We start from the raw sequence: 144,179 nt of genomic DNA on the forward strand, positions 1-144,179 counted from the left end.
GTGACCCCTGTATATCTTCTGTGCGATCTGTCCGGCAGCGGCGGCAGGCTATATACACTGGGGCAGGGTCTGGCAGGCTATATACACTGGGGCAGGGTCTGGCAGGCTATATACACTGGGGCAGGGTCTGGCAGGCTATATACACTGGAGCAGGGGCTGGCTGGCTATATACACTGGGGCAAGGTCTGGCAGGCTATATACACTGGGGCAGGGTCTTGCAGGCTATATACACTGGGGCAGGGTCTGGCAGGCTATATACACTGGGGCAGGGTCTGGCAGGCTATATACACTGGGGCAGGGTCTGGCAGGCTATATACACTGGGGCAGGGGCTGGCTGGCTATATACACGGGGCAGGGGCTGGCTGGCTATATACACTGGGGCAGGGGCTGGCTGGCTATATACTGGGGAGGCTGTGACCAATGCATTTCCCACCCTCGGCTTATACTCGAGTCAATAGGTTTTCCCAGTATTTTGTGGTAAAATTAGGGGCCTCGGCTTATACTCGGGTCGGCTTATACTCGACTATATACGGTATTTAGACTCTTTTTATCCTGGAGTTGAGGAACCTGCCGCCCATTAGGAATGAATATTAAATACAGTACTACTTGGTTGGAATTTTAGGAGCCCTAAATTGATTGAAGTGAAATATATTTTCTTACATTCTAGATCACCTGTTATTTTGTACTTGACCCAATGAAAGGAGGACTCCAGGTAAATTGAATACTCATGACTAATGTATAGTCAAATTTATTTTTAACCCCTAACTGACTGGCCTTTTTAAGGCCTATTTAATCATATACTTTTTATTAAACACCAGATCCATTATCCATTTTCCAAAACAGATTGTACTAGACAGTGGGGGACAATACCCTCAATATGCAAACACTAAAGAATAAAAAGGGAGACAAAACATACATAAACCAATGCATTTCCTTCCCAACTCTGGGTGGGATTAAACGGGTGTACAGGCTAGATTACAGCGGCAACGCTAGAACCTTATCCTTCTTGTAATGAGGGAATGATGTATACTCACCACTTAATAGAAAATTGTGCCATAGCCCAGGAATGGATAACAGTAGTAATTTCTCTTTTGTATTCCACATATGGGAAAACAGGCATAATCCACCACACCCCCATATTGTCAAACTGATGGGGAACATAGAATCCCTAAGTAGTGCCCCAGATGGGAGACCAGGGGTAGACATCCATTGTCCTCAAGTTACCTAGCCATTTTTGTTATACTCCTTTCTATAACTTTTTTTAATCTTGCATTTTGCAGCACAATTCGTTGATTTTAATGTAGATTACATTTGGGATAAATGTAACTTGTTGATGATTGTTGCCATTTCTGGGAAGAATTGAGAAAATAATGGCAATACTGTATTTGGCTTTTTAGATTATACATTTAGCTTTGTTCAGTGTGTGTCGCCAATAACATGATGGGACGCATTTATCTAACTAGTGTGGTCTGTACTAAGTGCAGTTTGCATGTGGAGTGTGCAGAGTGCACCAGATTAATCAAAACTTCTTTAATCTTCTAAATACCTGTCCCAGCAGCACAAATCCTGAAAACATCGGGAAGTCTGACAGAAATGCAATCCGCGGACCCTTAGTAAATAAGCCCCAAAGAGTCTATCCTGTAGGGGGCACTGCTTGTCTTAAAAAACTTAATGGATTTGCAGACAATGAAAGAAACATTATGGAGCCTTATGAATAGAGACTCTATTCATGGACGTAAAACTTGATATCGTTTTTTCACTGTTTCTTTTTTTTTTTTATCGATTGATCCATCCATTTCTGATGTCTCGGACTTCAATGTTCTCTGTTTCCTTTTACACCCAACTTCCATCAGCTTCAATGCTAAATAGTTTCACATCTCTTCTGAGTGAATTTGAATGTGAATTTGACATCTAAACTCTATACAGATAAACCCTAATGCATGCTACCAGGACATGTCAGCTTCAGCTCACCCAATTAAAGGGCACCTACCACCACGAATCTACCTATAAAGGTAGATCGGGTGGTAGGTGGATGTATGGGACGTGAGGATAGCCCTTTTTAGAGCTAATCCTCACGTCCCCGCTAGCGTAGCATAAACTTTATTGCCCTAATATGTAAATTTAATTAAGCGGCTACCGGGGCGTGGAGTAGTCGGACACGAGGCTACACGGCGCGGCTACTCCACGCCCCAGTAGCTGCTTTCCCCCGCCTACCCTGTGATCTTCGGCGCGCAGCTCCTGGCAGCTGCGCGCCCTCGTCCGAGAAGCCGGAGTTCTGCGCATGCGCAGTAACTCCGGCCTCGTTCCCGAGATCGCGCATCCTCGGGCGCGATCTCGGGAACGAGGCCGGAGTTACTGCGCATGCGCAGAACTCCGGCTTCTCGGACGAGGGCGCGCAGCTGCCAGGAGCTGCGCGCCGAAGATCACAGGGTAGGCGGGGGAAAGCAGCTACTGGGGCGTGGAGTAGCCGCGCCGTGTAGCCTCGTGTCCGGCTACTCCACGCCCCGGTAGCCGCTTAATTAAATTTACATATTAGGGCAATAAAGTTTATGCTGCGCTAGCGGGGACGTGAGGATTAGCTCTAAAAAGGGCTATCCTCACGTCCCATACATCCACCTACCACCCGATCTACCTTTATAGGTAGATTCGTGGTGGTAGGTTCCCTTTAAGGCATGTACCCAGTCCATGATCATGGCAACAGGTTTTGACATTTTTTGTATTTTTTCTGGCCCTAATATCTGTATAATTGCCACTGCAGAAGTAGGCAGTGTCATAGAGCAGGGGTCAAGTTCGGTACGATGGTGTCCTGCCTCCCTTGTTTATACAATGCCTTCTCAGAGGAAGAAAGAGGTTTCACAGTACTGAGTAGCTGCTAACTTCCAAGATGCAAAGATAAAAGATGATGCCAGTTTACAGGAAATAACATAATCACAGTAGAAGCTTCAGCATAATGTGTATAGAATGTATACAGGAAACAAATGCATTGTTTATTGAATATACCCTAACTAAACTTGTGTTTAATTTAGTGTATATTCAATAAACAATTAATTTTTAGGCTGTCAGTCATGTAGGAGTATCTCATACACACACAGGCTACAGGGGGCCTCAGCACCAGGCAGCACATGGAGGAGCCAGCACCAGGAGTGTCCCATCATTATACAGGCTGTCAGTCATGTGTATTGGAGTATCTCATACACACACCGACTGCAGGGGGCGGCAGCACCAGGAAGCACATAGAGGCACCAGCACCAGAAGTCACACATCATTATATAGGCTGTCAGTCATGTGTATAGGAGTATCTTATACATGCAGGTTGCAAGGGGCGCCAGCACCAGAAAGTACATAGAGGAGCCAGCAGCAGGAGTGTCACATCATTATACAGGCTGTCAGTCATGTGTATAGGAGTAGCTCATACACGCAGGCTGCAAGGGGCGCCAGCACCAGAAAGTACATAGAGGAGCTAGCACCAGGAGTGTCACATCATTATACGGGCTGTCAGTCACGCACTCGGGTTGTGGCTGTGCCTCCCACTCATGAATAAGCTGGACTGCTGAATATCATAATGGATCATTTGAGCCATCTCAGGTTTTTTGCATACAGCTTTAGTACCTGATTGTTTAGGGGCAATGCTATCTTATGGCAGTTTATGAAAATATATTAAGTTTGGGGGGGTTAATTTGCCTGACAGGTTCTCTTTAATAGGTAAAAGTACATATGTTCATATGTTTCAGTTTGTAGATGTAGGGATTGCATTTTTCTCTTTATAGAGACTAATCTGTCAACATCTGTGACTATCCTGCTAGTTACAATTATGGATTGATTATATATGGTTAAGGACATTTTTGGCTACATGACATATCCTACCAGCTACATTATTCTATGTAAATGTCAGAGCTGTGAGTCTGTGGACCCTCTGGACCAATGCGGGAGATGGTACTAGCCGACACCTGGGACCGGAGTCTAAGTGGCACCCGGTCTTCACCAGAGCCCGCCACAAAGTGGGATGGTCTTGTCGCAGCGGGGTGCCACCAGGTCGTTCCACAGGTGCGACTAGCCCGCGGTGGCAGCCAAGGTAGTAATGCAGGAGACAGTTTGTACCCAGGGTGACAGCGGAAGAACAGCACAGGCACACTAGGCACACACTTGAAGATCCGGCGGGGAATGATGGAAGCCGCCGGATTAAATGCAGCCCCGGAAGTGGCCAGTGGCAATCACCTGTGCGCTGGCTCTTTAAATCTTGCAGTACCACCACACGAGCGCTCTAGGGAGTGGGGCTGTGCACGGGGCCTAGTCCGGACGAGAGCAGGAGCGTGGAGAGATAAGTCCATGGGAGCGGCGCCGGGGCAGCGGAGAGGGGCACGGGTGCACCCGCGATCCGTGGTATGGATCATGGGGGTGCCCGTGACAGTAAAATATGGAAAATGGCACACTAAGCAGATGGTCAGAAAGATTTATAGTCTAAATGAAACAGGTCAGAACTGTGCTCAGTGATAGGCTGACACCAAAGCCGAAAAAAGTGAAGAAATATATAAATTATAGACTGGCACTAGTAGAGATATTCTATAGTAATAGAATTGCTTAATACATAAAAGAATATTTGGCACCTACAAACATTCACAGATATAAAATAAAATAATGTAAATAGATAACATCAGTTGTATATTTCTTCTACAATAATGTAAATATAACACATATATACACTCACCGGCCACTTTATTAGGTACACCATGCTAGTAACGGGTTGGACCCCCTTTTGCCTACAGAACTGCCTCAATTCTTCGTGGCATAGATTCAGCAAGGTGCTGGAAGCATTCCTCAGAGATTTTGGTCCATATTGACATGATGGCATCACACAGTTGCCGCAGATTTGTCGGCTGCACATCCATGATGCGAATCTCCCGTTCCACCACATCACAAAGATGCTCTATTGGATTGAGATCTGGTGACTGTGAAGGCCATTTGAGTACAGTGAACTCATTGTCATGTTCAAGAAACCAGTCTGAGATGATTCCAGCTTTATGACATGGCGCATTATCCTGCTGAAAGTAGCCATCAGATGTTGGGTACATTGTGGTCATAAAGGGATGGACATGGTCAGCAACAATGCTCAATTGGTACCAAGGGGCCCAAAGAGTGCCAAGAAAATATTCCCCACACCATGACACCACCACCACCAGCCTGTATAGTTGATACAAGGCATGATGGATCCATGCTTTCATGTTGTTGACGCCAAATTCTGACCCTACTATCCGAATGTCGCAGCAGAAATCGAGACTCATCAGACCAGGCAACATTTTTCCAATCTTCTACTGTCCAATTTCGATGAGCTTGTGCAAATTGTAGCCTCAGTTTCCTGTTCTTAGCTGAAAGGAGTGGCACCCGGTGTGGTCTTCTGCTGCTGTAGCCCATCTGCCTCAAAGTTCGACGTACTGTGCGTTCAGAGATGCTCTTCTGCCTACCTCACTGATCACTTTCTGGGAGGACATCGTGAGCACAGAGAGAGGCTGGAAACTACAAGTACAAGGAAATAAGTGATCTGGGGAAGGGGAAGGCAGGCACAAAGCTGTGAGATGTAGCAGAACTAAAAGTGTGACACTGTAAAAGTCTGTCAGCCTCTGTATAATATGCATCATGCATCTCATCATCTCTGATCTGTCTCATCTTTCTCTGTGTCAGTGTGCTAGTACAATGTCAGAAGCCAGATGAAAGTGTATATAAACCTTGTACCCTGATAATCTAAACACATTGTCATCTCACAGAATTAGGTGGATCATAATGGGGCACATTTACTTACCCGGTCCTGTCGCGATCCAGCGGTGCGTTCTCCGTCAAGGATTCGGGTCTTCCAGCGATTCACTAAGGTAGTGCGCCCGATGTCCACCAGATGTTGCTGCTGCGCCAAATTCCGCCGGAGTTTGCCATCATATCTTGGGTGCAGGTACGCGCGTGTCAAGCGACACATTTTTTTTTTTAAAAAATCCACGTTTTTTCTGAATCCGTCGGTTTTTCCAACGGCCAAGCTCCCCCGATTTGCATTGCATGCATACCAGCGCCGTTGCGCCATGATCAGATCGCATGCGCCAAAAACCCAGGGCAATTCAGGGAAAAACAGCGCAAATCGGTAATATTCGGGAAACTGTCTAAATGTCTCTGTATGTAAAAAGAACCTGCAGAGATACATGCAAGCACAGTATAGGCCCAATGATTTCTATGTGTGAGGTACTGTGACTCCATATACATAAGATGAATTAGGCTGTGAAAATAACAACTCTCAAGTCTTTACTATCCCAATGGATACTTTGATGCCAAAAACATTTGGCAGGAGCTTGTCTCCCTCTCCCTATTACAATAAACATCTACAATGAACTGAGCCAAGCAAAAATGTGAATATGATGGTCAAGTAAGATAAATGTTGGCCAAGCATATGGTGTAAGGCTTTTTTTTAATTATAATTTTCTTTATTTAAGCAAAAATTAACATACAAGATAAAAAAAGATAACATTCATAATTACCCTAACAACAATAATCACGACACAAATGTACACTTCATTACGATTTCACTAAAAATATTAGCCTTCTTTAACAATTCATCACATGTCATGATACATTACAATATACAATATAACCTCTCCTCACCTGACCCACCCTTCCTGGCGGCTGGTTATTATGTATATTGTATATAAAGATTCAATTATTACTGTCATAGGCTCTAGATCAGTGGTGGCGAACCTATGGCACGGGTGCCAGAGGTGGGACTCAAAGCCCTTTCTGTGGGGACCCAGGCCTTCACCCCAAAACAGAGTTTGCCAGCTAGGACTCAAGGCTTTCCGCTGTGATCCAATACAGCCAGGACATGCCATGCTCAGTGCTATTTTAAAGCAACATCCTTGGCTGCCAGGACTACATGAGAAGCGAGAAGGTGTGGATAGAGATGCATTGTCATTGGAGCTCCTGCTCTGGGTCCCCTGATTAATCCTCTTTAGGGGACCCTGGAGGGAAGCTACAATCCAAATTTCTCCATTATCATTGTATTGGTGAACTCAGGACGCCAATTCAATTAAAACCTGTGAGGGATCAATAAGTTACTGCTTAAATTGTGATGTTGGCACTTTGCAACATATAAGTGTGTTTTGGTTGTAGCTTGGGCACTCTGTCTCCAAAAGGTTCGCAATCACTGCTCTAGATCTATCAAACCATATTTTTTACGTAATCTGTCTCTAACCCCCTCATCCTGCATCTCATAACATTCACCCATAATCATACTATCCATGTCTGAACCTTGGGCGCATTCACATTTTTCCAACTGTACAAAATGACCTTCCATGCCATCAGGAGACCCTGTATAGAATAGAGTATCACTTCGGCTGCACCCTTCACACCATGTTTTATGCCCTAAACCCAGTTCCCATGATTGTTGCACACATTCACTTCCTCCCTCCCAGTATCGAGCCAATATTTGACATCTCCAGATAATTTAGATTAGACCGGCATCCACCAGAAAGAGGGACACTTCTCCTCTTTCTTTATTTTTTGTAACTTATTTAATGCTCTAGGACAGTGGTGGCGAACCTATGGCACGGGTGCCACAGGTGGCACTCAGACCCCTTTCAGTGGGCACCCAGGTCCTCAGCATAGAGTTCATTAGACAGGACCCATGGCCTCTTCCTGCAGTCCCAGGCCACACAGGACATTGTGCACTCAGTACATCCTTGGCTGGGACTGCAGAAGGAGTAAGAAGATTTGGACAGAGCTGGATTATAATTTGAGCTCCTGCCATGGGCCCTGCAATTCTTCCTGTACAGGGACCCTGGAGGGAAACTACAATAATAATCTGAATTTATCCTCTTTCTACTGTATTGATGTCCTCGGGACACCAATGAGATTAAAAGCTCTGACAAAGCAGTAAGCAATAAGTTATTGCTTAAATTACCATGTTGGCACTTTGAAATAAATAAGTGAGTTTTTGTTGTAGTTTGGGCACTTGCTCTATAAAAGGTTTGCCACCACTGCCGTAGGAGGAATTATTACTGAATTTTGAATTGAGTAGTAAGGATTGGCTACTATATGTACCATTGAGACATGCCTTTGGCCCTTTCATAGTTAGTGGCGAGTACAGGGAAGAGCAGCATCCCCTCCTAAAAGTTCTTAGTTCCAAGTCGGGATCAAAGGGTCTAATGGCAAAAACATATAAGGTTTTATGTGAAGAAAAGGCTCCTCCAGCACTTTATTGTTATGAAAAATGGAAGAGGGAAGTAGTAGACCTATCAATGGATGAATGGGTAGATGCATTAAAAATGATTAAACATACAACTAGTCATTTTTCTTATGTAGTATCCCGAATTTTCTTGTTTTCTATACTCCTAGAGCAGTGATGGCAAACCTTTAAGCGGCAGAGTGCCCAAACTGAAAACAAACCCCCCCCCCTTATTTATTGCGAGGTGCCAACCAAAACTTAAAGCAGTAACTTAATGCTCCCTGTTCAACAACTTTCAATCATATTTGCCTCCAAAGGACATTAACACAGTAGAAAGATGCTTCTTTCCAGTGTCCCTCTGCACACAGAGAATGGTGGGGCCAGCAGGAGGTCCTCCAAAGAAAATTCAGCCCTGTCTAATTCCCTATCTTCCTACAGTCCTAAGTAGTGAAGTAAGTATCAAAATATGACTGAAAGCAGCATCTTTTAAGTTGCTTGGAACTGCAGGAAGATTCTTTGAGTCCTGTCTGGTGTGCTGGGGTGATGGCCCGGGTGCCATAGGTTCGCCACCACTGTCCTAGGCAGACCCCCGGGTGCACGGATCTTAAAAGGGACTCTGAAAAAGAACTATTTCCAGCTGGACATCAGACGTCAGTTTTTAGGATAAAAAGTAGCAAAATTTTATTTGAAATCCATTAAAAAAAGAGTACAATGGTACATGACACAGCATAAGGAATAAAAATAGCATCAAAGCTTACGCGTTTCGGTGATTAGACCTTATTCATAGCTTCTGCACAACTTTCTGCAGTCTGGCTATTTAACCCTGCCCTTTCAATCCCATGGATCTCTGGGTAAGGTTTTCTTAACCCTTTCCATGATTTTTTGTATAAAGCGTAAAGCGTAAAGTGTAAACATGGGATGTAAACATAGAATGTAAACATAAAATGTAAACATACATAAAAAACTTTACATGTTTAAAAACAAGGAAAAACAGATGGTAATTATCACCTTAGTACCTGCAAGGAAAAATGTAACTTTTCATTGTTTTTCTATCAAAGAAGCAAAAAAGAAGAAGCAAAGAGGAAGGAGAAAATATAATAATATAACTTTTCTCCTTCCTCTTTGCTTCTTCTTTTTTGCTTCTTTGATAGAAAAACAATGAAAAGTTACATTTTTCCTTGCAGGTACTAAGGTGATAATTACCATCTGTTTTTCCTTGTTTTTAAACATGTAAAGTTTTTTATGTATGTTTACATTTTATGTTTACATTCTATGTTTACATCCCATGTTTACACTTTACGCTTTACGCTTTATACAAAAAATCATGGAAAGGGTTAAGAAAACCTTACCCAGAGATCCATGGGATTGAAAGGGCAGGGTTAAATAGCCAGACTGCAGAAAGTTGTGCAGAAGCTATGAATAAGGTCTAATCACCGAAACGCGTAAGCTTTGATGCTATTTTTATTCCTTATGCTGTGTCATGTACCATTGTACTCTTTTTTAATGGATTTCAAATAAAATTTTGCTACTTTTTATCCTAAAAACTGACGTCTGATGTCCAGCTGGAAATAGTTCTTTTTCCTGTCTAATGCTGCCTGCACCTGTGACCGAGGTTTGTCCGTGCTGGAGTGTCCAGAGTCAAGACCAAGAGGATTGTTCGAACGGAGAGGGTGAGCTGATTTCACAAAAGTATCTTTGTGATAGTTTTTTCTGTGTTAAAAGGGACTCTATGTGGTCTGTCCACCAAAAACATCCTAATTCGAATCTCTTCTGAAAAGGTGGTCTCTAACCACTGTAGATCGAGGTGTTTTTCCTGCACCATTTTAAGAGCTTCTAAGCGTATCAATCTTTTGGCGGTAATCGGATAATGTATCCTCAACATTCCCTATTCTTGTCTCTGTTTCTCCAACTCTTTTACTAAATTCTCAACACCAAAGGTATCTATTTTTTCTTTCATACTCCCGATTTCCTTCAACTATTGCTAGTTAATATGAATATTTTCCTACTTCTGCGTTACAGAGATACTCAGTGGTACTGCATGGGTCATAAAATCTAGGTATAGGTAGGCCTTAAATAATTACGCTTACTGGTATATCCACTTGCCATTGTCACTCCCATTAGTCTACTTCCCTCTGTTATGCTGGTGTCTACAGTATGAGAACCAACAGCACCTCAGTTTCAGTACTGTAGTAAGAGGTTTGACATGATATTGGTGATAACTGCACTAATGCCTGAATCTACTTACATAAAAGGTAATATAGTTACTGTAATATTTTATTTTTACATAACATTCCTTTCATGCTGATTGACTGGTCCAAAAATTTGCCATTACTAACGTGAGGATCTTAAGTAGCACAGTGACATTTGGCACAAGGGCCAGGCAGGTGTTTCTACATCTGAACCTCACATGACTACATGCCTAGATAAATTATCACTACATAGACATTATGAACTTGATGTGCTCCGTTACCCCTTCCATCTTTCTAGAATCCAGAGAACCTAGTTATAGGGGTGTAACGTAAGGTGGTACAGATGCACCCAGGTGTAGGAACCATCATTACCAGATATCAGTAATGAAACTGATAAAATATTCTGGGGATTATGGGGTTTAGCTCAGATTTTGCTCTGGTGCACATAATCTTCAAGTTAAGACTTTGCTTCTTCTGTATGCTGACACTACATATAAAAGAACACAGAAAAGTTGTAGCATTTGCTTGCTCTCAGGGATGCAAGTCCAATCCTGCCTCTGCATGTCTGGCTCAGACTCAGCTTTTATTCAGGAGGAGAGGCTTATAGAAGTACAGATTGAAACAAATCCAGATGTGCTTTTTAGGCAGTGCTCTGAAAAAGACTTCCCCACAAAGAAAACAAAAGCCTGAGAAGGGCTCTGCATGCAGCAGGAATGGGACATCTGCCACTTTAAGTACCCTTCTCCTCCCCATCATTTCATTCCCCTGACATGTCCAGCCTGGCAAACAATCAGGCCCGGCGTGGGGGATCCATCAACGGTCGAGCTTTCTGCTCTCTACAAAAAAGCTTACAGAACTTCATGCTTTTTGCCACATCACAGACAAGTCTTTGACACATAGCAGGACGGATACAATTTCAGCCCCTGGAGATTCACTAGTTGCCCATGAAGAAACTGGCAGGGGATCTGTCTAATCCAGGAAGTATGATGGTAAGTTATATACTCGCTGGCAGGTTTAACTATGTGGATTTCTATATCTGCTATAGGGACACAGTAAAACATTGAAATATTGAGTTCATGTTACCTCTTCTTTTACTGCAGTTTAAGGTTCCTAAGAGCTAGTTCACACTAAAGATAAAATATGTACTAAATTCCAAATGTATTTTAGAGTATTGTATAGGGTCATCAAATGCATTGATATATTTTATTATGCCATTTACAAACACTGAAGTAGGGTTTCTTGTCATGTCAATATTGGTGAGTGAGTTGTTAAAAAAATAAAAGATACATATGGCATATAGGACAGCAATGGAATACTTCTCAGTGCCCGAGGGCCTTGAATCAAGGACCACCTTTAGTGCCATTTGGCCTGTAGTAAGGTTAGGTGTATACAAGGTAAATGTCCCTTCTTTATACACATTTTCGCTTTAAATGTCCTCATGTCATTTTGAAGAACTAGTTAATATACACTGCAGTGTACATAATGTATATTACGTAAAATAAGCAGGAAAAATTGTGATCAGAAATTAAGTATATTCCTGGCTGAAAATATAATGTACATTACTAATTGTATGATTCTACAACGTTCACAGAAGAGTAACTTTAGGGGTTGCGGTAGATGCAGGTTCATATCAAGAAATATAGTCCAAGATCACTGGCAGATCGAGGAGCACGACTCGGCCGATAGACCGAGATGAGAGAAGAGAAGTAGGGAGGTGCAACATTATGCAGAGCTTTGTGGATGAGGGTTATTATTTTAAACTGTATTTCGGAAGGAGATGGGAAACCAGTACAGTGATTGGCACAAATTGGAGGCATCCGTGTAGCGTTTGTTCTGAAAAACAAGCCTGGCTGCTGCATTAAGAATAAATTGAAGTGGAGAGAGTTAACTAAGTAGAGTGATATTAGTAATTCATAAGGGGGTCCCCACCAGCAATGTACGATAGCTCACAGCAGCACATGACTCAAACATGTGTCAGTGAGAGTGTGCCTCCCAGCCTGCCTGTACTCAATTGCATTTTGCATACAGAGTGACACCTGATGCCCCCCCTTAGAAACTTGCACTGGTTGGCTGAACTGGTTGAAAGTCCTAGTCAATCAGAGTTAGTTTCCTTCTTCACAGATCACTCTGTCCAATCTGTGAGAGGAGAAGAGAGAACTCTGCAGGGAAGCAGTGGTGCATGGGACTAGCATGGCAACTAGGACTAGTAATTAGTACTACTGCCACTGTACTACCACCAGCAAGGCTAAAACCACTGACACTATGACAGCTAGGCCAGCAGCTAGGCTAACATGTAAGCAGGGCAGCAACTTGGAATTTTTGGAACACCCCCACCCCGAACACATGAGTTTCCCATTATATACAGATGAGCAAACTCGGCATTCCCTGTAAATAGATCACCCCAGTACATGCCCCCTCAGTATATAGATAGCTATCCCCAGCATATGCCCCCTTAGTATAAAGATAGATAGTCCCAGCACATCCTCCTCAGTACTTAGATAAATAGCCCCAGTACATGCCCCCTCAGTATTTAGATAGATAGGCCCAGCACATGCCCCCTCAGTATTTAGATAGATAGCCCCAGCACATGTCCCCTCAGTACATATGTTGATAGCCCCAGTGCATGTCCCCTCAGGATAAAGATAGCTCCAGCACATGCCCCCTGAGTATATAGATAGCCCCAACACATGACATCTCAGTATATAGTTTCAGCACATGCCCCCTCAGTATATAGATAGATAGCCCTAGCGCATGCCCCCTCAGTATTTAGATAGATAGCCCCGGCACATGCCCCCTCAGTATTTAGATAGATAACCCCAGCACATGTCCCCTCAGTATATAGATAGACAGCCCCAGTACATATGTTGATAGCCCCAGTGCATGTCCCCTCAGGATATAGATAGCTCCAGCACATGCCCCCTCAGTATATAGATAGCCCCAACACATGACCTCTCAGCATATAGATAGTTTCAGCACATGCCCCCTCAGTATATAGATAGCCCTAGCGCATGCCCCCTCAGTATATAGATAGATAGCCCCAGAACATACCCCTCAGGATATAGATAGCTCAAGCATATGCCCCCCTCAGTATATAGATATATATGACAGCAAAAAAAAACCAACCTTCCTGCACTCCCTGCAGCCTCCTCTGCGATCCTTTTCTTTCAGAGCTCAGACGTTCAGGCAGTGGCAACATCACTGCCTGGGTCCAGTGATCAGCTCTGTGTGCAACTTAAAGATGCACACTGTGCTGATCGCTAATGAGGACCGGGATGGTGCAAGGCAGAGAGGCGCTGGTGGGAGGTAGTGGGTACTGTGACTCCAATGGCCCCACCTTTTTTGCAAAATGGGGGTCCCTATGAAAGCAGTCAAACTAAACCCCCCATGATGGTGGCCCTGCATGTAAATAGAAGTTTAGAATATTAAAGATAATTTAGAATAGTTATGAGTACCACTATTACACTGCTACATCAATGTGGGCCCCTCCATCAGATTTCGAAACACGAGCCTCCACCAACCTTAATAACAATCCTAATCTTTATTTATATAGCGCCATCATATTCCATAGTGCTTTACAAATCATAATGGACACATACAGATAAGATACTACAGATAAGTACAAATAGTCATATGAAACAATAGGAGTGAGGGCCCTGCTGGAGCTTACTGTTTTTGAGACTATGGATATGAATAGAATTAATATGAATTGATAAAATGGATTTTATGTCATTTGTGGATTTTGCAGAAGATGGACATTTCTTACACACAAAATAAGACTTTACAGAGTAATAAAATAGTCAGAAATTGAAACAATGTAGTCCTGTTCTCCAGCTTGTGTAGATCTGAATTTAATTCCCTAAGTGAATATTCAAAAACGTATTTGTTCCAGAAATGTGTTATCATTCAATATCCTTTCTATTCATCTGAATAGGGTGGTTTCTGCAATATGTGAATAGACTTCTGCTTGTCCTCTTACATGAATAGAACAGCCCCTTTAGCCTGATGCTAGGACTGAGGAGTGCTGCTCGATAATGGACCACACTTGTTTGTATCAGCGTTTCATTCACAGTGCTCACTACATTGCTTTAGAGGACATCTACCATCAGTTTACTGATGGTAGATGTGTCCTAATAAAAAGGTGTTCCTCAGGACTTCTTTTATAATAACTCTATATGCTGCAATCATGCAAATATAGAGTTATAAAAGTTATGGTAATAACCCGGGTCGGTAACCAGAGCACCTCAGGGAGCCTCGTGTTTAAATTTATGCAGTCCTCCTGTAGCGAATAAACTAAAATATGAGGTTCCCTGAGGCAGTCGGGTGATGTTGCCTGATGGCCCCAGGGTAGTTATAAAATAAGTCATTTCTCATGAACTTCTTATTAGGACAGATCTTCCATCCATAAACTGATGGAAACAAGCATGTGCCTGGGAGTTCATCTATAGATTAAATGGCTTAACTACTGAGCACCTAACATATATGTGGGTGTCTCAACCCAATAAGCCACGTATTCATATGTTTTAATAGTGAGAGGAGAATCTCCCATGGGAATAGAAGAATGGGCATGGATGATAAAATTCAATTTGCCCGACATGTATCCCTGACACACATCTCTTTGCTCATAGCTTTCGTGTCTAAGGGCAGTTTAGACTTCTTTACTCTGCTTCTTCATACTAAAGGGTTCATCGGTTTCCAACATTCCATGTATAAATCCTGAGCTGCATTTAGTCGCATTATACTCACTCAGCAGACAAATAATTTCCACTTCAGTCATGTTAGACCTCTTGGCTCAGTATCTGAGTTTGATTGTGAAAGAATATCTGGTTCACAGATGAGAAGTTTTTGCCAAATTAACTCCAAAATAAAAAAGATTGATGTTGGAAGACATGAGGTGATGTCACTGCTGAATGTTAGCTTTATAATCATTGCTACATCTTCTAGAGGGAATATAACTAGGCTACAGGATATATGACTGTAGGATTATACCACGTACAATGTGTTAAAGTGCAGTATTGACATAGTTTTATGTCAGAGAACTAAAATATTTTAAGCAACACAATTTCCACATAATCTGTCCTTTTTATTCACACACTTTAGGGGTATTCCCACAAAGACAAGTTTCTTAAATATACTCTGGATAACAAAATAACACATTCTCTAATTGACTGTTATTAACAAAAAATACAGCATTTCACAGATATAATTCCAACCTGTCTCTATCAGTCCTGGTGTACACAATTTCGGTTGCTCCAGGATCCAACTGTTAATCTTCTGACTTTAGGGTCGGAAAGAGATATTGTTCTCTTCTCATGCACAGAGAGACTACTTGCCGGCAAGCACAGGGCGAGGACGGTAAATCTACTAGCTACAGACGTATAAGGTCTTTATCCAGGGGAGGGGGTTGAACAGCAGATCTGACCGTATGTTGTGGCTGAGATGTAGCAGAGCTGAGAATGTAATTGTGTGCTATATGCATATCATGGATCTCTCATCTCTCTTTCTATGTGCCAGATACTATTGAATGTTCAGAAGCTAAATGAAAGTGTATATAAACTTGGACTCTTATGATCTAACCACATTGTCAGCACATAGCATCTCAGACAGCACTAGAGGGATCATAATGTGCTTGCTTAGAGAGTTCCCGCCCACACTCTGGAATTTTATATTGACCAGCCTACGGAGTGATAGGAGCTAAAACAGGAATATCTCAAATTCCCTCTTTTATGTGAAATCTTGCCTGTTTAGCTATAAAAAAAACTCCAAAACCAAGGGAAAATGAGCAGAGAAGATGTGTCAAATTTAGATGCTGGAAGATGAGTATCACTTTTGAAAACACTTTCTTCTGTTCTAAAGCTTCTAAAAACATGTTTCTGTTATATTAAAGATAATAATCTCATCTTTTAGACAGCATCAGGCTTGCGGTTCTGTGAGCTACAGAACTGGAGATACAGGCAGTTAAACACAGTTGGAAATGTGAGCTGCAGATCTTGATCCAGTTCCTGCCTATTTCTTTAACTTTAATCTAAGCCAATGCTTTTGTATATCGACTTCCCTATGTAGAAGTTCGCGATAATGCAATCCAGAATGTGGAAAGCCACAAAAAGTCCTAAAATCTTTCTTTAAAATTCAGTCTGAGCCTTGTCAACCAGTAAAACATTTCACTCCGCAGGGAACACGTCTCTTTTCAGTTAGTCTCAAGATAGATTTATTGTTAGAGATCTTTTCTTTTGCAGGCAAAGGGTTTTCTGTTCACCAATTACCATAATATTAGATCAGTTGGATCTGAAAGCCGCATCCAATGTCCCAGCTGCAGCACAGAGAGCAAGGGATGCGATCCCTTCAACATAACAAGTCACCTAAAAATGTTTTTAACAGGACAATTCTAATTGAGTTCTATACCTGATGTGTTTCTGAATATAGGATTAACCTAAAAAACTTTTCATCTTATCTTCACCTGCTTTAAAGGCGCTACGCTCAGACAGATGCTGCTTTTATTAATAAAATATGTGATATGAGAGAGACAACAGGAAATAGCAGAGTTAAGTCTTTGGGAGTTTTGTTCCTCTGGCTGGGCTCACATCTGCAGGGTTCATGTTTTCTGTCCTGTTCCTTAAGGAGATATATTCCCCTTCCTGACCCAGAATATAAAATGTATATATATAAATAATGGATAATATATCTAATGGAAGTGGTTATAAAATCCATTATCCCTGGCCCTTCGTTTTCGCATTTTCAATTTTTCACTTCCCTCCTTCAAAAATCTTTAACTTTTTTTTAATTTTTCCATGTAAAGAGCTGTGTGAGGGCTTGTTTTCTACATAACAAATTATTCTGGCTATTGATATCTAATATTCCATGGTGTGTACTGGGAAGCTGGAAAAAAATTCCAAATGTGGTGAAATCGATATAGAAAAACACATTTGGGCAATTTACTTGTGTGTCCAGTTTTATGGTATTCACGGTGTTCTCCAATTGACACCTCCCCTTTTATTATTTGGGTCTGTACTAGAGATGAGCGAACACTAAAATGCTCGGGTACTCGTTATTCGAGACGAACTTTTCCCGATGCTCGAGTGCTCGTCTCGAATAACGAACCCCATTGAAGTCAATGGGAGACTCGAGCATTTTTCAAGGGGACCAAGGCTCTGCACAGGGAAGCTTGGCCAAACACCTGGGAACCTCAGAAAAGGATGGAAACACCACGGAAATGGACAGGAAACAGCAGGGGCAGCATGCATGGATGCCTCTGAGGCTGCCTAATCGCACCATTATGCCAAAATTATGGGCAACAGCATGGCCATGACAGAGTGACAGAATGAAGCTAGATAGCATCTAAAACATCCAATAATTGACCCTGACACTATAGGGGACGGCATGCAGAGGCAGCGGCAGCAGCGGCAGGCTAGAGAGTGGCATGGCGACATACCCTAAATGGACTCAGGCTTCAAACCAATGGGTGGCAGAGAGGAACCAAAGGAGGTGAGCAAGAAGCGCTCAAATAATATCGCTACATGATAAAAGTTTGCCAGTATATTTTGTGGATTACACAGCAGGGTGGCGACAAAGTTAACATGGAAGCCATGAAAACAACCCCAAATTCTGCCTGACACAGCTCGTTTGATAAGGGGACCATGTATGCTTACAGTTCATGCCAGTCGCTGCACTTGCTGCCAGTCTCCTTTCGAATAGTTTAAAATAATAATAACCCTCATCCATAAAGCTCTGTATAATGCTGCACCCCCCTACCTCTCCTCTCTTATCTCAGTCTATCGCCCAACCCGTGCTCTTAGATCCGCCAGTGATCTTAGATTAACCTCTACCCTAGTGCGGACCTCCCACTCGCGTCTCCAAGACTTCTCTAGAGCTGCACCAATTCTATGGAATGCTCTGCCCCGGACTATCAGACTAATACCTAACCTCCAAAGTTTCAAACGTGCTCTTAAAACCCATTTCTTTAGGCAAGCCTATAACACTCATTAACTGCATGAAGTTTTAACTCTTCTACTAACCCGTCCTGTGTCGTCCTCCCATCTGTTATCCAGCAACCAACAGGCACCAGACTTCTCTGCAGTCCCATTCACCCTGGACCTGGTATATAAGATGACGGCTGAGTGTTTCAAGCGACAGCAATTCCATTTATTATATTTTTTTCTATTCCCTAAGAAGAATGGCTTGACCATTAAATATTCTTTTACCTCGTGTTACCCCATCATCTTCATAAACCGTAAGCTCTGGCGAGCAGGGACCTCACTCCTGTTGTTCCATACAAATGTTGTGCTCTGTTACATTACATTTGTATTTGTTTCCTATGATTTGTAAAGCGCTGCAGAATATGATGACGCTATATAAATAAAGATTATTATTATTATGGAGGCAGTGAACTAGTAGTAGATTAAAGGTGCTGCAACTATGTTAGTTGGATCTTGTGATGGAGCTGGCGCTCTGCAGCCAGGCGAGCTTTCGCCAATCCAAGCCCCTGTTTCTAGGCTACTCCCCAAACAGCACTTCTAAGAACCTTTTGTATAAGATCAAGTGTAGTAGCGTTCTTATAAGTTTAGGATATGCCGGGTGAGGGGAATGTAAACAGATGCGCAAGAAGCGCTGAAATAATATCCCTAAATGGTAAAAGTTTGCCAGTATATTTTGTGGATTACACAGCAGGGTGGCGACAAAGTTAACAACTTTGATGTGGAATGCCCTGTAATAGCTCTTGGGCGGTGTGCCTTTTATCGCCTAGGCTCAGCAGTTTCAGCACCGCCTGCTGTCGCTTAGCGACGGCACTGCTGCTGTGCCTAGAGCTACCGACTGATGGCGCCATGCCCACGGATGGTAATTCGGAGGAGGAGGAGGTGGAGGAGGGGTGGGAGGAGGTATAGTAGGCCTTTGAGACCTGGACCGAGGTAGGCCCCGCAATTCTCTGCGTCGCCAGTATATGAGCAGCCCCAGGGTCAGACTCGGTCCCAGCCTGCACCAAGTTAAGTGTAGTAGCGTTCTTATAAGTTTGGGATATGGCGGGTGAGGGGAATGTAAACAGATGCGCAAGAAGCGCATGATGCGCATGGAGCTGGCGCTCCGCTGCCAGGCGAGCTTTCGCCAATCCAAGCCCCTGTCTCTAGGCTACTCCCCAAACAGCACTTCTAAGAACCTTTTGTATAAGATCAAGTGTAGTAGCGTTCTTATAAGTTTAGGATATGCCGGGTGAGGGGAATGTAAACAGATGCGCAAGAAGCGCTGAAATAATATCCCTAAATGGTAAAAGTTTGCCAGTATATTTTGTGGATAACACAGCAGGGTGGCGACAAAGTTAACAACTTTGATGTGGAATCCATGAAAACAACCCAAATTTCTGCCTGACACACCTCGTTTGATAAAGGGACGATGTATGGAGGCAGCTATATGGACGACTTTTGGAGGTAGCAATGGAGACAACGTGTGGAGGCTGCTATGGAGACAATTTAATTTGGATAGTGCCTGTATGTGGCAGTCCCAAACATTTTTCAAACCAGAGGAGCAGGTAGGTGGCCCTCCAGTAAAATGGAATAGATTGAGTGCCTGTATGTGGCAGTCCCAAAAATTCTTCAAACCAGAGGAGCAGGTAGGTGGCCCTCCAGTAAAATGGAATAGATTGAGTGCCTGTATGTGGCAGTCCCAAAAATTCTTCAAACCAGAGGAGCAGGTAGGTGGCCCTGCAGTAAAATGGAATAGATTGAGTGCCTGTATGTGGCAGTCCCAAAAATGTTTCAAACCAGAGGAGCAGGTAGGTGGCCCTCCAGTAAAATGGAATAGATTGAGTGCCTGTATGTGGCAGTCCCAAAAATTGTTCAAACCAGAGGAGCAGGTAGGTGGCCCTGCAGTAAAATGGAATAGATTGAGTGCCTGTATGTGGCAGTCCCAAAAATGTTTCAAACCAGAGGAGCAGGTAGGTGGCCCTCCAGTAAAATGGAATAGATTGAGTGCCTGTATGTGGCAGTCCCAAAAATTGTTCAAACCAGAGGAGCAGGTAGGTGGCCCTGCAGTAAAATGGAATAGATTGAGTGCCTGTATGTGGCAGTCCCAAAAATGTTTCAAACCAGAGGAGCAGGTAGGTGGCCCTCCAGTAAAATGGAATAGATTGAGTGCCTGTATGTGGCAGTCCCAAAAATTTTTTAAAACAGAGGACCGGGTAGGTGGCCCTCCAGAAAAATGGAATAGATTGAGTGCCTGTATGTGGCACTCACAAAAATTGTTTCAAACAGAGGACCGGGTAGGTGGCCCTCCAGAAAAATTAAATGCATGAAGTACTATAGCAAGAGCCAGTGGGCCCTGTCAAAAAATAGCCATTTTCCTCTGCTTTACTGTACAAAGAGGAGGAGAAGGAGGAAAATGAGGAGGAGGAGGAGGAGTGGATCAATTATTCAGGTTGAGCTTCCTTCACCTGGTGGAGATTGGAAATTCTGAGAAATCCAGCCTTTATTCATTTTAATAAGCGTCAGCCTGTCAGCGCTGTCAGTCGACAGGCGTGTACGCTTATCGGTGATGATGCCACCAGCTGCACTGAAAACCCGCTCGGACAAGACGCTAGCGGCAGGGCAGGCAAGAACCTCCAAGGCGTACAGCGCCAGTTCGTGCCACATGTCCAGCTTTGAAACCCAGTAGTTGTAGGGAGCTGTGTGATCATTTAGGACGATGGTATGGTCAGCTACGTACTCCCTCACCATCTTTCTGTAAAGATCAGCCCTACTCTGCCGAGACTGGGGACAGGTGACAGTGTCTTGCTGGGGTGACATAAAGCTGGCAAAAGCCTTGTAAAGCGTACCCTTGCCAGTGCTGGACAAGTTGCCTGCTCGCCTACTCTCCCTCGCTACTTGTCCCGCAGAACTACGCACTCTGCCGCTAGCGCTGTCAGAAGGGAAATACTGTTTCAGCTTGTGCACCAGGGCCTGCTGGTATTCATGCATTCTCACACTCCTTTCCTCTGCAGGGATGAGAGTGGAAAGATTTTGCTTGTACCATGGGTCCAGGAGAGTGAACACCCAGTAATCGGTGCTGGAATAAATTCTTTGAACGCGAGGGTCACGGGATAGGCAGCCTAGCATGAAATCTGCCATATGCGCCAGAGTACCAACGCGTAAGAATTCACTCCCCTCACTGGCCTGACTGTCCATTTCCTCCTCCTCCAACTCCTCCAACTCCTCTTCTTCTGCCCATACACGCTGAACAGTGAAGGACTCAACAATGGTCCCCTCTTGTGTCTCGCCAACATTCTCCTCCTCTTCCTCCTCATCCTCCTACACCTCCACCTCCTCCGATATGCGCTGAGAAACAGACCTCAGGGCGCTTTGGCTATCAACAAGGGAATATTCTTCCCCCGTCTCTTGTGACGAGCGCAAAGCTTCCGACTTCATGCTGACCAGAGAGTTTTTCAACAGGCCAAGCAGCGGGATGGTGAGGCTGATGATGGCGGCATCGCCACTGACCATCTGTGTTGACTCCTCAAAGTTACTCAGCACCTGACAGATATCAGACATCCACGTCCACTCCTCATTGTAGACTTGAGGAAGCTGACTGACCTGACTACCAGTTCTGGTGGAAGTTGACATCTGGCAGTCTACAATCGCTCTGCGCTGCTGGTAAACTCTGGATAACATGGTCAGTGTTGAATTCCACCTCGTGGGCACGTCGCACAACAGTCGGTGAGCGGGCAGTTGGAGGCGGCGCTGCGCTGCCCTGAGAGTGGCAGCATCTGGGCTGGACTTCCTGAAATGCGCACAGATGCGGCGCACCTTCGTGAGCAAATCAGACAGATTGGGGTATGTCTTGAGGAAACGCTGCACTATCAGATTTAACACATGGGCCAGGCATGGCACATGTGTCAGTCTGCCGAGTTGCAGAGCCGCCACCAGGTTACGGCCGTTGTCACACACAACCATTCCCGGCTTGAGGTTCAGCGGTGCCAGCCACAGATCAGTCTGCGCTGTAATAGCTCTTGGGCGGTGTGCCTTTTGTCGCCTAGGCTCAGCAGTTTGAGCACCGCCTGCTGTCGCTTAGCGACGGCACTGCTGCTGTGCCTAGAGCTACCGACTGATGGCGCCGTGCCCACGGATGGTAGTTCGGAGGAGGAGGTGGAGGAGGGGTGGGAGGAGGAGGAGGCATAGTAGGCCTGAAACACCTGGACCGAGGTAGGCCCCGCAATCCTCGGCGTCGGCAGTATATGAGCAGCCCCAGGGTCAGACTCGGTCCCAGCCTCCACCAAGTTAACCCAATGTGCCGTCAGCGATATATAGTGGCCCTGCCCGGCAGCACTCGTCCACGTGTCCGTGGTCAGGTGGACCTTGTCAGAAACGGCGTTGGTCAGGGCACGGATGATGTTGTCTGACACGTGCTGGTGCAGGGCTGGGACGGCACATCGGGAAAAGTAGTGGCGGCTGGGGACCGAATACCGAGGGGCGGCCGCCGCCATGAGGTTGCGAAAGGCCTCGGTCTCTACTAGCCTATAGGGCAGCATCTCCAGGCTAAGCAATCTGGAGATGTGCACATTAAGGGCTTGGGCGTGCGGGTGGGTTGCACTATATTTGCGTTTCCGCTCCAGCGTCTGGGGTATGGAGAGCTGAACGCTGGTGGATGCTGTGGAGGATCGTGGAGGCGACGATGGGGTTTTTGTGCCAGGGTCCTGGGCAGGGGGCTGACTAGCAGCTGACACAGGGGAAGGAGCAGTGGTGTGCACAGCCGGAGGTGAACGGGCTTGTTGCCACTGAGTGGGGTGCTTAGCATTCATATGCCTGCGCATACTGGTGGTAGTTAAGCTAGTAGTGGTGGAACCCCTGCTGAGCCTGGTTTGGCAAATGTTGCACACCACAGTCCGTCGGTCATCCGGTGTTTCCTTAAAGAACCTCCACACTTCTGAAGATCTAGCCCTCGCCGCAAGAGCCCTCACCACGGGAGCTTCACTAGTTGACAGTGGCGCTGATGCACCAGCTCTGGCCCTGCCTCTCCGTCTGGCCCCACCACTGCCTCTTCCAACCTGTTCAGGTCGAGGACTCTCCTCCGTCTCAGAAGCACTGTGTTCACCCGGCCTCTCAACCCAGCTTGGGTCTGTCACCTCATCATCCTCCGATCCCTCAGTCTGCTCCCCCCTCGGACTTCCTGCCCTGACAACAACTTCCCCACTGTCTGACAACCGTGTCTCCTCATCGTCGGACACCTCTTTACACACTTCCACTACGTCAAGAAGGTCATCATCACCCACAGACTGTGACTGGTGGAAAACCTGGGCATCGGAAAATTGCTCAGCAGCAACCGGACAAGTGGTTTGTGACTGTGGGAAGGGTCCAGAAAACAGTTCCTCAGAGTATGCCGGTTCAAATGGCAAATTTTCCTGGGAGGGGGCAGACTGGGGGGGAGGAGGCTGAGGTGCAGGAGCTGGAGGAGTGGGGATTTCGGTGACATGGGTGGACTGCGTGGAAGACTGACTGGTGGTGGACAAATTGCTCGAAGCATTGTCAGCAATCCACGACATCACCTGTTCGCACTGTTCTGGCCTCAACAGTGCTCTACCACGAGTCCCAGTAACTTCAGACATGAACCTAGGGAGTGTAGCTCTGCGGCGTTCCCCTGCTCCCTCATCAGCAGGTGGTGTCTCACCCCGCCCAGGACCACGGCCTCTGACCCCTGCAGTAGTTGGACGCCCACGTCCCCGCCCTCGTCCTCTACCCCTAGCCCTCGGGTTAAACATTTTTAAAATGAGAGTTATAACTTTTTTTTTTTTTTTTTTTGTGTTTTTTTTTTTTTTTTGTGTTTTTTGTTTTTTTTTGAGTTTTTAAAACCAAACAATCCTATCCTATTGCTATGGCTATTTTCTAGCCAAGTATCAAAGGAAGCACACTACTATGCCAGATGAGATGACACTGAGTTAGTGCCTAATAGAAATCCAACCCCTACTGAATTTTGCCACTTCGGCCTTTGCTATGGATATGTGCGCCACTAAGCGCAGAACACAGCAGTCGCAAGTCTCACTACAAATTGCTCAGAATTGGCAAGTACATGCACTGCAGAAACTACAGCCACCAGCAGATCAACCAGAAATCAAATATATAGAACGCTACTGTAGGCTTCAAGAAGCTGTTTGTATTCTCCTATGGCTATTTTCTAGCCAAGTATCAAAGGAAGCACACTACTATGCCAGATGAGATGACACTGAGTTATTGCCTAATAGAAATCCAACCCCTACTGAATTTTCCCACTTCGGCCTTTGCTATGGATATGTGCGCCACTAAGCGCAGAACACAGCGGTCGCAAGTCTCACTACAAATTGCTCAGAATTGGCAAGTACATGCACTGCAGAAACTACAGCCACCAGCAGATCAACCAGAAATCAAATATATAGAACGCTACTGTAGGCTTCAAGAAGCTGTTTGTATTCTCCTATGGCTATTTTCTAGCCAAGTATCAAAGGAAGCACACTACTATGCCAGATGAGATGACACTGAGTTATTGCCTAATAGAAATCCAACCCCTACTGAATTTTCCCACTTCGGCCTTTGCTATGGATATGTGCGCCACTAAGCGCAGAACACAGCGGTCGCAAGTCTCACTACAAATTGCTCAGAATTGGCAAGTACATGCACTGCAGAAACTACAGCCACCAGCAGATCAACCAGAAATCAAATATATAGAACGCTACTGTAGGCTTCAAGAAGCTGTTTGTATTCTCCTATGGCTATTTTCTAGCCAAGTATCAAAGGAAGCACACTACTATGCCAGATGAGATGACACTGAGTTAGTGCCTAATAGAAATCCAACCCCTACTGAATTTTCCCACTTCGGTCTTTGCTATGGATATGTGTGCCACTAAGAGCTAAACACAACGGTAGCAAGTCCCCCTGCTAATTCCTCACAAAATGGTAATAGATGCAAATTAAAATAAAAAAAGTAGAACGTTATTGTAGCCCTAAGAAGGGCTGTTGGGTTCTTTGAGAATCACTCCTGCCTAACAGTAAGCTAATAGAACACCCTAACGCTTTCCCTGACCAGCAGCAGCTCTCTCCCTAGCGGCATCCAGAGACAGAATGATCCGAGCAGCGCGGCCAGCGGCTAGTCTATCCCAGGGTCACCTGATCTGGCCAGCCAACCACTGCTATCGACGTGTAAGGGTACCACGTCATGCTGGGTGGAGTGCAGAGTCTCCTGGCTTGTGATTGGCTCTGTTTCTGGCCGCCAAAAAGCAAAACGGCGGGAGCTGCCATTTTCTCGAGCGGGCGAAGTATTCGTCCGAGTAACGAGCAGTTTCGAGTACCCTAATGCTCGACCGAGCATCAAGCTCGGACGAGCATGTTCGCTCATCTCTAGTCTGTACCAAATTTATATGATTATTATTATCTTTTAGTAGATCTAAAAATTTTAATCTTTTATGCAAAACAATTGTTCATTTTGCCATATTCTGAGGCCAATAACTTTTTCATACTTCAATGTAAGGAGCTGTCATAAGGTGTAATTCTTTGCAGGATGAGATGACATTTTCATCTACCATTATGGGGACTGTACAATGTTTTGATTTTTATGCAAAAAAGTTGGACATTTGGGGACTATTTTCTGTTTCTTTGGGACGCAACAACACCTAACATGTTTATGATATCATTTGGTTATTTTTATATCAGTTCTAAGGATAGGAGGTGGTTTGAACTTTTAGGTTATTTTATTTTTTTATATTTCTACTGTATTTTCTACTGTATTTTAGACCCCCTAGGATACTTGAACCCCAGGTGCTCTAACTGATCCTAACATATACTGCAATATTACAGTGTGCCACAGGCACAGTGTTACAGATTGTGCTGAATGACATGCCAGGGAGTCTCACAAAGACTCCTGGCTGTCAAAGCAACGGTTCAACATCCCACATGACGTTAAAAGGAGCGACGAACTGGCCCAAGATGGCGGCGCCCACACACTGTGGGCAATTAAATGCTCCCAGCGGCTTTGCCGGAAGGCGTTTAAATAGTTAACACTCGCAATTGGTACCAGCAGAGGCGTTAGTGGTTCACATTGTCTGCTTTATGCAGAAATCACCGAATGTGTATGAAGAGGACTCAATTTGTAATTGTACAGTACTCTTTTTTTAAGCCAAAAGGAGATGTTTATCTGAAATGCATACTTGGTCACACAATAGCTATCTATCACCTTAATTTCGATGATACTTCTGTTTCTTTAGTCCATCCATCCATTCCATTTATTTCTTTGGTTGTCTGCCTTAATAACTCAAACTTTTCTATACCCTGGTGCCCTAACCTGTAAACCCAAATCCTTGTACAATATTCAAAGTGTTACACCTAGGTTTATCTCTTGTAGAGCAGGATTTTTAGGAATTTAAAGTAGATACAACTCCTGATTGGACTTCAAAGGGACACAGGGTGAGTGTCTATATACAGTCATTGCAAACTTCAGTGTACACATATACAGTATAGGGAAAGCAGCCAGTGTGCGCAGGGTCACCAGGACTTCTGTTGTCTTGTATAGGAGTAGGAATTTACTCAGCTTTTAACCAAGAATTACCATACTATTTCTAATCAATGAAATTCAATCTATTTCACAGAGGCCAGCTTTTATTCCTCATCTTATTCTACTCTCAGATAAGGAAACACGAACAGGCTCAATATTTTCAGTAAATTTTTCTTCATATGACCAAAAAATGTGATCTCGAATTTGATAGATATTCCATAAGCAAATCCAAATGAACAGTTTTACTGTCTTAAGAACTGCACTAATGCTGATGCCAATGGAAAGTAACCTTTAGGCAAATGAGATTTGTCTGAAAAGATAATCATTTCTGATCTATCCATGTAGTGGGAATCCCTCTCCTGCAGAGACTAGCAGGGATTGGCATCCAGCAATGCTTCCTCCTCTCAGACACTCATAAAGTTCACACTTTGGTTTTAAGCCTCAGACCTGGGAAATAAATTCTCTCTGTGCTCCTGAATGTTCCACTGCACATGGCTACACTAATGTACCAACGAAAGTGGCAGTCTTCTTCCAGAGTCTGGGAAGTAAGTCTTTCCAGAAAACTGATTTAACGGGAAAGTCACATGAGTTTAGAAACTCTACTTTCCATAACCAGGCCAGTTTCCAGAGACAGTTCCCAGCTGTTTCTGCCAGAACATACATTGCAGCTTGTTACGGCTGACTCACATAAAACATTCACTCTTTGCTGCCTGGGGACCAATCTGTACACATTAAGTTATATTTTTACAAGTTTGACTATTTATATCAGGGGAATCTTAAAAACATTTTAGACTTCCTTCATGGATTCAAGCTGCATCTCTCTACTAACTGCTACAACTGCTGTTTTTCTACATTGATAGGAGCCAGCCATGTAGATTGTACAATGTACATTTCCAGTAACATGAAATTTATTTCTATGTTTTGTTTCAATATCAACGATTAGATGAAATATTTATAACCTTTGGGATGTTTGTTAAATCAAAGAGTGACCCTTTAACTGCTAAGGGTTAATTTTCCACAGTCAAATCAATGCTTCCCATATGCTAATACAGGTTAAAGGGGTTGTTCAAGGTTATGGAAAAATCCTTGGGTGGCTGAGATGGGGCGGGTAAAAAAAAAATAAACATGCACTTACCTCCTGGCACCCTCTAGACATCCAGCACTGCGATCTCTCCGGTCGTTGTCCCATGTAAACAAACAGGGGCATGAAAGCCGCGCCATGCATAGTTTCCTGCCATCCGAGGTGGCTGACCACACCCACCTGTCCCTATTTCTAGCATTGTATCTTGCAGGATGGGTCGGCTTAGCTTCTGTGCCCTTTTCTTTACTTAGGGCACAAACATCATCAAAATCTTGGAAATGTGGTGGATATATCAAGGGGAGTGTGTAAATGATCTCCACAAAGGCTAATTTTAAAAAAAATATTTTTTTTTCCTTTTTTTTTTATTCTCAAGGAGGTGAACTGCATTTTGACAATAAGATGCTCTCCCATGACATAGGAATAGAACTTCATAGGCCTGTGCAAATCTACAGATCACTAGATTCATGTAAAATTTATATTTTAGAATTAACAATAATAATACTTAATTTATACAGCGCATACAGATTACGTAGCGCTGCACAGAGCTTGCCAAATCGGTCCCTGTCCCCAATGGGGCTCACGATCTAATTAACCTATCAGTATGTTTTTTTAAATGTGGGAGGAAACTGGAGGAAACACAAGAAAACATGGAGAGAACATACAAACTTTGCAGATGTTGACCCTGGGATTTGAACCCATGTCCCCAGCACTGCAAGGCTGTAATGCTTTCCACTGAGCCACCATAATCCACGTTATCAATTTGTGTTGTATCTTTAACACCGATGGATCTTTAAAGGAGGGCTTCCTATCCACCTAGGTGGTCACGTTCACTACATTACTCACATTGTCCACTAGGCTGCTCTACCTTCAGCTTACCATTCCAAACACATCCTCCTCCATAGGAAGATGGCTTTTCATTGTGTGCTAAAACCTAAAAAAAAAAAAGTTCTGCATTCCCGATTAACTTGGTGTCCATGTTTCTAAAAACAGACTGATTTGATGACCTTTGTTAGTCCTGACAATGAGTGCTGTTTTGATACGGATTGGATTCTTCCCATATTATTTACAAATTATAGCTGAAGTCCTGAATCTTTTGTGACATGCTCTAACCTACAGCTTGTCTTTTGACTACACGTGCACCACCTCCCCTGACATTGGTTGGCTTCTGCCTATTCTATAGTACTCTTCACTAGCGTCTCTGGACTTCCCTGCGTCAGCTTCCTGGTGACAAGCTAACATATATCACACCACTTGAGGATAACCCAAGCCAAACTGGTTATGTGGGACAATGGTTCCACAACTCATTGCAGCAGAATGTTCTTACTTTCCATAAAATAGAATCCAAGCATGTGTTGCTTTATTTTAGCAACACATTTATGCTTTGCAATTTATATTATTCCTCAGCCATACAAAAGATTGCCACCAAATAACACCAAATAATCCATATATCAGTTAAATTTTTCCTTGTAGTGGTCCGACCAGATTACATCCAAGGGTATGTAATGATATGCTCCCCCCATAACCAGTCTGCTTAATTACCTGTTTTCTTTTTATTTCAGATGTGTTTGAACGAATCTTGACCAGAGAAACCTTTGCAATCTAATGGTGAGACAACAATGAGAGTTCGGCTAAAGGGAGATGTCTTCTGCACCTTATTCTTGGTGATTGTTCTGTGTACTTTACTTTACACTTCGTTGAGACCAACACAAAAAATCTCTCCACCCAAGCCAAAGAAGTCTGTAATCTCTTTGCAGACTAAGAAACCGAAGTCCTTCTTGGAATCTGAGGATAGCGTGAATGAAGTCAAAGTACTCTCTGATGCGTACAATGCCCAGGAGGCAAGTGAAGAAGTTAAACCCTCCACTTCCATGGTGACGGCACCACCTTTTGACTTTCAACAATATCTTAGAAACAAAGATTACCGCAATTTTACCCTACTAATAAACCAGCCAAACAAATGTAACAAACCATCAAATGAATCTTTCCTTCTTATTGCTGTAAAATCCATTGTGGAAGATTTTGATCGACGTGAAAGTGTCCGCAAGACCTGGGGAAGAGAAGGGGTCATAAATGGAGCAAGGGTACGAAGAGTCTTCCTTTTGGGGACTCCAAGGAATAAAACAGCAATATCCATGTGGGAATCTCTCATGCAACAAGAAAGTCATTATTACAAAGATATTCTGCTATGGGATTTTCTTGATACATTTTTCAATTTAACCTTAAAAGAGATCCACTTCCTTAGCTGGGCAGAGAAGTATTGCAGCAATGTCAAATTTATTTTCAAAGGTGATGCTGATGTATTTGTCAATGTAGAGAATCTAATTCATTTCCTGCAGACTCAGGATCCATCTGGAGACTTGTTTGTTGGGGATATTATAAACAATGCTAAGCCAATACGGTCAAAGAAAAGCAAATACTTCATACCAGAGACAATGTATGGATTAGGAATGTATCCAGCATATGCAGGTGGAGGAGGATTCCTAATGTCGGGTGTCACAATGAAAAAACTTTCCGATTCCTGCAATGAGGTTGAGCTTTTCCCCATAGATGACGTGTTTCTGGGCATGTGCTTGCAAAGGATTAATCTCACGCCAGTGCTTCATTCTGGCTTTAAAACATTTGGTATTCCAAAACCTTCAGCTGCTCCCAATTTACAGACATTTGACCCTTGCTTCTACCGGGATTTAATGGTGGTGCACAGCCTGAAGGCAGCAGAGATATGGTTGATGTGGAATCTCCTCCATAGCCAACAACCACCATGTTCTCAAAGGCAAAGAATAAAAAAACCTTTCCACTGGAAAAGAAAGAAGGCAAAGCTACCAGTCAAGGCAGTAACCAGCTGAAACATCATTATGGATAAAAATCATGGTCATCTTATTTACAGGATCTACCATGATTTAGGGTCATTCATCTGAACCCTATACACAGGAAAAGAAGGGTCCCAGAACATTGGCCAAAAGCCAGTTTAGGTCCAGGCTTTAAACTGGTTTAAAGAATCTCAGTATCAATTTTTTCTAAAAAATTTCTGATTACATTCATGTAATCCTATTTACTCATGCAAAGGCTTCCAGCACATGTCCGTGGGTCTGTTTTTGTGGTCCATATACCATCAGTATGTTTGTCTGCAAAATACAAAAAATGACTGTGTGTCATCTGTTTTCTTTTGCAGTTTTGAGGAAAAGAAAATCTGGCAAATGATATCACTTGCTTTCCCCAAGCCCTTGGAAGGTCATGATTATTAAATAGCAACTGATCCACAAAAGGACTGCAGAGAGATGACACTTGTTATCTGTAGTTTTCTTGTTCCCATAGACTTCTATGTCACAAACATGGACAGGAATAGGACCTGCTCCTAGTTTTCAACATCCCCTCTTGAATCCATTAAAAAAAAAATGTTCATGTGCATGGGTCCATTGAAATTACTGTTTCAGTATGCCATGCGAAAAAAAATGGATAACACATGGACGAAAACAACGTTTCTGTTCATATAGCCTAATAATACTAGGGTCAGGGCTACACCTTTTTATTTTGGAACACAAAGTGCTGTTATATACCAATGCATTCAATAGTCAGTTAATTCACTAGTACCGTAATTTAGTTTTGTAATATTTACATTTTCGGAGAATAAAAAATGTATAACAATTGAGGTTTTCGTTACTTGATAGAAAGGACATCTTGCCACAAAGTCGAGGGTTAACTCCAGCCTTACCGAAAACCTGTGGCACATGGCTCCTCTGTTTCACATAAAAATATTCTATATAGTAATCCCAGTGTTGGATTTTGATGGTAGATTCCCTTTATGATCCCATAATGATAAAACATGGACACTTACTCATTGATCCAGGCAATGTGACTGCGGTAATCTTCTTATATTTGTTATCCATGGCCTCCTCCTTCTAAAATCAACTTTTACAATTACGAGCGAGAAGGACTCTGTCAGAGCCCCTATGTACAGCTGCAGATTCCAGGCTGTTCTCGCTATTCTCTCCTGGCTAGTGTCCGCCTCTTCCTGCTTTATTCTCATGGTAGCAGCACACAGTGGGAGGCGTGAGGAGCTTGTCATAGTGTAACAGGCTATGGAACCAGATCATGGAGGGGCTCTGGAAGCATAATTTTAAAATTTGAACTTGATGCACATGTGTCTTTTTTCAACCTTATAAACTATGGAAAGAGTTGATTTAAGAAGAAGGACAACAAATATAAAGATTACCATAGTCATATTGCCTGGATCTATGAGGAAGTGCCCCTGCTTAATTTTGATAATAGATTTCCTTTAAGTGATCAGACTAGAAAGAGATGGATAAAATATTGGGGGAATATACTTACCTATGGACGAAATGCTAGTAGGCAAAGCTTGTGTAACCAACTTGGTATAAACCTTGACCTAGGTGGGTGCATTGAGGCCTCGCCATTGTGGAATTCCTTTTTAGAGTAAGTTTTTGGAGGAGAAGTCAGTGGGTATAGTAACTGTCCGTTCCTATATCTTGAGGGATAATCAGCAAACTGTAAATTATCTCTGATGGTTTAGGAATCTGTGTACTGCAGCAGTGATGATCTCCGTTTTCTTCTTCATATATAAATCATTGCAGTAGTGCAGTTGTTTCACATATTGCAGCCCGATTGTTCGTGTAGCTAGGCTTCTAGTGTAACAGATGGCAGACTAACAGGCATCCTATGCAACTACAGTAGTGAGAATTATTTCAGAATGTCCTGTGCACTCACAGCAACACACATACAAAAATCACTGAAGAAAGAGCAGGATTTGTGACCAAGGGTCTCCCTTTATTGACCAGTGGGTACACATGCTTTTCCAGGCTATTTCAGAGTATTTATCAAAAATTATATATATAGAATTGTAAAACAAAACGAAAAAAAAAAATCATGATCACAAACACCCTTATATTCAATTGTAATGAAACGATTCCTGAACTGACCCTTTACAGAAAAAAAAACGGCACAACATAAAATCTTAGTGAAACCCACAATTATTTCTAAATGTCTTATCCATAAAGTGATTCTGTTTATTGGCCCAAAAAATGTATAGCAGTTTCTATCTTAAATGGACAGGTGATGTTACCATGACCTACAGGGCATAATACTTTGAGGGATGTGCAATGTAAACAAGTATAGACATGAGCAGCAGTTTATACTACCAGAGGAGGTTTCCCCAGGACTAGAACACAAGTGGAGGGTAATATGTGTAGCATGTTGTGTGCTACAACCTTTCAGTCTAAGGCTCAAAACAACAAAACACCCATTTAGTGTGTAGATAGAAAGATGGTGTAAAAGTTTTGGTTTGAACCCACCATCCACATCAATATATCGCATAGAAAAATGGTTTCAATATTGTCAGTCATGTGTGTAAATGCGTGGTTACTAATGTGTATGGGGTTTGGGAACTTTGCAAATCCTTGGCAGTGTGTAGAACAGGTATTCATGTACATAGGAAGGTGGTTATTTTTTCATCAAATCCCCCTGTCTGGCATTGATAACAGTGAGCACTGCATGTAAGGTAGCGGGCCCCAAACCATTAGGGCAGTCCGAGGATGTTAGATTTACATTTCTACATGCTGTTCACGAGCACACAGATAATTAACATGGCAGCAATGGTATGTTTCAGTCTCCCTGCAAAAACCCTCACCATAACTACCCCCCACACCAGTCCCATGTTCCCAGTATAACTATGTGTCTTTAGTGGATGGAGAAAAATTGATTCAACCACTTAGATTGTAGAAGGGATAAACTAGATCAAATTGGTTGTGTTTAGGAGGTGCTCAGATGAAGATTTCTGGGTCTGCACACAAATATAAATGTCTATAGGAAACTTAAAGGTGTTCTGGCTCATGTTACTATACAAGGTCATGCTCATGGGGCTGGCTCACCGATCAATGTGCTGGCCCAAACACTAGACTCCCAACATTATCTCTTCAACCACCCCACTGAACTACTGTCCCATACTGTCAATTTTCATCCATAAAAATTACATTGATGATGGATGGATTATAGCAAGACAGTGGGACAAAATTGCTTATTCTAATAAGCTAGTAGAGTTCCAAGGGGCAAAATTCACAAGATCATCTAATCATGGCTAAATAAACCTTAAAAAAACCTTTTAAGAGAAAAATTCTGATAACCACTGACCCATAAATTTCAAACGTGGGTGTCTGTTGGATGAGTTTGGAGAGTGGTAGTAACAAACATAATACCCAACTGGGATGCAATACTGGCACTTATCCATAACCTGTCAAAATGTTTCGTGCTGTGACATCACTGAAGGTAAGTTAATATAACTTTTCATCTTACAAAGTATCGGGATCATTCACATTCAATTTTTTTTTAAATCTATAACCTTTGGCAGTCATTGGTACAAAGGGCATACAATCAGTGCAAACCTGATCCTGGGATATGAGATGCCTGAAAAAGGAAGACAATATTACTTAAGACAATTGCTGCATCACCATCGTCCTGGGGGTCCTCTCCTCTTTTTTCATTCTGGCTCTTATGCTGACAAATTGATTTAGTCTACACAGAAATTAGTCTTACAAAAAAGATCATATATACAAAAATCTGTACACTATTGTTTTGTGGAAAACACACAAAAATTCTAGTCATATATCACAAGTTGTTAGAGCAAAATATTACAAATGGGATACATTATACCCCCTCACTCCCACCCCAGTATCCCAGGGTAATTTTGGGCCAAGTTTGGTTGAAGGCTGATTTTGTCATAGAATTAACATGCCTCAATATCAGGTTGAGCAGTTTTTCACATGCTGGGAATAATGGTGGATCACCACATGATGCTGAAGGATTTACAGAGGACACAGGCAAGACAAGGCTTAATATAAATACAAATCTCCGAAGACCTAACATAGTTCTCCCCTACTTGATCCTTTTTCATCTTATCTGTCTAAATCTAGTGTTGTGTCACAAAAAATCTGTATAACAAGTATTAAAAACGTCACTGTTCACATGTACGTAAAATATCTTTTTCCAGCGACGGCACTGTAAAGTGCGCACCATACCGTGCTGTGCACAATGCTAGCATACGACCGCCATATGCTTGTGTGTGATAGGGGCCTAAGGCAAAACATCTGACGTACATGCTGAACAAGTCTTTGGCTATTGTCTAAAAGAAAGGGTAATTATTACAGTAATGCATTGGTGGGATGTTTGGCCTCAGTCTTAAGCACTGTACCAATGTATAGAAGAAGTTATCCATACATATTACAACCCTCATGGAGCACTGAAAGAAAGATGTCATAATGTGAGATAAGGTGTAATTGTTTTTTGTAAAAAAATGATGAAGCTTCCCTAAAGAAAATAAGTAACTTCCCATCTACTAGTAATCATGAACAATGACAATAAACAAAAATATATACATATCAACATCTACACAGACGTAAAAGAAAAATCTAGAGCAGAGATGAATTGATTTGTTAGAGAGGGAGGGGAGAGTGCGAATTCCCACTGTATAAATATTTACTCCGCTCAATTTGTGAGCATCCATAATGATCCTGTGTGTTCACTGAACACACTGACTGATCAAGTAAAGTGTATGTAGTGCAAATGGTTAAAAAAAATATAGGCAATGAGCACTTTATGTCAGGTGCTTCTCCTCACCAATGAGGCAGACCACAAACAGTGTGGGGTCCCATACTACTCATGAGAGGAACACAAACCCAAAAGACCCTGTTAAAGTGCACCCAAAACCTTAAGACAGTAGAGGAAGCCATTCTGTGAAAAGCAAAGGTATCTTCTTTTAATCGGAGACATCAGAGACATGCACACGCACAGCACAGAATCACCTCCCCCACAAAATTTAGGTGATGGAACCACTTTAAAGTGCAGAGTACAAATGTACCAATACCCAATGCAAGAATTCCAATTCCCTGAAGTATCGGCAATGCTGTTTGGCAGAAAATGTAGAAAGAGGATCTTACTTAAGGACATATCAACCTTTGTTAATCACTTTCTACCGTTTCATCTAGGTTCACCCATATAGGACAGTTGTGTAAGCAACTAATCCTTACACACACCAAGTTTTATAGAGCTGCACTCACAATTCTTCTACTTTCCATAACAGAGCAAAAACTCCTATAATGAAGGGAGGCAGATTACTGTACAGATTCTGGTGACAGGCCTATACAGTACTCTGAAGCTTGAAGAATTGTAAATGTAGCTCTGATCACATAAATTATGGAAAAAAAAGTATAATCAAATGTAAAAAAAAACTTTCTATGCAAAGTAATTCTGTGTGTGAATTACAGAATCATGTTCTACTGTGGATAAGCAGGAGTCAGTCAACATTTCTGATGCCTCAAAACTGTTGATTGTGTAATAGAGGGGATGGGGAGAGCGGAGTAAACAATCCATGGATGCAAGTTTATACAGGCTGCATTTTCAAGATCAAGGAGGCAGCCTGCTCATGTGCCGTGCCCCAGACTTCAATGTGCTCAATGCACCTCAACACTCTGTTTGGGGTTTCTTATCAGGAGATTAGGGCCTCACTCAGAACAAAGGGGCGTCCAGTGCAAAGAACCCAGTGCACTGCACATAAAGGGTGCTGGCCTGAAAAGCACCCGAGACTGCAGGTTACAGTCACATAAATTGTATTTCCATTACCGTAGGTATGTTTAAACTGCTCTCACTCTCCTCTATATCCTGTAGCAGATGTAAATCTGCTGTGAATCTTATCCTTTATAGAACATGACAAATAAAAGTACATTCTCTAAGCACATGGAATTTTTAATTACCGTACTGACATTTTAGGTAAAACCTTGTCATTATGTTCTATATAACTCCATTTTTAAGAATACTTCCCTTTTAGACTTGCCTAAATGCATCAATTATTCTGGAGCATAATACAATGATCCAAAAAAAAAAAAAAAACATCTCAACAGCATCAGTGCCAATGACTTCTGCCTTATGTGGAGAAAAAGTATACATCTTCTATGTACAAGACAGATTCTGATGGTAGTTTGTGTGTAATTGAATCTTAAAGTCACATGATGCATTACCTGAATATGTGGCTGTATATATAAATCTATGCATATATACAAACACACCAATTACATGTCAGACTGTCCTTAACCACAGAGATATCAATGTGTTTACATACCCATGGATATTAATATACACAGATGTGACTATCACATGAATTCAATAACACTAACACAAAGGCTTCTTAAGCCCTGTTGCTGCACGTGGCTCGAGCTTGTTTGTGCTTTTACACGCAGCAGAGGCCCTGACATTCTGCAGTAGAGGCTACAAGGACACGGAGGGCACGCTGGCTGCGAGAAGGATGTCTGGCAGGAACTGGAAAGAGGCGACCACCGCAGACACCCACATACCATGCAACGCTGCACGGCCAACAGTGGGTATCTGTCAGCAAGTGAAGGCACGCTGGGCAGTACCACCCCACCCGCTGTTCTCTTGCTTACTGGCTCAGCTCAGATGATTTCTGATGCACAGTAGATCTTGGGGCTCCGTAAAGGGTAACTGATGCTATGTGGTTGTTTTGCATGACCTGCAATGAAAAAGCCCAACAATACGATTAGTATTTCGTTTATTATCTTCCAGAACAGGAATACATGCAAAAGATATCTACAATGTTGTATAATTAATGATGCTATAATGTCAAAAAGATAAACTTTACATAAACAATTACGGTAAATACCATGAGTATTGTAAGTAAGAAGAATGCATACGTCAAATTGAAAGGAACACCAATCTGTTATACAGGATAATTTCAGGATTACAATTTTGTCCCTCAAAATTCTGGGAGATTTAGCACTGTTCAGAGTCACAAGGGTGAAACAGTCCTCCGGGGTTGGCTGATGTCCTTTAGTTCATGTACATAATCAAAAGTCTTGGTAGTAGCACCTGGAGGTAGGTTATGATTATGTATTTCTTGATCAGGTCAGCATGACTTTATGCCACTCCAAGTTATTTTTCTGTGTAAAACAATCTCACATAATATAGAAGGACATCATTGTGATCATGTCCCTGTCCTGGATAACAGGTTGGCATCAGCTTGTGAGCCAAAATGCTCAGGACAGAATCCCTTTAAAAATGTGCAATACTCACAAAATTAGACAAAACATAAATATGGAAAATTAGTATTCTTTACTAGGGTCCCATTTCTATCATCAGATTAAGGCTATATTCACACAAATATATGGCGGACGTATATAAGTTTATACATTGCTATGGACTCAAGGCGCCCAACGGGAACAGTACGGTGCCGCACACATGAATGTCCTATCTTCCTACGGAATATAGCGCCGTGCGCCATATATTCCTGTGGAGAGGGGCAGGGGTGAGTGTGAATGTAGCCTTAGGCTGCTTTCATACAGCCACTGCGGGGACGTATATACAGCCCCAAGATTGTGACCTGGATATACATTGCCTTCAGGAAAGTATTTAGCCATCTTGAACTTATTTACCTCATTTCAGGCATCAAACAGAAAGATATAAGATTGTAGTATTTTGGTGGAGAATCAACAAGTGGAACACAATTGTGAAGTAGAACAAAATTTATTGGAGTTTTTAACCGGTTAAGGACCGGGCCCTTTCCTGTTTTTTCATGTCCATTTTTCACTCCCCACCTTCAAAAATCTAAAACTTTTTTATTTTTACACGTAAAGAGCTGTGTGATGGCTTGTTTTCTGCGTAACAAATTGCACTTCATAATGATGGTATTAAATATTTCATGCCATGTACTCGGAAGCGGGAAAAAAATTCCAAATGCAATGAAAATGGTGAAAAAACACATTTGCGCCATTTTCTTGTGGGCTTGGATATTACGTCTTTCACTGAGCGCCCCAAATGACATGTCTACTTTATTCTTTGGGTTGGTACGATTAAGGGGATACCAAATTTGTATAGGTTTTATAATGTTTTCATACATTTACAAAAATTAAAACCTGTACAAAAAATTTTTTTTTGATTTTGCCAACTTCTGGCGCTAATAACTTTTTTATACTTTGGTGTACGGAGCTGTGGGTGGTGTCATTTTTTGCGAAATTTGATAATATTTTCAGTGATATCATTTTTAGGACTGTACGACCTTTTGATCACTTTTTATAGATTTTTTTAGATTTTTCAAAATGGCAAAAAAGTGCCATTTTCGACTTTGGGCGCTATTTTCCGTTACGGGGTTAAGCGCATTGAAAAACCGTTATCATATTTTGATAGATCGGGCATTTTCGGACGCGTCGATACCTGATGTGTTTATGATTTTTACTGTTTATTTATATTTATGTCAGTTCTAGGGAAAGGGGGGTGATTTGAAATTTTAGGTTTTTTTATTATAATTTTTTTTTTTAAACTTTTTTTTATTTTTATTTATACTATTTTTCAGACTCCCTAGGGTACTCTAACCCTAGGTTGTCAGATCGATCCTATCATATACTGCCATACTACAGTATGGCAGTATATGGGGATTTTCTTCCTCATTCATTACAATGTAATGAAGGGGTTAAAACGAAATAGCCTCGGGTCTTCGGAAGACCCGAGGCTACCATGGAGACGGATCGCCGCCCCCCGATGACGTCACGGGGAGCGGCGATCCCAGGTAAGATGGCGGCGCCCATGCGCCGCTATCTGTTTGAGGCTGCCGGCAGCTTTGCCGGCAGCCCACGCTGTAAAAACACCCGCGATCGGTGCTAGCACCGATCGCGGATGTTACCGGTAAGCCTTTGCTGCAATATGCAGCAAAGACTTACCGGCTATGAAGAGGGCTCAGCCCGTGACCGGTTAAACTTTTGTAAAAAATAATAAACTGAAAAGTGGGGCATGCAATATTACTCCATCCTATAAAGTTAATACTTTGTAGCGCTGCCTTTTGCTGTGATTACAGCTGCAAGTTGCTTGGGGTATAAGGTCTATCAGTTTTGCACATTGAGAGACTATAATTCTTGCCCATTTTGCCTTGGAAAACAGCTGGATGGTGCATGTTTGTGAACAGCAGTTTTCAGCTCTTTCCACAGATTTTCGATTGGATTCAGGTCTGGACTGTGACTTGGCCATTCTAACACCTGGATACGTTTATTTATAACCCTTCCATTGTATATTTTGCTTTATATCTGGGATCATTGTCTTGTTGGAAGATTAATCTGCATTCCAGTTTCAGGTCTTTTGCAGACTCCAACTGGTTTTTTTCCAGAATGGTCCTGTATTTGTCTCCATCCATCTACCCATCAATTCTAACTATCTTCGCTGTCCCTGCTGAAGAAAAGCCCAAACCATGATGCTGCCACCACCATATGTGACAGTGGGGATGGAGTGTTCTGGGTGATGAGCTGTGTTGCTTTTATGACAAACATATACTTTGGCATTAGTGGCAAAAAGTTTTTTTTTTGGTTTCATCTGATCAGAGCACCTTCTTCCACATGTTTGGTGTCTCCCAGGTGGCTCGTGGCAAACTTTAAACATAATTTTTAAGTGATATCTTTGAGAAATGGCTTTGTTCTTGCCACTCTTCCATAAAGGGCAGATTTGTGCAGTGTACGACTGATTGTTGTCCTATGGACAGACTCTCCCACCTCAGCTGTAGATCTCTGCAGTTCATCCAGAGTGATCATGAGCCTCTTGGCTGCATCTCTGATCTGTCTTCACCTTGTTTGAGGAGACGCCTGGTCTTGGTGTATTTGCAGTGGTCTGATACTCCTTCCGTTTCAAAATGATCGCTTGCACAGTGATCCTTAAGATTTTTAAAGTTTGTGAAATCTTTTTGCATCCAAATCCGGCTATAATTCTACATCATTGGATGCGGGTAGTTCCCGCTCTTTGACGTAGAATTACGTCATGGTGATCGCCGGGCTTAGAAGCGGAGTCTGTGCGATCGCCTCTGCAGTAACAGCCGCGCCTATAGCTATGACCGGGGGATTTATTGTGCATCGCCGCGACCATGGCAACCCTGAGGTCCGATAAGTACCACAGGGCTTCCTTTGGTAGCAGCCTGTTAGGACCATGCTTACAACACGATCTAACAGTGCAGCGGGTCCACCTTTGCAGAATGCATAGGCTGACTGTAATATACTGCAATATATTAGTATTGCAGTATATTACAATGAACAAGTGATCAAATGATGTCCACCCTGGGACAAAATAAAACTGTAAAAAAAAAAATTATTAAAAAAGAATAAAAGTCCCCTGAAGTCACATCCCATGTAAAATTTGTAATATGCAAAATAAAACATGTCAAAACGTCTGTAACAACCCGTACAATAAAATTGTCGCTGAACCCTAAATTTTTATATCTTTATTTTTGAAGCCTAAATGTGAAAAAAGGTAGTAAAGTTCAAGGGGGCCGAATACTTACTTCCCCATAGACACAGTCATCTTGCACGTGCTTCACTATGGAGAGGGGTGGAGCCCTTCTCCTCTACAGCGCACTGCCGTATGCTCGCCCGGGCTATGGCCAGGGGAGCATACATGTGTTTGAAAGGAGCCTAAAGCTGATGTGAAGCCCTTGGAAAAAGACCTTTATATTGGATATTATAAAGAGACTACACACATTACACAGCGCCCCCTATATACACTCACCGGCCACTTTATTAGGTACACCTGTCCAACTGCTCGTTAACACTTAATTTCTAATCAGCCAATCACATGGCGGCATTTAGGCATGTAGACATGGTCAAGACAATCTCCTGCAGTTCAAACCGAGCATCAGTATGGGGAAGAAAGGTGATTTGAGTGCCTTTGAACGTGGCATGGTTGTTGGTGCCAGAAGGGCTGGTCTGAGTATTTCAGAAACTGCTGATCTACTGGGATTTTCACGCACAACCATCTCTAGGGTTTACAGAGAATGGTCCGAAAAAGAAAAAACATCCAGTGAGTGGCAGTTCTGTGGGCGGAAATGCCTTGTTGATGCCAGAGGTCAGAGGAGAATGGGAAGACTGGTTCAAGCTGATAGAAAGGCAACAGTGACTCAAATCACCACCCGTTACAACCAAGGTAGGCAGAAGAGCATCTCTGAACGCACAGTACGTCAAACTTTGAGGCAGATGGGCTACAGCAGCAGAAGACCACACCAGGTGCCACTCCTTTCAGCTAAGAACAGGAAACTGAGGCTACAATTTGCACAAGCTCATCGAAATTGGACAGTAGAAGATTGGAAAAACGTTGCCTGGTCTGATGAGTCCCGATTTCTGGTGCGACATTCGGATAGTAGGGTCAGAATTTGGCGTCAACAATATGAAAGCATGGATCCATCCTGCCTTGTATCAGCGGCTCAGGCTGGTGGTGGTGGTGTCATGGTGTCTTTGGGCCCCTTGGTACAACGCCACAGCCTACCTGAGTATTGTTGCTGACCATGTCCATCCCTTTATGACCACAATGTACCCAACATCTGATGGCTACTTTCAGCAGGATAATGCGCCATGTCATAAAGCTGGAATCATCTCAGACTGGTTTCTTGAACATGACAATGAGTTCACTGTACTCAAATGGCCTCCACAGTCACCAGATCTCAATCCAATAGAGCATCTTTGGGATGTGGTGGAACGGGAGATTCGCATCATGGATGTGCAGCCGACAAATCTGCGGCAACTGTGTGATGCCATCATGTCAATATGGACCAAAATCTCTGAGGAATGGTTCCAGCACCTCGTTGAATCTATGCCAGGAAGAATTGAGGCAGTTCTGAAGGCAAAAGAGGGTCCAACCCGTTACTAGCATGGTGTACCTAATAAAGTGGCCGGTGAATGTATATAGCCAGCTATCCCCCCCCCAGTATACAGCCAGCCTGACCCCCCCACCCCCAAACCATGGGGGTAGAAATTTCATCTCAAAGCGTGGTCTAAGACATTCCCTGAGTCACAGGCAACAACTGTGCAAAATCTGGTGAAAATGCAATAGTGCAGATTCCTTTAGCGGACATACATACACACATACACTCAGCTTTATATATAAGATATATACTACTATAATACTGGCCCCTATGTACAACAATATAACTACTATAATACTGGCCCCTATGTACAGGAATATAACTACTATAATACTACCCCCTATGTACAAGAATATAACTACTATAATACTGCCCCCTATGTACAAGAATATAACTACTATAATACTGTCCCAATGTACAAGAATATAACTACTATAATACTGCTCCTATGTACAAGAATATAACTACTATAATACTGCCCCCTATGTACAAGAATATAACTACTATAATACTGTCCCAATGTACAAGAATATAACTACTATAATACTGCCCCCTATATACAGGAATATAACTACTATAATACTGCTCCCTATGTACAGAAATATAACTACTATAATACTGCCTCCTATGTACAAGAATACAACTACTATACTACTGTCCCAATGTACAAGAATATAACTACTATAATACTGCCCCCTATGTACAAGAATACAACTACTATACTACTGTCCCAATGTACAAGAATATAACTACTATAATACTGCCTCCTATGTACAAGAATACAACTACTATACTACTGTCCCAATGTACAAGAATACAACTACTATAATACTGCCCCCTATGTAGAGGAATATAACTACTATAATACTGGCCCCTATGTACAGCCAGCCAAGCCCCAACGCCCCCCCGCCCCGAGTACATAGTCCGCTATCCCCCCCAATATACAGCCAGCCAGTCCCCCCATATTTACCACCTAGTCCCCCATTACGCAGCCAGCCTGCCCCACCAGCATGCAGCCAGCCTGCCCCACCAGCATGCAGCCAGCCTGCCCCACCAGCATGCAGCCAGCCTGCCCCACCAGCATGCAGCCAGCCTGCATTAAGCACGGAGCTGCGGGGGAGCTTCGGAAAAGTGAGTACATGGTTTATTACTTTTAGAACGGCCCCACCAGTCCAAGACTGGCCCCAGACCAGATGGTCCACCAGGATTTCCCCCGGTGGGTTTTATGGCTAGTCCGCCCCCGACTGCTACAGTGCTGATGTGTAGTCTGTGGTATCGGACCAAAATACAAGTCTGTTTCCACAGGCTTCACACGTTCAGATGAACGTTGGCAGAACCAGTTGTTGTCCAACGTGAATGGAGATAGTCTGACTTTACCCTTGTGGCAGAGGGATAAGGCCAGCTGGATTTAAACAACCTACTTACTAGACATGTCTAGTAGTTGCAACTAGAAGTCTAATGCATTTAAAGTGCACACACAATTGTCCTAGATGAAAGCCAAATTTCACATGGATTTGGTATACTGTTGCACCTTGGTAAACTACCACTAAACATGAAGTTGAGCTGTATTGCAAGCAAGTGAATATATCATTAGGTCTGACGTATTAAACATAAAATAAAGGCAAGTTTGTAACCTCAAAAATCATCCTCTGTAGACCGAAACAAAAAGTTGATCCAAATGGGTTTGTGTTATTTGGCGAGGAAGATCTGAAAAATAAACAAAAATGTAAGTAAGGTTAATAGCTTCAATATATGTACATACAGACAGCATAACTGTATTGTGCCAAAAAAATGAAAAACTTTTTGTAATTACATTGTCACATAAACTTAAAAACTGTAAACTTCATCCAACTCTCATACACTAAACTTTACTGCAACATTCCTTGTTGAAGATGTTACATAAGATTTAAACTTCTTAAGTCCTATGAAGTGCAGTGGTCCTATAAAGATGGCTTGACAGGCTACAGTGGTCTTATTGAGATGGCTTGACAGGCTACAGTGGTCTTATCGAGATGGCTTGTCAGGCTGCCGTGGTCTTATCGAGATGGCTTGTCAGGCTGCAGTGGTCTTATCGAGATGGCTTGTCAGGCTGCAGTGGTCTTATCGAGATGGCTTGTCAGGCTGCAGTGGTCTTATCGAGATGGCTTGTCAGGCTGCAGTGGTCTTATCGAGATGGCTTGTCAGGCTGCAGTGGTCTTATCGAGATGGCTTGTCAGGCTGCAGTGGTCTTATCGAGATGGCTTGTCAGGCTGCAGTGGTCTTATCGAGATGGCTTGTCAGGCTGCAGTGGTCTTATCGAGATGGCTTGTCAGGCTGCAGTGGTCTTATCGAGATGGCTTGTCAGGCTGCAGTGGTCTTATCGAGATGAAATGACAGGCTGCAGTGGTCTTATCGAGATGGCTTGACAGGCTGCAGTGGTCTGATCGAGATGAAATGACAGGCTACAGTGGTCGTATCGAAATGGCTTGACAGGCTACAGTGTTTTTATCGAGATGAAATGACAGGCTGCAGTAGTCTTATCGCAATGAAATTACATGACAGGCTGCAGTGGTTTTATGGAGATGGAATGACAGGCTTACATTCTTCTGGGTGTGATGTGTGGGATATTTTGTCCTTTCATCCAGAAGAGTATTTGTTAGGTCAAAAACTGATGTTGAACGGGGTTCAGGTAAGGTCTGTATGGGCCAGTAAAGTTTGTCCAAATGGAACTCCTTTCAACCATACATTTCTGCACTTTGCCTTGTGTATGGGAAAAGTGATGCAGTAATAGAAAAATGCCTTACCTAATAGTTCCATCAAATTTAGTGGAAGGACAATTTAGCTAAATATCTTTAAGAATTGGGCCTAAGAGGTGTATCACAATACTTTTGCGTATATACCAATGGGAAGTTATCAATAGTTGTGACCAGAATATGCACATGCATCAATTTGTAACTATGTAATGCATGACTGTATGTATGTCTTTGCCTTGCCAGGTATTCATGTTACTGTAACATTTGAGTTTCCCCAAGCTGATTAGTGCAGTTATCAAGTGTCACATTTGGACTGTTGCTGAGGCACCCCACCTCTGCCCTGCCTTCACACAACCATTTCTCAATATCCTTTCAAGCAACATTACGACAATGTTTTGTGCAGTTTCCATGACTATCTCAAAAACATACAAGGAAGAGAAAGTCCCTAAAGTTTTCTTACACTACATTCATCAATCGGCGTGCAGATTTTTAACAAATTTGGAGCAGATTACACCCCAAATCCAACATGTCTAACAAGTGTAAAAATGGAATACAGCTCTTCCTTTGTGTCCATGAGTGATTTTCTACCTGTGAAGGACAACTGGCTTCTCCATAGGGTGCCCCAAATGTTCTTGAATACTGTCCCACTAGAAAAAAAATAATTTGAAATAATTTTAAGAAGGTAGAATTCCTGCTTCATTTGTTAACATTCAATATAATTTCTAACAATCTAAGGCTATACTCACACTGCCGTTGCCTGCCGTTGGCGCTGCTCACCCATGCCCCTCTCCATAGGGATGTATGGCGCAGGGCGCCGTAATACGGGGAAAGATAGGACATGTCCTATCTTTTTCCCGGGTATGGAGCCGCACGTGTGTGCCGTGCGCCCACTGCCATCTATGGGGGACGTATATCGGCCATATTTATACGTCGGCCGTATATGAATATAGCCTAATGCTCAAGAGGCAAGCAGAATTGTCAAACTGTTGCACTAAAAGTAAAAAAGAAATCACAAGTGGTGGAATTGAAAAGCATTGACGTTGCATCAATTTCCCTGTGCAGTCCACATGACAAATCCTCTGTATTCTTTAGGCCAGCAAATCACTGAGATTCCAAATTGATTTAGTTTTGTACTACCTTATTGTACTAGCTTTTGACCACTTTGTATTTTTATGGATCCAGAGATGGTGAAAAAGCAGTGACATACAGACATATAGTCTTACCCCCTCCCCCTTCCATCCCTGTTTACTGAATTGGATAGTTAGTGTCATATTTTAATTCATTGGGTATTTTCAGACTTGTAGATCCCTAATAAGTTTATCATTTTGCTTATTTTCTTCTGTCGGTACTAACCCCGTATTGTATTGTGGTCTATCCTATTTTTGCACGGTAATATTTTTCCTTTGTGCCTTTAATGCTTTATGTAGCATAAATTTTTGGGTACAATAAAATATTATACTATAGCTCATTATTGTTTACATTATAGGCCTGTATTAGGGTATTTGTGCAATTACATGTACATGGGTATATGTGTGCCAGGGTAATGTGCCAAGTCTTTTCCTACAGACAGAATATTATCTGGATTTTATGATGTATTTTTTTTTTAAATGTTTAATAAAGATAATGCAAATTCATTATTAAATGGCGATATGTTGTAATGATTTATAGTCTGCATTGTATTATCTATTACTGCACGGTTGTACAAACATAGTGTTAGCCTGAGTTATGTGTGTGTAGGTTATTTTTCATAAGTGTCCCACAGAAAGGTTGGAGATTAGAATTGAGATTAAATATATTATATTTATTTCTTAGGGTGTTTGAACCCTAAGGGATCTAATCGTCCATCCTTTTGTATTGCAATATATTGTAAAAATAGTGCTACCCTATTACACCCTGCCTCACCCTGACAGGTGTGCTTGAGTAAGAGGCTTTCAGGTGTCATGGTAGATGGGGTTCAGCAACAACATAGAAGTGCTCATCCTCCACCATTGTTTAGATGTCACATCTAGCAGGATAACAGCTATTGGTAGTGTGTATCTGCTGTACAATACTGCAGACACCTGCTGTGCATGTAAAGGACTCCTGGTAAACGCTCTTAAGACACGCTTACTGACTCTGTGGCATTACATTACGGCTTAGGTCAGTAAAGGAATGCACCTTACACGTCAAGAAACAGCCCAAACCTAATAGTCTACAACCCCCTATTAACATTAATTAATATACGTCTACACGTAGTAATCTGTATCTCACCTTGCTGTAGGTGGTGCAGATTTCTGTCTGTGTTTCAGCATTGTCTGTGTCAAGTATAAAAGAAATATAATTTATTGCCATTCTATCATAGACGCTCCAGATATGGAGGCAACAGAAAATAGGTGCGGAAAAACAGAAACTCACCTTTCTTCACTATTAATGGAATCCGGAAATCACAGCGATGATAACTAATAAAAGGAAATTGGGACATGCATTGTAGTTTGCAAGAATATTTGAGTTTGACAAATGATACAGCACACCTAGCCATAGTCATAGCTGGAGAATGCACCTCTATTGCTACTAGATCCATATTACTTTGTATACCTTTATAAATCATATTTGCAAAATTTACAGTCAGCAACTATATGCCTTTACTACAATAAGCTCCACTGCAACAAACAAGCTATCAGATGCTTGAACAATATGGAACAAGTAATGCAAATTGTGTACTGAATACACATATTCGCAGACTTGTCCTATTCGCAGCACACTAATACCTTCACCTGTCATTTTATGCCATAGCACTTATTAACCTATCTCTGTAGTAAAGAAGGAGACAACACTTTATAACAGGCACATCCATGTATACCCTGTACCACTAATGTACGACTGTTGCACAGTCACCCATGGGCATTTAATTTCATACAGTCTTCATTCTTTTACTTTTGCTACAACTATTTGCTTTGGCTGAACAGTAAATTCAATGGCAGGGACGAAGGACCTCTGCAGTTATGAGAGAACATTTAGTTACAACCTCATTTTGGCTTTCCTATTGTTAAAGATATTACACTGGACTCAGACGCCATCTTACATACTGTCGGACATTTTAAAGACTCAGCATTCATTTCATATAACTTTGTGAAGTGATAACTAAAGTTTGGGTTTGGTCACTCAGCACACAAAGGCTTAGTGTTCGCTAGCACCACCTAGTGGAAGGTATCCAGGTGAACACCTGGGAAGTTTCAGTATTTGCATGTAGCCAATAGTATTAGACTCCTTTGTGTGAAATTATCAAATAGTGTTACATTTCCTGGGTGAGAACACCCAATTATAGTGGCTGCTTTCCTAATTACACGCCTTATGTAAAGTACCTTATGATTTTCTATAAATGTCGGTACCTCAATAAATTTATCAGTCTTGTTGCTAACTTCCTGCAAGGACAGGTCTTGTCTTTTCATTCAAGTTAGTCACATTCCAGCGCTGGACACAGACTCATTTAATTTGAAAGTCACCTTACAATGATTAGGGGTTTGAGCCCCAGATATAAAATCTATAAGAAATGGCGTCCCATTGGGTTGGGCATACTTTTATGGACATCTAGCCATCGAGGTGACCTCCGCAAGAGTCCAGGCGGCCAGTGACCAGAACTGACAATGAGCGCTCGTCGGGGTAAGTCAAGTCTATTTTTGTCTACCTTGACTGTAGTTCTGTTTCACTGGCTGAAAGGGACTGGGTAAGGTCATCTCCTTGTGTGATATTATGTACTTTGCCTTATATGTCCATATATAATAGTATGTTCACTTTATGTGATAAAGGATCTCTTGTAAGGTGATTGATTGACAGAGACTGGACGTGCATATGTATGTTGTAGAGAAAGGTCTGCAGTGCCCTCTTGTGGATTGTTGAGATAGTTCAGAAAGTTTGTGATGGTGGAGATTTTTGTTCATGTAAGCGCGGATAGAATCTGGAAGTTTGCAGAGACAAATTCTGGCCAAATTTACGTATCATTCCTTCGGGATTGATGCGGCCCCGTGATGCAGAAAGGACAGAGGCAGGAAGGACACTGACGGGAATTTTACAGTTGAGCGTAATCTCCTTGATTTCTGAAATATTGTGTGAAGGTCTCTAATTTGTACTTACTGATAGTTAGCGGGGTAGTCTGGAGCTGTATGTACGGAGGATATCTATAGCCTTTGAACAAAATCAGGTATTCCACAGATTCCACAAAATGGGTAGTGAGCAAAGTAAGACTGTAGCTGGACACTGCAGACCTAAAAAGGCGACTGACATAGTGTCACACAGGAAAGGTAAAGAGTGGGTAAAAGGAAGTTATGAGGTATTGAAGTTTTTGTGTATGTTAGATGATCCCCTGAGTGTGCAAAGGTGGGAGACAGCACTTGATGAAAATGATGGCTGGCTCAAAGACAAAAAGTGGCACACCCAGGCAGAAGGTTGTTTTGATGTAAGTAGAGAGTTAATGACAAAGGAAAGTGGATGGGGTTGATTACTGGAGACTTAGACCAGTGACTACGGACGGACCAGAACAGAGGGACAGGAATCCTAGAGAGTGCCCATTAAAAAAAAAAAAAAAAAAAAAAAAAAAAAAAAAATCTTTTGGAATGCAGACCAGCACCCTCTTAGACTCCACCCCCGTATCTGGGGGTTAGAGAAGATGACACGCCCTACCATTTTTCAGTGGCGGCCATCTTAAGACAGTATATTCTTTTCAAGTCCCTGAAAGTTAATTGCCTATAACTCTACACTGTAGGCTGGTTGTAGGATAGCAGCAGCTTCACCCTTGAGGCGTCCTGGCGGACGTTTGAAATAAACGCCGGCAGGTGAACATTTTCACTAATTTCAAACGTTTGCTATGGGTCTTGAGTGTGCAACGCTGTTTGTTTATTTTATTTTTAAACTTATTTGATTCTGATAATTGCAGAAAAATTACTAGAAAAAGTGTTGCAATGTCTCTGGTACCTGCTTTCTGGAGTTGGAAGAGTTAATCAGGGAGATCTCTGTGCAGCTGTGCCGCTGGGCTTTGTCTTATCTTGTCTTATGTGTGTCTGTGAGAAGTGGCCTTGAAGCACACAGAAAGCATCTGTGTTGAGTGGGGGAGACAGAGCTGACAGCCTAAAAGACGTAGAGGAATTTGCTTGTGATAAGAATACAAAAAGACAGTATGATGTGACGTCCTCCTGTGTACCCCACGAGCAGACTAAGCAAGAACAAGCCCCTAACTGTATTACAGAGCCTATGACTGACTTTTGTTCCTTTTTGATTAAAAACCAACACATTTGTACCTGACTTCTGTTTGAGACTTGGAGTCTGGCCAGAATTTTATAGAGAGCACAGAACACTGAACTAGAGATGGTTGAGAGAATTCTATATGTCTAGATGAGATAAAGCGGAGACCGGTGTTAGCAGAAAGCCAGGAAGAACAGAGACTAGTTTCACAGACCGCGCCAAAAAGAGACTGAGAGAAAGCTGGGTTGCGCCGACAGCCAGACTCAAGTGGGCGTTACAGGGAGGAGACATTACTGAAGTGACTTCTCACACTCTAGGAAACGTAGACGGCCCCAACAGGGCGGGACAAGGGAGGTGGTAACGGACAAGGATGTCAGCGAGAACAGTCCCCCTCTTCTGAAAGCCCCCCCAAATAGAGTTAGTGCCTTTCATTGTAGAACTCTTCCCTGTTGGCAAATGTCCTCCTCTCTGTGCCCCTACATGAAGATTTCCAGTACCTATTTGCCTTTACCAGTGTAGTATTCCAGTATACCTGGTGCAGATTCCCACAAGGGGGGTAAAACTCCCCCAGCCAGTACTCCATACTACACGGCCCTATAGGGAGTAGACTGGCAGACTAGCCCCTTACTGGATGTTCTCCTCATCAGTATGCGGAGGCCCTACTGTTTTTGTTTGCCAGGATGCATTTATTGACCTTATGTGTTTTCTGTTCCAGAAGGGTTGCAAAGTTTCCTGAGACAAACTCCGGTACTGCCAGGAGAAGGTGGTCTTCCTAGGCCACTGATTCTCAGCCACAGGCAAACACCAGAAAGAAGGCTGGCAGTCCAGAATGTGCCCCTGCCCCGAGGCCCTAAGCCTCTTCACATGTTTCTAGGACTGGCCAGTTCCTTCAGGCCTGGGATAAGGTCTGCCTCAAGCCTGATGTTGCCCCTTGATAATTGAATTGCCTCTTCTCCATTTGCTCTTAGTCAGGAGGCAATTGATGCATTCTATAGCCTTAAGCTGAGAAATCCTGTCTGCCCCAGCCCTAGGCACATCCCACTGGATCAAACTTTTGTTTTATTTTTGCACTGAGTATCTAGGCCACGCCACAGGTGTCCTAGCCCAGGAATGTGGTGGCCTCCCCAGTGGCCCACTATTAGACCCGGTTAGACTCAGTCGTGAGGGGAGCCCCTCATGTGTCAGTAGCTGCAGCAGCGAGGCCAGTGAGCTGATCCTAGATCACTCAGTTACAGTGCAAACGCCATATACCTTGCACAGTGTCCTCACCCAAGTACAGCCAAAGCATCTGAGCAAAGGCCAGACAGCTCAGACTCCAGTGTGCACTCCTGATCCCCCGTCACACTGATAAGGTGCACAGCTCTGAATCCTTCATTCTATCGCCAGTCTTTCAGGATTCAGAGAGGGGGGAGAGAAGGGTGATTAACCCAGATGTTGAGTTTTTTTCTCATAGATGGCTCCAGGTCTGCAGGAGAAGACAGACGGTTCTACACTGGATATACAGTGGTCAGTGGTGCACATGAGGTAGTACAAGCAGAACCACTCCCTCCACACAGGTCAGCGCAGGAGGTGAAGTGATGGCACTCAGGGAAGCGCTACAGCTGGTGGAAGGTAAAAGGGCGAACATCTATACTGAAGGTATAGTTCTGGGGTCTAAACACGACTATGAACCCATATGGAAGGCTAGAGATTTCCTCACCTCTGCAGGGAACCCCTTTAAGCATGGCACGCTGGTTATAGAGCTCATGGATGCTCTCTTACTTCCACAAGAGGTGAGGATAGTAAAACTAAAAGCACACACAATTTGGTAACTCCACAAGCCAAGGGCAAGGATGTGGATGACGGGATGGCGAAGGCAGCTGCACAGATGGAGCCCGGAGACTGTCCTGAAGTCTCAGCGGTGAGTTCTGAGTTGGAAAGTTTGATCCACAGGTGTTCCAGTCCCTGGTGGCCCGAGAGTCATCAGAAGTGAAGGGAGTGTGGAGGAAAGCTGGAGCCTAGATGCCGATGGGACCTGGATGCTGGGAGAGAGGGTGTGCCTGCCCAGAGCCCTGCACCCGACAGTAAGTCAAGTAGCCCACGAACACACACATATCCAAAATGGCCATGCTAGTGCTCATAAACCATCAGTGGTTTGCCCGGGCATTACTACCCCTGTCACTAGACTAGTGAAAGCCTTTATAGTTTGTGCCTGCCACAACCCGGGTAAGGTGGTAAAGACCCCACAGAAGGTGACACCCAAGCTGCTGTATCCCTTCCAGAGACTGCAGATGGATTTTATCCAGCTACCAAAAAGTGGTACGTAGGAGTACGTGCTTGTGTGCATTGATCTCTTTCCAGGGTGGCCAGAAGCTTCTCCCATGACCAAGGCTACTGCCAGAGCCGCAGCCAAGAAGTTGGTGAGTGAGATTTTTCTGCAGGTTTGGACTTCCAGAGACCATAGAGTCCGGTCACAGAACCCACTTCACTGGACAGGTAAAAAACCTAAAGCCGTGTCCCTCCTGGGTGTAGAAGAGGCCCTGCACACCCCTTCCCGAATTAGTTGTGGGTTTGAGAGAATAAATGGCACTCTTAAGTTAGAGATCCGGGAGGCCATGGAAGTAACAGGGAAACCATGGCCCGAGTGCTTTCCTGCTGCCCACCATTCAGTTAGGACCACACCCACCAGAAAGATGGGATTGTCCCCTTTGAAGTACTTTTTGGCTGTGCACCCAGACAAGGCCCCTACTTCCCATAGACCCTATAGCTGATGGCAGGAAACCAGGTGGAACATGCCACACAGTTGAGCCAGGCCTTGGAAAAGGGCCGCAAAAGTGTTTCTGATTCCTTTTTCAGATCCAGACAGAGACCTCAGGACGCATAACCTGAAGCCTGGAGACTACGTGGTGGTAAAGAGACGCACCAGAGAGACAGTCTGGAGCCTCGCAACGACGGTCCTTTCCAAGTCCTGCTGACCAGTGCCACGTCTGTGAAGCTAGAGGGAAGTCAGCACGCTTCCCACACTTACTGTTGCAAACTTACTTATTCTTCTTGCTAGCTGGTCTCTTCTGAGTGACTGTATGCTCAGGGACACCCCAACCATGACTATCACTGTATCTATAGGGCTGACCAGCATGCCCTCAGGGTAGGAGACTTTACCTACGGTTGGTGCAACAAGACAATGACCTTCTATAACACTGACAGCACAGGTAACCCTGTATTAGCAGTGTCTGATGTGTACAGGATTTGTGGGGATAGGAGAGTCAGGTCAGACCTAGAGGCTGGGAAGGTGAGTGTACGGTGATAACACTTGTGCATTCCTTCCTCGTGATCCCCAGGGATAAGGTTAATCAGACACATAAGAAAAGGTAGAGAATCCCAAAGGATTCTGGAGGTCTGAGAGAGAAGCGCCTAGATGACAACGTTTATATGGATACAGTGGGAGCACCAAGGGGGGTCCCAGATGAGTACAAGGCCCACAATCAGATATGGGCAGGTCTAGAGTCCATTATTCCCGAGATAGCTATGAGTAAAGATGTTGGTTGGGTTAACTGGTTTTATTGTAATCAACAGAGATTTATGAATTATATCCGAGATGCTTCCCAGAACCGCATGGCTTTGGACATGATCCTTGCTGAGAAGGGAGGAGTCTGTAAGATGGTGGGAGTGGCTTGTCGCATATACATCCCAGATGACATCGCCCCCTATGGATCCATTACCCATGCTCGTGAAAAGATTGAAGGACTGTCCAGGGAACTCGAGAGAAACTCTGGGGTGGACACTTTGTCCTTCACTTTGTAGTTGGGGGATTGGAAGGGTTTCCTTTAAGTGGGGGTGATATTGGGGATTGTGATTTTGCTCTCGTCACTTATTGCGTGTTGTGTGGTCCCCCTCATCAAGTCCACCATGTCCCAGATGGCCATCCAGGTGGTAAGAACCACGACAGGAGAAGTGCCCGGAGCGGAGGATACCATCTTGTTGAAGAACCAGCCTGTTAATAAACCCATAAACTATGGAAACACAATTATGTAATTTGAGTGTGCAGGCTTGTAAACCCCCGAGTGACTGGCCTTCAGGGGATCTGGTGAAGAGTTAACAAAGTCCAGCAGGTAAGGGCTTAGCCTACCTGTATGTACCTGGAGTTTGAGGAGGTCACTCAGGACAGAGTTACAGGCCAGCAAAGCTCAAAAGGGGGGAAATGTTAAAGATATTACACTGGACTCAGACGCCATCTTACATACTGTCGGACATTTTAAAGACTCAGCATTCATTTCATATAACTTTGTGAAGTGATAACTAAAGTTTGGGTTTGGTCACTCAGCACACAAAGGCTTAGTGTTCGCTAGCACCAGCTAGTGGAAGGTATCCAGGTGAACACCTGGGAAGTTTCAGTATTTGCATGTAGCCAATAGTATTAGACTCCTTTGTGTGAAATTATCAAATAGTGTTACATTTCCTGGGTGAGAACACCCAATTATAGTGGCTGCTTTCCTAATTACACGCCTTATGTAAAGTACCTTATGATTTTCTATAAATGTCGGTACCTCAATAAATTTATCAGTCTTGTTGCTAACTTCCTGCAAGGACAGGTCTTGTCTTTTCATTCAAGTTAGTCACATTCCAGCGCTGGACACAGACTCATTTAATTTGAAAGTCACCTTACAATGATTAGGGGTTTGAGCCCCAGATATAAAATCTATAAGACTATTCTTTAAAACAAGAGATCATGTGACATTTCTAAAACATTTACTTACATGTTAAAATTGTAATGTCCTGGATAATTAGTGTGCAATACAAACTTCTTGGCCCTGTGTGTATTTGCATCAAATAAAATATCCTGGAAACATCAGACGAGGGTAAGGATTAAAAAACAAATGGTAAAAACATGTAAAGCATGATAAACATCATCATGTCCGTTTTAGTAACTATTTCCATTCCACAGCACACTACAATTATTAAGTACAATTTCAAAAACATCAACAGCACTGCATAAGGCCCATGCCCTCCTGGGTCACAAACAAGTGAACACGATCTGTTAAAGGCGGCCCATCTATCCAATGCATGGGCAGGTGCATGAGCCCATAGAAAGAAAAGGGGTTATGTGATAACCCCTAAAAAACAACAGCTTGCACACAGCCAAAAACATATATATGAGGCCTAACCCTGTGGTTCCTAATGGAGCTTTAGCAAACACATGCCTGCATGAAGAATACACATTACCTATTTAAATGTAGTGCATAAAACTAAAATAAAAACCATCTATAATCATGTACAAGTATGCAGTTTGTTATTTCTATAAGCATAAAGAAAACCTAGCATTTGATTTGATGCATTATGAAGCAGACATACCTTGAGAATGCTGTAGCTACACTGATGCAGTATCATATCTTGTTTAATCCCTGTGCTGAGTGGTTTTGCTGAAAAAACAATTATAAAATTATGATAATGAAGCTCTGTCGCTTTTGTGCCTGGGCTCCATGCTTTTCCTCTCACATTAGTTATACACTGCACCAGAGAATGATGTAATCACTGTGTTATCCCTGAGAGGCAGAAGTAATCAATTGCTGCACCATCCCCCAGCTACTGTGTATGAGTGATCGAGCACAGGTTGATTAGTTCTGTCTGCACAGTTCAGAAATCTCCGTGTGTAATGCATTTATGTAGGCATCCAGCTTTCTAGAGGTCCTGAATTTAATAATTGTTTTTTCAGTAAAACCACTCAGTGATTAAACAAGATTTGTTTCTGCATGACTGTAGCTACAGCATTCTCAAGATACATTTGGTTCATAATGCATGAAATCAAATGGTAGTTTATAAACCCCGCTTAAACCCCAATAAGCATGGTCCATAGGACACTGGCAAAATTTACCTGGAACCCTTATAAAAAACAATGCTTTACAATTGAGAACACATGGAAGTTCCTATTTTATCTTAAGTAATTGGGGGACATTTGTCATACAATATCATATGACACTAATGGCGAACCTATGTCATGAGTGCAAGAGGTGGCAATCAGAGCTCTCTCTGTGGGGACCCAAGCCATCGATCCAGCACAGGCTTTACCAGACAGGACTCTGGTGAAATCTTGCTGCCGTATTATCTTTGGAGGTCCTCCTGCTGGCCCCATGTTTTTCCCCATACAGGCGTACCCTGTAGAGAAATATAACGATAGTCCAAATTTACCCTTCTCTCAACTGTATTGTTGTCCTCAAATTTGTGGCAGAACATGTAACAGTTACTTTCTGCTCTAAATGCTGTGTTGGCCCTATGTAATAAATAAGTGGGGTTTGGTTGCAGTTTGGGGACTTGGTCTCTAAAAGTTTCGCCATCACTGTCATATGATAAAATCACCACATCTCCAACACACCAGATATAACTCTGCTGCATCCCCCTCCATGCCCACTTGGTGTAAAGGTGGAAATAATCTCAATTACTGGCAGTCAAGCACTGATAAATCTCCCCCTCTGAATATCCTTGGACAGAGCCAGCGTAGCTTCAGCAGCTTAAATACTTCAGTACTCAGGATTGCATGCATGCTGTTGTCATTTCTCACAATCCAGTGTCTCTCCTAACTCACAGGTTTTCCCTATTTCCCAACTGTACTTCCCAATGCGGCGTCTGAAATAGACTTTTCTTTCTCAGCAACAGAAAGTATATTTAAAAAAACTATTTTATAAAGACAGCCTCTACCACCTACTGAAATGAATGGAAAGCCGATATGGTATACCTATGGTGTTGTATGTTGGAAGCTATACAAAGATCTGAACAGGAATGTTTTATACACGACTCTTTACCAACAAGTCTGGGAATATAGATGGTCTCTTGGTAATATTTGGTTCAGGCACAAATACTCACCACTCCCAGGGTAAAATAGTTATAGAAATAATCATTGCACTTTGCGGGGACCTGTTTGTGGGGGGATGGGGAATGAATCTTCATCTGAAAATATAAAAGGAAATAAAGAGTTACAGGCAAAACCAAAAGATTAAACAATTCATTTTGGCAATAAAATGGGTTGCATGTCAAGATTTGTTTTTTAGTTGGGTCAGCTTTAAAGAATAATTCACCCTGTGAGGTGAAAGTAAAACCTCCTAGAACTTACTGCTGGATAGGCAGCCAACAAATGTATTTTCAAACTACAAAATGAGAACAAATCATGGTGCCAAACAGTTCACAGCGCTGACTGCTAGACATGCATTACTGCAAAATGAAAAGTATTTAACATGAAGTAAGGACAGGGATGAAACATAACAAAAATATAAGTTTTAAAATAATAATAATTATATACACAAACCACAATAACAAATAAAACAAAACAAAAAAATACTGTACACATATCCTCACAAGTCAATAGCCCACATTCATTAAAGCGACACCAGTTTTTTTGCACTAGAAAGAACATACAAACTGCTTTTGCATGTATTAAAAGTGACTAATTTCCCATTATTTAATCTTTTCGGGGTAAGATACCAGCTAATGCAAGTTTATTCCCCCTATCTAGAAATAATAGGGGAAAGTGGATAAGGCCAGATCCCTCACTTTATTTCTACGCTATTAAAATATGCCCAATTTGGAGATACTGAACGAAAGTCCTATTTGGAAGAGCAAATCAGGCTTTCATTTGCTCAAACCATTTAAATAGCTTCCCTTCATTATAGTGCTGCCGATATTAATATTCCCCCTTGCACCCAGCTTTTCAATGATGTCAGCGGCACTACATGCCAGTGCCACATTTTATCAGCATGTCAATAACACTATGTCTACAAGAAAATGGACTTACTTTATCCTCAGACTTGTAGAAGACTTTGTGTGGAGCACCGAGTATGCTCAATACATCCTGACAGGAATCTCCAAAATACACACATCGTTCAGACATTCGTGTCTTTGCTTCAGCCATCACTCCAGGACCACAGCCTATAGAGACATGGAAAGACAACACTCAGAAAATGCTGACACAGAGTGTTCAAAGCACTTTACAGTAAGGTATCTCCATCCTGTGTTGGAAGACGCTCGCCTTCAGAACGTTAAAATAGTAAAATAAAGGCATTTTAAACCCCTTAGGACCAGGCCATTGATCTAAGGTCCTTTAGCCTCCTAACATTAGGAAACTGTACACGTGATATAACGGGAAATATGCAAATACGTTTACCAAGGCGGCAAATGGAAAACAATGTCTCCTTTTGCCATTTTGAAAGTCAGCCCCCTTAACACCAAGCATGACCTACAAGAAGTCTAATAACATTATGTGGGATTAAGCCAAACCAGAATATATATTCCAGACTCCCAGCTGTAGACAGCACTGTTCCGACCACGTTGGGTCTCTTCATTACAGAGTAGGAAACTGGTTTGGCTAAATGAGAGGCTATTGACTAGGGTCAGGAAGTAGGTGTTCTCCTTATGGAGAGTTTGCCAATTAAGGCCTCCATGTACTTAGCTCTTATGTACAACGGTGTGGGTGGGCTAGTTTTCTGTGTAACAGATTATCCTTCCTGGTATTTCATTGTCCGAGCTGTGTAATGGAAAGCTGGGTTGGTCCGATCACAGGCATACCAAGTTTATATATAGGTTTCACTGGTTTTTAAAACTTTTTAAAAAGTTAAAACCTTTAGTACAATTTTTTTCCCCATTTTGCCTTTTTCGGAGACTAATAACTTTTTCATACAAGGCTAATTTTTCATTGCTCAAATCATTGCTACCATTTTGGGGACTATACGACTTTTTGATCACTTTTTATTCCAAATTTAATGTGTTGTAAAATAACGAAAAAGTTGCAATTCTAACATTTGATCACTACCGTATTTTCTGTTACATGTTAGCCACCAGGAGTAACAGGTTTTATATTTTGATAGATTGGGACTTTTAGGATGCATCAATACCATGTAACATGTTTATGGTTGTATTTGTTTATTTTACATGCGTTTTAGGGAAAGGGGAGTGAATTGAATTTTTACATTTTAAACATTTTTAAAACTTTGGTTAAATGTTTTTTTTCAAATTGTTTATTTACTATTATTTAATTTTTTAAGGTCCCTTAGTGTGTGAACACTTTATGCTTGATCGCTCAATAATATGCAATACAACTGCATTGCAATATATTGTGAAAATCCAGCTCCTATGTTACAGCCTGCCTCTGGTGTTAATTGGCAGACATAGGAGCCTCCTAGAGGCTCTCAGCTTTTATGGTAACCAATCAGTAACCCCTGATGATGTAGTAGGGGGTGCTGATTGGCAGCAATATGGCCACACCCATGTAAAGCTGCTGTTTATGTGTAATGATTGGCTTTGACTATGGCGACTAACGGGTTAACTACCTCAACTATGCAGTTAGCAAATACCTGTCCTGAATGGAGAGGGTTCACCCTGTGAACCTTCTTCGTACCTTAACCTCTTGAGGACATAAATGTACTATGGGCTGTCCTTAAGAGATTAAAGTAAAGGTACTGCATGACATGAGAAAATTACCTTCTTTTCTTTAAAGGGAACATGTCATGAGGAATGTCATTTTTATGAATGAGCCGGCTCTTTGTGCCTGCTCGTTTGCGAACAACCCATCACTAGTATGGAGGAGAGGAAACTCATACAGACAGGCTGCAGCTGCACCACTTCCCCGGGACTCACCACACACTGCTGGCAGGGGGTCAGATAAATGTAAAATAAACTATTATAAACTACTGAAATGATGATTCAGAATGCTGACAAAGGCATTTTTAAAATCAGCAAAGCTTAGGCTACTGTTATCAGCTAAAATGGCATTTGTGGTGACAGGTTCACTTAAAACTTTACCACTCCTGAGTAAAATGTTTCTTACTGGGGGAGATCTATTGTGTGTGGAATTTCAGTTATTATGGAATCTACACTGCCATAGGTGGAAAACTGATCAAACATTACAGCAAGTACAAAGCACTCCTAATCCACTGTCCACCCCAAAAGGCTGCCTAAAGTAGTACTGCTTCTGCTTCGTAGACCACTGACATGCCCAGTCTTGGGGTGGCCTATCTGCAGCGCAATCCCATTTAAGAAATTGGGCAATACCAATCAGAGCCACTACATAATGTATTGCCATGAAATTGATGGGAAGTGAAGTGACTCCAGCTCTCCTCTGAGGACTGCCGTTGCTTTACTGACCAGATGCTAGACAATCACTTCTGTATGTCCTACAATCCCCTAACTTGTGTAATATTGCAACATTTTTTGCAATTTTTTGATTAGGCTGTGATTAATTTATCTAGTTTGATTTGGCTTCACAAAACTAAACAATCACAATTTCCCACCACAAAAGTTATAGTCTAGGTCTAGAAGAACAATAATAGTAGTCTAATACAATCATTACTGTTCAGAGCTTATATTTTACATAACAGTGGTGTATATATGTATTACAAACTGTATATGAAGTTCATGTTCAATGTAAAATTAAATAATTTTTTTCTTTCTATACATTATATATGTGACCTACGTATATTGAATATAACAGAAAATACCTGTGCTGATCAGACGGAGCCTCATTCCTAAAGGTCCAGATGCATCACGAAGAACATCAACACTTTCTGCATACACATTGCCGAGATAGCAGCTCAGGGGCATAGGAGGAGCTCTGTCAGGAAGAATAACAGGTTATAACAAGAAATGTCAACCGAAAAAAAAAAAAGAAAAAAGGCACAAGTCTAAAGTATGTGCTCACTTTGTGTCCTGAAGGCTGTTACCACTGTAAATGTACATGCGCTTCACCATGGCTCCATGTGGTATTTGAATCGATGCAAGTCCATGGGCAAAATTAGGCTTTAAAGCAAAGAAATGTATATGCTTTCACTCTCAATGTAAACAATTATCACAGTAATATTGTAGACCCAGCTCAAGAGTACAAAAATTCTTTAACAGCTCTAAGAACATGGCATAAATTAAGGTATTCAGCTTTTACCTCATATTTGGGGGCTTCTGTCCAAGAATCCAGTTGAAAAGAGAAAGATAACCCACGGAAGTTGAGGTGGAACAGCTGCTCTGCCGAGTTATATACTGAAAAAAACACGAGCAGAGATCACTCTGGCCTTGTCTCCAAATCAAAATCTAATCACATAGCATCACATGAGAGAGACAAGGTATATTACCTCCTGGATGTGTTGCGCCAAAAGACTGATCTATTTGCTCTATAGTAGGAGCTATGGCCTGGGAATTGAAGTGAACCCCACTGAAAAAATAAAAGCAAGGAAAATCATAAATAAAAATTATTTGAGGGGTAAAAAGAAAGGAAAGGGAAGTTAAAAGAGCAAAAAAACTACCGTATTTTCCTGATGATAAGGCGCACCGGACTATAAGGCGCATTATGAATAAAGGCCGGGTACCATGAATAATTTCATATATAAGGCGCAGGGTTAGGAGGAGGTCCGGGGGCGTGGTTTGAAAGCCGAGCAGAGAGGTCACAACCAGCGACTCTCCACAGACCCGGCAACCCGGCAAGAGGTGAGCGGTCACACAGGGAGATGGGGAAGGAGGTCCGTTCAGGTGGAGGAGGGCAGCGAACCCTACTTACATAGGTCCCCGCTACCGGAGACAGCAGATCTCCAGCGGGAACTGCAGACCACGCGGCAGAAGTTGGTTCGCTCTATTGCTTCTGTTGTTCGTGCCGCGAGGTCTGCAGTTCCCGCTGGAGATCTGCTGTCTCCGGTCTCCAGTAGCGGGGACCTATGTAAGTAGGGTCTGCTGCCCTCCTCCAGTCACTGCCAGTCACTGCCCTCCACCATACATAAGGCGCACCGGACTATAAGGCGCATTTTGGATTTCTAAGGAAATCTTAGGTTTTTATGTGCGCCTTATAGTCCGGAAAATACGGTAAACCAGTTACAGGGTTTGGGCCAAGCTGTAAATCCCCCACCCCCCACTGAAGGAGCATACGGCGAAACACTGATTGGGGTGCTGTGGTGGTGGTCGCTCCTGGGTTTACCCTTTATGGGTCTGTATTTAAAGTAGGACATGTTCCCTCATTATTTACTGGCTTACTTATTGGCTTTGTTGGTTGCATCCTTTTTGTGATGCCACCTCATAGGTGTTGGATTGCATTGTATCAATGCATTACTATATAGCATTGCCAACTGTATATAACAGATTTTTGATGTGCAATACTAGTGTTTATACTCACCTGTATTCGTTTTATCATTATTAATGTACTGTTAACTTTATATGTGATTGTTCTAGTGTATTATATTGATATTGTGACCCTAACCGGTATTGGATGTGAGATTTTTAGGTCATCTTTTGACCGCTGGTGTTTTTAATATTGAAATAATAAAGTATATCGATTTTGTAATATATTTTTGGTATTTGTGTTATGGTTATTAGGCTGTGATATTGTTGTAGGCATATATGGTTAGTATATAACACAGCATGGATTTTTCTATGGGCATCATTATATAGGTATTCACAGGCTGTTAAATCATAGGATGAGGCCCTGGGAGCTGTACAGTATGGCCCCAACATACCAGGGACCTAGGGGACCAGTAATCCAGCTGAATAAATGAAATAACAGGAGGAGCATTTTCTTTGGTGCATTATTCATTCTCTATGGGCCTTCCAGATACAGCCAAGACTCCTGTTCTTGTGAGAATTGGTGTGGTCAGTAGTTGGATCAGCAAGTTATCCCCTATCCTGCAAAGAAGCCGTAACTTTACAACTTATGCAATTTAAGGTTTGAACACACTAATCCAACATGAAAGTAAAATAGTTATCTGTAAGTTTAGAGAAAAAGTACCCATAGGTATGGTGCCACACTCATTAAGGTCCATTACATTTTTTGCCTACCTGGCAGATCTACAATATCTCCTCGGTGAGTTAATTCTTTTATTTCTAAAACAGCAAAATTCTCAAAGAAGCCCAGCAGTGCCACAGAAGTGTTATAAGCAATCCGCATAGACAGATTAAGTGTTGCACCACAAAATACTGTAAATCCTTCTTACCAAACAGAGAAAAACCAGCCAGCGGGAAGAAATAAATCATATTTTCTGTAAAATGTCTTATGTCAAGAGTTGGTATTACTGTTGATGTGAATTTATTACATAAATATATATAATTTTATGACATGGGTCAGCTCCTATTACTTGTGTTTCTCTGTTTTTATGGTTCCTGTGCTGTGAGTTGCTATGTACAAAGTCATTTCCCAGGGAAACTAATAAAATTGTATCAAATTGTATCATAGAAACATCATCTTCAGCGTAGATGCAATATGTCACTTTAGCTAGCATGGACAGATGGCATGGACTGGCCTATGTGTCATATTTATGGTTATTAACAGGGTAATCCTATCTCATAAAGTGATGGCATATTGCCAGGATATGTAATGAAGAGATACATTACAATCTATTGACTACACAGCCTACCATAGTAGAATAAAAAAAAAACACAAATCTGTTAAGATTTGCATTGAACATAATTATATATGCCAAAAGTCATAATAAAATGCTCAATAAGGAATATTGGGGCACATTCACTAAAAAGAGAAATTTTTAATAAAATTAACTTTTTTTTCTGGGTCAATAAGCATACAGTGATATCAAATTTATAATGTTATTTTTGAAATACTTTTGGGGGAAAAAGAAAACTTTTAGCAACGCCACCTTCCAAGCACCATAACTTTAGAAATTCTTTGTCCATGTGGCTGTGTAATAAGGGCTTATTCTTTGTGATAAGACCTGCAAGTCATATAAAAAATATCAATTTGGCCTCTGGCCTAGCCTAACACATACTTTATGCAGGTAGCCGCCCCTACCCTGTGAGTGCAGCTCTAGGCTGCCAATGGGTGGAAGAGCAAGCTCGCTCTCTCTGTGTCCGCTTAGACACCAGGGGGGACATTTACTTATCCGGTCCGGAGGATTTCCCGAAAGTGCATTGTCCGACGACAATGCACTGTTCCGCGATTCAACAAGATTGTGCGCCCGATTTCCTGAATGTGTCGCTTCCCCGATCAGGTCTGCCAGAGTTCACTATCTTCCTCCCAGCGTATATAAGTGCGTTGTATGCGGCACAATTTTAAAGTAAAATTTTGCGCTTAGTCCGAATCAGTCGAATCGCCCGACGGCCAAACCCCCTTTTTTTGACATGTAAGCCGTTGCTGCTGCGCCAAAATTCGATCGCGTGCGCCAAAATCTCCTTCTAAACGCCTCTGTACCAGCGGCGCAAATCTGACAACGTCAGAATATCCAACTAAAGTGCGGTTCGCGGGACCCTTAGTAAATAAGCCCCCATGTTCCATGTTTGACCACGGTGTCTAAGGAGTTAAACACATAGGATCAGTGCTTTTCCCAGGTGTAAATGCCAGTGCTGGGCAGGAGGCAATGCCTTGCAAACTTCTCCTGTCGTAGTGCTGTAGAAAGCCGACATGTCAGAAGAAGTATCCTTAATGACCAATGCAGAACAAATTCATCAGTATATATTCTGCCACAAACATTTAGAAAGATATTGTCCAAAACTGTGTTATTTCAGCACAAGCATAGATAACACTTTTATGGCTCATTCACACGAAAGTAATGGGGACCGATATGCGACACTATGGCGCCTGGTCACTGTGCAGTGAGCACACGTTGTCTCACCGCACAAAGACCATTTACAGCGAAATATAGGACATGTCCTATATTTCAACAGTGTTACAGTTGCTCGCTTCTATATGAAGAGGAGAGAGGAAAACAGCGCTCATCTCTCCTCCTCTCCAGCGCACGGCTGTATGTTTGCCCGGTCGAACATACTCCTTGTAAATGTACCCTTAGGCTATACCAGTGATGGCTAACCTATGACACGCGTGTCAGTGCTGACACGCGTAGCCATTTTCACTGACACGTGGCTGCCTGAGAGTTAAGTTTCATCCTACATGACCAGGTGCAGTAGCCGGGAGGCTGAGAGATTGCACTGAGCTTCCAGCACTCCCCCCTCCTCCTCCCCAAACCGATCTCTCCCCATGTGTGAGCTGTGCCTAGTGTCTCCAGTCAGCACAGGCATCAGCATGGGGCACAGCAGGAGAGGTGACCCGGGCCTTACACCCAGGAAGCTCCTCTGCAGCTCCTGATAGTTGTGGTGGGGGGAGGATGGCAGCAAGTCAGAGGTCACATCGCTGCTGCCTTGTGTGATGTCCCAGCAGCTGTACCCTCTACACTGACCTTCTCCACAGCAGGGGCAAGGGAGGACAACCACTTTCATCATATAGTAAGTTAGGTCAGTGTACTGTATGATAGAAGACAGTCATCAAGGCTTGTGTGTCAGTTTTGTGACATACAAGCCCTGAAATAATAGCAACGCCTTGCAAATCACCAGACATTGCGATTATTTTGCTCCTCACAACTTCTCCATGCCAAGAGGTTATAAGGGAGATGCAGACAGCGGCACCTGTGCCCTCGCTATAACCTGTGAACTTTCATGACTGAAAGTTTCCACACCTGTCTGATTGTAACCGATCTATTACAATGTGTGATTTGCACATAGTAATAGATGATGCGGAAAATCCCCATATACTGCCAGACTGTAGAATGGCAGTACATGGTAGGATCAATCAGACAACCTACAGTTAAAGTACCCTAGAAGTTAAATAGTATACATATTTGTTATTTAAACTATAAATATCACAAAATTATGTTTTTTTGTCAAGGTGATACACCACCTGAGTTATGCTCGTTTTTTTGGCGAATTTTGACACACCAAGCTCAAAAGGTTGCCCATCACTGGGCTATACCTACTAAAGTATGACGGAAAATGGGTACAACAGTAGAAGTTGTTAACACTCACCAGTATTTTAATTTCACTTTTGACAAATCATAAACTTCTATCACCTAAAAAGGAAAATAAAGATAGGAGATAATATGTGTTATAGTTCTAAAAGCTTCTCTACATCTGAAATGGAACTTCCTAAGACCCTCACCTTTAGCCTTTGATTATAAGCATCAAACAGCAGTTTGATCCCGTCCTGAGTCAGGCTGAGGATGAGGTCATGATTCAGAGGACACTGTGTAAGAAAAACAGGTATGAGAATAATATTTATATCACATACAGTTTCATTCATGTGAGCTATAGATGGAGGAGCATGGTTACCGTTGCTTGTCTGGAGGACAGATGGTGGAGTGAGCAGTAGGTGACACCGCATGTTACAGCGTTAGATCCCTTACACACAACAAATATGGAAGCTGTATACTAGCCGTACAAACAGCAGCTAGCATTCTTCACCAAAATTGTCACCAACTCCACTTCCCTGATTTCCAGTTTACTCTAGCAGTTCTAACATGAGATCCTTTGATCTGCAGCAGAGTAGATTCACTACTGAGCATGTACATAATGTGCAGCCACATTCATAACAACAAAAAGCCTGGAACAGGGGTACACAACCCTTGTCTGACGGACCACATGCTCCTGTCAAGCCTAGAGTTGCATCTCACACCCTGCTGACAATCGATGAGAGTCCAATGAGCGCTTCCATACAGAGCAGAGGGACATGAGGAGAGAAAAGGCTGCAGTGTGGTGTGTGCAGAAGATGAGCCAGGAGAGGACTTGTCTGCTCTTGTGGTCTCCTGTTTTATTATTGTCTACTCTGGGGGTCTCTGTATTATCATTGTGTGTTCTGGGGTCTCCACAATATTATTTGCTCTTGAGTCTCCAGTATTACTATCTGTTCCGATCATTAATACTAAATTGAAATAGAATTTTAAACAGATTTTGCTCAACATTTTGCTTCCATTGCGGCATATCTACAAGGTAACTATTGTTTGCTTTTAGACAGGATCTACCTGCTCGCTATAGAGGTTCTGCACATTCCGTATGGTCCTGCAATGCTTCTGGAGGATTGATACTGCCTGAGCCAGGGGCATTCCTGTAAAAGAGGGACAATATAAGTATCAGAAATAGATGTCAACATAAAAGACGACACATTTCTTCAATTAAAAGAAGGTAAATGATGTAATGGAAGCAGAATGATAGTTTCCTGTAAATATTACATAAAAACTGGGCAATACACTTGTTATACTTCAGATTATTCAAGTAGCTGGCAACATCATAATTATAGTCAGACAATTATTGAGCAGTATTAACTTTCAGGGAACTGTATATATACATACAAAGTAAATTAGAGAATTGCTTATTTTATCTCAGGTTGGAGTTAGGCAAAAGTTTTTATACTTTACAGTTGTCTTCTAAGCAATAAAGAATTGATATTCCTACCTAATGTAAATTCCCATTGCTGGTTGCCCAGGGATCTCTCTGGCACAACCTCCAGATCCAGCATTGGCTCAGGGCAGGGATACTCTTGGAGGTCAGCTGAGATCCAGAATGTTACCACGTCAGAACCTGCAAAGATATAGGAAAACATTATTAGTTCTTAAGACTGCACTCACATAAACTTATCTGCCACCAGGATGCAGAATTGTAAACCAAGCACACTGACATAATGGTGTAGGCCCCTTCTGGCTAGGGTCCATGTTTCTTTAAGCTTCTTATGCTCTTGTTTTTGAAAGTAAAAAGCTTTAACCCCTTAATGCTGAAGCCACTTTTCACCTTCCTGACATGGCCCATTTTTTCAAATCTGCCCTGTGTCACTATAAATGGTTATAACTTTGAAACGCTTTAACATAGCCAAGTGATTTTAAAATTGTTTTCTCGTGACACATTGTACTCCATGTTAGTTGAAAAATTTTGGTGGTATGTTTTGCATTTATTTATGAGAAAATCAGATATTTGGTGAAAATTTGGAAAAATTCTCGATTTTCGAACTTCAAAATGTTCTACTTTTTTCATATATAGTCATAACAGCAAAAAAAACTTAATAACTAACATTAACCGAACGTCTACTTTATGTGGACATGGTTTTTTATGCATACTCTTATTTTTGTAGGATGTTATGGGCCTTTGAACGTTCGGTGCGATTTTTCACATTTTCATAAAAACCGCAAAATCCTGCTGAGGGAACCTGCTCAGGTTTCAAATCACTTTGAGAGGCCTAAATAAAAGAAAACCCCATAAATTACCCCATTACAGAAACTACACCCCTCAATGTATGTAAAACAACTTTTATGAAGTTTGTTAACACTTTCATTGTTTTACAGGGGTTAAAACAAAATCGGATACAATTTTGAAAGTACATTTTTTTTTGGCTAAATGAATGTGTTTTTCAAAAAATTTACAAATTCTCAGTGGATAAAATACCAAAACGCTCCACAAAATGTGATACCCAATCCCTCCCGCGTATAACAATACCCCATATGTGGTGGTGACTGCTGTATGGGCACACGCCAGGGCATGGAGGTGGGAGCTGCGCCATTCAGAGCAGATTATGCATTGTCACTTTTTATTGGCTGTACAATCTTTATTTTTTTGGCAATTTGGACATATAAGGGCTTATTTTTTGCGACATGAGATGCACTTTACAAATACTTCATTTTAGTGGGTCATTAGCTTATTTATGGGATTTTATTAACTCTTGAATGTATGGGTGAAAAGAAAATTGTCAATTTTGGTTTCTTTCTTTTTGTATTTTTTGGGGGTCGTACACCGTACACTAACAATACTATATTATATTTATTCTATAGGTCACTACGATTACAGTGATACCTCATTTGTATAGTTTTTCATTTATTTTTACAATTTTACTGGAAAAAAACTAATATAGAGGAAATCCCATTTGTTTTTGCATCGCCATCTTTTCGGAGACGTAACTTTAATATTTTTTGGTTGACAGAGCTAGTTTAGGGCTTATTTTTTACGTGTTGAGTTGTCCTTTCAATTGATACCATTTTGGCGCTCATAACTTTTTTTGATCACTTTTTAGAACATTTTTGTGAAGAGATTTTATGAAAAATTTACATTTTTGGCGAGTTTTTCGGCTTTTGTTTTTACGGCGTTCACCGAGCGGGTCCAATAATGTTTCTAAGTTATTGTACGGATTGTTACGGACGCGACAATACCAAATATGTGGGGTTTTTTGGCGATCTTGTGTTTTTTTCACTTTATTGCATGTGTATAGGGAATGTGTGTGTTTAGGGGACTTTAACTTTATTTAATTAATTCTTTTTATTAAAAAATGTTTTTATTAAATGTTTTTAACTGTTTTTTTTACTTTTACAGGTAAGCTTGAACAAGTGATCCACTGATCACTTGTTCAAGCTATTCTTCACCTTACACAGTGTAATACAGATGTATTACACTGTGTAATGTAACACACTGAGCATGCTGCGCCTTCTGGCAGGACCCGGCTCCCGGCAGGAGGCTCGCGCAGCCCCGGGCACCGGCAGTCCCGGGGCTGCGATCGGAGCAGCGGACCCCCCCGGTAAACGCCCCGGGGGGGTCCGATTCACTTGGAATTAATTTTAAATGCCTCTAACACGCCGCGGTCAGCGCGACCGCGGCGTGTTAGGGGTTAACACCCGCGATCGGAGAAATCTCCGATCGCGGGTGTTAGAGGCAGGTGTCGGCTATAATATATAGCCGACACCCGCAGCTTCTGGCCCCGGCTCCGTTCAGGAGCCGGGGCCAGAAGCTTGACGTAATAGTACTGCATTTTGCGGGAACACACCTCCCGCCATGCAGTACTATTATGTCAAATGTCGGGAAGGGGTTAAAATTATGCAAATTAAAACCTATGGAGCCTGGAGCCACTGAGGTTCATTTGTATACATTTAAAATCTTTTTTTTTAATCCAGGGCATAATAAGCTAAAAGAAGAACAGGTCCTGCTAGGGGGGCACACACCAGTATGTTAGTGCGCTTGGTTTACAATCCTTCATCCTGGTGGTAAATGTTATTTAAGGTGTATAAGACTGCACCCACACACACTTAAAGAGGCTCGCCCATGAAAGAAAACTCTCAAATTTCAATTCCCTGGTGATGTTTACACAATAAAGATCATTTTTAACCTCCAACTTTACAATTTTATTGCCGTTTTAGCTCCTATCTCTCAGTGATGGTCAGTGTAAGATTGTGGGTGGAGACTCTCTATACTTCATGATCTCTCCAATTTTATATATAGGTTTATATACACTTTCATTTAGTTTCTGAACATTGTACTAGTATCTGACACTTGTAAAGAAAGATGAGAGATTATGAGATCCATGATGTGCCTATAACATTCTCAGCACTTCTACATCTCAGCTACACACACATACTGTTCGCTCTACCAAATACCTCCCTCCCTGGATAAAGATCTTATCTGCACGGAGCTCATAGCTCTCCTCACACTTTGTTCATGCTGGCAGGAACTTAGTGTCTGTGTATGAGCGCTGGTCCTGGAATGCAGGGGGGGGGGGGGGGGCGCTGCGCGGAGCAGAGGGAGTGAGAAGCTCATGAAGCGTCAACGGTGACCGTTGTGCTCGCTGTACCAAGCAGCCTCGGTGTCATAAATACCAAATTCAAGTATACAGAACCACAATAAAATTCTGAATTCATCAAGAGTAACTAAGTTAAACAGTATATCTTTATTTCTATTTGTACACAAAAATGGCAATCAATAATCAATGTTAAAAACATCCCATAAAAACAGAGAGTGGTGGTGGTCAATACAATAATCAATATTTAGCCATATTAGGCATACAAGTAAACCAGGGAGAAATATCACGGCATGACCAGAATTCAGAACCTTAACCAGGCATTCTACACTATCTATTCATACCACAGTAAGAAGATTCCCCGACCACCACCACAGCACCCCGACGCACGTTTCGCCCCCCCGACGCACGTTTCGCCGTCGCTTCCTCAAGGGGGTGTGCCTCGGTGTCATAGCCGTCTATGGCACCGCAAATATACCGAGCGTATACCGTATATACTCGAGTATAAGCCGACCCGAGCATAAGCCGAGACCCCTAATTTTACCACCAAAAACTGGAAAAACCTATTGACTCGAGTATAAGCCGAGGGCGTAGTATACAGCCAGCCTGCCCCCTGTAGTATACAGCCAGCCTGCCCCCCTGTAGTATACAGCCAGCCTGCCCCCCTGTAGTATACAGCCAGCCTGCCCCCCTGTAGTATACAGCCTGCCCCCAAGTAGTATACAGCCTGCCCCCATGGTAGTATACAGCCTGCCCCAATAGTAGTATACAGCCTGCCCCAATAGTAGTATACAGCCTGCCCCCATAGTAGTATACAGCCTGCCCCCATAGTAGTATACAGCCTGCCCCCATAGTAGTATACAGCCTGCCCCCATAGTAGTATACAGCCTGCCCCCATAGTAGTATACAGCCTGCCCCCATAGTAGTATACAGCCTGCCCCCATAGTAGTATACAGCCTGCCCCCATAGTAGTATACAGCCTGCCCCCATAGTAGTATACAGCCTGCCCCCATAGTAGTATACAGCCTGCCCCCATAGTAGTATACAGCCTGCCCCCATAGTAGTATACAGCCTGCCCCCATAGTAGTATACAGCCTGCCCCCAGTATGCCAAGTGAATAAAAAAAACAAACTTAATACTCACCCTCCGACGATACTCACCTTTGATGCTCGGCACGGCTCCCGGTCCTCGGCGGTGGCTCCCAGTCCTGGCGGCGGCTTCCGAACCTCGGTGGCAGCTCCTCTCTTGTTTCTTCACTGGCGGCTCCCGGTCACTTCGCTAGCCGGCAGTCGCGTCCATGCGATCTGCGGGCGGGCGCACACTATGATGCGGCAGTGTCGCCGCCGATGACGTAATCGGCGGCGACAGCGCCGCATCTTAGTGTGCGCCCGACTGCCGGCTAGCGAAGGAAGCAAAGAGCCCGGGAGCCGCCAGTGAAGAAAGAAGAGAGGAGCGGAGCCGCTGCCGAGAATCGGGAGCTGCCGCCGAGGATCCGGACACCGGAGGGTGAGTATTATTTTTTTTTTTTTTATAGTTGACTCGTGTATAAGCCGAGGTGAGGGTTTTCAGCACATTTTTTGTGCTGAAAATCTCGGCTTATACACGAGTATATTACCCCCCCCCCCCCTACGTTGCCCTGACAGTTGTGTAAATGGGGCTTTAGGTGATCTTTATACATTGTTGTTTTCGGTCTTCAGTTGCATCAGATAACAGGATCTAGGGCTAAAATATAAGAAAGCAATCCATTCATCTTTAATAATTTCCATCTCTTTACTGACAAGTTTCAGATGAGATTAAATAATTGCCAGTAATGAAATCTTCTTATATTTTATCACCACCATGTGTTTCTAATGGCGGTTTACTGTCATTGGTGATGGAAAATTGTTACCTCCTGTACTGTAGTCTTCTCTGCACTACAATGAGTTCCAGGATTTATTACAATAGAAAAAGTGGAGAGAACTTAGCACAGTGTTCATTGAGGCAAATCGTATGTACGTTAGATGGGATGATTTCTTATAGACTGAGTCCATAAAGAATATTTCCCACCTCTGAGAGAAAACAATATATGATGAGTAATAAAAAGAAGTCAGCTGTAATGTGACCCGATTACATGACCTGTATTATTGGTGGCCATAAGCTCAACCAGAACAAACTGAACAGGATTTGTTGGCTTAATAAGGACCATGTTATATGAAACATGTACTGCAGGAGTCTAAATATAGCCTTATTCTCAGTACACATCATGTAAGATCACTATGTTTAGCATAAAATGCCTTTAACCCCTTAACGACTTGGCCTTTTTTAGTTTTTTCACTTCCATTTTTCACTCACCACCTTCAAAAATCTATAACTTTTATTTTTCCACATAAAGAGCTCTGTGATGGCTTATTTTCTGCGTAACAAATTGCACTTCATAGTGACGGTATTCAATATTCCATGGCGTGTACTGGGAAGCGGGCAAAAAATTCCAAATGGAGTGAAAATGGTGAAAAAACACATTTGCAACATTTTCTTGTGGGCTTGGATTTTACGGCTTTCACTCTGCCTCCCAAATGACATGTCTACTTTATTCTTTGGGTCGGTTCGATCACGTGGATACCAAATTTGTATAGGTTTTATAATGTTTTCATACATTTAAAAAAATTAAAACCTCCTGTACAAAACATTTTTTTTTTATTTTGCCATCTTCTGGCGCCAATAACTTTTTCATACTTTGGTGTACAGAGCTGTGGGTGGTGTCATATTTTTCAAAATGGCAAAAAATGGCATTTTCGACTTTGGCCGCTATTTTCGGTTACGGGGTTAAACGCAGTGAAAAACCCGTTATTATATTTTGATAGATTGGACATTTTCGGACGCGGCGATACCTAATGTGTTTATGATTTTTACTGTTTATTTATATTTATGTCTAGGGAAAGGGGGGTGATTTAAATTTTTAGGTTTATTATAATTTTTTTTTTTAAACTTTTTTTTATTTTTACTTTTACTATTTTTCAGACTCCCTAGGGTACTCTAACCCTAGGTAGTCTGATTTATCCTATCATATACTGCCGTACTACAGTATGGTAGTATGTGTGGATTTTACTCCCCATTCATTACAATGTGCAATTAGCGCATTGTAATGAATGGGTTAAAACGAAGTAGCCTTGGGTATTTGGAACACCCGAGGCTACCATGGCGACAAATCGCCGCTCCCCGTGACGCCATCTATTTGAAGCCGCCGGCAGCATTGCTAGCACCGATCACGGGTGTTGCCGGTAAGCCTTTGCTGCAATATACAGCAAAGACTCACCGGCTATAGAGAGGGCTCGGCCCGTACTAGTACGGCGCGTGTCGGAAAGGGGTTAAAGGACATCTGTCACCAGGATGAAATATTGTATGGAAATGAGCCTGGGGGGCTCCAGGCTCCATTAACAGCTATGCATGCAGTCCTTCATCCTGGTGGTAGATGGCGTTTAAAGGGGCATTCTGGGAATATGATACAAAAACCCATGATGCTATAAATGAACATAATAACACTAAATGTCATTAGTAAAAAATGGAGCTTAAATTGTTTGATTTTACGATTCACAAATGTTATGGCCTCTCTAAAGTAGGCAGAGTCATCACCAAGATGGCCGCCACTGGAAACTATAAGTCCCATGATCCTTTAGTTCTCAGTTACTCCTCCTCCTTCCCATGTTCTGCTCCCAATAATGATATAACAGACTGTCCTGCTCTGTTACCATAGTAATGATGTGAGTAACTGCCACATTAACGCACCAAGATGGGTCTCACGGCAACACTGGCCATACTGGATACACTGCAACCAACTGATTACAGCCAAAAGAGTGATGATCACATGACCTGTCCAAGCAGGTGCAAGACATGTGATGCGGACATGTGACCGGCGGCCATCTTCTGTCCTGTGTCTGCTCTGTGTAGGGGAAAACAACAGACTGATTAAAGCATTTTACTGCTAAGGGGAGCAACATTTAAATAACAACTAATTACACATTAGCTTAAATTTTAAGTACCCAGCTGTTTATGAATTATGCCGATTCCTGGAATACCCCTTTAAGTCTAACAAACATACAATGTTCCCATACCCTTACCCTCTCAGACAAATGGGTCAGCACTGCCATTTCAGATCTGTAGCTCCATTATAGTTTTAGGATTTCCTGTGGTTTTCCCATCTAGCCCTTCTGATAAGCTAAGTTTAGTTAGTCATAAAAACAGGTGACATCCACAATGCAAGGCCCGGCCACTGGTAACACAACCTGTTATCAGCACATAAGTGTTAGCTGTTATACCTTGTGTACTCTAGAAATCATTAACCTGGTATGTAATTCACGTGTAAAGTGTTGTATTCACTCTGGTAACAAAATTACTGTTCACAAATATCAAACAAACTGACCACTAAAGATATGTCACCACCTGAACTGCTCATGGCGTGTCTGCAATACATGTCTATGGTAAACTGGAGGCAAGGTAGGTAACATTATCACAATGCAACTCATGGAGGAATAGCTGAAAGTCAAATAAACCTGCAACAAATATAGCAAGTTGTGTTTGTAAATGGGTTGTCTTCATCAATATCACTAACCATTAAAAGGATAGTTCATCTTTAGCAGAATTGTAGGAGTCCAACAATTAGTGACCATCCGAGGCTGACATCTACACAATGGAGGAGATTCACTATGCCTTCTGTGCAAGTTTATACATCCATGTAGCCATATTCTCTGATAGAAACAGTAGGCCAACAAGACTGTAGAGGAAGCAGTTCTATGGTGTTCACACTGGGCAGTGTCCTGCTGGGTTTAGGGATTCCCTGCATAATACCAATGTATGATGCAAGGAGACCATAAATCAGGTAAACAGGAGGTAATGAGGTTTGAGGTGGACAAGATCCAGATAATTATCCTGTTTTGTCACAAAACAGTATCGTTTTATGGGAATAACTGAAGTGGATTAATCATTGAGCAAACCTTTAGCTTTTTTCGAGTATCATAGTAACTAGTTTGGCTAGGGAACCTATAATCAGGAAGGTCACGATGATGGGTTCCAATAGCCTTTGGCATGTTGATTAAGAAAGTTTTTTTTTTTTAAAACCCTTTGCTTTGCATCCTAATTATTCCACTGATTTTTAATTGTTTCTTTAACATTATCTGGCTTCCTGTCAGCAGCATGAGGGGAGGGGGCAGCTTTAAACGAGAACTGCTTGTATTGGTGATGTGACATAAATGGGGGGAGGAACGAGGGAAAAGTGGAGATGGTGAGGGAAGGAGAGGCATTTAGGAGAAGACGACTTGTGCCGTTTCAACTGTCCCCTCCCCCAGGACTCACCACACATTACTAGCTGGGAAAAAGGCGAAGTCAGTGGAATTATTCAGATACACCACGTAGGCATTTTTTAAAATCAACATTCCAGTCGCTAATGGAACCTGCCATCATGTCAAAACGACCTTCACGTTGACAGGTTCCCTTTAATCACGTCATTAAGCGTCCTGATAATCACGCTTGATGTTAACCCCATATGAATACGTCACATGTTGGCTGCGGGTGTGTGGAGAGGGCTCACAGGCTGATAGAACCAGTCACTGTCACTGTGGTAATTTTTTATATTTTGCATCCATGGCCTCCTTACTTTTAAAATTATTCTAATGAACCTAAAAGGCTATGGGGGCATTTCCCAGAGCCCCTTTGTGCTGAAGATTCATAAGCTGTTAGACGGTCTCACCCTCCCCTCTGCCTGATGTAATCTCACAGCAGCAGAGGAAGTTCCAGCACACAGAGGAATGGGGTAGAGCTCCTGCACAGTGTAACAGCACAAAAGGGCTCTAAGAACCGCCTCAGTAGCCTTTAGGGCTCATTAGCATAAAAGTTGAATTTTAGAAGGAAGGCTGAAATGAATAATATAAGAAGTCCTTTCCACAGTCACAGTGCCTCTATCCACGAGTAAGTGTCCCTTGTTTATCTTGCTGGATTTTAATTGTAGACTTTAAAGGGAACCTGTCACCAGTAGACCCATTTTTAGCACTCCCCCAGTCCCCACAGAGCATAGTACATACACTGCCAAAGTGTTTTTGTATTAAAAATTGGTTTTACAGAAAAAAAGATATGTTATATTGTACCTTTCATTAGCATCTGCTGTGTGACTAGGCAGTTGCCAAATGGGAGGGGCTGGAAAAGAGCAGTCCCCCCCCCCCACCCTTGGGAAACATGTGACCTTTTCAAATATATGAATAACTCCCCACACTTGAGATTGGCTGTAGAGGAGCAGGGGGCGTCGCTAAGCCAAGTGATGGGTGTTTTCATATATTTAAAAAAAGGTCACATGGAGTAGCTGTTCCCCAAGGGTGGGGGTGGGGAACTGCTCCTTTCCAGCCCCTCCCATTTGGCAACGGCCTAGTCACACAGCACATGCTAATGAAAGGTACAATATAACATATCTTTTTTTCTGTAAAACCAATATTTAATACAAAAACACTTTGGCAGTGTATGTACTATGCTCTGTGGGGACTGGGGGAGTGCTAAAAATGGGTCTCCTGGTGGCAGGTTCCCTTTAAGACGACTGCATTATAAGGTAGCTAAGAGGCAATGTTTTACTTATCCTGTTCTGGAAAACCTTAGCATATTTTCCTGGATCCCCTAGTGGAGCATCAAAGTCTCTATAAGCCTTAAAGTGGTTGACCACTATTTTACACAAGAAAAAGGCCCTTTTCCATGTGTAAAGGACATTGTGCCTTTACTGTCCTAATAATAATTCTTTCATGTTCATCAAGTGATCCAGCATTCCTGCTACTCCCTTTTGAGATGTCTGCAGATGCTCTGTGATTCTTTGTTTACAATTCTGAGCTCTGATTAATAAGAAGAGCCAGTAGTGGTTTATAATATAGGAGGTTTGGGAAGTAGCCCGGGGCCCAAGGCCACCCAAACAACCCAGCAAATTTTATACTGAGAAGGACTTTCACACATGAAATCCATCCTCTGAATACACATGAGCCATTTCAGGACTTCTGAAGGTCCTCCAAAGGTCCTGAAACTGCTGATTGAATGCAGCCAAAAAAGGCGCATTCTCCATTCTCCAAGAAGCTTTACTCTAGTACCATATGTAGGAACTGATTCTAGACTTGTAGGGGCTATAATATTCATACAGCCCAGGACCATTGGCAGTCTTAATCGTCTTAATCTACCCTTCTGAGGAACTGCAGCAGCAGAGTTATGACTCATCCTGCTCCTTCCCCCTTTCTGTCTCAGTCAGTGAGGACAGAAAAGAGACACAGTGGGAGATGCCATGAGGACAGGCTGGAGCAGCGAGAGAGAAGATGTTGTGTATATATGCACAGAGCTGCATGGTGAGAACAGGTAAAGGCTCAAGCTCTCAAAAAAGGCAGACACAGGTACATATACATGTAGAGGCATGCCTAATAGAAGATATTTATTGAAAAGTGGCCATCCCCTTTAATAGGTCTCAGTGTGGAGAGCTGTTACTTTCCAACCTTAAACTTTTTGTACGTCAGATTTATCATCGTGTCTTAAACTGCATGATAAAGTACCCAGTCTGGCATATGATGTGTTAACATTTGCACATCTCCTACATTTCCTACATCAGGATCGGGCGGGAGTACACCTAAGTTTGTGACTTTCTGAAAAGCTACACTTCATAAGTATGTCTAGGATTCACTTGCTAAATGTGGTCTAAGTTGGCTGAAGTGAAAATTGGCACAGGGCTGCTTAAAGGGAACCAGTCACCAGGCATGTAATCCTTGGCTAGTGACTGGTAGCTCTTGGCTCCAAGACCAATAAGATATGCACGCCCCTACTCCGTAGTTGAGCCTGGTTCCGCCTGACGCACTGATCTGCAAACAGGCGGTGATGTCACCAACTGTCTCCAGATCAGTGGGAAGGGCGGAGCCTGGCATCCTGCATTTCCTGGAGATAAGAAAAGCTGTTCCTGATACTGAAAAAAAGTGTTGGCCAAGTAAGTTGGAGTATATACCATCAGTAACGCTGATGGTAGATGTCTTTTAATGCCTTTGTCAGCATTGTGAATTATTCCGGTAGTTTATGATAGTTTGACATTACCTGGCTTCCTGCCAGCAGCCTGTGTGTGCCCGTCTCTCCTCATGGATTCTTCCTCTACCCCACACCATCCCCTGCCCCTACCTGCTCAATGTGCATGACAAGAGTTGGATGAGTGTGGAGGAGAGGAGACTGACACAGGCACGCACAGCCTGCAGTTGCCCCCCTCACCACAAGCAGCCAGATAACACAAAAGAAACCATTATAAACTACTGAAATGATTCAGAATGCCGACAAAGGCATTTTTAAAGTCAGCACAGCATAGGTTATTGGAACCTGTCATCAGCTACAAATTACTTTTCTGGTGTCAGGTTGGCTTTAAGTACCTGTGTAAATGCACCCTTTTTGGAGTCTTACTAATCCGCCCTAACATTCTTATATCCTTTCTGTAACACACCATTTGTTTGCCTTTGTTACTGAGATTATTCTGGATTTGGTTTAATACAGTAGTTTTTCTGGTCCTCCTATAGCAGTGGTGGCGAACCTATGGCACTGGTGTCTGAGGCGGCACTCTGAGCCCTTTCTGTGGGCACCCGGGCAATCACCCCAGAATGACGTTCACCAGACAGGACTCAAAGAATCTTCCTGGAGAATCTTCTTACAATATTAGACAAATTTGCCCTCCTCCTTTCAACTGCGTTGGTGTCCTTAGGAGGCTGAACAATTGAAAATTGTCAAAGAAAAAGGAGAAATAAATTACAGCTTAAATTTCTGTGCTGGCACTTTGCAATAAATAAGTGGCTTTTAGTTGAAGTTTGGGCACTCAGGCTCTAAACACTGTCCTATAGGATACTGTTATTGCTCGTATATATCCTGCATTTATTGTATTTTACTGCATGAGCCTGAACTTTTTATTTACGAAAAGGGAAACTGGATTGTAAACAGTAAAAATGGTGCAAATAAGCAGTTGCGACAATTGTGCAACATTTTTACGCCGGAAAATTGACACGACTGTAATAATAAATTTTCTAAAGTGGAAATTTATCAAGCAACATGCAAAATTTCTGGAGGACAAAACCAGCCTCATGATGTTTATCAGCTTCTGAACTAAAAAATTACTACACCCCTAAGGCCTCATTCACATGGGATCCTAATATTGTGGTAATATACTCCATTGGATGCTGCATACTGTATTGTGTCTTCTAGTAATAATTTACAGTGAAACTTGGGAGGAACTTTTCCAGGAGACGGCTCCCCACAATACAATAACTAATGACGCAGTACTGTGCACCACATTACAATCCAATGAACAGGATATGAAGGCTGTGCTTTATAAACCCTCCTCCAGTTACAATAACAAATGGATAACTTTAAGACAAAAGAGCTCCCATAACATCACAAGGAAGCAAAGAGATTACAATAACACTCTTTCTTTTGACTTAACACATATGTATACACATTTGTTTAATTTTAAAAGCCTTTCTTGGTAAAAAAAAAAAACAGGGCAAGAGAAGAAAAAAACACGAGCAGATCCTGCCAGAGGGGGCACACACCTGCAAGTCATTGTGCTTGGTTTACAATGCTTTATCCTGGTGGCAGAAGTCCTTTAAAGAAATGGCACAACACAGTACATCGTGCTCAATGAGATTCAAGATTGTAGCCACTGAACCTCTTGGTAGTCAGCACCAAACTAATGTTCTGAATTATGGTGGTCACGTGGCCTGATGGCCAGTGATGGACAAATATGGTGGGTGTACAACCCAAGAGCCCCTCTTGATACCGATGATGGTCACAAGACTGAAGTGCCCTGCTGGAAAACAACGGCAGTCATGTGACCTAAAAGCCCTTGCTAACTATACACCTGGCGGTCATGTGAACTTGGAGCTGGACACCAATAGAGGGACTTTTTAGGTGATCAAAGAGAGATTTCCTTGCCAAAAATACACGGTCCTATTATAATACCTAGTCTCTGCCATGCACATTTATGGAGCTAGAACAGTCTATACATGGCCATCACCTGTGTGCTGTCTTTTTTTCACAGGGGTAATATTTGGAAAATAAGAGCACATCACAATTTTTTTACTTAGTTTTTTGCAGATGTTGATCAGACATGAATTGGCATGGATCCTACACGAAACAAAACAGGAATGTTTATAATACTCTGCTTAACAGAAAGCCTAGGAGCCCCTGCTGGACCACAATGGAGGTCCTGTGGTCACATGATCCAGGTTGCACAATTCTTATATTCCTAGGATTGTGCCATACCTTGTGCCCTCTCCAGTACAGGGGCATCGTGCTGAGACTTGTAGTACCACAACAGGTGGTAAACCACAGGTAACCTCCCTTCAGCCCCTGTGTATACGCGGCCATATGTAATGAGCAGCAGCCTCTTGTGTAATACATCTCCGGCACAGCCTCGGCTCCCTGTCACCAGCACCACTGCAGCAGCCTGCTATGTGTCAGCTGTCTGAACAACAATGTGCTCCTGCTACATGCGCTACCGCCTCCGTGCCCACTGTACGTGAGGGACGAGCCCGCCACACGGACGTGTAAGCCCCGCACAATACACGGCTCTCACCTCTGTTTATTTTGCTCTCCCGGTAGCTGCTGCAAAACTTCCGGTTCTGAGTAGCACAGCCGTAAAGTGATCCTTAGCTCCTCCTAGCGGCAGGAGGAGGGAGTGCGGGGGATGGTGGAGCGGAGGCCGGAGCCAGGACATGCATTGGCAGCTAGAGATAACCAGGAAGACAGCGGGGAGGAAATGATTCAAGGCTAAATGTGGCAGGACCGCATCACAACGCAGAATGCAGTGCACTGGTCCAGTAACCCGATTCTAGAGACAGGACAGTCACCAGAAATCCCCAAATGCTGCATCTCGTGGCAGTCATGGCAGATCCTTAGGAGGAATCCTCCAGGATGGCGGCGGTTTTGATTGGACAGTTCAGTCACAGTAGTTTTGAGGACCTGTTCCCCCTGAGTTTATGTTACTTCCCCCAGTGAGGGCAGAGCTGATAGGTCTCATCCAAGGGTTCCCCTTACACAGTGATTGTTTATGACATTCATAATTTCATATATAAAGTATACCTCCCAACAAAAGGGGCGGTGTGCATAGATTTTGTGCATAATATATTATTAACCAAGGTAGCTCCCCACATAGATTACCGGTAATGCCCCCTTCTTATGGCCATCCCATATAATAGCCTCTCTTCATTTTAAACCCCCTTTCTGTGACCCCCACACTCATATATTGCCTTAGCTTTGTCTACTATATTAAAATTGTGGCCTTCTGCCTTCCATCCCACTTATATTGTGGCCTTCTCACCTCCATCCCTCATATTGTAGCCCCCTGTCCTCCACCCCCCTCATATTGTGGCCGCTTGTCCTCCACCCACTGTCATATTGTGGTCCCCTATCCTTCACCCCCCCCCCTAATATTGTGGCCTCCTATCCACATATTGTGGCCTCGTTCCCCCATATCCCTTATATTGTGGCCTTCTGTCCTCCATCCTTCCTCATATTGTGGCCTCCACCTCCCTCATATTGTGACCCCCTATCATCCCTCATATTGAATCCGACCATGGCACTCAGCATTGCCGCCTATGGGCCCTGTCATTTTGGATGGCCAATCGCAGCCCCCCATGACGTCATCGCAGGTTGGCGATTGGTTGCCATGGCAACCTACAGTCTCATAGAGACTTGTAGGCTTGCCATGTATACACTGGGGGACTTTACATAAAGTGTCGGTGTCTGCATTGGCTTTGTTACCGACCTGCTCTCGGTAAGAAGACACACATTTAATATTGTGTAGCTGTGCAGATAAATTTCTGGCGCCGAGACCATTTTCTGTCCCTGGGACCAAAATCTGTCCCGAGAACCAGAAATGTGTCCAACAGTCAGAGAACAGGCAACAGTGCAATAGCCCTGTTTTGTGTCCCTGCTAGACCAAATTTCTTTTGGTCTACTCTACGCCAGTTTACAGCGTCCAAAAATGGCTGTGACACATATTAATTGTGTCTGAGTTTCCACTCCGCCAAAGCCACGCCCCTTTTCAGAGAAGAGTCGGAGCAGGCGGAAAAAGTCATTTTTGCTGTCCCCGACAGCTAATAAATAGTGTGCATAGTGTGATGCGGGGGCATCAGAAAGGGGAGTACAGAGAATTTCAAAGACTCGAGTGTAAGCAGAGTAAGGGTTTTTCAGCACATTTTTGGCCTTATACTCCAGTATATACGGTATATTTGTCAAAAGCCATAATAATGATAGAGAGAATTTTTAAAGCATTTTTATGACTTTTTGCAAAGTCCAAAGTTTATATACACTAACATTACAATGCCTTCAAACTATTTGGGGTAGCCCATATTACGACATTGTGCCTTTGGAAGCTTCTTGGCAAAATCTTAATTAGACACACACATGTGGATGTTTTTGAAGGCACACGTAAAACACACTCCTTTGTGTAACATCAAGGGAAAGTCTAAAGAAATCAGCTAAGTTAACAAAGAAAATTCTGGAATTGGGCGCAATTTCAAGAAACCTGAAGGTACCTGTTCATCTGTACAAACAATTATACGCAAGTACAAACAAGGAATGTCCAGCCATTATACTGCTCAGGAAAGGGGACAGGCTCTATACAGGCGGTCCCCTACTTAAGGACACCCGACTTACAGACAACCCATAGTTACAGACGGACCCCTCTGCCCACTGTGATCTCTGATGAAGCTCTCTGGATGCTTTACTATAGTCCCAGACTGCAATGATCAGCTGTAAGATGTCTGTAGTGAAGCTGTATTGATAATTCTTGGTCCAATTACACCAAAGATTTTGAAACTCCAATTGTCACTGGGGCAAAAGAAAAAAAATTGTCTAGAACTTCCATTATAAAATATGCAGTTTCGACTTACATACAAATTCAACTTAAGAACAAACCACCGGACCCTATCTTGTATGTAACCCGGGGACTGCCTGTATCCCAGAGATGAACTTGCTTTGGTCCAAAAAAAATGCACATCAACCCAAGAACAAAAGCAAAAGAAGTTGTGAAGATGCTGACTGAAGCTGGTAAGAGTGCAAATACTGTATTGATATGGGCTATAAGCAACTATCCCAGGCCTGTCTTTAGGCTGCATCTGCAACGGTCTGTGAGTAACAGACCGATACAGATGCCCTGCAAAATCCCCATATACTGCAATACAGTAGTATTGCTGTATATGGTGGGAGTGATCAGATATCTTAGAGTTCAAGTAACCTAGGGGGTCTACAAGTACAGAAAAAAAGACCTTAAAAGCTCAAATATCCCTTTTTACCTAGAACTGATATAAAAAAAATTAAATAAAAAATGTAAAAGCATAAACATGTTATGTATCACCGCATCCCAAAATGCCCGATCAATATAGAAAAACGAGTTCCCAGTGGTAATTTTTTCTAAATAAAAAGTTATCAAAAGGTTGACAGTCTCCAAAATGGTAGCAATAAAAACATCATCTCCACCTGCAAAAAAAATGACACCTTACATAGCTACTTACACCAAAGTATGAAAAAGTTATTGGCTTCAGAATTGGGCAAAATCAAGATTTTTTTTTTTTTGTGCAAAGTGTTTTCATGATAAAATTTATACAAATTTGGCATGGCTCCGATTGTACAAAATCTAAGAATACATTTTAGGTGTCATTTGGAGCGCACAGTTTAAGCTCACAAGAAAATGACGCAAATGTTTTGGCTGCAGGTTCATCTTGAAAGATGAACCATGCTTATTTGTAGCCCTGGACATACCAGCTCCACCAAACTGGTTGCTGCCTATTCTTACTCCACTCCTTGGGAGATGCAAAAATAGAATCGGTGCGTCTGTGTCAGCTTGCCAAGAGCCTAGACAATGGTAAGAGCTGATTTTTGTCTTGTCTAAATTTATATAAAAAATTTAAAATGGAAAGGTGAATAGGATTATCTGGCACAAGTGGTACCATGATAAGATACAGCAGACATGCAGGGAAAGCTTAGTAAATTATAGCTTAAAGGAAACCTACCACTTCCGATGGTGCTTCTAAGCAGCAAAAGCCGTGCACCAGCTCAGGGTGAGCTCATCTTCGTTATGTTCTTAAACGGTTTCAAAGCATTTAAACACTTTATTAATCTTTATTACCGAAGTAGCTTCACCGCACCGCGGTCGGCGCACCATGCACGCGACCACTTCCTATTCAGTCGCGTGCATGGTGCGCCGAGCGCGGACCACGGTGCTGTGAAGCTACTTCAGATATAAAGATTAATAAAGTGTTTAAATGCTTTAAAACCGTTTAAGAACATAATGGAGATAAGCGCCGGCACCAGGTCACCCTGAGCTGGTGCACGGCTTTTGCTGCTTAGAAGCACCATCGGAAGTGGTAGGTTTCCTTTAAATGGGTCGTTTATTTATTGCTTGGCCACTCCGGTCACCAGGGTATGTCTAATATAGCTGGTGCATAGTTTCTGGAAAAATGACATTACTTTTGATAATTTGGACAATGTCAGCCATTTATTAAAATAAATCAGTTTACACATCAACATTATACAGTACCCACTTTGACAACACACAAACATATAGCACTTAAAGCAATTAACCGTTCAGGTGCTGGGTGAAGACATCTAGTAGAGCAGAAGACATACAATAAAGCAAGGTTTTATTGTCACCTAGGTATTTTTGGTGAAAAGATGTCAGGCACTCAGATTTTGGAGAGGATACACTACTTCAGATTCTTAGAAATTATGCAGATATCTGGTAGTTTATTGTAATGGTTGATATGGATCAGAATCAATGTGACAAAACAACCACTGACATACCAAAAAGATGAATAAAGCTTCAATAATGAAATGCCCACCACATTTTGTTGACACTCAAATCATTCTATTAACATGATCTGTGTAAGTAAATGGTTAGAAATGACATGCACATTCCCTGCCTACAGGGAGAGGCAACGATTGTCGATTTGACTGATCATAAAACATATCTAGGTACGGCTTCCCAATATACTTAGCTGCCATCAAGCGGATAGAGACAACACCACAAGTGGTGGTTACGGCTTCCTGGCTAAGGTCAAATCCACACACTGATCTACTTCAGAACCATATGTGCAGTGTGAATGAATGGAAATGGTCACAACAGACCGTACTACACAGGACTAAAACAGAGTCCAGTAAAACCACTTGGGTTGGAGCATTTTGCAATTTTATTAATATAAATTGTATGTGAAATTAGAGGCACACTGATGTACAAGTCCATGTTGTCCTATGAGCACTGTATTACAGTTCTATACCACATGGACTTAGAACACAGAAAGTTGTACAAGGTCACAGAGAATACAGTGATGCACAATATTCTCAGAATTCCAGTTCAACCAAATTAATCCTAATCAACAATTATTTTATATTTTTGAGAGGGTGGGGATACGCATAAGATTCAATTATGCAGATTTTACCGTGAGTACCTCAAACATAAATAGCTGTCGTTTTTTGAGCCCTCGCCAGGGTATATGGAAACAGGTCACTTATTAGATGAATAGTATCAAAAAATAAATAGTATAAAAAAAATGCAGGCAAGATCTGGCTCCAGGAGCTTTTATGATTGCTTGTGGACATTTATGTGACCGAAAATCAGTTCTAGTCATATAGATGAGTTGTTTCTGCACGATATGCAAGCAAACTCACCAATAATTCTTTCACACATGAATATAAAAATATGAAGCCAAGCTGTGATATAAAATATAACGCCAAACAATGACAGGTGAGTTTCATATTACAGTATTGTGTAGATACCCTTTATAAAAAAAAAACAAAACAAAAAAAAAACAAAAAACAGTACCATCTAAATCTTTACAAACTTATAAAAAATTATATAGAATGGGGAATGATAAGGTCTGACTAATGCAAAGCGGCTTTCTCAATCTCCACTGTCATGTACAATAGGCTTAGGGGTACAACGACCAACAATTTCAGTTTTTTCCAATATGGAAGCATTATTTAAAAGAAAAAAACTTTAATTGGAAAAATGGCAAAAGAACTTATTTCTTCTCATTTTGTAGTCAATTATTGGCAAATTTTATAAAGAAAAAAATTTAATTTATAAAACTATCCTATCAAGTTAATTTCCCACATGTCATGCAAAAACAAAGTAAAAATTGTTACAATATGTAAAGCTTTTCCAGAGAAATCGCAAAGAAGCGCATAGCAGAACATCAAAAATTGACCTTGACATTCAGGCACTAATGAAACTCAGTCATGAAGGGGTTAAAGAACAATAAAACAACCAAAAAAAATATACAATTATTTAATTAAAATATGAAACGCATCAACATGAATCAAAAGGAGCCATTCAGCCAACCCTTTCTACTGCCAGGTATCCAGTAAGAACCATCTGTATACTGTAACAATGGTGCTTTTATAACTGACCTAACACCAATACAGACTTTTCACTGGATACATACAAACAGCAATAAAAAAACCCCCATAAAATAAACTGTAACATAAAATTTTAAAATGAAACAAGAAAAACACTATTGACCTATTTTATCAGCAAACTGTTAATAAAATCCTACAGCCGCCTGAGTGCACATCACATGCGGCTAAAAGCTTGCATAGACATAGGGGAGGGGGATGTGAACCGTTGTAGACAGGAGGCTTCAAGGTGGAGGGTTGAGATGAATAATCAAAGGCCTTTGTTCTCCTGGTCTTGTACATCACAGGAATAATCGAAGCTGGGGTCAGGGTTAACGAAGCTTCAGGTCATCTCCACTGCCCAGGCCGGAGGTGGGATCCTGTTGCCGCCGAGCCTATACCAGAGAGAAATTCTGTTTAAAGTTAACAACAGAGAGGTAGATATACGCAAGTCACAGAATAAAAAGATACACATATGTAGATAAGAGTCAGATTAAAGCACCAGAACTACTACTGCTTGTCTATTTTCTAGTTTCGAGTTATTAGACGTTGCAGATTGTTCCTCAGGGGTACCACTATAAAAGAGCCAAGATCTCTTCTTCATTTCATAGCAATCAGAGACTGTTACAGAAATAGGAGAGAGAGATTGTATAGTAGGGACTAGTATTATTTTATTCACATCCCGAGGTGGTCATACTCTTAGGGAGCCTCCCCCATGTACAAATAAGAAAATAATGGTTTTCGGGCACGTTCACTCGTTGCATGGTTTGGCCCAAATACATTTGACTTTCCACTGAAACGCATGCGTAATGGAATGAGCACCATATGTTTTGTATTACTGACATTACTGACACTACAAAACATGTGTTTCTCATTACAAAACTCATGCATTTCAGTGGAACTGCACATACATTTGGACCAGGCCCCTCCCACTTGCGTTTTGGATGAAAAACCCATCCAAATGCACGCGCCCTTTAACTTCCATAAGCAACTGCCAAGGCTTAAAGCTGGATGAATTTCCTCATACCAGATCCTTCATTCCTCTGACATAGCCCTGTATGCATCCTAGTCATATACATTGGATGGTTGGAGGAATCCAATGAAGCTAGCTAATTCAGACAATGCTTAGGTGTATGGCAGCATTCCACCAAACCCTTCTACACGGAGGTCGCTAGGGACAAAATGTCACACATCTTAGACCCTTGGCCGTACCTGGTAGTAGCATATGGCTGGGCGCAAGACGGAGGGGTAAGCACTCCTCGCCCCTCCCCTCTCTATAGGAAGCCAGGCGTAAAAGAATGCGGCCTTGGGCTACTTGTATTAAAACAAAATGCACCAGGAATAGTGTAAGACTCTGTAAGAACTGTAGTAAGGGTTCACCTAGTTTTGCCATTGTATCTTGTGCAAACTTTGGTAAAATTGACTTATAACTGGACACTATATCTCTACACACACGTGCCAAATGGAAAAATCAATCCCTCCCAAGAAGCATCCAAGGCGACAAAGGACAGATACAAAAGCATTCAGCTCCACTAGAAAGCATGTAACCAAGTGTCCAGCAGAGGGAGCTACAACCCATTATCTAACAAACTGAAAACCCCCAGACAATGTGGTAAGAAAAGAGGCTGAGCCTGCAGAGCTGTGGTGGAGGAGAAGAGAAACGGGGAGCTGACGCTGCAAGAACACTGAAAGGAAGGCTCAACAAATTTGGTTAGCAGAAAAAGCACTGAAAGCATATGGGACTCGCAGAGAAACAACATTACCCAATTATGACTCTCACTCACAAAATAAGCCAGGAAACTTAAATGTGCTCATCCTCATTTAAGAATAGGTTACATATTCACATAGAAGTTAAGGAACTTTACTTGTTCTAGACTTGTAATAGACCCCAGATCTGCGCTTACAATTACATTGCAGCTTCCAGAGCTCACATTTCCCAGCACCCAGGTGGCCCAGTGCTGATGTGGTGTACAAGACATGGACAAACTCACTGACTTAAGCATGTGAACCATTTCCAAAAAACAATAAGATAATGTAGATAACTGTAAATCACAATAGAGGCCACAACAGGCTCACCATGAGCCTATGCATAGGCCCCAGCGCCCCGGAATTCACGGGACAGTCCCGTTTTTTTACCTCTGCCCCGCAGTCACGGGCAGCTGGGAGATTGTACAGGATATTCCCTCCTGATCCCATGCTGGCTGTCCCGGCTCTGCGTCCCACCTAGTAAATACTTTCAAAGCCAGAACTTGCTTTAGTAAATGGACATCGTCAGGGAATCCTTTTGAGAGATGTGTTGGGTTAGCGCAGAGTAGGGGCCATGTCATCAGGGAGAGATCACCATCTGTCCATGTATGGTCTCCACATCTCCTAGGGCAGTGGTGGTGAACCTATGGCACGGGTGCCAGAGGCTACACTCCGAGCCCTTTCTATGGGCACCCAGGCCATCGCCCCAGCACACTAGACAGGACTCAAAGAATTTTCCTGCAGTTCCAAGCAACTGGGAAGCAAAGATGCTGCTTTTAGTGATATTTTAAAGTGACTTACATGACTACTTGGGAATGTAGGAAGAAGGAGAATGTGTAGACCGGGCCTAATTATCTTTGGAGGACCTCCTGCTGGCCCCATGATTCTCTTTGTACAGAGGGACACTGGAAAGAAGCTACAATGATGCAAATTTTCCCTCTTTCTTTTTACTGTGTTGGTGTCCTCAGGAGACCAATATGATTGAACATTGTTGAAGAACAGGCAGCAATAAGTTACTGCTTTAATTTTTGGTAGGCACCTCGCGATAAATGAGGGTTTGGGGTTACAGTTTGGGGACTCGGTTGCTAAAAGGTTCGTCATCACTGTCCTAGGGCTTCCCCAGACGCAAGCTCTTTATTTAATTAAATAAATTTATGCCCAGCCTGGGATTTGAACCGACAGCCTCTAACTCTCCACTTGCAATATAAATAAAAAGCATCTATCCACTAGGCTATAAGCTTAGTGGTGGTCAATGAGAGGATTTTATGTAACTAAGAGTTTCACTGTTACACACCTGTATATAAACAGGGATCTTCTCAGAGATCATATTTGAGATAAAAATTATTATTGAGATTATTACTATTGAGATAATTATTGAGATCATTATTATTAGAATTATAATAATAATAATAATAATAATAATAATGATCGTCTCCAATAATTACTATAATAATCTGAGAAGATCCCTCTCTATGTACCAGTGCATGGAGCCTGTGTCACATTGTAACAGTAAAACTCTTAGTTACATAAAATCCTCCCATTTATATCCACTGAGCAAACAGCCTTGTGAGGCTCTAAGTCTCTACTGCAGGTGGAGTTTAAAGGTTGTGGGTTCACATCCCTAGCTGGGCAAAAATGTTTAAATTATTGTAGAGAGGATTATAATTATTATTGAGATGATTATTATTATTATGGAGATTATTATAAGTAATAAAAATTGGGGGCGTGGTTAGGGGTCTGGCTTAGGAAAAAAAAAAATTAAAAAAAATAAAATAAATCGCTAGGAGTGCCACCATTTTGTCCCTCTTTTTCTTCCGAAAATGTTGGGAGGTATGCCAATGCACACATAGGTTCACAGTGACTTCATAGGAAGAACAGTGAAAGCAGCTCCAGAGAAAAAGACTACCCAGGTCGCAAAGACAAAGACGCTAAATATGTTTGTACAGGACAGGCCGTGTCCCAAAGATTTTATGGTCGGGCACAGTATTAATTAAACTAATCAGCCTTTTGAGTAGGGTGGGGCAGATTTACGACAATAAAATAAATCTTTACCAAGAAATTTATTTAGCATGAAAAGCAAGTCTTGAGTTTAAAAAATGACACAGCCTACTGCAAGGTCCGCTCACACACAGATGACTGAGCCAGAAACTCAGGAATAGGACCTGCTACGAATTTTATGGCTCAGGCACTAACCATAGCTTAGTGTACTGCAAGATTATTTTTAAGGGGTGGTGGAGAATCTATTATTCCATATTAACTATAAGGTTCTACATTTTTAAAATGTTTCCTTTCAATTAAAATTTACCTGTTAGCAAAAGGGTTAACGGTGCTTTTTCCAAGTAGATTCATATAGTCTATATAAAGCTGATACAGCTGCCATACGCCTAAGAAATATGTCCAAGTATGAAATGTAGACAATTCAGGGCCCACCCCTCAGACCTGGCACCTACTATGCATGCACACAAGTAGTAGTTATTATTTCTAAGGTACTGACCAGTTACGGGCAGCGAGATCGTAAAACTCTCACCTCCATTTCCTCCCGGTGAGAGCGATCTCTGTCCTCAAACTCGCGTGTTCTTCTGCGAGCTTCCTCAAAGGCCTGCTGCGCCAGTGCATCCTCATGCTGAAAGCAAACAAGACCAATATTCAGACTGTCAATTTTCCAGAGTTCAATTTTTCTAGAGTTCAGAACTATGCTGTTTTTTTACATCCAAAAATATTAAGCAATGATCGGTTCTCATCCATCTGCCAACATATGTAATGACTGTGCACTATGGAGGAGACTTATCTGGGCTTCTATGCCAGAAAACAGTTAGAAAAGCCCCATAATAATAGCAATTACTAGTAAACTGCCGACATTACTATTATTATCATCCTCTTTACACCATCCCCCTGAATATCTACTATAAAATCCTTCCCACATGTAGCTATATAATGTGGCAGCACGTGAAGACTGACAGATTTGGACCTACCTGTGCTCGGTCTTCATCAAACTCTAAGCAACCCATTCCATCCAATCGCTGGAGGTCTATCCAACCTCTCCAAATGACACAAACACCATTCAGTATCATTGGGGCTTTTAGATGGACCTGAAACAGAACCAGCGACACCATCATTACCATCCTTATATCAACCTGACAAACCCCTACCAGAAAATCAACTTCACTGCTGCAGTTAAAGAGGGCCAAACAGGGCAATTTGGGACACTAATCCACTGACAGGTCCTTATGAACCAGTGGTTGAGTGTCCCAAATCGCCCTTCAGCAAGTTCCTTCATTGGCGGTATAAAAAAAAAAAAGAAAAGAAAATACAGTTCATCATTGCAACAGCTGAAGAGAGATTTGACTAATTAAATGTGTTAACGTCACGTTAAAGGTTAAAATCTCTCTTCGGCTACTGCAATGTGTTTTGAAACATGTGCGTTAAAACGCCACGTGGGAAACCGACCTGAAAGATTTTGGGGTGAAGAAAACGGTTAACGGTTGCAGTTAAAGGAGCTCTATATGCAGGTGAAACTTGCTACCTTTATGCAGCGAAAACAGGAAAAAAAGACATGTAGAAATTGCTTAATTATGCAGATTTGCATAATCTACAGTTTGCTACATCCTGAGATGAAGGAAAGCAATGCTGGGCTCATAAATACAAGAAAAACCTGGATTCCCATGGAAGACAATGGTGGTGGATGATTACAGTATAATTTCCATGGTGAAGAGAAACCCCTTCATAGCCAACAAAATGAATAACCTAGGCGCATCAATATCCAAAAGAGAAGCCTGCATGAAAGGAAATTCAGAGGGTTCACATCACGGTGCAAGTCACTCATAAGCTTCAAGACAAAAAAAGGTTAAACTGGACTTTGCTAAACAACATCTAAATAAAGCCAGCACTGTCCTAGCACAACATCATTTGGAAAGATGAAACCAAGATCAACTTCTACCAGAATGATGGAAAGAAAAGAATTATGGAAAAAGAGTGATCCAATACCACATCATCAGTCAAACCCGACGCAGGTAGTATGCATGGCTGCCGGAGGGGGGATTCATTATGCCTTCAAGAAAACTGAACCTAAACTCCCCCTCCCGGGAAGCAGTGTGAACCATGAATAGGCAGGGCATATTCAGTGTGAGATAAAAGTCATGTTTTACACATAAACTGTAATGAACCCTGAATAAGGACCGTCACCAAAAGAAACCATGACAACCCTTTAAGAGCATAATAATAATAATATTAATAATAATAATTCCATGTTCACATGCATCAATTGCTATACTTTCTATTAAAAAAAACAAACCAAAATCTATGATGGAACCGAAGAGACCCCATCATAGCTTTTGGGGTCCATCAGGCATTGTATCACTCCCAGAACATATCAGAACACTGTACCGTGGCTTCCACGCCGATATACTGGGAAAAAGTTTGCAACTGTTGTATATAACGGCACCATGTAGCCCTGCACGTTTAGGCAATTAGAAGTATACAGCAAGAAAACTCATTTAGGTAAACTACCACATGGAAATGGTCGTTATGACCCACACTAACCTGGACATAAGGAGAGATGAGCTGGTGCCGGCACATATTTTGGTTAATCAAATAACGAAATGGATGGATTATAACTATAGATTGTGAACTTTGCTAATAACCCACTCGGCGCTTGATTCTACGTCACAGCGCTTGGGCATTAGCATACTAGGGGAGGCATGCAGAGTACCGTCACCGCCTCCCCCACCCTCCTTTTTCGCTCCTGAGAGCCGGTGACGTCACCAAGCCCTCAGGAACATTAGAGCATGCACATCGCTGGCTCACGTGGAGGCTGCGCCTACTATCGCTGAGGTCTCGTCACGAAGAAGGGAGGGTGGGGGGAGGCGGGGACGGTACTCGGCATGCCTCCTCTGGTATGCCAATGTCCAAGCGCTGTGACAAGTGGGTTATTAGCAAAGTTCACAATTTATAGTTATAATCCATCCATTTCTTTATCTGATTAACCAAAATATGTGCCTGCACCAGCTCATCTCGCCTTATGTGCAGGTGAGTGTGGGTCATAATGGCCATTTCCAAGTGGTAGGTTTCCTTTAATGAATTAAACAAAAAAAAAAAAAATCTTTAAACATGCGTCTCTATAACTTTCAAAGTGTAACCGTTAGCTTGAGCGGAATGGGGAGCAGCACACATGCACCTCTTCATTCTACCTGGCCCCAAAGACCCCCGTTTAGAAAAATATAGGTCACAAATATGCAATTTATATAATAAATACCTAGAATGAGAATACCCAGGCATGAGAATACAGGACACAATCCACAGACAAGCGAGGCACATTTTCTGTGACAAAGAGCCACCATGCTTCTATATTCATAGAAATATATCATATATGTACACGCCATTTAAGAGTTGGACATACAGTTCTGCACACATAGAAGTCCTGGCATTCTCAGAAACTCAACCATTTAATATGGGCCATGTGCCAAAGATGGCAGGATTAGTGCGGAATTCAGCGGGTGCAGGACTACAGGGAAATTTGAGCTGGAGTTGGAAACAGGCCGAGGAGAAAAAAAGTTTCATCAATTAACCAAGTAACTGCTGTACAGATGTGACTGCTACCTATTTCACAAATTATTATTATTGCTATTATTGCACATTGTATTCAATGAAAGGTCATTATTGATCCACCTATGGATATTCTCTACTACTAACTAACTACTAACCTGGGCAGTCATGCCGCAAATTATTTATGTCCTATATTTGGCTGGATTTGAAGCACGGCCACTCAGCTTTCTATGTACAGGGAAGGGCTCATTTATAGACAAAAAGCCAACTTTCGTAGTCCTATTCAAAGCTGCCATAGGAATTGGGAGATTTCATTATTAATTTGCACCAAATCTGTATGTTTGAGGAGTAACTGAGAGTTTGCATTGCGTAGAGCAACTTTCTGTAGAGGGAAATGACTAGACAAAAAGCTGGGAGTTCCCACCTGTGCCCACGGATTGGCATATAAGGAGGACTAATATGTGTGAAAAGATCCAGTGAATCCCAGTCTATCCAGCACCTGCCTAAGCCAACCACCGGACGTTGTCAAATGCCTTTTCTGCATCTATACTGACTAGGGAAGGTGCGGGTGCTCCCCATTTCGGCGCAGGTACGCATCCAATAGCAATAGGGCCCTGCGTATGTTAGAGACTGCCGATCGGCCTTTCATGAAGCCCACCTGACGGGGAGAAATAAGGGAAGGTAAGATGGAAGCCAGGCGATCGGTAAAGATTTGGGATAGTATTTTTAGATCTAGATTTATAAGGGAAATGGGTCGGTATGGTGAAGGATTCTCCAGGTGTTTGCCCTCCTTAAGCAACAGCTTGATAGGTGTCTTATTCATATGAAGTGGAAGCGGGGCCCTGCTCAATATACTGGAGTACATGGCTGAGAGGGTAGGAGCCACTTGTGCTCTCATGGCATCATCGCTGGAATAACCATCCGGTCCGGGACTTTTTTATTGCATTTTTCCTCGGCTTGATGTAGATGTGTAGGAGCCAAGATGATATTTGTGCTTTACTACTCCTTCATAACAGAACCTTCATTTGTACCAGATAAGGCTTTGAACCTTACCCAGAAAGAGAAGAGTAAAAACTAATCAACAAATTCATAAAAAGCCCATAAAGATGCCATCTCACAACCATACAAATGGACCACCCAGGACAGAAAAACAGGGCTTTACCATAATCATTGAGCTAATATCCCAATCTCGTTTGCCTGCAAGGGAAAAAAAAGAAAAAATCGCTCCGGGGCCAAAATCCCAATTTTTTTATCAAGTATATTTCATAACATATTTTCAAAATAAGAAAAAGTAATCACTTCCCCCCGGCCAAAATCCTACCCTGGTTCTGACTACTAGATCTAAACAGGTCTTTGAGAATCCCATTGGAAGGCCATGAATGCTTCTATAGTGTATATGCCTCTGACTGCTTGGAAAGTAACTAGTATTTCTTGTGGATATGTCTATAAGCCATGAACATTGAGAGCATAGAATAGAGTTGTACACTGACAGGACACAGGAGTAATGCATAAAATACAAAATAACATGTAAATCCTGTAGGCAGCTTGTCAGATAGAGGCCTTGGGAAACACAAACAATTCTTAATCTGACAGTTCTAAAAACTATCACTATCTTAAACTTCCTAGGAAAAACGAAAACTTCACTGCAACTGGTTTTTAGGACAAGGCCGATTCCTCGGTTTGTCTAGATACTTTCAGCTCAATGTCTGTTTGCCAGAAGTCTCTTCATACACACACCAGATTTCATAGGGTTAAAACATCATTTTACACAGTCTTAATGAGGTGGAGCTGTATATCAATTATTTTAACATGTAATATAGTTTTATGCCCCCCTCAAAGTCATTCATAATTGCTAGTTACACCTCATTTTCTCATCCAAAAATCTTGTGGATTACAATACTTTATATGTTGGGATGGATTGGGTTTTTGGTGATAGATTGGGTATATGGCTCAGAGTACTAACAACATAAAGGCAGCACCATTTTATGACAGGTATGTTTACCGTCAGGAATTTGTATGTATTTTCATGATTTTGGGCCGTCATGGGAACAAGCAGTATCAATAAAGTTTAATTGCAGACATCTTTCATAACTCAAACGAAATTATGAGGATCCAAAGAGCATCACCAGCAGACACAGTAGTAGTAGAGCAGCTACTAGTGCTACAACAGATGCCGTAGTGTAACACTGCTAGCGTTATCGGAAACATCCGATAACGCTAGCAGACACTGCCACAATTTACAATAGAAAATGCCGGACCGCGCTGTAAGCGGTTACATCATGCTTGTTCCTTTGTCCCTGACCAAACTTTTTTCACCATACATTATTAATGAAGGTAAATGGGATTTTCTTTTGGCTTTTCCCCTTAGGCTACAGTACCATAGTTGGTAATAGCTGTTGTTCTGCTCTGTATTTCTATTATAAATGTAGTAGCACTTCACAAGGCAGTAAATGGCTGCCATAGTGCCTAAGGTATGGCTTTATCCTTTTCACACAGCCCAAGGCTAAAGACATGGGCTCAAACTGACCCTTTGAAGTGAGATTTTTATAATGGTACTAATTCAAGTCAGTGTCTTATAGGAATTAGTTTTAAGTTACACTTACGAAATATACCAGTTCAATTTAACTGGGGGTACTTGTAGATAATCCGGGGGGCAAGATATAAGAGATTGTAGTAATGTTGGCTTTTTCATAAAAGGATTCGAAGGACTAGTTCTGTGAATTTTTGATAGCCCTCTAAGAAGCATTTTGAAGCATAAGTAGCTTTGAGAGGGCCTTTTGTATCACAGTATCCTGATGGATGGGACAGGGTGGTTTATAGGAGGATCAAGTGCACAGGGCTACGGGGGGGGGGGGGGGGGTCAGTGTGGTTTATAGGAGGAACAGTGTGGCTCCTCTGTGGGGGTAAGGGAGGGACAGTGTGTCTACTGGTGGGAAACAGTGTGGTGCTGGGTGCGAGTTTTCTGGAAAGGGGCCCACTGAAGCTCTGTTGCCCAGGGGCCTACTTAAAGCGGTCATGAGATCCTGCACAGCACAGCACAGCATATATACAGTGAAACCTCTTGGCACAGGAAAGGGGTCTGCGGAAAGGGGGCGGCTTCCAGAGAGTATAAAGCTCCAGTGCTATGTGCTGTCAGCTCTGTGTCTTCCCTGTCTTTCCCTGCATCTCCTTACAATCAGTAACACCGATTCTCTGTCCTGATTGGCTGGGTTTGTGCACGTTCACGTGAATGCCCTCAATACTCTGGACTCACTGCCCTAAGCTGATGTCACAACCAGGAAGTCCCGCCCACTCCAGGAAAAACAGAGGATTTTACAGATAGCCTCATATATCTATTAGCCTTATATCTCAGGATAGGAAGAAGCCAGAAGCATGATATAGGTATGGTTGGAATTGTTGCCAACCAATAGCTGCCTAAAACTATTTCTTCTTAAGTAACTTTACAGTTACGCTTTAATGATGCTACCTGAGGCTTCTCTTAATATGTAGAAAACTAATACTTGCTCTGTTCCCATTATGGCTTCCTTTACAGCTACATGTGATGTTAGAAGATAACACCAGAGAGCCAAAAAGCTGTGAAAGTAAAGGAATCATCAGAGAAGCTAAACTCAAAGACCCTCTGGTTTGGTTCTTCCCAACCCCCCAGGAAGGGGATTTTGGTTTTCCTGTCTGTGTGTGTAGAAAACTTAAGACCACAAGTTTGGGGCCGTCACTTGATATTTTAACGCAATAAGGAAGTTGAACACAGAAAGCATAAATGTCAGTACCAACAAGAGAAATAAGTTGAGGAATAGGATCCTTTGTTCCAAAATAGTGAGGTTTGGGAAGCACCCCAGTTCTCTTCAGGTTGAGGCTGGTATTACACAATCTGTTACACAGATTTAAAAAAATATACTTTGTGTTATTCCCTTCAACATCACTTTTTATTTTCAGGTAAAAAAAAAAAGTCCTTAAAGGAGGATTCTTAATTAGATCAGGATAACAAAATAACACATTCTCTAATTTACCTTCATTAACAAAAATACAGCATTTCACCAAAATAATTCTAACCTGTCTAATCAGATCAGTCCTGGTGTACACCATTTCGGGTGCCCCTCGACCTGAACCTGAATCTTCTGACTTCTCCTCTCAGCACCATAGCCCCCACCCTTGTATTCCAGAACAAGTGTGACAGATACTACTAGAATATCCAGAAGCTAATTGAAAGTGCATAAAGACCTGGACTCTGATAATTACACCACATTGTCAGCACACAGCACTACAGGGATCAAAAAGTTTCTGCTTAGAGAGTCACTGCCCACACCCTGGGATTCTGCACTGACCATCACTGAGTGATGGGAGTTAAAACAGAAATAAAACTGAGTAAAATTGTAAAGTAAGGAGTTAAAAATGATCTTTATTATATAAACATCACTAGAGGATTGACATTTGAGAAATTTCTTCCATGGTCGAACCTCTTTAATTTTACACTACCAATACTCATATTTAAAACTCCTATGCAGTATTTCTATTTCTGAAAATAATCACCCTCATCCCAGGCTAAAGATGCTCCTCAAAAACAGTAAGAGGAGTATTTTCTGGAAAAAGCTTGGAGTCTTTTGTTATGGTTCATGCTTTATAGACAAGAGATACACTCAGTAGCAGATGTGTAGAAGACAAAACACAAGACTCATCAAAAATCCCCTTGTATCACATCAAAGGAAAACTGACTGATGACTATGAACAGGCGAGAAATGATTCATTCTTCACAATATAGCAAGTCTGACATGACACATACATCAGTCCACCGGCAACAGAATCATGTGCAGACTGCGGCAAGTTATGGGTGCTCTACCTTCCCAACAGGGTTACCTTAGCGGAGTGCTGTCTTGTCTTTTTCGTCTCCTACCATCTAGGGATACTTTATGTCTGTCATGAATTCCTGACCAAGTCCATTAGACAGCAGCCGCTGTTCCTTTATAGCAGCTCAACAGTGACATCATGTGCAGCTGAAGTAGACGCACACTGCTGGTGCACTGCTGAGCCTCTCTAATAGAGGCCAGGAAACTTAAGAACATCCGACTTACAGACGACCCCTAGTTACATAAGGACCTCTGGATCTTGGTAATTTACTGGATTTTAGCCTTAGGCTACAATAAACAGCTATAATAGTTAGTTAGCACAGGTGTCTGTAATGAAGCTTTATTGTTAATCCTGGTTCTGATGACAATCCAACATTTTTAAAATTACAATTGTCACAGAGACCCAAAAATTTTCTGGAGCTACAATTATAATATATACAGTTTTGACTTACATACAAATTCAACTTAAGAACAAACCTACCGAACCTATCTTGTACGAAACCCGGGGACACCCTGTATAGGGTTATTTAAAAAAAAAACAAAAAACCATGGATTCAAATAACGGTAATTCAAATATTTATTATATTCAGAATTAAAAAGGATAATTGTTTATGACACAATGCAAGAATATGACACTGAAGCAACAGTGCAACTGTAGTCAATCTAACACCTTCATTCATCACCACATAGTACCATCTTAATGCTCTTCTACATGAACATCATTGCTCTTCTGCAAGACTTACCTTTCCAGTCTCTCTTTCAAAGTCCACATAGTCACGGGTGGGGGCTTGGCGAGGCTCTCCTTGCCAACTCGCTGGGAAAAACTGCAGGGAAAGATTGGTTCCTGTGGCCACAAAAGCCTTAAATAGAGAATCAATATACAGGAAGTTAGAGGTGTGTGTGTGTATATATATGTATATACAGTAAAATATATAATTTTTTTATGACATAAGAAAACCTTTGGACAGTTACATCTGCTCAGATTATAACATGGAAATGTCACTGTATTCAGTCTAGTTTATAAGGATAGAGATGGGGTTTCTATTTGTGCTGTTATTTTTTATCTTACAGAAAAAAAAAGGTTCTGCATCTCAGAAAAAAAGAGGCAAGAAATAATCCTGCAGCCGCCGGATCTCATATTTTTGTTCAGTTTTGAAAGGAACAGCAAAGGGATTTATTTTCTGGTCTAAATCTTTTGAATGAGGGTGGCACAACCCTATTGATCCCCCATTATTGACATGATCTACAGAACCCCATTGAGGTGACCAGCATGAAGTTATTTTCGGTGGAAAGAGTGGGTTAAGCATGTTCCAAAAGACCTCTGGCAGCTACTTGTCTCCTGTAAGACCTTCTTGATAGTTTCCATTTAGGCTTCATTTACTACAAATGTAGTCAGTCCGTGAATCCTGGACTTTGGCTGTAGATTCCATGCATCATAGTGATATATTATGCAAGGAGTCCCACTGTGTCGTACTGCATCACTATGATGCACGGAGTCTGTGACATCAGGTCAGTGAAAGGGCTGTTTTAGGCTTTACTTGAATGAGCTGCAATTACCTGGGCTGACCACGGCATAGCTTGTAACAGAATAACTTTTACAGGCATCGAGTAAAATATATAAATCTGAATCATACAGATTTATGCAATTTCAAACAAAGAGCCCTAGTCGTCATAGAAAGAGTCACCCATTTATCAATAGTCGTGGAGTATAGAACTTGCCAACTCCAAAGCCCTAAGCGTGTACATTATATAATATACTGCTACAGGGAAACTAACAACAGGGGTAGGACCAAGAGCTAACAATCAACAAGGCCCCATGTAGGCTTACTATCTCCGAGCGTCCGTCCCGGCAGGCATTCTGAAAACGCCCCTGTCGCTCCTCATGTGGGCGATCTCTGAACCCGGTATATTTGATCTGGAAGCCGAAAATAAGAGAAAAATAGGTCAATAAAATAACTTAAATAATGATACATTTACCAATCATATTATATGAATAAATCTATCGTAACAATTCTTTATAGCAATTATAATTGGCTGGCAAAAATTCATTAAAAGAAAAATTCCACCCAGCAAGGACCTCAGCGGTCGCCACTGACAACATCTGTCACAGCGCAGAACCAGTAAGTTTTATACATGATACGAGAAGTCTGATGTACAAAGCACAATTACTATTCTCTACCAATCTGAACCCGAGTGATAACTTCTAAACTAGTTGGGCAACACTTTTGGTTACTACTAGGCACTTCCTCAAAAGAATTGACATAAGTTTAGCGAGGAGTCAAAAAGTCATAAATCAATAAGAACAAATCTCTCTCTCCACATGACCCCTCCACTCTCTCTCTCTATACTACACATGACCCCCCCTCCACTCTGTCTCTCTCTATACTACACATGACCCCCTCCACTCTGTCTCTCTCTATACTACACATGATCCCCCATCCACTCTGTCTCTCTCTATACTACACATGACCCCCCCTCCACTCTCTCTATACTACACATGATCCCCCCCTCCACTCTCTCTATACTACACATGATCCCCCCCTCCACTCTCTCTATACTACACATGATCCCCCCTCCACTCTGTCTCTCTCTATACTACACATGACCCCCCCTCCACTCTCTCTAAACTACACATGACCCCCTCCACTCTGTCTCTCTCTGTACTACACATGATCCCCCCCTCCGCTCTGTCTCTCTCTATACTACACATGACCCCCCCTCCACTCTCTCTATACTACACATGACCCCCCCTCCACTCTCTCTGTACTACACATGATCCCCCCCCTCCGCTCTGTCTCTCTCTATACTACACCTGACCCCCCCTCCACTCTGTCTCTCTCTCTCTATACTACACATGACCCCCCTCCACTCTGTCTCTCTCTGTACTACACATGATCCCCCCCTCCGCTCTGTCTCTCTCTATACTACACATGACCCCCCCTCCACTCTGTCTCTCTCTATACTACACATGATTCCCCCCATCCACTCTCTCACTCTATACTACACATGATCCCCCCTCCACTCTGTCTCTCTCTATACTACACATGACCCCCCCCCACTCTCTCACTCTATACTACACATGATCCCCCCTCCACTCTGTCTCTCTCTATACTACACATGACCCCCCCCACTCTCTCACTCTATACTACACATGACGCCCCCTCCACTCTGTCTCTCTCTATACTACACATGATCCCCCCTCCACTCTGTCTCTCTCTATACTACACATGATCCCCCCTCCACTCTGTCTCTCTCTATACTACACATGATCCCCCCTCCACTCTGTCTCTCTCTATACTACACATGATCCCCCCTCCACTCTCTCACTCTATACTACACATGACCCCCCCCCCACTCTCTCACTCTATACTACACATGATCCCCCCTCCACTCTCTCACTCTATACTACACATGATCCCCCCTCCACTCTGTCTCTCTCTATACTACACATGATCCCCCCTCCACTCTGTCTCTCTCTATACTACACATGATCCCCCCTCCACTCTCTCTCTCTATACTACACATGATCCCCCCTCCACTCTCTCACTCTATACTACACATGATCCCCCCTCCACTCTGTCTCTCTCTATACTACACATGATCCCCCCTCCACTCTCTCTCTCTCTATACTACACATGATCCCCCCTCCACTCTCTCTCTCTCTATACTACACATGATCCCCCATCCACTCTGTCTCTCTCTATACTACACATGACCCCCCCTCCACTCTGTCTCTCTCTATACTACACATGACCCCCCCCCACTCTCTCACTCTATACTACACATGACGCCCCCTCCACTCTCTCACTCTATACTACACATGACCCCCCCCCCACTCTCTCACTCTATACTACACATGATCCCCCCTCCACTCTCTCACTCTATACTACACATGATCCCCCCTCCACTCTGTCTCTCTCTATACTACACATGATCCCCCCTCCACTCTGTCTCTCTCTATACTACACATGATCCCCCCTCCACTCTCTCTCTCTATACTACACATGATCCCCCCTCCACTCTCTCACTCTATACTACACATGATCCCCCCTCCACTCTGTCTCTCTCTATACTACACATGATCCCCCCTCCACTCTCTCTCTCTCTATACTACACATGATCCCCCCTCCACTCTCTCTCTCTCTATACTACACATGATCCCCCATCCACTCTGTCTCTCTCTATACTACACATGACCCCCCTCCACTCTGTCTCTCTCTATACTACACATGATCCCCCATCCACTCTGTCTCTCTCTATACTACACATGATCCCCCATCCACTCTGTCTCTCTCTATACTACACATAATCCCCCATCCACTCTGTCTCTCTCTATACTACACATGACCCCCCCCTCCACTCTCTCTATACTACACATGATCCCCCCTCCACTCTCTCTAAACTACACATGACCCCCCTCCACTCTGTCTCTCTCTGTACTACACATGACCCCCCCCCATCCATTCTGTCTCTCTCTATACTACACATGACCCCCCTCCACTCTGTCTCTCTGTACTACACATGACCCCCCCTCCACTCTGTCTCTCTCTATACTACACATGATCCCCCCTCCACTCTGTCTCTCTCTATACTACACATGATCCCCCCCCATCCACTCTCTCACTCTATACTACACATGATCCCCCCCCATCCACTCTCTCACTCTATACTACACATGATCCCCCCTCCACTCTCTCACTCTATACTACACATGATCCCCCCTCCACTCTGTCTCTCTCTATACTACACATGACCCCCCCACACTCTCTCACTCTATACTACACATGACGCCCCCTCCACTCTCTCACTCTATACTACACATGACCCCCCCTCCACTCTCTCACTCTATACTACACATGACCCCCCCTCCACTCTCTCTCTCTATACTACACATGACCCCCCCTCCACTCTCTCTCTCTATACTACACATGACCCCCCTCCACTCTCTCTCTCTATACTACACATGACCCCCCCTCCACTCTGTCTCTCTATACTACACATGACCCCCCTCCACTCTGTCTCTCTATACTACACATGACCCCCCTCCACTCTGTCTCTCTATACTACACATGACCCCCCTCCACTCTGTCTCTCTCTGTACTACACATGATCCCCCCTCCACTCTGTCTCTCTATACTACACATGATCCCCCTTCCACTCTGTCTCTCTATACTACACATGACCCCCCTCCACTCTGTCTCTCTATACTACACATGACCCCCCCCTCCACTTTCTCTCTTTACTACACATGACCCCCCCTCCACTCTGTCTCTCTCTATACTACACATGATCCCCCATCCACTCTGTCTCTCTCTATACTACACATGACCCCCCTCCACTCTCTCACTCTATACTACACATGACCCCCCCACACACACTTTCTCTCTCTCTATACTACACATGACCCCCCCACACTCTCTCTCTATACTACACATTACCCCCCCCCCCTCCACACACTCTCTGTACCCTACACATGATCACCCTCCTCTCTCTCTATACTACACATGATCGCCCACCCCACACACACTCACTATAATACACATTAACCCCCTCCATTCTCTTTCTGTACTACACATGATCCTCTTTCAGCCTGGTCTGTGCCTTTAGCTCGTACCTCACATTCACGACTCAATTTCCGGAAAAATTCCTCATTCTCGAATTTGCTTCTCTGATCCGGTACCACCCGCGGCATCCTTCCCCCCAAAAAACGAGCAACTAAGTATCTCCCTGTCACCCACTCGGGTCACCGCACTCTGGGTGTCTCCAGCCCGGCGGTCGCCGTCCTTAGGCTCCACCTCTTTCCTGCTCAGCGCTTGACCCCGCCCATACAATCACGTCCCTCAAGCCTCGTCTCCAGCCCCTCCCACACATCTCTGCTTTGTGACGTCACGGCAGATACAGCCAGTACAGGGAGGCTGGAGAAACTGCAGTCACGTGCTGCGGCCTCTGTCATCTTCCTTCACGTGGTGTCATGTACTCAGTCGCCCAGTGTGAACAGGACTTGTAGCGAGTGTCTGGGGAGTTATCACCTCTTTTCCAGCACTTTGTATTTATGGCTAGTTTCATGTTTCATAGATCTGGTACTGTGGTATACATTTGTTCTCATTTTTAGTTATGCGGTCGCACTGCTAGTATTCATGCAGCTGTGTTCTACTTTCTTTTGTATTTTTGTTTTCATGTTTCAGTAAACATAAAAAAAGGAAAGATATTTGGGGGTTTATCACAGCTTGTATGCCTATTCAATGATGGAGGGCACATTCACACAATGTTTTTTGATGCGTTCCAAAGGCTTCAGCCTGGAACACATGCCGAGGTAACATTGCGTTTCCATTGCATTTGCTTAAGTGCAATGTTACTTAACCCCTTAAGGACGGAGGGTTTTTCGCCTCATTTCTCGCTCTCCAACTTCAAAAATCCATAACTTTTTCATTTTTCCGTGTACAGACCTGTGTGAGGGCTTATTTTGTGCGTAACAAATTTTACTTTCCCGTAATGTTATTTATTTTAACATGCCGTATACTGCGAAGCTGAAAAAAAATTCCAAATGTGGAAAAATCTAAAAAAAACCGCACGTGCGTCACGTTCTTGTGGGCTCAGTTTTTACGACTTTCACTCTTCGCTCCAAATAACACGCCTACTTTATTCTTTGGTTCGGTGCGATCGCGGTGATACCAAATTTATATAGGTTTTATTGTGTTTTAATACATTTTCAAAAATTAAACGAATGTGTACAAAAAAGAAAAAAAATTTTTTGCCATCTTCTGACGCTAATAACTTTTTCATACTTTGGCGCACGGAGATGTGTGAGGGGTCATTTTTTGCGAAATGAGGCGACGTTTTCATTGCTACTGTTTTGAGGTCTGTGCGACATTTTGATCATTTTTTATTTCATTTTTTATGTTATGTAAAAAGGTGTAAAAGTCGCATTTCAGACATTTGGGCGCCATTTCCCGCCTCGGAGGTCACCGCCGGCCGTAACCGTTTTTATATTTTGATAGATCGGGCATTTTGGGACGCGGCGATACCTAATATGTCTGTGATTTTTACTGTTTGTTATGTTTTATATCTGTTCTAGGGAAAGGGGGGTGATTTGAACTTTTAATATTTTATTAATTTTTTTTATTTTTTAAACTTTCTTTTTTCTTTTTTTTTTCACTATCTTTTAGACCATCTAGGGTATATTAACCCTAGATGGTCAGATCGCTGCTACCATATACTGCAATACTTCTGTATTGCAATATATGGCATTTTTGCAGCACATTCATTACAATGAGCCACTGGCTCATTGTAACGAATATGCAGCTGCCAGATAGCCTCGTGTCAAAAGAAGACACGAGGCTACCATGGCAACTGATCGCCGCCCCCGATGACGTTCGGGGGCGTGGCGATCGAAAAAAAAGATGGCGGCGCCCACGCGCCGCCGTCTTTTAAACGCCGCCGGCGACTTTGCCGGCGGCGTTTAGGGGGTTAATAGGGGTTATTAGCGTGGGGGTTTTGTGCAAAATGCAAAAACCCCCACCTCTGTATGAAGAGGACTCAGCCCGTGAGCCCTCTTCATACATCCCTTATACCTCTGCGCCGTAGAGCTACGGCGCAGAGCGTTAAGGGGTTAAAGGATGTCTCCCACCAGGATGAAGGATTGTAAACCAAGCACACTGACATATGTGTGTGTCCTAAGGCGGAATGGCTTCATATAGCTTCTTAAGACCTTGTTTTTATGAAAAAGGGGTTTTAAAAATTATGCAAATGAACCTGAGGGGCCCTCTCCATAGTGTATAATGTAGCAAAGACTTACCGGTAGCACCCACGATTGGTGCTAACGGTGTCAATCACATGGGCGCCGTCATCTTGGTGACGGTCGTTGCTCCCCGTGAAGTCATCGGGGAGCGGCGATTGGTTGCCATGACAGCCTTGGGTCTTCCAAAGACCCAAGGCTCTTTTGTTTTAACCCATTCACTTGCACATTTTAATGAATGAAGTAGAAAATCCACATATATACTGCCATACTTTGGTATGGCAGTATATGGTAGGATCGATCAGAAAAACTAGGATTAAAGTACCGCGGATCTGAAAAATAGTGAAAGTGAAAATAAAAAAAATGTATGGCAGTATATGGGGACTTAATTGAACATGTATTTCAATGTGTCTCTGGCACAAATGATAAACTATACAGCCTCCGTCTTACAAAGACCCGAGGCTGTCATAGTAACTGAGCGTCACCTCCCGATGGCGTTATGGGGAGCGACAATCAAGCCAGGATGGCGGCGCCCACGCAAAGGAATTGCAGGAATAACATCTGCATTCAGTGCCAGCATTGATCGCAGGTGTTACCAGTGGGTGTTTGCAACATGCAGCAAACATTTACCTTGTATGGTGAGGGCTCAGCTGACGTGTCATAACATACTAAGAAAATGCGTCAAACGTCGGTAAGGGGTTTAAGGTAGTTTAGATAGCAGTTTGGTTACTAGTTGTTTTGTATCGCTAATTAAAACCTGTACCAGTGTGCCACTCTGAATATATTGATCTCTGCACCTTATAAGATAATTATAATGCATGCACAATAAGGGTGCAGTCACACATGTCACCTTACAAACGCAACCCAAGCACTACGGGCCGCTCCGTGACCTGACCTGACCTTGCATATGTGTTTCGAGTGATATGCATGCGATTGGTAGCCAGTACCCAGTGTCTTGTATTTTTAAAGGCAAGATACTGGGTGCTGGTTATTGATAGCATAAGTGCTTCCATGAAAACACATGCGATCCACTCCCGGATGCTTTTGTTGCGTCTGTAAGGTGCCACATGTGACCGGACCATAAGAGAGATTCACACAGACACACCAACAGTCTCTAATATTATCTTATTTATTATTCAACTAAAATACTTTTTATCTATTGTTGGGAGAAGCTGCCCGCCTCCCCAGGCACTACACTTGCTTGTGATTGGATTATCTTATTTTGGTCATATTTCCACAGTTAGGCCCTGGCAGGATAACACACAAGAATAAAAAAAACATATCAAGTCTATGGGCACATTTACTAAGAACAGTGCAGTTTGCCTGTGTATAGTGCAGAGTGCGCCAGATTCAGGATTTCTGGCGCATGTTCTTCATGAATATGGCGCTCTCTACATTGCCCTACCACTGTCGGACTTTGCATGTTACGGATCTGCAAATCTGCACATGTTCCGACTGAGCACCAGAACGCACTCTGCAATGCAGAAATTTTGTGTATGTTGCATAAAGTCTAGGGCAGCTGCGCTATAAAAGGGTCGCGTGAGACACACATGTGGTGCAGATACTTCTTAAATACTTGTGCAGGCAGTTTTTACTAGAAAGGACATGCAAAGTCCGACAAAAACTAGTGCATGGACCTTAGTAAATGTGCCCCTATGTATGTGTGTAAATAAACTGACAATATTAGGACGTATCCTAGTGTGGTCTATTTTTCTTGTGCAAGTTTCAAGGAAGTACAGTCGATATGGAAAGTATTCAGACCCCTTTAAATTTTTACTCTTTGTTTCATTGCTTCCCTCTCCCTACTGCATCTCTAGAGCTAAGTCACAGTGATTTTGGGGTTCTTCTTTACCTATCTCACAAATGCTCTTTTCTCACAATTGCTTTGTTTGGCTGGATGGCTAGGTTGGGAAAATGTTGTGGTCCTCCCAAACCTCTTCCATTTAAGGATTATAGAGGCCACTGTGTTTTTAAGAGCCTTGACTGCTGCAGGAATTCTTTTATAACCCTTCCCAGATCTCTGCCTTGCCACAATTCTCTCTGAGCTCCTTGGGCAGTTCCTTAGAACTCTGGGTGTGTTCAGTTTTTCACATGCAGTTTTTGAAGCCAAACGCAGATGTCGATCAGAACATTGAGAGAAACAGTTTTTTCTCTCTGCTCCTGGTTTGGGAATCCAAAACTTCATCTGAAAAAACATAACATGTGAACGCAACCACATGATTCTCATGTGCTCTGACATGCACTGTGAGCTGTGAGGTCTTATATACACAGCTGTGTGCCTTTCCTAATCAGTTTAATTAAACGCCTGGACTCCAATGAAAGAGTAGAACCATTTTTAAGGAGGATTAGAAGGAAATGGACACGTATGAGTGTCACAGCAAAGGATCTGAATCTGAAGACCATGTGATATTTTAGTTTTTCTTGTTTAAATAAGTTTAGTTTTTCTTGTTTAAAAAATATTCTCATTTCTGCTCTTTTTTCTGTCAAAGTGGGGTACAGAGTGTACATTAATGAGCAATAAACACTTTATTGATCTCAAAAATTGGCTGCAATGAAACAACACACTGTAGCACTGTAGCTGAGAGCAGAAATAATCTGACATGATTTGTGTTACAAAAAAAACGCATTGTTGCATAGCATCCGAACTGAGCTCTGAACAAACTCTGCACACAATGGGCCAGATTGAGGCAAACTGCACAAAGCACAGTTTACCTCCTGCGTGCGTTTTCAGATGGAAAAAAACGCATGCGTTTTTGACAGGTTTGACCAATTATCTTAATTCAAACTGGTCAAAAACGCATCTGAAAACACTCTACTAAAAACGGCCCAAAAACGGCCTAAAAACGCCACGTGTGTCTTCACCCTCTATGTGTGAAGGCTGTATACTACTGGGGGCAGGCTGTATGCTACTGGGGGCAGGCTGTATGCTACTGGGGGCAGGCTGTATACTACTGGGGGCAAGCTGGGCTGGCTGTATACTACTGGGGGCAAGCTGGGCTGGCTGCATACTACAGGGGGCAGGCTGGGGTGGCTGTATACTACTGGGGGCAGGCTGTATACTACTGGGGGCAAGGTGGGCAGCCTGTATACTACAGGGGGCAGGCTGTATACTATAGGGGGCTGGCTATATGCTGGGGGGGTCTGTGACCAATGCATTTCCCACCCCCGGCTTATACTCGAGTCAATAGGTTTTCCCAGTTTTGGTGGTAAAATTAGGGGTCTCGGCTTATACTCAGGTCGGCTTATACTTGAGTATATACGGTATGTTGGAAGAAGAAAAAAAGGGCCATCACTCCTACTGTTCCATATGACTGTTTGTACTCTATATTGTATTATTTTATTTGTATATGATTGGTAAAGCACTACAGAATATGATGGCGCTATATAAATACAGATTATTATTATCTAACAGACACGATATAACATCATGATGAAACAGTTGCAAATGCCTAGAATCTGCTTTCCATTTATTTTAATAGGAAGCTGTGAGGCAGAAATCACAGCAATATTATCCATTAGTTGAGCTTCCATACAGAAACTCTCACTGAATTCAGAGGCCAAAATCTGCATCAAAAGCAATTATTTTAGTTTACAATTAGAGATGAGCGAGCACTAAAATGCTCGGGTGCTCGTTACTCGAGCCGAACATTTCCAGATGCTCGAGTGCTCGTTTCGAGTAACGAGCCCCATTGAAGTCAATGGGAGACCCAAGCATTTTTCAAAGGGACCATGGTTCAGGAATAAAATGTGTTATTTAATTGAAAAATAATGTCTTCTGATAATTTGCAAACATCTGCGATCTATTCTTCACTGTTCCGCGCGTATATTATCTCCCGACAAGTTAGCAGATGTAAAGAACAGTGAAGAATAGAATAAAAACAGTGAACACAGTGAACACAGGATCATTTAAGATAAAAACACAGTGCAGAACACAGTGCAGAATAGATTACAGATGTTCGGCACATCTGCTTACTTGTCGGGAGATACGCGCGGAACGGCGCGAACAAAATAGCATGTGAAGAACAATATATATGTGTGTGAAGAACACATTGCAGATGTTTAAATACATCTGCAATGTGTTCTTCACACATATATATTGTTCTTCACATGCTATTTTGTTCGCGCCGTTCCGCGCGTATCTCCCGACAAGTAAGCAGATGTGCCGAACATCTGTAATCTATTCTGCACTGTGTTCTGCACTGTGTTTTTATCTTAAATGATCCTGTGTTCACTGTATTTATTCTATTCTTCATTGTTCTTCACTGTGTTTTTTTTAATTAAATGCTCGATCTCGAGCAGGGGAAATACTCGTCCGAGCAACGAGCCGTCTCGAGTACCCTAATGCTCGACCGAGCATCAAGCTCGGACGAGCATGTTCGCTCATCTCTATTTACAATCCAAAGTGTGAACATCCACCATGCCAAGGTCTCAGGTTTCTACCACAGATTTCCTTTCATATTGGTGGCTGATTTTTTTAGCATAAACAACAGGCTTGACATGATAGGTTTCTGTCAAAAGATGTGAGATAATCCCTTCCATGTTGTAGTATCACTTCTAAATTAGCCATTCCTACAATAATAATATTAAATCTATAATACTACTCCTATAATATTTCTTTGGCTTCACCTATGGTATGTTGAAATGTTTGCTTCATGAGGTTAATTGCTGTTAATACAGAAGAAGACATTGTTTCTTCAGGGTGTGTACTAGTATCAAGTACAAATTGTACTCCCATGGACATGGAAGCTGGAAAAAAAATTCCATAATACTAATTGACAAAAAATTGTTACACCATTTACTTATGGCCTCACGGTACAATTACAGAGATACAAAGTTTTATATTGTTTTTATTATGCTTAAAATGCTTTTATAATTTTTTTAATCTCTCGAAAAGATTAGAAATGCCCATAACTTGATTCACTCATAACTTTTTGTGTACTTCACTATATAGAGCTGTGTAAGTTTTCTCTTTTTTTGTTAGATTATTTTAGGTTTTCACTGATAGTTTTTAGGAATTTTTGATCACTTCTATTAAAAGTTTTTGGGGTAGCAGGAAAATGTACTATTTGGTGTTTTATTTTAGGAAATAGCGTTCATCGTATGGTATAATTATTTTTCTGTAGAAGATATATTTGGGCCGCACTACCAGTATGGTTGGTGCTTTTGATCCAGGGATCCAACCCCATAAACAGTAAAGTAAGCTTAGTAAATTACCGCAATAACTTATGTGTGACAAGGCCCAAGGGCCTTTTTAAAAAGGCTATGTGTGTCTGGACGCTGGCGCTAGAAATTGTACATGCTGCACGCAGGATAATGCGCATCCTAAGCTTACTATACTATAATTATTTTTCTATTATAAGGGGTTTTCCGATGAAAGAAAATTCTCAAATCTCAATCCCAAAGTGATATTTACACAACCTCTTAATTTACAAATTTTAATCATTTTTTTTTGTTTTTGCTCCTGTTTTACAGTGCTGGTCAGTGAAAAATTCCTGGGTGTGGGCGAGGACTCTCTAAACAGACACATTGGGGCTCATTTACTAAGGGTCCGCGGACCGCATTTTCGTCGTGTTTCCCAACGAGTTCCGATTTGCGCCACATTTAACTGGGATTTTGGCGCACACGTTCGGATTTTGGCGCCGACTTTCATGCAATGCAAATTGGGCACAGGGCCGTCGAACCACTTGACGGATTCGGATTACGCGGAGGATTTAAAATTCAAAGACACGCACTTACAAGCACTGGGAAGAAGAAGGTAAACTGCGGCGGACTTCAGCTGGGAAGCGACAGATGCAGGGAATCAGGCGCATGAGCTACGTGAATCGTACTGGACTTCATCTTCGTCGGACATTCCGGATCGGGGGTCGCGACTGGACCGGGTAAGTAAATTTGCACCATTATGATCAATCTATTTCTGTGGGGTGACAATGTGGTTAGATTATCAGGGCACAAGGTTTATATACATTTTCATCTGGCTTCTGACATTGTACTAACACCCTGACACATAAAAGGAGAGAGATGAGACAGATCAGAGATGACGCAATGCCTATTACACAGAAGCATAACAGACAGAGGCTGACAGACTTTTACTTTGTCAGCTCTGCTATATCTCTGTTCTCACAGATATGTGCCTGCCTCCCCCTTCCCCCAGATCACTTATCTCCTTGTAGTTTGTAGCTTCTCTTTCCTCACAATGTTCTGGCAGGAAGTGAATCAATGAGTATCTGTGAGTGTAGTGCTTCAGGGGAATACAGGCTCAGAGCAGAGAGAGACAGAGAAACTCAATTGGCGGCCATCACACAGGAATCCAAGATGGTGGCCACACGACCCTAAGTCAGAAGTTACAGGGTCGTGTCTAGGGGCAACTGAAATTCTGTACACCAGGACTGATAGAGACAGGTTGGACTTATATCTGTGAAATGCTGTATTTTCGTTAATAACCCTGAATTAGAGAATGTTATTTTGTTATCCTGAGTACATTTATGAAACTTATCTTTATGGAAATACATCTTTAACAAGCATTTTTGGACAAGGGGATACCTAACGGTTATGGAAAAAAGTGGGGTGATCAAAATGTGAGGTTTATTTTTTTTAATTTTCAATTTTTTTTTCAATGCCCATAGTTTGTTGGCCCACAACTATATTGTGCAATAAGCACCACATTATAAAAGGCCTGGGAGCCTCTAAGCAGGGGCATAATGTTTGCAGTCGCATACCCTGGAAATTTGATTATTACAGGGGTTGGTAATTCTGTTACAAACGTTGCCCATGTGCTTTTACTGCATTAACCCCTTAAGGACGCAGCCATTTTGTAGCTTAAGGCTCAGCCCGATTTTTTGGATTCTGACCTGCGTCGCTTTATATGGTTATAACTTTTGAACACTGTTACTTATCAAAGCGATTCTGAGATTGTTTTTTCCCCACATGTTGTACTTCATTTTAGTGGTAAATTTTGGCTGATAAGTTTTGCGTTTACTTACAAAAAAAATAAAAAATGATACATTTTTTGAAAAATTTGCCATTTTCGAAATTCAAAATCATTGCGTTTTCAGGCAGATAGATTTACCACCTAAATAAGTTGCTGAATAACATTTCCCATTTGTCTACTTTACATTTTCATAATTTCTGAAATGTCTGGATAATTTATTTTGATGTCACGCGGCTTACAAAAAGAATATCGCTTTTCCGGATTTTCAGAATTGACTATTTTGGGGATAAATACAGTTTTGAATGAAATTTTACATATTTAGCATCAAAACCCCCTATATAATCTACCCATTTTCAAATCTGCACCCCTCAAGCTATCAGAAACCGCTTTTACGAAGATTGTTAACCCCTTGAGATCTTCATAGTAATTGAATCAAAATGGAGGTGAAATTTAGAATGGTCATATTGTTCCCTTATACGTTCATTTAGCACTAAAATTTACACATTTCCAAAATATAAAAAGAGAAAACCCACCATACAATTTGTTCTACAATTTCTCCTGAGTACAAAGACCCCCCACATGTGGCCATTACTTGTGTTATGGGGGCACAGCGAGACGCAGAAGGGAAGGAGGGCCCTGCAGCTGCCAGGATTTTAGTTTCCTCATTGGCCCCTTTTGAAGGCTATAAAATTTTCGCTTTTTCGTTATTTGGGCCATGTGATGCCATTTTTTTTGCGCGATGAGATGCTTTTTCCATTGTTACCATTTTGGGGTTTGTATCACCTATTGTTGAAAATTTAGGAACTTTTTTTGAGGACAGGAGTAGAAAAGCATCAATTCTGTACTGGATTTTTAACTTCTTTTTTTTTGGTGTTCACCGTATAGCCTAATAATCCTGTTATCTTTATTCTATGGGTCGATACGATTACGGGGATACCAGACATGAATATATTTTCTTACGTTTTACTAAATTTGTCAAACAAAACCCTAATGCGGGGAAAAATCTATCATTTATGTATTGCCGTCTTCCAAGTGGCATAACATTGTTACTTTTTTGGCTACGGAGCTGGTTGATGGCTTATTTTTTGCGGGACATGTTGTACTTTGCACCAGTATCATGTCGGAGTACACATGGTTTTTTTATCACATTTTATAGCATTTTTTGTGGGATTGAATAGCTAAAAATCATAATTTTTGGAAGGTTTATAGCAGTTTTTTTTTACGGCGTTTATCGTGGTGGTTCAATAATGATATAGTTGTATTCTACGGGTTGTTACGGACGCGGTGATACTATATATGTGGGGTTTTTGTTATGATTTAGACTTTTTTGGGGTTATATGTCTCTTTATATGTTATGGGGCTTATGGGCATTTTTATTGATTTATTACTTTATTTTTTATTGAATAACATTTTTTTTTTTACTTTTTCACTTTTTCCACCATGGGAAATGACCAAGCAATCATCTGATTGCTTGTTCATGATGATACTCTGCAATAATCATGTATTGCAGGGCATTATCAGTGTCAACCTATGCACTTGCATAGGCTGGCACTATGCCAGTAAGATGACGTCACAGACGCCATCTTACTGGCAGTGCCTGCAGGCAGTGCTGGGGACCAGATCGGACCCCAGCACTTCCATAGCAGCGATCGGTGCCCCCCTGAAAACGGTTCGGGGGGGCCGATCGTGGGGGAAAGACACCCCAGAGACATGTCAGATGCCGCGGTCGTGCTGACCGCGGCATTTAACGGGTTACACACCCGCGATCGGAGCCGACTCCGACCGCGGGTGTTACACTGGGGTGCCGGCTATTAGTTACAGCCGGCACCCCGTGTTTCCCGATGCCGGTTCGGCTCTGATCCAGAGCCGAGCCGGCATAAGCGCCGTGGCAGATATATCCGCCACTGAGCGCTAAGTCACTGCGCTCCGTGGCGGATATATCCGCCACGGAGCGTGAAGGGGTTAATAATGATCATTGAAAGTTCATCAAGGGATTCAGCGTTCCTGCTACTTACATTTGTGCAGTCTGCAGACTCAAGAAGCAAGAGATTATGACTAATCCTGCTGCTCCCTCCCCTCTTCCGGTTTCTGTTAGTGAGACAGACTGAGAAAACAAAGTAAGAGAAGACAAAATGTAGATATTTTTGCAACTTTATTAAACAAAAAAATAAGGAAATATCACATGGTTATAAGTATGTAGACCCTTTGATGTGACTTTCATATTTAAGGCTACATTCACACGACTGTTGGGGGATGCATATACGGCCGCCGTATATAATTCCCCCATAGGCCAGTAATGGGCGCACAGTGCGGCACCGTACCGTTCCAACCGCAGGAAAAGATAGGACATGTCCTATCTCTCCCTGTATTAGGGCGCCATGCGCCCTGTATCTCTGTGGAGAGGGGCAGGGGCGAGCAGCGCTCACCCCCTCCTCTCCCGTGCGCCGACGCGTGCCCGCCGTTAGTGTGAATGCAGCCTAACTCACATGCTGCCCCTTTCCTCCTGATCTTCCTTGTGATGGTTCTACTTCTTCATTGGAGTCCATCTGTGGTTAATTAAACTGATTAGACTTGATTAGGGGGGCACACACCTGTCTATATAAGATCTCCCAGCTCAGGGTGCGGTCAAACGTCACGTTTAACGCACGCATTAAAATTAAAAATGCATAGCAACAGCTGAAGAGAGATTTGCCTAATTAAACAGCTGTTAACAATTGAGTTAACAAAACGCAACGGTTAACGCACGCATTAACATCGTTTTAATGCATGTGTTTGTTAACACATGTGTTGCCGTAAGTGTTAACATTTGTGTTTTGTAAATGCAAGTGTTAACAGCTGTTTAATTAGGCAAATCTCTCATCAGCTGTTGCAAAGCATTTTTAATTTTAAACAAATGTGTTAAACATGACATTTGACCGTACCCTCACAGTGCATGTCAGAGCACATGAAAATCATGAGTTCTAAAGAACTGCTGAAGGAGCTCAGACAAAGGATTGTGTCAATGCACAAATCTGGCCAAGGTTACAGAAGAAGTCTGCTATGGGGCCCTGCCTCTCTAAGTTACGCCCCTGGATGGTAGATTATCTTTAAAGGGGTTGTCAGACTTTCTTAAAAGATCAGGCACTGTATGTTTACCCCTAAATGGGGGAAAAATGGAGTTTTGGACTTTTGTACACTATTTTCCTTTACAGCATTCAACACCACAAACAATTTTTTTGATATTTTGATAGACCAGACATTTTGAGACAACACCTAATATTTTTTATGATTTTTACTGTTTATTTTTAACCTTTTTTAAAAGCTTTTTTTACTATTGTACTGTAACCCTATGTTGTCTAATTACAGTATGGCAGTATATGGGTATGTATTATCTAACATATTACATATTATCTATTACAATATGCTACTGGGACTAAAAAATCACCCTATGTATTTGTAAGTACCATATATACTTGGGTATAAGCCGACCCAAGTATAAGCCAAGGTACCTAATTTTCCCACAAAAAACTGGGAAAATATATTGATGTTATTTATAGCAGAGTGCCCCCATAGATGTTACTTCCAGCAGAGTGCCCCCATAAATGTTATGTCTTAGATTGCGCTATAGATGTTTCTTCCAACAGAGTGCCCCTTTAAAAAAGTAAACGTAGGACTCACCCTCCCGTCCTGTCCCCCAGCGTCCTCATCACCCTGCAGCATGTCTTCGGCTTCCCAGCCAGGGCGGCAGATGCACAGCGATGCGATCTGCGGACACACAACCTATGATGCGATAGTGTCACCGCCTGCTGACGTCATAGTTTGTACATAGACATGTATCTGCTGGCATGGCTGGGACACCTAAACGTAGTGCTGGGAGAAGACAGGGTCGGAGGGTGAGTACTAGGTTAAATAGTAAATATAATAATAGTACTTTTTTTTTTTTTACTCGAAAAATGTTGACTTCTACTCGAGTGTATATGGTATATGGTGTATATATCCCATATATATGTATATCATGTGTATGTACTGTACAGTATGTATGCAAATATGATGTGTATATACTGTTTGTGTGTATAAAAGTATGGTTTACATACTCTGTGTATAAACTTTATAAGTTTGTATATATTGTATGTATGAGTGTAGAAATGTATATATGAGTACATAAATGTGTGCATATAGTATGTATGTGTGTAAGAGTATATAAAAGAGTGTCTATGTTTATGTGTGTGTATAAATATGTGTTTATATTAGTGTAGAAAATGTGTCATTGAAGCATGTGTGTACACGTTTCTTATATATATATAACATCAGAATTTCTTAAGCCCCTTCTACACTGGCGTTTTTCACGCGCGAGTTCTGCGCGTGCATTTGACGCGCAGAACTCGCATTGCACTCTGTCCCATTGTATTCAATGGGTCTTTCTCCATTAGCGTTGTTTTTAACGCGCGTGCTTGCGTTCGTTTACACGCGCGTCAAAATCGCAGCATGCTCTATTTTTGCGGGTCACGCGCGTTTTTCAGGCCCCATTCAAGTCTATGGAGATGCATCAAGAACGCATTGCACTCGCAATCATTGCAAGTGCAATGCGAGTGCAATGCGTTTTAAACGTAAGGGTTGCTAAGTGACCAGAATAACATTATTTCCCCTGCTCGCGATCGAGCATTTAATTAAAAAAACACAATGAAGAACAGTGAAGAATAGAATAAAATATATATAATATATATAATATAATATATATAATATAATATATATAATATATATATAATATAATATATATAATATATAATATAATATATATGTGTGAAGAACACATTGCAGATGTATTTAAACATCTGCAATGTGTTCTTCACACACATATATATTGTTCTTCACATGCTATTTTGTTCGCGCCGTTCCGCGCGTATCTCCCGACAAGTAAGCAGATGTGCCGAACATCTGTAATCTATTCTGCACTGTGTTCTGCACTGTGTTTTTATCTTAAATGATCCTGTGTTCACTGTGTACAATGATTTTATTCTATTCTTCACTGTTCTTCACATCTGCTAAATTGTCGGGAGATAATATACGCGCGGAACAGTGAAGAATAGATCGCAGATGTTTGCAATTTATCAGAAGACATTATTTTTCAATTAAATAACACATTTTAATCCCAAACCATGGTCCCTTTGAAAAATGCTCGAGTCTCCCATTGAATCGCGCGTGAAAAATGCGCCGAAAACGCGAAAAAACGCTAACAACACGCGCGTGAAAAACGCAAAAACGCTAATTACTCCAAGTAAAAATGGAACAAAAATGCAGCCAAAAACGTCAGTTTTTCACGCATTGCACCCTGACGTGAAACGCAACGCTAGTGTGGAAGAGGCCTTATGGTAAACTGCCCAAACTAACTTGGCCAATGCATTTTATAGCATGAACAGTATGAAGAACGTAACTTCAGGAACTTCAGGATCCATCTATAATTGAAACATGCTATAAGACGGAGGCCTACTTCATCGGCATGTGGGCGGGCAGGGCCTGGCTCGACTTCAGAGTATGTGGGGTGTGCATATTTAATTGGTCTGGAGCCAAGGAACGCATTGGTGACTTAGGCCGTTGACTCATTAGCATATTTTAATGTTCTTTTTAGATGCATCCTGCAGTTCCTAAAGCCACGAAAACCTGTTCCACATACTATGCAATATATCAGCCGAGTAAATTTGGGCAGTCTACCCACAGCTCTGTATAATGCAGTATGAAAAAGTTATAAACTTTAGAAAATGGCAAAACAAAGAAATATTTTTGTACAGGAGGTTTTAATTTTTTTAATCTATTAAAACAATACAAAACCTACATAAATTTAGTATCCCACATGGTTGTACCAACCCAAAGAATAAACAAGACATGTCATTTTGGGTGGACAGTAATAGCCGTAAAAACCAAGATGTCAGGAACCAGGGCTAGTGGACCCACTGGACTACTGCAGACGATAACGTAAGCCGACACCTGGGAACGGAGCATAGGTGTCATCCGGTTTTCACCAGAGCCCACCGCAGAGCCGGTTGGACAGGCAGAAGCTCGAGAAAGGCAGCACGGGATCGGAGTTGGGGAATTAGCAGTAGGTCAGGACAGGCAGCACTGGAGCAAAGTCAGGAACGGAGTCGAGGTCACAATGCAAAATCAGTATAAACACAAAGGGCAAGGAACACGCTTTCTCTCGGGCATAGAGCACAAAGATCTGGGAGGGGACACAGGAAGGGGCCAAGAATTTAACAGGGAAGGCAGCCGGCCAGCACCAATTATAGGTGGCCCTTTAACCCTTTAAGGACCTTGCGCCTTTTTTGTTTTGTAATTTTTCACTCCTCACATCTATAACTAATCTATAACTTTTTTTTTTTACAGGTAAAGATCTCTGTGATGGCTTGTTTTCTGCATAACAAATTGCACTTCATAGTGATGGTGTTGAATATTCCATGCTGTGTACTGGGAAGCGGGGAAAAAATGAAAATGCAGTGAAATTGATGAAAACCCGCATTTGCTGCGTTTTCTTGTGGGCTTGGAATTTACGGCTTCACTGTGCACCACAAATGACATGTCTACTTTATTCTTTGGGTCGGTGCGATCACGGGGATACCAAATTTGTATAGGTTTTATAATGTTTTCATACATTTACAAAAATTAAAAACTCGTGTAGAATTTTTTTTTTTAATTTGCCATCTTCTGGCGCTAATAACTTTTTTTATACTTCGGTGTACAGAGCTGTGGGTGTTGTCATATTTTGCGACTTCTGATGAAGTTTTCAATGCTACCAGGACTGTACGACCTTTTGATCGCTTTTTATAAATGTTTTAATATTTTTCAAAGTGGCAAAATAAGAGCCATTTTTGACTTTGGGCGCTATTTTCCGTTACAGGGTTAAATGCAGTGAAAGCTGTTATTATATTTTGACAGATCCGGCATTTTCGGATGCGGGACCCATGCGCCGCCATCTGTTTTAAGCTGCCGGCAACTTTGCTGGTGGCGATGTGCGGGTGTTACTGGTAAGTCTTAGCTGCGATATGCAACCAACACTTACCGGCTCTGGAGAGGGCTCAGCCCGTGAGCCCTTTCCATGTACCCGCAGCCGACCCGTGACGTGCTATTTCGTCATAACAACGGTGTGCGCGCCCTAAGAGGCCTAGGATCCCGGGGAACAGATAGGGACACAGGTGTGCCTGCAATCGCGGACATGGGTCGCAGGAGCACCAGTGACGCAAGTGCATTTTTTCCACCAATTTCACTACAAATTGTTTTCCAAATACCTTCAAGCATTCATACAGCTCTTTACATGAAAATTAAAAAAGTTATAGATTTTTGAAGGTGGGGAGTGAAAAATGGAAACACAAAAACGAAAAAGGGCCTAATATGTCTTAGGCAGGTATCTTGCATCCTATTCAATTCACTGCAAAAATGTTCCACAGAAACCCAATTATTCAGAAGGGAAACCACAGAAAATTCTACATGAAACAAATCCATCTTTATTAGAAACAAAAACATCAGGGACTCCATCCAGAGGTAGTGGTGTTTTTTTTTTCTTTTAAATCCTCCCCTAATGCTGCAGAAGCAGGTTTAAAAATTCACACTTGCATCTAGAAGAATCCAATAAAGCTGTCAGATTTTGTATTGCAGAAGTTCAGCTAAAAGTTCAGCTAAAATGCAGTATTAGCAGGTCTTTTAAGGTTCTGTGCAAATCTTTCTTTAGTTAGTGGGAAATTCTGAGGTCATGGGAGGATAGACTCAAGACCAAGAGAACTAGGATATTGACTTATAGTATTATGACGGCCCCTAGTGGATAGTCACATAATGACAGTTCAGTAGAGGTATAAAGTAGAAGTTGTTTTCTATTATTTCCATGTGCACTAGTAGAACATATAGCAAAGGGAATTTGAACAAAACATCCTCATGTTTTCAAGTGAAAGAGGTGACTGAAGAGGAAGTAAATAAATGAGGACACTCTCTTCCAGTCATTAGTGGTCTTTTTCCCACAGTGAAGTTCCTGCTACTTACTGCTTTGGCCCTTAAAAGCATTAGAGAAATGATACCACTAACTTTGTGTTATTAGAACAAGCCTCGTGATAGTTTTCTTATTTGAATGAATAAATGATGCAAACAGAATTTTTTCCCAAAAAGGCAATAGGTGGGTCCCTGGCCTCTGACAGATTTAATATCCCATAAATCATCAATATAGGGCAGTGGTGCCGTACCTGTGGCACAGGTGCCATTTCTGTGGGCACTCAGGTCATCGCCCCAGGATAGAGTTCACCAAACAGGACCAAATCCACCAACTCTTTCTGCTGTCCCAGGCAACTTAAGAGATGCTGCTCTCAGCGCTACTTTAAAGCGACACTTCATTGACTTTTTGGAACTGCAGGTAAAATTAGAAGGTGTGGACTGAACTGAAATATCTTTGGAGGTCCTCCTGCTAGACCCACAATTCTTCCTGTACAGAGAGACCCTGTAGAGAAGCAATTATGAATATGCCCTCCTTGTTTGTAGTTTGGGCAATCGGTCTCTAAAAGGTTCACCATCACTGATATAGGGCATCAGGTATGCATCAAACATGGTGATGTCCATTTTTGGCCATGTTATCATGGAAAAGACCTGTCTTAGAACATAGTCCATGACTGAGACTAATACTTAATTCTCCCTGCTATGATTCCTTAATTAGAGGAAGAGGACCTTTCACTCTTCTTCTGTATAGGAGCACAAACATAGAGAAGTTGATGTCTGAGATACTTCTATGTAAGCAAATAAAAGACATTTCAGTGTGGACCCTGATCCACCACAAACAACTTGGGCATATGTTTGAGGATTACGTTAAACTGCTTGCATAAGCCATTGGTCTGCAGGGGGTAGCAACTGGCCACAATGTTTTGGACCTGTATTTTTATATTTTTTTTTTTACAGAAGTACTTCATAAAATTTTATATGAACTGGGTCCCCTGATCTATCAGCATCTCCCTGGGGAACCCTACGCTGGAGAATACATTTAACAGGGAATCGGCTATCTTATCCGTTAAGATGGAGGACAGTGCAACAGCTTCTGGGCAGTTGGTAGCGTAATTAACTACCATCAGGGTGACATTTTTTCAGAACTGCTGGTTACAGGTAAGGGCCCTGCAAGATCTACAGCAACCCTCTGGAATGGTTCATCGATTATCTGCAGAGGAATTAGGGGAGCCTTGGAAACATGTCTAGACTTCCCATCCTTAGGCAGATAATTAAGGAACGTCAGTAGTTGGTCACATCATTCCCCATTCCAGGCAAACAAAAATGCTGTTGCAAGTGGCCTTTGTCTTGCATATACCTAGGCGGCCGACAAGGAATATCTTATCGGTTACATGCAATAACTGTTCCCTGAATATGCCACAACCAGCTGCCTGCCTTGTAGCCATTCTGGCCAAGTACCTGTGAAAAACCTCTGCTGCTACAAGTGACCCTGATCCTAGGTTACTTTCTAAGTCAGGGGTGCAGTAACAGTAATAGCATCCAAAGCAGTTGCTATGGGACCCCTAGTGTCAGGGCCCCATCATCTGATCTGACACACTAAATAATGGAGGATTTGCATCATTACATTCATGTTATTCATGTCATACACAACAGGACTAGAAATCTTTCATCTCTAAATCCTGCCATATACTTCCCCCTTGTGGTCAGCAGCTACTAGACAGATCTGTGTAGTGTATAAATGTATAAGTGCTTAAATGTGTGCGCATAAGTGTATAAATGTGTGAGTATACAAATATTATATTTTCTGAGGGGTAGGGGGCTCTTTCAGAGTTTTATCAGCCATGCTCTTATCTTCTGTAAGGTTTCATCTTTCTGCAGTTAAAGGGAACCTACCACCACGAATCTACCTATAAAGGTAGATCGGGTGGTAGGTGGATCAATAGGACGCGAGGACAGCCCTTTTAAGGGCTAATCCTCACATCCCCGCGCTGTTTTGTGAACTTATACTATAGTTTTATGCTAATTTTGTTATGTGGCTACTGGGGCGTGGAGTAGCCGCAGCTGTGGCTACACGGCGCGGCTACTCCACGCCCCAGTAGCCACTTTACCCCTCCTACCCACAATCTTCGGCGCACAGCTCCTTGCAGCTGCGCGCCCTCGTCCGAACCAACCTGCCGTCTGTGCATGTGCAGAACAGCAGACCCGCGCCTGTGCCGTCAATGCTACGAAACAGGCGCGGGCCTGCTGTTCTGCGCATGTGCAGACGGCAGGTTCGTCGGACGAGGGCGTGCTGCTGCAAGGAGCTGCGCGCCGAAGATTGTGGGTAGGAGGGGTAAAGTGGCTACTGGGGCGTGGAGTAGCCGTGCTATGTAGCCACAGCTGCGGCTACTCCACGCCCCAGTAGCCGCATAACAAAATTAGCATAAAACTATAATATAAGTTCACAAAACAGCATGGGGACGTGAGGATTAGCCCTTAAAATGGCTATCCTCACGTCCTATTGTTCCACCTACCACCCGATCTACCTTTATAGGTAGATTCGTGGTGGTAGGTTCCCTTTAAGTCTTAAAGTATACATAGCAAACTGTGTATACTTACCTCCTACCAGTGAAATGCCTGCCAACTTCAGGCTCTGTATACTCTGACTCTGGCTGCACCTTATTTGCTTTAATGACCTTGCACACTATCGACGCCATGTGTCAGCATCTGCAAGGCCACCATGTTCCCACAAAAATTTCTGACTGGCCCTGGTTTTTCTTAGTAACATTTGCTAAATGCAAGGGTTTGCAGAAGTCCCTTTAGAAAATGAATTCCTATATAGCTGCTCATCTTCTTGCTGAGACTGAAAATGATGATGCAGTGTCACAACATAGTATTATGTCTTATAGGAAATGGCTGTGTATTGCTATTATTATTTATCAGTTATACAGGGATTAAGTTGCTTTGTAATATTATGCAATGAAATATGCATGAATAAACATATTAATGATAATAAAAAAAGTGATGCAACTGCAGGAAACTCCAAGGATAAGAAGGCTACTTGTCCTAATGGCAGCAGAGGAGGAGGCAGGTTATGCTGCCCACTTCCTCAGGTTCCTGGCTTTTAATTTTTTTCTTGTCTCTTTACTCTTTGAGATTTATGGATTTTAATCGTTATTTATTTTTTGTTGTTGCTGTAATGGTTCTTTCGAATCGTCATGCTGCACAGTATCAATCACAGTTGTCAGTGCGGATGGCTTCAACCTGTCCCTTTTATGTGATCAAAACTTCTTCTCTTTTATCCCTTCCATTACAATTCTGAAGCAACTTTCATCTTTCCTGGAGTCGGAATTGACAAAACCTGCAAAACTTCAGTTTGTCAAATGGTCTACCCTTTATTATTATAGCACATTTAAAGAGCTACAGGAATTTTGGGCACATCTAGCTTGTGCTAGCAAATCCCAAAAGTTCAGGAGACAGCAGGGAAAATTTACTTATACTAAGAGTTTACTTATACTAGAGTGCATCTAGACTCATGGGGGAATTGACACTGCCATGGTCTCCGGGTAGTATGAATATTATTTCTCCTACAAGTCTGCAATCACTTCCTAAACATGGTACTAGAATCAACCTTCTAGGACAGTGATGGCTAACCTATGGCACTGGTGCCAGAGGTGGCACTCAGAGCCCTTTCTGTGGGCACTCAGGCCATCACCAGAGATGACTCCAGGTATCTTCCTACAGTCCCAGACAGCCCAGGACTTGCTGTGCACAGAGCTATATTAAAGTGACAGCTGTAGCTGGGACTATTTCCTGCTTTATTGGTGTCCTCAGGGCTGGTATCAATGAAAACTGTGACAGAGAAGGGAGTATAAATCACAAATTAAATTTCTGTGTTGGCACTTTGCGATAAATAACTGGGTCTTTGTTGAAGTTTGGGCACTCGGTCTCTAAAAGGTTTGCCATCACTGTTCTAGGATGTGTCCCTTCTGCCTGTTTTCAATCTGCAATTTTAGGAAAATTGGAGGACCTTTAAAGGCTCTTGTGTACATTTGTATTTAATGCAGGAAAAATTATACAAGGATTCATTGGGTGAAGGTCCTTCTCAGTATAAAACTTGGTGGGTGGTTTGGGTGGCCATGGTACTCCTAGAAGGCTTGGGCCCCAGGCTATCGCTCAAATCACCTGTATTATAATCCACTGCTGGTTAAACTGGTTGTGTCTGTTGAATTATTGGACTAATGGATTATCTAGACTAACCAAATACCTTCTATTTGTTGACTCAGATTGCATTAGAAAAATATTGCATCAGTTTTTTTGCACACAGTGTTGGAGATCTAATCTGTCAATGCAGAAAACAGGAGTAGTTTTCACCTGAAATGCCATGCATCACATTTACTGAAGGTTTTAGACCATTTTTTGGCTGTTCTTTCTAGTGCAAACTTCTTGCACATGTGTTGCACGTGACCCTTTTGTGGTGCAGCTGCATCATGTGACACAAATTAGGGGGAGTTCTGGTGCTTAGTCAGACCCTGTGCTAGATTAAACATGCAAGTCCGACAGAAGTGTGTCGCACGGCCCATGTTAAAGATAAACCAGAAAAAAAGTGGTGCACTCTGTCGGGCCAGTTCAGGGAGCACCAGATTCATGAAGAACATGAAATCATGAATCTGGCGCACCCTGCATTATACATAGTCAAGCCACACTTAGTGCAGTTTGAACCATTCTTAGTAAATGTGCCCTATTATTATCCATCTAGTTCTGTAAGCTGACAATGTGGTTAGATTATCAGGGTACAGGTTTATATACACTTTCATTTAGCTTCTGAACATTGTACTAGTATCTGCACTGGTATAAAGACTGACACATTAATACATCTCCCCCACTATGTACATGGCCAGTCAGTAATTTAGATCACTGTGCCATAATCATATATAACCTTCATTGTATTCATGGTCTGTGAGAGTTTAATATTTTTGTCTTGAGCAGTCTCTTAAAGTGACATAAATATTTCAGCTCTTTTCTGTAAAACTGGATTTCTTTTCCTGCTTTTTACCACACTCTGGTGAAATATAACACTGATCGGTCATTATTTATTTACCACTGTAATGGGTGGAGTGAATAAATGACTTTAATACTCAGCATACAACACACTAGGAAGGGTAAGAGCAAAGTGGCAGATAGGTTACTCATATTATTAATATTATTATTTATAGAGCACCAATAATTCCAGGGTGCTGTACAAGTCATAGGGGATTCACATACAATACATTAAGACAAAAACAATTGCAAGTAGAAATACAAGATTACAGAGCAGGAATGGAAGGAGGACACTGCCTCTCCCATATTATTCTTCCTTTTTCCTATCCGATTAATTTTATCAGATTAATGGAGATTAAAGCACTGAATGTCAAGCTACAGGAAAGTTGTAATGAGGTTGTGGGTTTTGCAGTTAAATGTAGTGCTTACCTAGCAGAAGCAGGGCAGCCATCAGGAAATTCGGGGCCCCATACAGCAAAAGTGTCTGGGCCCCAACACACCCCAAAACCGAACAAGCCTCCTGCCATATGCCCTCTGTGTATAGTGCCACATTTTAACAAGTCACATCATTGTGTTTATTATCTCTGTACAGTGACATCGCTGTGTGTATTATTCCTGTACTGTGACATCACTGTGTTTGTTATCCCTGTACAGTGACATCACTGTGTTTATTATCCCTGTACAGTGACATCACTGTGTTTATTATCCCTGTACAGTGACATCACTGTGTTTATTATCCCTGTACAGTGACATCTCTGTGTGTATTATCCCACTGCAGGAAGAGTATATACCCCTCACACTACAACTGACCACACTGTTCCCCCACATATATCATATATACCCCTCACACCACAACTGATCACACTGTGCCCCCCACATATATCATATATACCCATCACACCACAACTGACCACACTGTACCCCACATATATCATATATACCCCTCACACTACAACTGACCACACTGTTCCCCCACATATATCATATATACCCCTCACACCACAACTGATCACACTGTGCCCCCCACATATATCATATATACCCCTCACACCACAACTGACCACACTGTGCCCCCACATATATCATATATACCCCTCACACACACTCCAAAATATCCAATGTAAGGTGAAACAAGTAGTCTTCTTTATTCCATGTTTAAGCAAGAGTACAATAAAGTAGAGCGATGTTTTGGCTCACAGGGAACCTTTATCAAGCTTGATAAATAAGAAAACGCTGAAAACCATAACAATAACTGATGACAATAACCCCACACCACAATGCTGGCTCACTATAGACACTAGGAATATAACAGGACATGTACAGTACAAGCTCAGAGATGTCTCACACTAGAAGGTTAGTCAGTTAATACATTACCGGTACTGCAGAAGTGGCGTCTAGTACCTCACAGGTGACTTCTACTTCTACTTCAGGGCCAGAATCGACGTAACCTATGGCTAAAGAATCTTCCACCAGATGTCTTTTGCAGCGCATACCCCACACTGTTCACCTAAAAATACCACAGTTACTCACAGTATAATGTCACCTGATTAACAGAAATATGCCCCCCCAAATATACCCCACAATAAAACCTCTGTGTTCCCTGCATATATTACTATACTACAGACCCTGAGTAATACTGTACCCCTAATTATATGTCACCCCCCAATTACACAATATATGGTTCCCCCATGACTTCATTTATATATTGCCCCCTTTAATGAATTAATTTACCGACTTATGGCCCTTTCTGATATACTGGGGCGCCACATGAATTTTAGAGACTGGACCCTCTAATTTAATTATTTAATATACTGCCCCCTCACCCCACCCTGTGAACTATTTTACATACTGGGCCTCACCCCCAATAAATTTCATACACTGGCTTCCTCTAAACTATTTTATATTCTGCCCCCTCCATTAATTATGCAGTATACTGGACCCCCAAATGAATTTTGTACACTTTACTCTTTGGTTCAGTAAGATCACAGGGAAACTACATTTATACAGGTTTTATTGAATTTTAATACATCTTAAAAAATTAAAACCTCATCACGAGTATAAGCCAAGTTTTTCAGCACAAAAAATGTGCTAAAACCTCAAACTCAGCTTATACTCGAGTCAATAAAAAAAAAAGAAAGTCAAAACCCACCTTTCCTGCGGCAGGTGCGTTTTGACTTTCTTTTTTTGAGTGCTACAAGGGGCAGGAGCTGGCTATATTCGGGGGCAGGAGCTGGCTATATATACGGGGGCAGGAGCTGGCTATATTCGGGGGCAGGAGCTGGCTATATTCGGGGGCAGGAGCTGGCTATATTCGGGGGCAGGAGCTGGCTATATACGGGGGCAGGAGGAAGGCTATATACGGGGGCAGGAGGAAGGCTATATACGGGGGCAGGAGGAAGGCTATATACGGGGGCAGGAGGAAGGCTATATACGGGGCAGGAGGAAGGATTTATAGGGGCAGGAGGAAGGCTTTATAGGGGCAGGAGGAAGGCTTTATAGGGGCAGGAGGAAGGCTAAACGGGGGAAGGATCTGGTTATATGTACGGGCAGGAGGAAGGCTATACAAGGGCAGGATATGGTTATATATATACGGGGCAGGAGGAAGGCTATACAATGGCAGGAGCTGGCTATATACGGAGGCAGAGGCAGGCTATATCGGGGGCAGGTGCTGGGTATATATGGGGGCTGGCTGGCTGTATACGGGGCAGGAGGAAGGCTATATCAGGTTGGCTTATACTTGAGTGTATAAGGTACTGAGATGTGTGAGGAGTCATGAGCTGACGTCTTCATTGCTACCATTTTGAGGGCTGTGCGACATTTTGATCAGTTTTTATTACATTTTTTATGTTATGTAAAATTGTGTAAAAGTTGCGTTTCGGATATTTGGGCGCTATTTTCAGTAATGTGGTTCAACACCAGCAATAACCGTTTTTATATTTTGATAGATCAGATATTTTGAGATGCGGCGATACCTAATGTGTTTGTGATTTTTACTGTTTATTAAATTTAATATCAGTTCTAGGGAAGGGGGGGATTTATTTTTTATACTTTTTTTTTACTACTTTTTAGAGTACTTTAACCCTAGATGGTGTTATCATTCCTACCATATACTACAATACTACTGAATATGTATTGCAGTTTATGGCATTTTTATAAAGTATTCATTACAATGAGCCACTGGTACATTGTAACGAAACTGCAGATGCCATGCAGCCTTGGGTCTGATGAAGACCCAAGGCTATTATGGCAACCAATGATAGGAATAAAGATGGTGGCGCCGCACCTCTGTGCCATACATGTAAACCTCAGAGCGTGAGGGAATTAATATTCTACCCCCCCCACACACACACACAATTAACTATTTAATATGCTGCCCCCCCATAATAAACTATTTAATATGCTGCCCCCCCATAATAAACTATTTAATATGCTGCTGCCCCCCCCACACACAATTAACTATTTAATGTGCTGCCCACGACAAATTAATTAATTTAGATATTTATGCCCCCACCATCTTTTAATACTGTTTGATAAAAAAAAAACATTTTACTCACCTCAGGTCCCGTGTCTTGCTTCGTCTTGCCGCGTCCGGGAAGGAAGGGGTGCGCGGCCGCGTGGTGACGTCATCACGCGGCCGCGCATCCCAGTTCATGGAGCGATGTGCGCCGGGGTTGTCTTCCGGCCACATCGCTCCAGTAATAGTGCTCGAGCGGCCGGAAATGGCCGCATCGAGCACTATATAGTGACGGGCAGGAGCTTCCGGTCCGGACGGACGGAGGCCCCTGCCCGACTGCCGATGGTCGAGGCCTGCCGGGGGCCACAGCAGGAGCCGGATCATTGGAGCGCCAGCCCGGGGGCCCCCAATCAATAAATTTGCATCCGGGGGCCCGGCGCTGGCGCTCCAAGAGCGCCAATGATGATCCGGCTCTGTGTGCAGCACAGACCGCACAGTCTGCGGCCCACCGGCCGGGCCCCCGGGCCCCCCCCCCCCTAGTGTCTTAGAGTCCGGGCCCCATAGGGCAGTACCAGTTGTACTGCCCTATCGGCGGCCCTGAGCAGAAGCACACAAGTTATAGGGCAAGATTTATCAGAAATGTCTGCGAGCAAAAGTGTTCTAGATAGACTGCTCATAGAAACTAATCAGAGCTCAGCTTTTCTTTTATAAACTGCTGTGGCATGGGCGGCCTGGCCATGTAGACCACCAGGTGAAATCCCGATGGGCCGACTGTCTGGTACTTGTGTCGGGGCAGTCTGGGGCTGGTGTGGGGCCAGGGTACTTCTTTAACCCCTTAACGACCTGGCCCTGTTTTGTTTTTTAATTTCCATTTTTTACTCCCTAACATCAAAAATCTATAACTTATTTATTTTTACACGTAAAGTGCTATGTGATGGCTCATTTTCTGTGTAACAAATTGCACTTCATAGTGATGGTTGAATTTTCCATGCCATGTACTGGGAAGCAAGAAAAAATTTCCAAATGCAGTGAAAATGGTGAAAAAAAGCATTTTAACGGTTTTCTTATGGGCTTGAATTTTACGGATTTCAACTTGCGTCCCAAATGACGAGTCTACTCTATTCTTTGGGTCTGTACGATCACAGGGATACCAAATTTGTATAGGTTTTATAATGTTTTCATACAGTTACAAAAATTAAAACCTCCTGTATAAAAATATATATTTTTTTTATTTTGCCATATTTTGGTGCTAATAACTTTTTCATACTTTGATATACAGAGCTGTGAGTGGTGTCATTTTTTGCAACTTTTGATGACATTTTCAATTATATCATTTCTAGGAGTGTATGACCTTTTGGTCACTTTCTATTGAATGTTTAATATTTTTTTAAAAAAAGTGCCATTTTAGACTTTGGCACCATTTTCCGTTACAGGGTTGAGCACAGTAAAAAACCGTTATTATATTTTGATTGGGCATTTTTGGAAGCGGCAATACCTAATATGTTTATAATTTTTACTGTTCATTTATATTTATATCAGTTCTAGGGAAAAGGGGTTATTTGAATTTTTAGGTTTTTTTATTATAATTTTTTTAAACTCTTTTTTTATTTTTACTTTCACTATTTTTCAGACCCCCTAGGATACTTTAACCCTAGGTTGTTTGATTGATCCTATATGGGGATTTTCCACCTCATTCGTTGAAATGTGCAAATCGCACATTGTAATGAATGGGTTAAAACGAGACAGCCTTGGGTCTTCAGAAGACCCTAGGCTGTCATGGACCATTCGCCGCCATCTTTTTGAAGCCGCCGGCAGCTTTGCACATTACTCTCTATGCACATGACTGTATTATCCCTCTAGTTCTGTGGGGTGACAATGTGGTTCAATTATTAGGGTACAGGTGTAAATACACTTTCATCTGGCTTCTGACACTGTGAGCTCTGCTACATCTCACAGACAAGTGCCTGCCTCCCCCTTCCTCCAGATCACTTATCTCCTTGTAGTTTGTTACACTGTGAGCTCTGCTACATCTCAGAGATATGTGACTACCTCCCCCTTCCCCCAGATCACTTATCTCCTTGTAGCTTGTAGTTTGCAGCCTCTCTGTAATTGGTGAATGTCTCTGAGCTCCGTGCAGGGGGCGTGGCTACAGCCACGCAGTATAGACAGACGGAAATCTCATCTGCACGCTGTAACACAGAAATCCAAGATGGACACCATCCGCCCCAAAGTCAGAAGTTACTGAGTTGTGTCTAGGGGAAGCTGAAATTGTGTACAGCAGGAATGATGGAGACAGGTTGAACTTATATCTGTGAAATGCTGCATTTTTGTTGATAACAGAGCATTAGAGAATGTGTTATTTTGTTCTCCTGAGTACATATGAGAATACCCCTTTAAGGGGATAATACTACAGGTGCTGTTTATAACTGGAGGCCACTTACTTGATTATAATTTGTGGGGGAGGCACTGCCTGAAAAAGCAGTATAAAAATAAATTAAAAAGTAATGGTTTAAATACCTCCCCTTTCCCTAGAAGACATATAAAAATCAATAAAAACTCACCTTGTCCTAAAATGCCCAATGTATCAAAATAGAAAACCATAATGGAAAATATTGGCCAAATGTCCAAAACATCACTTTTTTTGCCATTTTTCCAAACATAGATATTTTAATTAAACATGATCAAATAGTCACATGGGTCCCAAATTTATATAAATGACGTCAGTGTGTCCCGAAAAAAATAATGTCTTGTTATTAGAGATGAGCGAACACTAAAATGCTCGGGTACTCGTTATTCGAGACGAACTTTTCCCGATGCTCGAGTGCTCGTCTCGAATAACGAACCCCATTGAAGTCAATGGGAGACTCGAGCATTTTTCAAGGGGACCAAGGCTCTGCACAGGGAAGCTTGGCCAAACACCTGGGAACCTCAGAAAAGGATGGAAACACCACGGAAATGGACAGGAAACAGCAGGGGCAGCATGCATGGATGCCTCTGAGGCTGCTTAAACGCACCATTATGCCAAAATTATGGGCAACAGCATGGCCATGACAGAGTGACAGAATGAAGCTAGATAGTATCTAAAACATGCAATAATTGACCCTGACACTATAGGGGACGGCATGCAGAGGCAGCGGCAGCAGGCTAGAGAGTGTCATGGCGACATACCCTAAATGGACTCAGGCTTCAAACCAATGGGTGGCAGAGAGGAACCAAAGGAGGTGAGCAAGAAGTGCTCAAATAATATCGGTACATGATAAAAGTTTGCCAGTATATTTTGTGGATTACACAGCAGGGTGGCGACAAAGTTAACATGGAAGCCATGAAAACAACCCAAAATTCTGCCTGACACAGCTCGTTTGATAAGGGGACCATGTATGGAGGCAGTGAACTAGTAGTAGATTAAAGGTGCTGCAGTTAAAACTATGTTAGTTGGATCTTGGCATGGAGCTGGCGCTCCGCTGCCAGACGAGCTTTCGCCAATCCAAGCCCCTGTCTCTAGGCTACTCCCCAAACAGCACTTTTGTATAAGATCAAGTGTAGTAGCGTTCTTATAAGTTTAGGATATGCCGGGTGAGGGGAATGTAAACAGATACGCAAGAAGCGCATGATGCGCATGGAGCTGGCGCTCCGCTGCCAGGCGAGCTTTCGCCAATCCAAGCCCCTGTCTCTAGGCTACTCCCCAAACAGCACTTTTGTATAAGATCAAGTGTAGTAGCGTTCTTATAAGTTTAGGATATGCCGGGTGAGGGGAATGTAAACAGATGCGCAAGAAGCGCATGATGCGCATGGAGCTGGCGCTCCGCTGCCAGGCGAGCTTTCGCAAATCCAAGCCCCTGTCTCTAGGCTACTCCCCAAACAGCACTTTTGTATAAGATCAAGTGTAGTAGCGTTCTTATAAGTTTAGGATATGGCGGGTGAGGGGAATGTAAACAGATGCGCAAGAAGCGCTGAAATAATATCCCTAAATGGTAAAAGTTTGCAAGTATATTTTGTGGATTACACAGCAGGGTGGCGACAAAGTTAACAACTTTGATGTGGAATGCCCTGTAATAGCTCTTGGGCGGTGTGCCTTTTATCGCCTAGGCTCAGCAGTTTCAGCACCGCCTGCTGTCGCTTAGCGACGGCACTGCTGCTGTGCCTAGAGCTACCGACTGATGGCGCCATGCCCACGGATGGTAATTCGGAGGAGGAGGAGGAGGTGGAGGAGGGGTGGGAGGAGGTATAGTAGGCCTTTGAGACCTGGACCGAGGTAGGCCCCGCAATTCTCTGCGTCGGCAGTATATGACCAGCCCCAGGGTCAGACTCGGTCCCAGCCTGCACCAAGTTAAGTGTAGTAGCGTTCTTATAAGTTTGGGATATGGCGGGTTAGGGGAATGTAAACAGATGCGCAAGAAGCGCATGATGCGCATGGAGCTGGCGTTCCGCTGCCAGGCGAGCTTTCGCCAATCCAAGCCCCTGTCTCTAGGCTACTCCCCAAACAGCACTTCTAAGAACCTTTTGTATAAGATCAAGTGTAGTAGCGTTCTTATAAGTTTAGGATATGCCGGGTGAGGGGAATGTAAACAGATGCGCAAGAAGCGCTGAAATAATATCCCTAAATGGTAAAAGTTTGCCAGTATATTTTGTGGATAACACAGCAGGGTGGCGACAAAGTTAACAACTTTGATGTGGAATCCATGAAAACAACCCAAATTTCTGCCTGACACACCTCGTTTGATAAAGGGACGATGTATGGAGGCAGCTATATGGACGACTTTTGGAGGTAGCAATGGAGACAACGTGTGGAGGCTGCTATGGAGACAATTTAATTTGGATAGTGCCTGTATGTGGCAGTCCCAAACATTTTTCAAACCAGAGGAGCAGGTAGGTGGCCCTCCAGTAAAATGGAATAGATTGAGTGCCTGTATGTGGCAGTCCCAAAAATTCTTCAAACCAGAGGAGCAGGTAGGTGGCCCTCCAGTAAAATGGAATAGATTGAGTGCCTGTATGTGGCAGTCCCAAAAATTGTTCAAACCAGAGGAGCAGGTAGGTGGCCCTCCAGTAAAATGGAATAGATTGAGTGCCTGTATGTGGCAGTCCCAAAAATTCTTCAAACCAGAGGAGCAGGTAGGTGGCCCTCCAGTAAAATGGAATAGATTGAGTGCCTGTATGTGGCAGTCCCAAAAATTGTTCAAACCAGAGGAGCAGGTAGGTGGCCCTCCAGTAAAATGGAATAGATTGAGTGCCTGTATGTGGCAGTCCCAAAAATTCTTCAAACCAGAGGAGCAGGTAGGTGGCCCTCCAGTAAAATGGAATAGATTGAGTGCCTGTATGTGGCAGTCCCAAAAATTCTTCAAACCAGAGGAGCAGGTAGGTGGCCCTCCAGTAAAATGGAATAGATTGAGTGCCTGTATGTGGCAGTCCCAAAAATTCTTCAAACCAGAGGAGCAGGTAGGTGGCCCTCCAGTAAAATGGAATAGATTGAGTGCCTGTATGTGGCAGTCCCAAAAATTGTTCAAACCAGAGGACCGGGTAGGTGGCCCTCCAGAAAAATGGAATAGATTGAGTGCCTGTATGTGGCACTCACAAAAATTGTTTCAAACAGAGGACCGGGTAGGTGGCCCTCCAGAAAAATTAAATGCATGAAGTATAGCAAGAGCCAGTGGGCCCTGTCAAAAAATAGCCATTTTCCTCTGCTTTACTGTACAAAGAGGAGGAGAAGGAGGAAAATGAGGAGGAGGAGGAGGAGTGGATCAATTATTCAGGTTGAGCTTCCTTCACCTGGTGGAGATTGGAAATTCTGAGAAATCCAGCCTTTATTCATTTTAATAAGCGTCAGCCTGTCAGCGCTGTCAGTCGACAGGCGTGTACGCTTATCGGTGATGATGCCACCAGCTGCACTGAAAACCCGCTCGGACAAGACGCTAGCGGCAGGGCAGGCAAGAACCTCCAAGGCGTACAGCGCCAGTTCGTGCCACATGTCCAGCTTTGAAACCCAGTAGTTGTAGGGAGCTGTGTGATCATTTAGGACGATGGTATGGTCAGCTACGTACTCCCTCACCATCTTTCTGTAAAGATCAGCCCTACTCTGCCGAGACTGGGGACAGGTGACAGTGTCTTGCTGGGGTGACATAAAGCTGGCAAAAGCCTTGTAAAGCGTACCCTTGCCAGTGCTGGACAAGCTGCCTGCTCGCCTACTCTCCCTCGCTACTTGTCCCGCAGAACTACGCACTCTGCCGCTAGCGCTGTCAGAAGGGAAATACTGTTTCAGCTTGTGCACCAGGGCCTGCTGGTATTCATGCATTCTCACACTCCTTTCCTCTGCAGGGATGAGAGTGGCAAGATTTTGCTTGTACCGTGGGTCCAGGAGAGTGAACACCCAGTAATCGGTGCTGGAATAAATTCTTTGAACGCGAGGGTCACGGGATAGGCAGCCTAGCATGAAATCTGCCATATGCGCCAGAGTACCAACGCGTAAGAATTCACTCCCCTCACTGGCCTGACTGTCCATTTCCTCCTCCTCCAACTCCTCCAACTCCTCTTCTTCTGCCCATACACGCTGAACAGTGAAGGACTCAACAATGGTCCCCTCTTGTGTCTCGCCAACATTCTCCTCCTCTTCCTCCTCATCCTCCTCCACCTCCACCTCCTCCGATATGCGCTGAGAAACAGACCTCAGGGTGCTTTGGCTATCAACAAGGGAATATTCTTCCCCCGTCTCTTGTGACGAGCGCAAAGCTTCCGACTTCATGCTGACCAGAGAGTTTTTCAACAGGCCAAGCAGCGGGATGGTGAGGCTGATGATGGCGGCATCGCCACTGACCATCTGTGTTGACTCCTCAAAGTTACTCAGCACCTGACAGATATCAGACATCCACGTCCACTCCTCATTGTAGACTTGAGGAAGCTGACTGACCTGACTACCAGTTCTGGTGGAAGTTGACATCTGGCAGTCTACAATCGCTCTGCGCTGCTGGTAAACTCTGGATAACATGGTCAGTGTTGAATTCCACCTCGTGGGCACGTCGCACAACAGTCGGTGAGCGGGCAGTTGGAGGCGGCGCTGCGCTGCCCTGAGAGTGGCAGCATCTGGGCTGGACTTCCTGAAATGCGCACAGATGCGGCGCACCTTCGTGAGCAAATCAGACAGATTGGGGTATGTCTTGAGGAAACGCTGAACTATCAGATTTAACACATGGGCCAGGCATGGCACATGTGTCAGTCTGCCGAGTTGCAGAGCCGCCACCAGGTTACGGCCGTTGTCACACACAACCATTCCCGGCTTGAGGTTCAGCGGTGCCAGCCACAGATCAGTCTGCGCCGTGATGCCCTGTAATAGCTCTTGGGCGGTGTGCCTTTTGTCGCCTAGGCTCAGCAGTTTGAGCACCGCCTGCTGTCGCTTAGCGACGGCACTGCTGCTGTGCCTAGAGCTACCGACTGATGGCGCCGTGCCCACGGATGGTAGTTCGGAGGAGGAGGTGGAGGAGGGGTGGGAGGAGGAGGAGGCATAGTAGGCCTGAAACACCTGGACCGAGGTAGGCCCCGCAATCCTCGGCGTCGGCAGTATATGAGCAGCCCCAGGGTCAGACTCGGTCCCAGCCTCCACCAAGTTAACCCAATGTGCCGTCAGCGATATATAGTGGCCCTGCCCGGCAGCACTCGTCCACGTGTCCGTGGTCAGGTGGACCTTGTCAGAAACGGCGTTGGTCAGGGCACGGATGATGTTGTCTGACACGTGCTGGTGCAGGGCTGGGACGGCACATCGGGAAAAGTAGTGGCGGCTGGGGACCGAATACCGAGGGGCGGCCGCCGCCATGAGGTTGCGAAAGGCCTCGGTCTCTACTAGCCTATAGGGCAGCATCTCCAGGCTAAGCAATCTGGAGATGTGCACATTAAGGGCTTGGGCGTGCGGGTGGGTTGCACTATATTTGCGTTTCCGCTCCAGCGTCTGGGGTATGGAGAGCTGAACGCTGGTGGATGCTGTGGAGGATCGTGGAGGCGACGATGGGGTTTTTGTGGCAGGGTCCTGGGCAGGGGGCTGACTAGCAGCTGACACAGGGGAAGGAGCAGTGGTGTGCACGGCCGGAGGTGAACGGGCTTGTTGCCACTGAGTGGGGTGCTTAGCATTCATATGCCTGCGCATACTGGTGGTAGTTAAGCTAGTAGTGGTGGAACCCCTGCTGAGCCTGGTTTGGCAAATGTTGCACACCACAGTCCGTCGGTCATCCGGTGTTTCCTTAAAGAACCTCCACACTTCTGAAGATCTAGCCCTCGCCGCAAGAGCCCTCACCACGGGAGCTTCACTAGTTGACAGTGGCGCTGATGCACCAGCTCTGGCCCTGCCTCTCCGTCTGGCCCCACCACTGCCTCTTCCAACCTGTTCAGGTCGAGGACTCTCCTCCGTCTCAGAAGCACTGTGTTCACCCGGCCTCTCAACCCAGCTTGGGTCTGTCACCTCATCATCCTCCGATCCCTCAGTCTGCTCCCCCCTCGGACTTCCTGCCCTGACAACAACTTCCCCACTGTCTGACAACCGTGTCTCCTCATCGTCGGACACCTCTTTACACACTTCCACTACGTCAAGAAGGTCATCATCACCCACAGACTGTGACTGGTGGAAAACCTGGGCATCGGAAAATTGCTCAGCAGCAACCGGACAAGTGGTTTGTGACTGTGGGAAGGGTCCAGAAAACAGTTCCTCAGAGTATGCCGGTTCAAATGGCAAATTTTCCTGGGAGGGGGCAGACTGGGGGGGAGGAGGCTGAGGTGCAGGAGCTGGAGGAGTGGGGATTTCGGTGACATGGGTGGACTGCGTGGAAGACTGACTGGTGGTGGACAAATTGCTCGAAGCATTGTCAGCAATCCACGACATCACCTGTTCGCACTGTTCTGGCCTCAACAGTGCTCTACCACGAGTCCCAGTAACTTCAGACATGAACCTAGGGAGTGTAGCTCTGCGGCGTTCCCCTGCTCCCTCATCAGCAGGTGGTGTCTCACCCCGCCCAGGACCACGGCCTCTGACCCCTGCAGTAGTTGGACGCCCACGTCCCCGCCCTCGTCCTCTACCCCTAGCCCTGGGGTTAAACATTTTTAAAATGAGAGTTATAACTTTTTTTTTTTTTTTACTTTTTTTTGTTTTTTTTTGTGTTTTTTTGTGTTTTTTGTTTTTTTTTGTGTTTTTTTTTTTTTTTTGAGTTTTTAGAACCAAACAATCCTATCCTATTGCTATGGCTATTTTCTAGCCAAGTATCAAAGGAAGCACACTACTATGCCAGATGAGATGACACTGAGTTAGTGCCTAATAGAAATCCAACCCCTACTGAATTTTCCCACTTCAGCCTTTGCTATGGATATGTGCGCCACTAAGCGCAGAACACAGCGGTCGCAAGTCTCACTACAAATTGCTCAGAATTGGCAAGTACATGCACTGCAGAAACTACAGCCACCAGCAGATCAACCAGAAATCAAATATATAGAACGCTACTGTAGGCTTCAAGAAGCTATTTGTATTCTCCTATGGCTATTTTCTAGCCAAGTATCAAAGGAAGCACACTACTATGCCAGATGAGATGACACTGAGTTAGTGCCTAATAGAAATCCAACCCCTACTGAATTTTCCCACTTCAGCCTTTGCTATGGATATGTGCGCCACTAAGCGCAGAACACAGCGGTCGCAAGTCTCACTACAAATTGCTCAGAATTGGCAAGTACATGCACTGCAGAAACTAAAGCCACCAGCAGATCAACCAGAAATCAAATATATAGAACGCTACTGTAGGCTTCAAGAAGCTGTTTGTATTCTCCTATGGCTATTTTCTAGCCAAGTATCAAAGGAAGCACACTACTATGCCAGATGAGATGACACTGAGTTAGTGCCTAATAGAAATCCAACCCCTACTGAATTTTCCCACTTCAGCCTTTGCTATGGATATGTGCGCCACTAAGCGCAGAACACAGCGGTCGCAAGTCTCACTACAAATTGCTCAGAATTGGCAAGTACATGCACTGCAGAAACTAAAGCCACCAGCAGATCAACCAGAAATCAAATATATAGAACGCTACTGTAGGCTTCAAGAAGCTGTTTGTATTCTCCTATGGCTATTTTCTAGCCAAGTATCAAAGGAAGCACACTACTATGCCAGATGAGATGACACTGAGTTATTGCCTAATAGAAATCCAACCCCTACTGAATTTTGCCACTTCAGCCTTTGCTATGGATATGTGCGCCACTAAGCGCAGAACACAGCGGTCGCAAGTCTCACTACAAATTGCTCAGAATTGGCAAGTACATGCACTGCAGAAACTACAGCCACCAGCAGATCAACCAGAAATCAAATATATAGAACGCTACTGTAGGCTTCAAGAAGCTATTTGTATTCTCCTATGGCTATTTTCTAGCCAAGTATCAAAGGAAGCACACTACTATGCCAGATGAGATGACACTGAGTTAGTGCCTAATAGAAATCCAACCCCTACTGAATTTTCCCACTTCAGCCTTTGCTATGGATATGTGCGCCACTAAGCGCAGAACACAGCGGTCGCAAGTCTCACTACAAATTGCTCAGAATTGGCAAGTACATGCACTGCAGAAACTAAAGCCACCAGCAGATCAACCAGAAATCAAATATATAGAACGCTACTGTAGGCTTCAAGAAGCTGTTTGTATTCTCCTATGGCTATTTTCTAGCCAAGTATCAAAGGAAGCACACTACTATGCCAGATGAGATGACACTGAGTTATTGCCTAATAGAAATCCAACCCCTACTGAATTTTCCCACTTCGGTCTTTGCTATGGATATGTGTGCCACTAAGAGCTAAACACAACGGTAGCAAGTCCCCCTGCTAATTCCTCACAAAATGGTAAAAGATGCAAATTAAAATAAAAAAAGTAGAACGTTATTGTAGCCCTAAGAAGGGCTGTTGGGTTCTTTGAGAATCACTCCTGCCTAACAGTAAGCTAATAGAACACCCTAACGCTTTCCCTGACCAGCAGCAGCTCTCTCCCTAGCGGCATCCAGAGACAGAATGATCCGAGCAGCGCGGCCAGCGGCTAGTCTATCCCAGGGTCACCTGATCTGGCCAGCCAACCACTGCTATCGACGTGTAAGGGTACCACGTCATGCTGGGTGGAGTGCAGAGTCTCCTGGCTTGTGATTGGCTCTGTTTCTGGCCGCCAAAAAGCAAAACGGCGGGAGCTGCCATTTTCTCGAGCGGGCGAAGTATTCGTCCGAGCAACGAGCAGTTTCGAGTACCCTAATGCTCGACCGAGCATCAAGCTCGGACGAGCATGTTCGCTCATCTCTACTTGTTATGTTACACAGGTCCATCACCATATTGTGAAAAAGTCATTGGCCTCAGAATTCGGCAAAATAGAAAAAAAAGTTTCGTTTGTATAAAATATTTTAATTATTGTAGATGTACTGAAACATAAAAGTGGACCTGTCATTTTGAGCATACAGTGAAAGGGAAACAGAGCCCACAACAAAATGCTGAAAACTAGTTTTTTGTCAATTTTACCGCACTTTGTAATTTGTTTCCAGCTTTCCAGTACGCAACATGGAATATTAAATGGTGCCACTAAAAAGTACAATTAGTCCCGCAGATCACAATCCCTCTTACCGCTCTGTAAACGGAAAAATAGTGATGGGTTTTGGAATGAAGGGAGTGAAAAAAAAAAATGTAAAAATGAAAGTGCCGTTTCACCATGGTGACCATGACGATGCTATGTCAATGTCCAAAACATGTAAGTTTGCTTTAAAATTTTAATGGTGAGCTCACTATCTCCATATGCCGTGCACATTTTTTGTATTTTTTCTTTTGCCTTTTTAATTGATCGAAATTAAAAAATATGGACTTTTAATCATTGGAATACAAGTGCTGGTTCCACCTCCATCTTAGTTGCATACGTTTCAAGAGTTGGCACAGACCAAATACCATTTGTGATCCAGGTGAACAGTTCACACCATGCAAGAAAACATATACGAAAGAGGACTATGCCACATAGGTGAGCTGAGAATATATGTATCTTTGTTCTGTTGCTATGACAGCTTCGGGTCACACAAAGAACCGAGGATGCCTCTTTTTACAATATTTATTACAATTTGCAGTTTTCCTTTCCCTAGAACTCATATACATATAAATAAACAGTAAAACTCATTAACCCCTTCACGCTCCGTGGCGGATATATCCGCCACGGAGCGCAGTGACTTAGCGCTCAGTGGCGGATATATCCGCGCACGGCGCTTATGCCGGCTCGGCTCTGGATCAGAGCCGAACCGGCATCGGGAAACACGGGGTGCCGGCTGTAACTAATAGCCGGCACCCCAGTGTAACACCCGCGATCGGAGTTGTCTCCGATCGCGGGTGCTTAACCCGTTAAATGCCGCGGTCAGCGCGACCGCGGCATCTAACAAGCATCTGGGGGGTCTTTCCCCCACGATCGGCCCCCCCGAACCGTTTTCGGGGGGCGCCGATCGTTGCCATAGCAACTCTGGGGTCCGATCTGGACCCCAGAGTTACTTGCAAGAATTGCCAGTAAGATGGCGTCTGTGACGTCATCTTACTGGCACAGTGCCAGCCTATGCAAGTGTATAGGCTGACACTGATAATACTCTGCAATACATCAGTATTGCAGAATATTATCATGAAGAAGCAATCAGAAGATTGCTTCTTCATGTCCCATGGTATAAAAGTGAAAAAGTAAAAAAAAAAAAGTTATTCAATAAAAAAATAAAGTCATAAATCACTAAAAATGCCCCAAACTCCCAAAACATATAAAGAGACATATAACTCAAAAAAAAGTCTAAATCATAACACAAACCCCACATATATAGTATCACCGCGTCCGTAACAACCCGTAGAATAAAAGTAAATCATTATTGAACCCCCACGATAAACGCCGTAAAAAAAAACTGTTATAAACCCTCCAAAAATTATGATTTTTACCTTTTCAATCCCACAAAAAATGCTATAAAATGCGATCAAAAAACCATATGTACTCAGACATGATACTGGTGCAAAGTACAACATGTCCCGCAAAAAACAAGCCATCAACCAGCTCCGTAGCCAAAAAAGTAACAATGTTATGCCACTTGGAAGATGGCAATACATAAATGATAGATTTTTCCCCACATTAGGGTTTTGTTTGACAAATTTAGTAAAACGTAAGAAAATATATTCATGTCTGGTATCCCCGTAATCGTATCGACCCATAGAATAAAGATAACATGATTATTAGTCTATACGGTGAACACCAAAAAAAAAAAAGTAAAAAATCCAGTACAGAATTGATGCTTTTCTACTCCTGCCCTCAAAAAAAGTTCCTAAATTTTCAACAATAGGTGATACCAACCCCAAAATGGTAACAATGGAAAAAGCATCTCATCCCGCAAAAAAAATGCCGTCACATGGCCCCAATAACGAAAAAGCGAAAATTTTATAGCCTTCAAAAGGGGCCAATGAGGAAACTAAAATCCTGGCAGCTGCAGCGCCCTCCTTCCCTTCTGCACCTCGCTGTGCCCCCATAAAACAAGTCACAGCCACATGTGGGGGGTCGCTGCACTCAGGAGAAATTGCAGAAAAAATTGTATGGTGGGTTTTCTCTTTTTATATTTTGGAAATGTGTAAATTTTAGTGCTAAATGAACGTATAAGGGAACAATATGACCATTCTAAATTTCACCTCCATTTTGATTCAATTACTATGAAGATCTCAAGGGGTTAACAATCTTCGTAAAAGCTGTTTCTGATAGCTTGAGGGGTGCAGATTTGAAAATGGG

At 42.8% G+C, this 144,179-nt stretch overlaps 3 protein-coding genes across 8 annotated transcripts; 1 reads left to right on the forward strand and 2 right to left on the reverse strand.

Annotated features, from left to right (window-relative positions):
* Positions 1–9,555: 9,555 nt before the first annotated feature.
* On the forward strand, positions 9,556–35,011 carry B3GNT9 (UDP-GlcNAc:betaGal beta-1,3-N-acetylglucosaminyltransferase 9). Of its 2 annotated transcripts, XM_072117600.1 has the most exons (3): positions 9,556–9,636; positions 9,757–9,864; positions 29,494–35,011. In XM_072117600.1, the coding sequence occupies exon 3, from the start codon at positions 29,551–29,553 to the stop codon at positions 30,775–30,777; it is 1,227 nt and encodes a 408-aa protein (XP_071973701.1). In that variant the 5' UTR covers positions 9,556–9,636; positions 9,757–9,864; positions 29,494–29,550; the 3' UTR covers positions 30,778–35,011. The 2 variants fall into 2 exon arrangements, with proteins under 2 accessions (XP_071973701.1, XP_071973702.1); XM_072117601.1 differs by lacking the exons at positions 9,556–9,636; positions 9,757–9,864 and adding an exon at positions 10,992–11,372.
* On the reverse strand, positions 32,696–81,729 carry PHAF1 (phagophore assembly factor 1). Of its 2 annotated transcripts, none has more exons than XM_072117598.1 (17): positions 81,394–81,729; positions 67,718–67,843; positions 67,288–67,370; positions 66,429–66,512; positions 66,296–66,339; positions 61,642–61,721; positions 61,455–61,549; positions 61,218–61,315; positions 61,018–61,130; positions 58,320–58,453; positions 57,395–57,478; positions 55,294–55,376; positions 47,741–47,784; positions 47,597–47,640; positions 45,935–45,993; positions 44,249–44,321; positions 32,696–37,463 (listed from the first exon to the last, which is right to left on the reverse strand). In XM_072117598.1, the coding sequence occupies exons 2-17, from the start codon at positions 67,779–67,781 to the stop codon at positions 37,374–37,376; spliced, it is 1,272 nt and encodes a 423-aa protein (XP_071973699.1). In that variant the 5' UTR covers positions 67,782–67,843; positions 81,394–81,729; the 3' UTR covers positions 32,696–37,373. The 2 variants fall into 2 exon arrangements, with proteins under 2 accessions (XP_071973699.1, XP_071973700.1); XM_072117599.1 differs by lacking the exon at positions 81,394–81,729 and adding an exon at positions 81,081–81,368.
* Positions 81,730–85,297: 3,568 nt separating this feature from the next.
* CBFB (core-binding factor subunit beta) lies at positions 85,298–105,197 on the reverse strand. 4 transcript variants are annotated; one of them, XM_072117605.1, is made up of 6 exons: positions 104,955–105,197; positions 101,169–101,255; positions 100,084–100,200; positions 91,931–92,047; positions 91,486–91,581; positions 85,298–87,625 (listed from the first exon to the last, which is right to left on the reverse strand). In XM_072117605.1, the coding sequence occupies exons 1-6, from the start codon at positions 105,030–105,032 to the stop codon at positions 87,608–87,610; spliced, it is 513 nt and encodes a 170-aa protein (XP_071973706.1). In that variant the 5' UTR covers positions 105,033–105,197; the 3' UTR covers positions 85,298–87,607. The 4 variants fall into 4 exon arrangements, with proteins under 4 accessions (XP_071973706.1, XP_071973705.1, XP_071973703.1 ...); XM_072117604.1 differs by having other exon boundaries at positions 91,453–91,581; XM_072117602.1 differs by having other exon boundaries at positions 85,298–87,607; positions 104,955–105,196.
* Between the last annotated feature and the right edge of the window lie 38,982 nt (positions 105,198–144,179).

This window comes from Engystomops pustulosus, chromosome 7 (genome assembly GCF_040894005.1).
Source record: "Engystomops pustulosus chromosome 7, aEngPut4.maternal, whole genome shotgun sequence".
Lineage (NCBI taxonomy): Eukaryota > Metazoa > Chordata > Amphibia > Anura > Leptodactylidae > Engystomops > Engystomops pustulosus.

Excerpts from the sequence above, each read along its gene's own strand:
- PHAF1 (XM_072117598.1), bottom strand. The coding sequence starts at position 67,781 with ATGCTGGATCTGGAGGTTGTGCCAGAGAGATCCCTGGGCAACCAGCAA. Across the intron at positions 57,479-58,319 it reads TCTACAAGTCTGAGGATAAA|ATGAAGATTCATTCCCCATC; the intron begins GTAAGTCCATTT and ends TTATATTTTCAG. Across the intron at positions 47,785-55,293 it reads GGACATTACAATTTTAACAT|TTATCATCGCTGTGATTTCC; the intron begins GTAAGTAAATGT and ends TCCTTTTATTAG.
- CBFB (XM_072117602.1), bottom strand. The coding sequence starts at position 105,032 with ATGCCGCGGGTGGTACCGGATCAGAGAAGCAAATTCGAGAATGAGGAA. Across the intron at positions 100,201-101,168 it reads GGGACGGACGCTCGGAGATA|GCTTTTGTGGCCACAGGAAC; the intron begins GTAAGCCTACAT and ends TCTCTATTTAAG. Across the intron at positions 92,048-100,083 it reads TTGAAAGAGAGACTGGAAAG|GTCCATCTAAAAGCCCCAAT; the intron begins GTAAGTCTTGCA and ends GTTCTGTTTCAG.
- B3GNT9 (XM_072117600.1), top strand. The coding sequence starts at position 29,551 with ATGAGAGTTCGGCTAAAGGGAGATGTCTTCTGCACCTTATTCTTGGTG.